The sequence below is a fragment of the Plecotus auritus genome (genome assembly GCF_963455305.1).
Source record: "Plecotus auritus genome assembly, chromosome: 7".
Classification (NCBI taxonomy): domain Eukaryota; kingdom Metazoa; phylum Chordata; class Mammalia; order Chiroptera; family Vespertilionidae; genus Plecotus; species Plecotus auritus.
The window spans coordinates 143,506,777-143,626,585 of record NC_137774.1 but is presented as its reverse complement, the minus strand read 5'-3'; the positions used below and the strand labels follow the sequence as shown (position 1 = coordinate 143,626,585).

General features: G+C 39.7%; 1 protein-coding gene across 5 annotated transcripts; it reads left to right on the top strand.

Moving 5' to 3' along the window:
* Positions 1-17,191: 17,191 nt before the first annotated feature.
* RNF180 (ring finger protein 180) lies at positions 17,192-114,066 on the top strand. Of its 5 annotated transcripts, XM_080680038.1 has the most exons (8): positions 17,192-17,537; positions 38,346-38,394; positions 38,626-38,757; positions 49,139-49,234; positions 50,888-51,847; positions 93,599-93,824; positions 98,387-98,515; positions 113,066-114,066. In XM_080680038.1, exons 3-8 carry the CDS (start codon positions 38,626-38,628, stop codon positions 113,263-113,265), a joined length of 1,743 nt encoding a protein of 580 aa, XP_080536164.1. In that variant the 5' UTR covers positions 17,192-17,537; positions 38,346-38,394; the 3' UTR covers positions 113,266-114,066. The 5 variants fall into 5 exon arrangements, with proteins under 5 accessions (XP_080536164.1, XP_080536163.1, XP_080536166.1 ...); XM_080680037.1 differs by lacking the exon at positions 38,346-38,394; XM_080680036.1 differs by lacking the exons at positions 17,192-17,537; positions 38,346-38,394 and adding an exon at positions 17,900-18,011.
* The last annotated feature ends 5,743 nt before the right edge of the window (positions 114,067-119,809 follow it).

Genomic DNA, 119,809 nt, shown 5'->3' with positions numbered 1-119,809 from the left:
AGACAGATAATGGCTATGATTTGATCTGTCAAAAAAATTAAGACGGAAAATAAGAAATGTCAGAATATAAAAAAATCCTGCCCTCTCTAGTCTTAGAGAAGAAAAGCCAAATAGAAATATAGACAACATTTGTTATACTATGTTCCTTTTCTAGTACATAAACTGATTATTGGGGATTATTTCCTGAGTCAAAAGCTAAGCATTTTAAAGAAAATACTAAAGTCATAAAATTAAACCATTACTAACTATCACAGAGCGTATTAAATGAGATTGGTGACACATGTAGATATTTGTAATGTAAAGGGTCCCAGTTTTGCATGTGTAACCATTCTGTTGAACAATCTGAACAAGAAACAGTTTTATTTTTAACCAACTCCTTGTCTCATAAGTTATCTATGAGATATACTTTCCATGCTCCTTAACAACATCTCAGATATATTCTCATTTTAGTGAGGATAGTTCAACTTTGGGTATTAAAAACATCAACATCAACTTCACACTCTGTCTCTAATTATATGTACACCAACAAATGCCAGGGGTGAAATGTCAGTCTCATCTTCTTACAGTCATTTCTAATCTCTACAAGAAGTGTTCTCAGGATCCCTCTGAATTGGAAACTCCTTTATATTAGTTTGCCGGCACTGCTATAATAAAATACCACAGACTAAGTGCCTTAAATAATGGAAATTTATTTTCTCATAGTTCTTATAGGCTGGAGGTCCACAATCAAGGTGCTGGCCAGGTTTCTTTCTCCTGATGGCCTTTCTCCTTGGCTTGCAGACTACTATTCTCTCACTGTGTCCTCACATGGCATTTCCTCTGTGCATCCCTGGTTTCTGTTTTTCTTCTTATAAGATCACCAATTCTATTGGATTAGGGTCTCACCCTAATACTATCCCCAAATACTGACACATTGGGGATTAGGGCTTCAATATATGAATTTTAGAAGAACACAGTCACTTTCTGCTCTCTCCAGAAACTTGCAAATAATAATCACTTTTCTTCTTTACATAGTCATCCTCTCCCCCTCGACTGAGTCTTTCTCACCAATTCTTAGATACATTCAAGTCTCTAATACATTTAAAACCTAATTTGTCTACACTCCCCATTTCAGCCACTTCCCTGTAATTCTCCTTTTTGCACATTCTCACTTCTCAAGTCATTTTTTTAAAACTTCACTTTCAGCTCATTACTCAACCTATTGCAGCTCATTACTCAACTTATTTCAGTCTGCCATCCATCCCCACTAATGCAATAAAACCTGTCTAATAAACCTATCACTTTTGAACAAATGACACCACATGTTTATATTCATCTTTGACTTTCCTCTGAGTTTGACTACTGACCTTGACATTACCTCAAATTCCTGATGTCCGTAACCTTTTCCCACAAACCTGGTCTTTTTTCAGCATTCCCCAAATAAACAACTAAATGCACTAGTTATGCAAATCGAAATCCTTGGAGTCATCCTTGACCCCTCTTTCTTCCTCACCCCTCTTATTCAGCAATCACCAAATCCTAAAAATCTCATGAACCCCTTTCCTTCTGTCTGCACTACCAACACAAAGTTCCCAGCTACCATCATCTCTTCTTTGTACTACTGCAGTGGATACCTACGTGGTCATCTAACATCTGCTCTCACTATCCTCAAACAGTAGCCAAAGCAATCTTCTTAAAATACAAATCTTATTACCTTAACTCTTTTCTAGAAACATAACCAAATTTTCCTATTGGTCTTAATTATAAAAACAAACCTCCCTATTGTTGCCTACAATGCTGTACATGACTTGGTCCCTATTCACCTCTCCAGCCTCATTTTGTATCACTCTGCTCCCTCTCATTCGGAACATTCCAGCCACACTGGCCCTCTTTCAGCCCTTTGTTTGTGCCAGGCTCACTCCCAGCCCAGGACCTATGCACAAATCATTGTCTTGTCCTGGGAAACTCTTGTGTCCTCCTTCAACTAGTATATACATTTTCATCTCTCAGGGACATCATAGGCATAGACTATTATGAAAACAATAGAAGACAAGGAAGATTTCCTACATCTTGGGCCTTTAGTATGATTCATAAAGGAGCTGGGGCAGGTGAAGGGGGAAGAGAGAGCATTCATGGCAGGAAAAATAGGGGCAGTGGAACAGAGAGATTGATACTGTTAGAGCCAGAAGTAGAGGGAGCAGTTGAAGGGAGATGAAGTTGTAGAAGTTGAGGGTGTCAGTTTATATAGGTCTAAGAGTATTAAAGGCCATCCTGAAGCCTGAGAGGGTGCATTAGAGAGTGTTAGGGGAAAAGAATAATAGATTTAGAGTTCAGTGAATTGTTCAGAGTCACCAGTTAGTTATGGAATCTGGACTAAGACTTCAGTTTTCTGACACTCAGACCAAATATCATTCTACAAGCCTAATACATCAGAATAATCTAAGGGCCTGTTAAAGCACAGATTGCTGGGCCCACCACTGGAGTTTCTGATTCACCAGATCCTTGAATGGGCCCAAGAATTTGCATTTCTATTGTTTCCAGGTGCTACTGGTCCAAGGACCACACTTTGATAATCACTGCACTGGACCATCTCACTCAATAAATGGAGAGTCATTCAAAGAAATTTGGCTCTTAAATGAATAAGGAAGAAAACTTGAGGCAAAAAAATAGATAACCTAAATGTCATTTATAATTAACTTTAGGAACATTTATTGTTTTTTAGCAGAAAACAACTTTGAGCTACAAATTAACCAATCTCCTTGCACCTCATTTTTCTTACCTGTGAAATAAGTTCATTGAACTCCAGTTCTAAACTTCTACAATCCTACAATTTAGCTTAATTATATTTTGCTAAGGTTTTTATTAAATTACTTTTTACTCTGTAAGTATACATTTGGGTACAAATAAGGAGAGGAAAACAGTCTAGGCCAGTAGTCGGCAAACTCGTTAGTCAACAGAGCCAAAAATCAACAGTACAACAATTGAAATTTCTTTTGAGAGCCAAATTTTTTAAACTTAAACTTCTTCTAACGCCACTTCTTCAAAATAGACTCGCCCAGGCCGTGGTATTTTGTGGAAGAGCCACACTCAAGGGGCCAAAGATCCGCATGTGGCTCGTGAGCCGCAGTTTGCTGACCACAGGTCTAGGCGATTCCTGGGAAGTGGGTAAGAGAGGAATCCTATTCATAACTGACAGGAAGAGCCTGACCATCATGCCGAATACACAAACCTATGAAGGATGGTCATGAATAAAATATAAAGACAAAAGTATGTAATTTCCTCAAATTCCTGAACTTAGAAACATATAACAGCTCATCTTTTTAGGCATCCTCCTAAATTATTGTCTTTGTCTGAAACAAAATCTAAATGCTTTTTCCCTTTACCAACCATCTCAAACTATTCTTCTTTGCTAGAAATGCCATCTTATTAGCTAAGATTCCTATGGTGAGACGAATTTTAAAGCACCACACAAATAGTAAGCAATGTTCAGGGTCTATGTAATATTCATGAGTGGGTCGTTTTTGTTCCAAAAGCAGCATCAAAAAATGTTTTAATAAGATTTTACATAATTCCAATTTTTTTTAAGTTTCACTTTTAAAAATTGTTCTTTAAGACCACCAGATTGTTTCTTTGTTAAATTTTTATTCCTTATTGATTTTGTATTAGGAATTAAATAGTATCCAGTGTTTTCTTTGTGGATATTGATTTTTCTGTCCAGTTAATGCCTCTATATAATCATGTGTCATTCACATTAAATTTTCAACTAGATTCTAAACAAATGATATTTACTTTGTCACAGCCCTAGGATTTTGTCAAATGTCTTTATTTATTGAGATGACCACTTTTTTTTCTTTCAGTTTGTTAATATGGTGAATTACATTGACTTTAGAATGTTAAACCGAACTTGCATTCCTGGAATAAACCCTACTTGGGATTATATATTGTTGAACTTAAATTGCTAAAATTTCATTTAGAAGTTTTCACCTATGTTCATGAGATATTGATCTATGGATTTATTTCTTGTCTGATATTGGTGTCAAGAAATGCTATCCTCAAGAATGGCTGAGAATGTCACTTTCTCTTCAATGTTTTTGAAGAGTGTGCATAGAATTTTTTTCATAAAACTTGCAAATTAACTAGATAATGGTAATAAAACTTTAACTGAGATTAGAACAAAACAGATAAAGGAACAAAACTTCTGGGCCAATGTTTGCCTAGGAACAAGTGTGGAGTAAAGCAGAGAAAACCACTGCAATAATTCTAGGTGAAAAGATTCAGCCAACCCTAAGAACCACACAGTTAATCTTCCAGGTGGATCCTCATGCCCACCTAGTACATGGAGCCAGACAGAATCTGCTCTTGCCAACAGAATTAATGTCCAACCAGAAAAGTATTGAAGCAGCTATTTAAACAGGTTGGAGAGAAGAAAGAGCTCTTTTTTTCTGTTTCACTTGAAGGCACCAGATATTAAATGGCTTTTGAAATGATATGATTTTAATTTATTCAATATGAAAGTGGCCAAAATGAAAAGCCCATCCACTTTGTCTAGTACTCCTTTAATATTTATTGTGAACTTACTATATAACAGTAACTGTCCCCAAGCGTACAAAAATGAGTACAGTTCATGCCCTTTAGGACATTATAATCACATGGCAGGAAGGATATGGAAGCCAATGATTATTACATCTCAGGGCTATAGAGAGGTAAAAGGAGGCACAATGAAAACACAGAATAGGGAGCTCTAGGCACTACCCAGAGACATCAAGAAGAGCTTCCCTGAGGGGATGACATATAAACTGAGTCTTTAAAAATATGTAGACATTCTGCAGTTGCACAGGGAATGTGGGAATAGGGATGGCATGGCAGGTAATCCACAATACAATCCTGTTACTGCTAGCAGATATTTTTTAGTTGATTTTGAGAGAGAGGGAGGGAGGGAGAGAGAGAGAGAGAGAGAGAGAGAGAGAGAGAGAGAGAGAGAGAGAGAGAGAGAGAGAAACATGGATCAGTTGCCTCCCACATGCATCCCAACTGGGGATGGAACTCTCAGCCTGGCTTTGTGCCCTTACCTGTAATCAAATCCATAACCTTTTGGTGGATGGGGTGATGCTCCAACCGACGGAGCCACACCAATCAAGGCTGCTAGCAGATACTTTAATTGTGATGAATTAAGGAGAAAAAGTCAGAGGCAGAAGTAATTCATCCAGGATACAGTCATGCCATCAAAGATCATAAGACTACAGAGTGAGCTAAATGAACTATAGTTTCATAATAGTTCAACAGATAAAAGTAAGAAAAGAAGACAGGCATCGTATATCACAAGTCAAATGGGCAATTATATCTCAAATGAAGCTGCATCATTGACATCCAAATGGTATTCATATTGCGAATGATAATTCAGTTTTAGCAACAGCTTCTGCCATGTTAAATTCATGTTCTTCATTTGATCTCATCTATTCTTTTGGTTCTTAATACCATTTGTAAGCTATATCTCCAAAAAAACAATTATCACTGCCCTAGATTTGTCCTCTGATCTCCAGTTTGTTAAATGGCCAATAGGCATCTGAAACTATGCATTTCCAAATAACAACTCTTGTTCTCCTCTCTACCTTCATCCCTCCAACTTGCCCTTCCCCCAAACTTCTCCATCTCAGTAATGGCAACACCAGTTGTCTATTTGCTCAGTCATCCAGTCTTCCTCTTTCACACCCTCATTCAATCCATCAGCAAATTCTCTACCTTCAAAATAGACTCAGATCTTGCCCATATCTCACTACATCCATTCTATCATGCTGGTCCAAGTCACTGTTACTCCTGGCCTCCCAACTTGTCGGCCTGCTTATCTTTTCCCACTCCCACAATCTATGTATCATATAATTCTCAGCGAACTATTTAAATATGCCATGTCGCCCTGGCCAGTTTGGCTCAATGGATAGAGTGAAGGCCTGCGGACTGAAGGGTCACCAGGTTCGAACCAGGTCAGGGGCACATGCCCAGGTTGCGGGCTTGATCCCCAGTAGGGGGCGTGCAGGAGGTAACTGATCAATGATTCTCTCTCATCATTGATGTTTCTCTCTCTCTCTCCATCTTCCTTTCTCTCTGAAATCAATAAAAATACATTAAAAATAAAATAAAATAATGCAATGTCATGGTGCCATGTTATGTCCCCCCTCTATACAGTATTCTCCATTAGCTCCCAATCTGATTCAGAGTAATATACACACACATATACATGTGTATGTGTGCCTATGTATATATACACATATAAAATTGCCTATCAGGCCCTGTTAAGTGTTCCTACCTGCCCTGCCACACTTAACTATGTCTTAATATTCTCTCTTAGTCACCCGGCTCCAAAGCTTCAGCCACACTGGCCTCCTTGATGTTCCTCAAACATATCAACCAGTGATGTGCTTCAGTGTTTATTGTCCTCTTTGCTATAGTGTCCTTTAGGTCTCAGAGAGTCCTTCCTGGCCTTATCTAACATGTAAATGCCACACCTTCTATGTCCCTTCACGGCTTTATTTCTTTTTATATAAGTCCTGATTCACCACATATTTTGCTTGTTTATATATTTCTTTTCTGTCTCCCTTTCCCTGTTCCAGGAGGGCAGATTTTTGTCTCTTTTTTTCATTGCTGTATCTCCAATGCCTGCTATCGCTGACACGCAGAATATGCTAAATAAATAGTATCTAATTTTTAAAAATTATGTAGCTTTTCATCACACACTACATGCAATTATAATACATTTCTAGGGTTCATTAAACAAATATTTGTTCAGCCTTCAAACCAGAAGGGGGCAGCAAAGCTTCACCAGCTCAGCAACCAACCACCACTCTGATCCAGCAATTCAGAGGGGACAAGTAATGGAAACAGGCTACCAAAAGCCCCAGAGTATGAGCTGAGAGGAAAGCCAGGTTGCTGACTGTGTACTCGCCAAGAAGCAGGGAGAGAGACAGGAAGAGAGCAGACAAGGTTTGTCCAGCAGAATGAGACCCTCACTGGGGCTCCGTGAAAGGCATAGATCAGTTGTTAGAGAACCTAATTTTGTGGTACAGAATTGGGCAAATTATCCCAGCAAAGTCAGGCAAAACTGTTGGTAGTGGCCACAGTGAGGTGCCCCTCTCAAGCACAAACCTATTTATCTTTGTAGCCAGAGTCTGGAGTAAAAATGCACCTAGATTTAAGAGGACAGGTGGGGACTTGTGTAGGTCCCAACAAGTATGGTACCCCTTCTCTGACATCTAATACTTTGTTAAGTATAAACAAAGATGGAAAGTATTTAAGTCCAGGTTATTATAAAAGAAAACCAGATATTGGGGCCTTTAAATTATCAAAACAAGTTAAAATTGGTCACAAATGTTCAGTAAAATGATGGGCTTTTTCCATTATTCACTCGGACTTACTGAGAAATCAACATTCCTTAGATTTAAAATATATATATATATACTAGAGGCCCAGTGCATGAAATTCATGCACGGAGGGGGCGTTTCTCAGCCCAGCCTGCACCCTCTCCAATCTGGGACTCCTTGGGGGATGTCCGACAGGGATCGGGCCTAAACCGGCAGTCAGACATCCCTCTTGCAATCCGGGACCGACCACTGGCTCCTAACCACTCGCCTGCCTGCCTGCTTGATTGCCCCTAACCCCTCTGCCTGCCTGCCTGATCGCCCCTACCTTGACCCCCTGCCAGCCTGATCGCCCCTACCTTGCCCCCGTGCCAGTCTGATCACTCCTACCTTGCCCCCCTGCCATCCTGATTGCCCCTACCTTGACCCCCTGCTGGCCTGATTAACCCTAACTTGGCCCCCTAGTGGCCTGATCGCCCCTAACCGCCTCTGCCTCGGCCCCCAGTCTGGCCTCCATCTGCAGGAGGTGACCTGGTGGATCAGCAGAAGGCACCACCCCCATTACCCCGCTGCTGCCACCACTGCTGTCCTGAGCCTCGGCCCTCACAGCTGCTGCAGCTTTGTCTAGAAGGACGTCCACTCTAATAGCATATTACCCTTTTATTAGTATAGGTTTGGGGGCCATTACAACCATGCAGAACTAAACGAAAACACATGGCCCTGGCCGCTTTGGCTTAAGGGAGAGAGCATCGGCCTGTGGACTGAAAGGTCCCAGGTTCGATTCCGGTCAGGGGCACATGCCTGGGTTGTGGGCTCCATCCCCAGTGGGGGCCTGCGGGAGGCAGCTGATCAGTGATTCTTATCATTGATGTTTCTATCTCTCTCTCCATCTCCCTTTCTGAAATCAATTAAAAAAAAAAAGAAAGAAAACACATGATCCTCACTTTGGGCTTTGTCATTTTACTTCCCTCAACTTTCCTTTACCCACCCTTAAAATGCAATCTATTTTGGGGAAGATGATCAGGAAAGTGATTCTAGTGGGTAGAAGTTTTTTTTGGAGGGGATGAGATCGTGAAAATATTTAAAAATTGAGCATGGTGATGGTTGTACCACTCTGAATTTACTTTAAGAAACCAGTTCATTGTACACTTTAGGTGACATGTACAGTATATGAATTATATCTCAACAAAGCTGTTCTTTTATTTCTTTTTAAATAAAGATCAGTCTTATAATCAATTGCAGATGTTTTCAGAGGCCCCCCAGGATTTGCTTACCGTGTCCCAAACCACAGCTGGGACTCCCAGTTGCCTCCAGTCCTGGTGGATCTGGATGGTGTGGTTTGCTAAGGAGAAGGTGGCAAGAGGCTTGTGGAATTTCTGCAACCCCATTCCCGTGGTCTCCTCATAAGGCACCAGGGCCATTCCCACTGCCAGCTCTCTGCTTCCTTTAACCTGTTGGGCAAAAGAATCCTGCATGCTCTGGCCAGAAAGTGCATTCTCTCTTAGGTGGCCCGAATGCTTTTTTTAAGGTTGTTTTATGGATTCAAGAGAATAAACAGAGATGTGGAAAGCTTTTGTCGAAATCCTTTTACCTGGTTCTTCCAGTCTCACGGGAAGTGGGATGTGGCTCTGAATTCATCCCAAAGGGTGTCTTTGGGCTAAAGCACCCAGAATGGTACAACTCCTTCAGGATGCCCTGCACACTTCGCTGTCAGGACTCAGGGGGGCTTGAGGGTGAGCGAGGCAGCGGTGCCAGCACAGGGACCCGGGAGAAGGTAGCGCTTTCTACACTGCCCAGGCCACATGGACTGCAGCTGTACCCGCCGAGGTGGGCAGGGTGTTTCTGCTGTTTTGTTTTGGTCTGGCCTCCACCCTGTCAGCCACTGACCGGTGCCAGCACTGAGACTGTGAACGGTTCGATGGTCCTACTTTTTGGTGGACAGTGGATGTACTCCAACCTCCTGGAGATTGTCAGTTTGACACTGGAGGCTTCTGAGTTGCTCGTGGGGAGAGCACGGCCCTAGGTCCAGAACAGACTCCAGCGACCTCAGCTAGGAGGCCTCCCCGGGCTAGGGGCCGCCCGAGGTCTGAAGGCTGGCCATGACCCTCATCGTGGCAGGAGTCCCCTCTGGGGTGCTGGCCGGCCTGGGCTAGGGCTGCCCACGGTTTGAAGGCCGGTCATGCCCCCAATCGTGGTGGGAGTCCCCTCTGGGGTGCTGGCCGGCCTGGGCTAGGGTCGCCCATGGTTTGAAGGCCGGCCATGCCCCCGATCGTTGTGGGGGTCTCCTCTGGGGCGCTGGCCCACCTGGGCTATGGCCACCCACCGTTTGAAGGCTGGCCATGCCCCCTCAAGTCCCTAGCCTGGCATTCGTTTGAGCCTTGGGTCGTTTTGGATGTTACGGACCCTGGGTTTTTATATATGAGGAGAGCACAGTCCTTTCAACCTTCTGTTTTTAGTCTCCTCAAGCTTTGTACCTAGTTCCTTTTCCCTCATGTTTCACTCAACATGCTCTTCTTGTCTTTCTTACATGACAGAGCTACTCTGTTTAATTCAGTAGCACTGGCCATCTGTGGATGGCTCTTGAGGACTTGAAATGTGGCTAATACAACTAAGGAACTAAATTTAAAATGTTATTCAACTTCAATTAATTTAAAAGCTCATACTTGATTCTATTATTGAGTATGAGTCTACTTGCAAATGAAAATGTTATGAAATACAAATTTTTAATTAAATTTAGCATGTGAATTGAGATAGTTTATAAGTATAAAATACACAGTGGATTTTGAAGACTTAGTTCAAAGGACATATAAAATATCTTAATAATTTTTATATTGATTGCATGTTGAAATAGTGGTATGTTGGAAATATTCGGTCAATTGAAATATATAAAAATTAACTTCATCTATTTTTACTTTTAAATATATATATATATATATATTATTGATTTCAGAGAGGAAAGGAAAGAGAGAGAGAAAGAAAGAGAAAAACATCAATAATGAGAGACAATCATTGATTGGCTGTCTCCTGCACGCTAGGGAATCCAGCCGGAAACCTGGGCATATGTCCTGACCTGGAATCGAACCGTGACCTCCTGGTTCATAGGTAAGCACTCAACCACTGAGCCATGCCAGCCAGACTTTTCCTACTCTTTTATTGTGGCTGCTAGAAAAGATTTGAATTACACATATACCTATCTTTTTATTTCTATTGCACATTTTAGTCTAGAGCCTTACTACTTAAACTATGCTCTGTGCATCAGCAATAAAGGTGTCACTAGAATGTCTTAGAAGGGTAGAATCAGAACCTGCATTTTTTTGAAAATCCCTGAGCAATTTGTTTACCCTTTAAAGCTTGAGATGCAATGATCAAGACGGCAACCACTAATCACCACCCACCCACTTTTCCTCTGATCTCTGGTATACAGAAGCTGCTTTATCAACAGTGTGTAATTTTAAAACAAATTTGTAGCTTCTCATTACACACCTGTCATTCCCCTCAAATGGCTGGGTGTACTGTCCTGACCAAGCAATCTGCCAAACAGCATTAGTTAGTCTAAAAAAGTTGCTGCTCCGTCTCCCCAGGCCTTCCCTGCTCTTCAGATATCCATATGCTACCCCCCAACTCTGTCACTCCATGTACTATAATCATACACTCAGAGAATGCTAGAATTAGACAATGAGTATCATAGGTTCATTGCCCTGGGAGCAGAGTGTGAGATGGAGTTTTGTCTTCAAGTGATTTATTCAGGAAGTGATCTCAGAAAAAGATGAGGGAAGAAAGCATAATGGGGGGGGAGGGGCTAAGCAAGGGTCTAGTCTCCCTTAAGACCAGCTTTACTCTGATCCTACAGGGATGTTCTGGAGCCCAAATTGCGCCAAAGTATTGTTCCCACTTTAAAGCAAGGGTGATCCCTTTTGTACTTTCAGGCTAGTCAGTCATTGGCAGAAGCTGGGGGTCAGTGCATGGCCGCCATACTAGTTGGTCCCTTTTATCTGAATTGTTCTATGGATGGGAGGAGCTGTGATTGGAGGGTGTACCAGCCTTGAAAGGGAATTCTTCCCTGAAGTCCTGCTACTCTTACAATTCGGTCCTGAGCCTTCCCTTCAGGAAGGTAAGTCCTCTGGCTGCAGAAGATGCTGTCAAGGAGGCCCCCTGATCCTCACTCTTTGCTTTATATTGTTGTTTAATAGATAGAGCTTTGTCATCTCTTTTCAACAAATTAATGGCACTTAGCAAGAGCCACCCAGTGTCAGTCTTTAAATATATTTTTATTGATTTCAGAGAGAAAGGGAGAGGGAGAGATAGAAACATCAATGATGAAAGAGAATCATTGATCAATTGCCTCCTGCACGCCCCCTACTGGGGATCAAGCCCACAACCTGGGCATGTGCCCTGACCAGGAATTAAACTGTGACCTCCTTCCTGGTTCCTGAATGGATGCTCAACCACTGAGCCCAACGGCCAGGCTCTTCTTTAAATATGGCTAATTTCACTGACAGTTTGAGTCCTTCAGGATCTTAATATTTCTAGTTTGATGTTTGACCTCAAAGTAAATAATACCTGTTCTTAAAAGATAGTATGGATTGGCGGGGGGTGGGGGGGATATGGTGGTGGTGGTGGTGGTGATTTCAGAATGGAGATTTGAGACCCAGGAGGAATGGCTCTAATTCTGGAATTAAAAATGATAAGCTTTGCCTAACTAAAAATAATATGCACACATACTTACACAGCATATTTACATGCATATGACACGCTTAACTCTATTTTCTGTAGCCTTACATACATCAGGCCTGTCCTTTGCTTCTTCAAGTTTGCCATTGAGGATGCCCAAGCATGTAACACTGTAGGGACTTAATTTTTTTCTAGAGCATTACAGAAATGACCACAAACACAAGTGTGTCCTGCTGATGGATGCTCTTGCGAGACTGACATTCAACATTACCTCGTTTTGCAACAAGTACTTAGGATTGTGTTTGGGTTGTTTCCTGCCAATTACTTCTGCCTGGTGGGCCGACAGGCACAGTCCACTGCAATAAAGCCACGTCTTCTTGCTGGAGGAATCCTTACTTTGCACCAGTGACATCATCCACAGCTACACTGTCTGTGGGAAACTCTGGTATGGTTGGAAGCTGTCGCTCCACCTGGAGGGATGCTGTGCTATTTCTTACTTTTTTTCTATATCCTGTCCTACTTAAGAAAGGTTCATCCTCCATATGTGCCCATTTTACCTTTCTGCCATTCATACCACTATCCCGTTAGGATGACCCTGTGTGCAGAATCATGGAGTCATGCTTCCTTAGTAAGGAGATGAACGGTAAAGAGTTAGTTGGAAGGGCCTCACACATGGTAATGCTCAATACATGCACTCTGTGTTATTTTATCTTTCCTCTTTTATCTTTTAATTCCATCTCCTTGATCCCCTTATCTCCTCCTTGGGCTCTTTCTCAACTGCAACAATAATGCACAAATGAAAGGTGTATGTCCTAGGAACACTCATAGCATTTATAAGGGAATTTCTCCTTTGTATCCCTGCCTTAAGCTACGAGAACAACTGCAAAAAGTTGATTTGAGCCCCCCCAAATATTTTTCAGTCATTTTTCTAAAAGACTGAATCCAAACTCTGCCTCCATTTAAAAATCAAAGTCCAAGCTCTGGAGATTATTTAGAATTACCTTATTTGGCAAAAATAAAAAATAAAAAAATCCTGCAAATAAATGAATTAAACCAATAATCAGGTAACTTAGTAAGGGTTTTTTAAATGCTGAAAATTTGCCTACTTTACCATAAAACAAAACTTTTTACTAAATATGGCTATATGTTTTCTGAAAATTGGTTTATGAACTTGAGATTTAGTAACTAAGCATGTAAAGATGTTGATGATAAAGATAATAAATAACATGTTGAGAAATTACCTAAACCAATTTGATCATTCCTAATTATTAGGTACTTTTTGGTAACCTGGTTCAAAGAGATATGTAAGGACTAAAGTTCTCCTCCCCCAAAGTCTGGCTACCAGCAAGAATGTTACAATGAAAGCAAATCTCAGGCCAAAATTTGCCAGAGCTACACATACTAGAAAACAAGTAGGCAGAAGAAAATGTGACAATGGAATGTTAGTCAGTCTTACAAAGGAAGGAAATTCTTACCCATGCTACAAATGGATGAACCGGAGGGTATCATGCTAGGTGAAATAAGCTGAGATAAATACTGCGTGATTCCACTTAAATGAGGTACTTAAAGTAGTCAAAATCATAGAGACAGAAGTAGAATGGTGATTGCAGGGACTGAAGGGAGCAAATAATAGGAAGATAGTTTAATGGATACATAGTTTCAGTGTTATAAGATGAAAAGGGTTCTGGAGATGTTTGGTGGTGATGGTAGCACAACATTATCAATGTATTTAATACCACTGAACTGCACACTTAAACGTGCTTTGAGTGGTAAATTCCATGTGTATCTTACCACAATACAAAAAAAATTGGGGGAGAAAAAGGTCATTAACCTACTCTGTAAATTCAGTGATGTCCTCTCCTTAGTCCTTTCCAGCACTTTGCAGGAAAGGTTCACTCAAGGCAGATACACCATATTCTAGTCATAAGATTCTGACAACCTTCTGATAAGATCAGACAGCAGACTCCTCCAAAAATGTCTAGACATGTAACTCAACGGAGTCCTTAGGTTTAGGGTCAAGCCATTCTCAACAGCATAGCCTCTTGGGATTGTTAGATTCTTATTTCCTGTTCATGCAAATGTGGAGTTAACCATGAAGTAGTTTTTGCCAGTCTGTCTATTTTGAACCCCATCAATAACATGAATGACGAATCATTTCTATCATCATATACTAATTATGAAACCTTTTGATATATGGCCGGCTGGTGTGGCTCAGTAGTTGAGTGTTAATATATAAACCAGGAGGTCATGGTTCGATTCCCAGTCAGGGCACATGCCCACGTTGCAGGCTCAATTCCAGTAGGGGGAGTGCAGGAGGCAACTGATCAATGATTCTCTCATCATTGATGTTTCTATCTCTCCCTCTCTGACATCAATAAAAAAATATATTTTTAAAAAATTAAAAACACACACAAATCTTTTTATATGGATCAGTGATAAATCTGGTCATTCTGGTTGTCTTTTTAAATACTGGCTAAACACTCTATGGTGTGAATTCCTTATTAATTATTTCAGCCATGAACCAAATGTCTCAGAGTAGGGACATTTATCACACTATTTCTCTACTTGCAGATTCCTAGCCCTAATACTGGATTGCCCTAAATCAGTGGTCGGCAAACTCATTAGTCAACAGAGCGGCAAACCACGGCTCGCGAGCCGCAGTTTGCCGACCACTGGGCTAGGCATACCAAAACCTGTGGGGTGGGAAGGGCAAAAAGAGGAGCCCAGTGATTGTGTGGCCAGGAGCAGAGACCCAGGAAGGGACAGCACGGTGGAATTTTGAAGTGATACATTGTGGGAGGTGCAAGGTGATCCAGAAAACTACAACGATGGCGACATCCTGGGTGTGGTTCGGTTTCTTGAGGAAGTAGAGAAAAGAGCTGACTGAGAAGAACAGGAACAGCTGACCTCTGGGTTAAAGATGAATCTGATGCCTTAGAATCCAGCTCTGAGTATGAGGGGCTGAGAGTTGGAACATTGTATAGGACAGTGGAGGAGATGGAGCCCCGTTCTATACACACCAAGGATAGGGCAGCTGGCTATTTCTGTACCTTCAAAGTAGGTACCCAAGCAGACGGGCCATGAATCAATAGCAGGAGTTGCCTAGATTTGCCAGAGTCATAAGCACATATGATTGGTGCAGAACATTGTTCCCTTAGTCATTTTGCAAGTAAACATTTAAAGTATTTGGTACCTTCAAACTTTATTTCTTCATTTCCACCCCCCCCCCCATCTTTTCAGCTACCCCATTCTATCTTACAGGTCCATCACCAAAAGTACACAGAAGAAATAGTAAGGGACACATATACCAAGAAGAAAAATCATAAGAAGGCACAAGAAGGGTAGCCAAAAATGTAAATTACATGCTAATAGCCCAGAGAACAGTCACGGCTTGGAAAATGCTGTTTTAAATGACAGACATTATCTACTTATAATGCAAGGTTTCCAAACCATGTGCTTGATAGGAGTTTAGCACTGTCCAGTTCAATGATTACCAATATGGATAAATACCTGGAAAGCATATTACCAAATTTCAGAGGGCTCAAAATAAAATCAGTAGCTAGCACTCCATATAACAGATCAACATTTTTGAAATATTGGTAGATTTGTTTTGTTTTGAATACATTTTTTATTGATTTCAGAGAGGAAAGGAGAAGGAGAGAGAGAAACATCCATGATGAGAGAGAATCATTGATTTGCTGCCTCCTACCTATGCCCCTCCTGGGGATCAAGCTCACAACCTGGGCATGTGCCCTGACCGGGAATCTAACCATGACCTCCTAGTTCACAGGTCGATGCTCAACCACTGAGCCACACCACGCCACGCCAGCTGGTCTAGTTTTAGTTCACCAGACTTGTGCAAATTCACTCCTCTTTAGGACTATGGTTCTCAACCTTGACTATCCATTGGAGTCACCCGAGGCCCCACTGAAAGAAATTCTGATGCAGTTCTGCAGGGAGACAATGGGGAATAGGTATTTTCACAAGCTCTTCAGAAGTTTGCAGTGTGCTGCCAAGGTTGAGAACCATTGTTCTGAGGGCTCACTTTAGGTTGCTATATAAATGACAAATACCAGTCAATTTTTAATTTCTAACAACAAAACATTTTATAGTATGAGTATGTCTGTGCTAAAATTGTATGCAAAATTCTGTTTGAACTGAGTCTCCTGTTGTTCTTATTTGCCAAATTCGTCAGCCCTATCATTTCTCTGACTTCAATCTATGGCTTCATAGGAAACAGGAGGCTAATTTACATCCCTTAATTAGAAAGCATTAAGACCTTTTGTCTTCTTTCAGGCCTGCTTGTAATACACCTTATACCTATAAAAACTCATTTCTTAACCATTAGAAGCACTGTAAGTTCAGCCAGTTCTTTGCTTTCACAAGCTGCCAGCATTTTTCCCTCATATTTTCCATGTTTCCTTCCCTTCCAGCAAAGAAAGATGAAAGCTCTCTTGGACTTTAAATCATTCTGATATCTTCCACTTCATCTTTCTGACTCCAGCTGGGGAAAATTATCTGCTTCTAAAGGACTGTGTGATTAGAATTGTCCACCTGGACAATCCAGGATATTCTCCCTATTTGGGTCCATAACCAATCCCATCAGCAGAGTCCTCTTCGCCATGTTACTGTAACATATTCTCGGCTGCAGGGAGGGGGGTGTGGACCTTTCGGGGTCTCTCTGCCTACCGCAGTGGTCTTGGGTGTCACCTTCACTGCTATCAGACCCCTCATCACTCCTCTGTTGCAGTGGGGCTCATTCTCCAATCGTTTTTCTGAGAAAGGATGCATGAAAAGAATATTTAAAACTTAGCATATCTAAAAATATCTTTCGATCATCTCTTTTCACTACTCTGAGTCCAGAGTTTATTGCCGCTAACATGTCATCATTTACTTCAAGCGGCCTCCTCGCTCCCTGAATAAGCACTTTGATTGACCTCCAGTCTCCAGCTCTCTTACTCGCTGCAACCTGTCCAGAGTGGAGTCAAGAACACTGTAGTGGTTCAACTCGGTTGCGCACAGGTGGGACCTTCGGCACAAGAAGGTAAGCGACTTGGGGGGTGATGTCAGCAGGGAAAACTCAGCCCCCCACCGTAGTGGGAAAAGCGTTAGGCGGCGTGGAGGTGGGTCGTGGAACAGACCCAGCAGGTGGTCTGGGAGCTCGGAACCCCAGGAGGGGCTGGGAGGCCACGGAGATGCCAGGAGCAACTCCTGCCGCCTGAGGCTGGGATGGCGGGAGAGAACTTTCCCACGGGCCCGCCCGGGGGCGCGGCCGCGCTGCTCGCGGGTCTGCGCGGGGTCAGGGCGGCGCCGCCCACGCGGGCTCAGGTCGGGGCGCAGACGCGGGCGAGCAGGCGGCGGGGAGTGACCCGCCTCTGAAAGCAGGCCGCGGGCCCGGCCCGCCGGCGCAGCTCGAGCGCTTTCCGCGGGGTTTGGCTCCTGTCGCTTCCCGTCCCGCAGAACCCGCATCGCCGCCGCGGGAGCCCCGCGATCCTCGCTGGAGTCGGGCTCGGGCTCGGGCTCGGGCTCGGGACGCAGGTGAGGCCGGCGGCTCCGGGCGGGCGCGGCTGGAGGGCGTCTCCCCGCGGGCTCCGGCTCGGCCCGGCCTTGCCCGGCGGCGCTGCGGCCCCGCGCTGCCCGGGAGGACGCGGAGGGCGAGGCTGGCTGCGCGGCCGCCCCCGCCTCCCGTGCGGCCTCAGGTGATGGGCGGCGGCGGGGTAACTTTCGCACCTGCGGCTCCGCGGCGGCGGCGGGGCGCGCCCCGGCTCGGGTGGAATTACACGGTCGGAAACGCGAGCCGGGCGGCCCGCTCGGGTGCGGGGCGCTGCGGGTCGGAGTTGCCTGCGTCCCGTGCCGCCTCCTGGGGGCTGGGGCAGGTGGGCTGCGCAGACTCACTTCCTTTTGTCTGGTCCGTGTCGGCGCGGGCGCCGCGGCTGCGCGGGCGGCCGCCCTGGGTCCGGGGAGTGCAGACCCGACGCCGAGGTCCTGGGCGCTGAGATGCGGCGGGCGCAGGTGGGGAGAGGGGCCGGGTCGGGTGGGGTGGGGTGGGGGCTGCTATGGCTTAATTAGCACGGGCATGCTTACATTGCCGTCGTCTTTTAGAAATCATACTCTATATTTTTTGTAGCATCTGATAGTTTTAAGTGCACCCGGGAGGGCCTTCATTAGTTAACTTCAAAGGAGCACTGTGTAGGTAGGTTACTATTAAGTTGTCCCATTTTATAGACGAGACAGCTGAGGCACCACGAGGAAAAGTGATTATAACCAACCTAAGCGCCGGAGTCGTCATGAGAATGTCTGGCTCAGCCCAGTCATCAACCTCAAACAGAAGGTCGCGCTCAGAGTGCCTGCCCCATGTTTATTTACTCCTTAATTTCTAAAACCTTCCTTAAAAAATGGAGTTGGGTCCTTTCAGACTCCTGACATAGTACCCCTAAAGGTGATACTTAAAAGGCCAGAATCATTTCAGTTGTTGACCAGGGTCGGGTCGCAGTAAGGACTAAATTTATTATGTCTTTCAGCTGTTAAGTCTTTATTCTATACGTTTTCCCCTGAGACCCAAGACAGTGATCATCAGAGCAGAGACCCTAAATGTTTGTTTAATGAATAAGTAGAACGGAGGAGGCGAGTTCCTAGGCATCCCTAACTATTGAGCAGGCAGTTTTCTGAGTTTAGGAGAATAGTCACTTTAGTACTTTTAATGCAAGTTACCATGTAATCGTGCATATTTTACGTAGAATACAGTAAGTAAATCACCTGTCATACTGAGACAGTATTAAGTTGGGGTGTATTTAATATGAAAGTTTGAACTTCATGTAAATGTGAGTGTAAATCTTTATAATAATTTAGAACTGTAACATTTGCTTCCACAGTATATGTTTTGCATGTAAATACAGCTGGGTCAAAATGGCCTCATCAAAATACAGAATTGCTATTTTCAAAAAAGATGTTATCAAGTTGTGTGTACAAGAGATTTCCCTGATGACACCAATTACCAGATGCATTCATCTTTTTCATTTCTGGGTTGTTTGGAAATGTTATAACTGTATTATATGTATTGTATGTCACATATTGTGTCAGTCTGTAATAACAAGCAGTTAAGGAGATATTGATCTGGTCCCCTAAAAATCATCAAGGAGGTTTCTGATAAACATGAAATCCTTTCCTGAGGGAGCATTTAGAAGTAGGTAATTTTCTGTGAAGTCTGTAGCTTGAGAACAGGGGTAATACTGTGGCTACAAACATTCTACATTTCACTGCATAATAAATGCATAATCAGGGGCTTATAAAAAGAGGGAGTACTCCCCTTTTGATATTTGAATGTTAAAAAGTTCCACCGTTTAGCAGCCAGATCTCTTTTACAAATGGTAACTTTGAGAAAAATTAGATTTTGAGATACAGACTATTCAAGTGAAGTACTAGTAAATTATCAGTTGACAAATAGAAGTTTCCCCTAGAATAGACCTAAGATGAGAAAGTAAAAATTTTTCTCCTTATTAGGTACTTAGTTCGTGTCCAGATAATGGTCCATGCCCATCTCATCCCATCCATGAATTAATTGTACCTTGCCTCTGACCCTCACTATAGTCCCTGACCTTCCTGCAACTTTGGTTGCTGCCTTTGGGCAGAGGAAAGTTCACTCAGGAAGGAAGGAGGCTCAGGGAAGCTATGAGGATATCTGTTTCATATATAACATACATTTTCCCACTCAATTTAGAAATTTAATAGTTCATATTTAAGGTCTAGTCAAAATGTCCCTTTATCAAAGCCCCAATAATGCCCACATTAAAATATCTTTATTTGGCCTTGTATACAATAAAGTGTAGAAAAATATAATCATATTGATGAAAATTGAGTATACTTGGTTAACAAGGTGTTTTGTTGCTGTCTTAGATTTTAGAAAATATTTGGGAAATGACATGAGTGGTAAGTCTCTTACAAAGCTAGCGGAGAATATTGGCGTGGTTACATTTTTTTATCTTTCTACTTTTCTCTGTAGCCAAGAGAAATATAGGAGATTATTCTAATAGAAGTGTCCTCAAGTTCTGTAATTTCTTTACCTTATTAATTCACTGGTGGTTTAGTAGCCTGAAACCCTTAGAAGCAACTTCAAAACATTTTTTTTTAAGGAATAAAACACTTTCAATGTATTAGTCATTAAATACGATTTTAAAAGTGACAATTTAAAGAGCAATTGAGAGGAGTCCCACATCCATCACGGGCTCATGGTTCTAATAACAGAAACAGAACAGAAAAAGCACTGAGAATACGGGAAACAAGTGTGTGTGTAGATGGCTGTGTTACACCACTGCACCTGCTTTGAATCGGCAGCTGGAATAGCACCTTGACCTGGTGCAGCCCAGCCAGGCACAGGCCCCCCTCCCCCCACCCTCAGGCTCCCAGCGTGCTCACTGCTGCCCAGGGCCTCCTGGGAACTGTCAGAGATGCCTTTGAAGGCTCCCTCCCACAGCTCTGGTGAAAGTGGCCTTTGGGGGTGTGTGTGGGGGGTGGGGAGTAGGAGGTGGTTACAAAGCTGTTTTAGTTTGTAATAGACAAGGGTCACAGTAATGGGCCAGAGGTCACAAACACCCCTGTCCACCTCCACTGAGGGTCCAGCCTCACCTGACCTTTCCTCAACCCGGACACCACCCAGGCCATGTACTCATAGAGGCGAGGGAGCCGGGTCCCATACCAGCCCTGCCCTATCCCAGGCTCCTTCCTCAAACTGGGTGTCTCGGAACCCTTCCAGCTGAGTGCCAGCCCAGCTTGCACCTGCACCCCAGTAGGCTCCCTTGGCCTCTTCCTGTTTGGGGGCCGTTTTGGTCCAGGTGGCTGCAGGGGAGAAGTCCTCCGCCGGCCCAGCCAGCACTGGAGAACAGCAGTGGGGCAGTCGTCTGGGGACTCACCTCTCACTCCCTGGAGGTGCAGGCCTGGCTGGGCGTGTCCACTGTGATAGGCCTCCAGTGGGGTCTCCAGCCCCCTGCAGCGCCCTGCTCCCCAGTCAGGAGGCCATCAGGAGGGCAGAGTCCCTGCCTGATCCCAGGGGGCAGTTGCATAGGATTTGCTGAGTTCCTCTGGGTGCAGAGCAGCGTCCAGTCCATGCCCGTGACGCCTCCAGATAGGTGTGGGCGAGGCCAGCTGCCTCCCTGCCACCAGGTCGTCAGACTGCCTCGGTCAAAACATTCTTTTAAAATTGCTGAGATAAGCATGAGTCTTACTGTGAATGAGATTTGCCTGGCCTATTTAAAAACTTGTTGAAAAAATTTATCCAGAGAGTCAGAATTGAATTACGGACTCCAATTTATTCAGCATGCAGTGAGTAGTAGAAACTTGAGGGCCAATGATATAAGTCAGTCGGGGACTATCTACTTAAATTTTATTTCATAGGCAAAGAAATTAAAACTAAGCTATTTTGCCATATTCGGATCAGATTTTTGGTTTTAAGATAGTCTATTCCAGGGGTGGGCCAACTTTTTGACTCGAGGGCCACAATGGGTTCTTAAACTGGACCGGAGGGCCGGAACAAAAGCATGGATGGAGTGTTTGTGTGAACTAATATAAATTCAAAGTAAAGGAGCGGAGGGGAGAGCAAGAGAACCGGATAGAACAGCCGGATCCGGCCTGCGGGCCGTAGTTTGCCCATGGCTGGTCTATTCTTTCCCAGGCCATTTGTCTTCTGGAGGATATATAAGTTGTATAATAAATATTAATAGAGCTGTACCTATTTGACTTAGAACTAGCTAAGGCTGTAGAGTCCTAAATAAAGTTTTCCCTGCTTTAGTCAGACATTATGCATTGTGCTCACCAAATACCATACCCTTTCCCAACTTGCTGTTTAGCTTCTGTTACTTTCCTTGCTCAAGATGCCCGTTGCTCTCCACTTTTGATGCTATCTAAATCCTCTCTATCCTTTAAGACCCAGATGGAATGGAGGTTACCGTTATCCTAAACTTGGTATCTCTAATTCCCATTCATGTTTTTATATTTCTGCTATATATGCATGCATAGTAAACAAAATATAACATTGCACATGCTTTAAAAATTTTTTGTAACTTAACTATGTTGTATTTTTCACTACTGTGTATATTTCTGCAGCCATTTCCTTATTTAACATACTTTGAAATTTTTAAATATATGTACAGCTTTAGTTATATTGCTGCATGGTATTACATTGTCAGTGAACAAAAAAGTATTTGTCAAATCTCCTATTGATGAACACTTGGGTTGTTTCCAATTTTTTGCTACTACCATAAAAGGTTGCTAAAATGAACATTTCTATGTGATATAAGGCACATACAAACCTAAAAGTAGGACTGCAAGTCAATAGATACATGTTTCATTTTTACCAAATCTTGCCAAATAGCTTTCTGCTTTCAATGTTATCTAAATCCTCTCTAGCCTTTAAGACCCAGATGGAATATCATTTTCCCACTAGGGATTGCTAGACTTTTACGTTTTCCCCAATGTGATTAGTGTGGAATACTTCTTTTCATTTTAATTTTCCTGATTTCTGGTGAAGTTGAACACGTTTCTTATGATTGTTGGCCATTTTGGTTACCTCTTTTGGGAATTGTGCTTTCAAAATCTTTGTTCAATCTTCTGTTGGATATTTGTCCTATTAAAAATGTTGTGTTGTAGAATTGTAGATATTAACCATTTGCTTATAATATTTGTTGATCTCTTCTTCCTGTCTCTGAGTTGTTTCTTAATTTTGTTTGTATTTTCTTATACTGAAATTTAAAAAGATATCAATATTTTAAATTTATTAGTATAATTGTTTTTTGGGACAGTTTTATGACTCAACATGTAGTTACAACCTTGGTGAGGTTTGCAGCTTTCTGCCTTTCATAAATTCTAGTTATGTAGGTGATTAATAAATAAATGAAATATGCCACACAGTTTATCACTGAAATATAAATAAAATTATTCATCTTTAACAAATTATGTGAAAGCTCCCTAGTTCAAAATGGCATCTAAATAGCAGACTCCAGGGTAGCCTTTTTCTCCTTTTTTCTTTAGTGTACTATGAAGATGTAGAATAAAATGAAAACTCACCATGAAACCAAAAAGCAAAAAACTCCTACGAACCAGGAGAAAGTGACATTAATTAAGAAATAGATTGTCCTCTATCGAGAGGAATTTCTCTACATCAGCACCTGCATATCCCTGCCCCACCCTCTTGATGCATATTGTCTGATACACGCCAAAAGGCTTCTTTCTGTCCATTATAGTCAATTCCCTCAGATACTTAGGTCCTCTACCAACTGGCAAACCAGGAAGACACCCCTCTCCGCCTCATCACTGCTCTGTGAGGCAGGAAGTGCTGGATTTAAATTTTCACTCTCTGTTCCCAGCAAATTCCAGGAAGCCACAAGGCAGAATGTAGGGGGTTTGTGGTGGGCATTTAGAGAAGAGAGACACAGAAGCCTGGTGATAATAAATAGCAGCCTTGTGGTTACAGCTGTTCTCATGGGTCATGGCATTTCTTCCAGGGAAACAGATAGGCAGTAAACGGTGGTGCAGGGATGCCCCCTCTGAAGAACAGGGTGCAGAACGGAGAACCAGGCGGTGAAGGCTGCTGGACATAGGAAAACTCGACTGAGTGCTTTTGTATCAGCAAACTAGTTTGTGTATAATTTTCCCCAGTTGGCTCAAAAATATATTTTTGAATCTGTTTGAATTGAGATCCAAATAAGGTCTACACATTGATATCTTAAATCTCTTATGTTTCTCCTCCCTCTTTGAAAAACTTATTTTTGTTGAAAAAAAGTCATTTGTCATGTTGAATTCCCCACATTCTGTGTATAGCTAATTGTATCCTCACGGTATCATTTGACATGTTTCTCTAGTCTTCATAAAGTGGTTCTTAGATTTAATGCTTGACTCAATTTGGTAAATTTTTTAAAGAATATAGATGGTGCTGAGTACTTCCAATTGCTTTACATCAGGAGGCACATGATGTTTGGTTGTTGCTATGGTCTAATTGTATCCTCCCAAATTTAGTTGTTGAAGAGTTAATACCCACTTCTTCAGAATGTGACTGTATTTGGAGATAGGTCCTTTAAAGAGGTGATTAAGTTAGAATGAAGCTGTTTAGGTGGGCCCTAATCCAATCAGATTGTTATTCTTATAAATAGAGGAAATTTGGACTTGGTTGGAGTACCTAGGTTGTGGGTTCATTCTCAGGTCAGACACATTTGGAAGGCAGCCAATCAATGTTTCTCTCTCACATGACGTTTTCTTTCTCTCTCCTTCCTTCCCTCCTTCTCTCCCTCTCTCCTCCCTCTCTGTCCTCCTCTCTCTCAAATCCGTAAGCATATCCTCAGGTGAGGATTTTAAAAACAGAGAAAGACATCAGGATGCATACCTAGAGAGGAAAGATCATGTGAGGACCCATGATAAGGCAGCCATCTAAAACCTCAGAAGAAATCAACGCAGAGGGCCCCTTGATCTCAGCTTTTTAGCCTTCAGAACTGTGAGAAAATTTCTGTTGTTAAAGCCACCCAGTCTGCAGTACTTTGTTAGTGTAGCCCTACCTAGCAAACTAATACAGTTGTCCTGTTTTTAATTATGATTATTTGTGACATTAGGCTTGATCTTTGAATGCAGGTGGTAGCCGCTTTATATCTATATACATAAACCCTAATATGCAAATAGACCGAACAGCGGAACAACCGGTCGCTATGACGTGTGCTGACCACCAGGGGGCGTGCACAGAACATGGTGGGCATCGGCAGGAGGTGGCAGAGCATAGAACATGGCAAGCGTAGGCCCCAGCGGGATGGTGGAGCAGGTGAGTGGGGCACCAGACCAAGGCAGGGTGCCGGTTGCTGTCATTGGGGCGAGCCTCTGGTGGTTACTGAAAATTATTTGCTCCCATGTGCCGTGGTCCCGCCCGGCACTCGCACCTGCTGCTGGCACCTGGCACCGGCCCTGATTGCTCAGTGCTGTCAGTGGGTGCTGGTGGCGGCTGCCGGCCCTGATCGCCCCTCGGGGCTTCTCTGTCTCCCCCTGCTCCTGAGGGGCGATTGGGGCCGGCAGCCACCTCTTGTACCCTCTGCCAGCGCCGGCCCAGCTTGCACCTGCTGCCGGTGCTGAAGCCGCTGCTAGCACCCACTGCTGGCGCCAGCCCCACTCGCACCCACAGCTGGTGCCAGAGCCTCCACTCACACCCGCTGCCAGTGCCCAGCGCCGGTCCTGATCGGCTGCCAGCTCCCAATTGCCCTTGAGGGCTTCTCCACCTCCCCCAGCTCCTGTGGGGCAATCAGGGCGGCAGATTCCACTTGCACCCGCTGCTGGCACCGGCCCCATTTGTTCCACGCCGTCAGCAGGTGCAAGTGGGACCAGCCGTCAGCTTGTGGGATCGGCAGTGGGAGCAGGGCTGCTGGCAGAGAAGGGACCGGGGGCTGCGGTGGGAGGAGCCAGGCAGGGGCATGGAGGATGGGCCAAGACTCGCCCCTGTGTCCACTGCAGCCTTGCAGCCCACAGTTCCTTTCAAGGTGTACAAATTCGTGCACTGGGCCCCTACTATTCATTATAAAATGCTCCCTTATTTTATTGTAATGTTTTTAATATCAATGTTTTTCCCCAAAAATTAGGGGTTGAAAGTGGTGATTATATTAATCATTCTATTTTATAAGCATGGTGAATCTATACTAAAAAATATTTTCTCACCAACTATTTGGTTACCCTGAAATAGTCAATATAACAAAGGTAAAATAGGAGCTTGATTTGATTTTTCCCTCTATCCATTTTCAGATTCTAAGATATCCAAATCACCTGAGAATTCTTACCATGAAACTTTAGGAATTGAATTTATACTACCAGAGTGAGCCAAGGACCCTTAAACTGAGAAACTTACCTGAAAGGTATTCCTGTGCTGGTGATGTCCCTTGAGCACCTGGCAGATACAATATGAAACTGTTCTTCCTGGAGGGACAGGTCCTCAGACAAGGTCCCATACTTGTGTCAAGGCAAACATGAGTTCATATTCCAAAATTACAAAACTCAGGAGGAAATGAGTGAGAATTAATAGACATAATTGAGAGGAAATTTAGACCCCCAGAAAATTTAAGTGAAACCAGGGCATAGTCTTGAATTCTTTTCTTTATCCATACTCACAAACAGATTTCTCCATTTTCTTGGCTTTAGAGAACAATCCCACATTTAAATCTCTTGTTCCAACAGTCTTTAGAACTCCAAATGTTCTTGAATCCGGCCATGTACTTTTTAGTTCTTTTTGAAAGTTGAACATGCATCTCAAATTTATATCCAAAACTGGTATTCTGATTTGCCCCTCCTATGTCACTTGAATCCTTCCCCATATTAATTAATGACAACTCCATTCTTACAGTTGCTTATTCCAAAAATTTTAGAGCCATCTTTGATTGTTCTTTATCTTGGACCCCATATTCAATACATCTGGAAATCCTTCAGTATATGTCCAGAACTTGACCATTATTTACCACCACCATTGCAGTCACCTGACGTGAGCCTTATCTTTCTGCTGGATTCTTGCAACAATATTTTCCCATTAAAATGGAGTTTATCTGGTAGAAGAGTTAACTAATAGTTTTTATAATCATACTTCTGCTTTATACTCAGAGAATTTTAATTAAAACTAAATCTACTTAGCCATTGAAAAGGTGCTACCTTTTCTTATTTTTCTTTTCTAACTTTAATTATGAGTAAGTAAGAGTTTACTAGGGAGGGGGCAGAATTTTGTGGAAGCACATGGTATACTAGGACAAGCATTTTGATTCAGCCAGAATCATACAAGAATTTAAATAATAATTTAGTCTCTGAATTGGGCTTTTCCCCCATTTAATACAGTAGAATGTACTTAGTGGGAGGTTTGACCTGTTAGAATTTCCTGTCAATGCTCAGAGTGAGAGAACAGTAGCACTAGTTTCTGTAATTCACTTCAGCAACATATATAGTCACTAGTGGCCCAGTGCACAGATTCATGCACATTGAAAGGAAATTAATTAGAAGAAATATTTTAATATCATTCTTCACCCTTTCTCTATAATAGAAGCGTCAACCAAATTCACGATCAACAATGACAATGACAGATTGAAACACACACGTGCGAGAACTTTATTGCGCATGCGCTAGTCAACTTAGCCTTTTATATATATAGATACACTTGCTTAATTAGACCTGCTTTCTGATTTAGCTAAACTTTTTCCAGCCCAGTGAAGCACCCCAACTTCTCTTTCAGGTAATTGTCAGCAACACAGCAGTAGATATCAACACAAAGCAGATTATTATTGTAGGTCACGCAGGGAGAACGAAGGGTAAAATATTTAACTGCAGCAGTGTTTGACTATATTCTGTGCAGTGAGAAAATCTGAAGTCATTTTCAAGGTTCACCATTTCTTTTTTCTTTTCAGTTGGGTTAAGTTTCTAAGCTTTCTAAATCTCCATTTTCCAGCTAATGAAAAGAAAATAGAATTCTACCAAGTCTCCCTATCTACCTACTCCAGGACTTCTGTGAGGATCAAATGAGATGAGGCACATGAAAACGCTTCACAGACATTTGGTTAAAGTGTAAAATGTTTGCACTTGGCTATAAAGGAAGTCGGGTACCCAGGCTGAAGAAACTCCAAGGAGGCTAGTTGCTAGGGAGAGGAAACTGATGTCATTACCTGGCGCCCACAGCGACCATTGCTGGGCTGGGCTGGGCTGGCCTGGGCTGTGGGCCACATTTTGCACTATGGGGTCTTGGCAGTGTTGGCTGTGATTTGGTGGGGTGTCGCTCCGGGGTGGTGGCAGGGTCTGTGTCCCACTTGGGGGAAGCGGAATGTTGGTTTATCGGCACCAGGTCCATGGTGCCCTTTATTTTTTATTTATTTTGTGTGTGTTTTTTTTTTAATATATTTTATTGATTTTTTACAGAGTGGAAGGGAGAGGGATAGAGAGTTAGAAACATCGATGAGAGAGAAACATCGATCAGCTGCCTCCTGCACACCCCGTACTGGGGATGTGCCCACAACCAACGTACATGCCCTTGACCGGAATCGAACCTGGGACCCTTCAGTCCGCAGGCCGACGCTCTATCCACTGAGCCAAACCAGTCAGGGCCTGTTGACAATTTAGCTCCTGGAAATGCAATGCGGCGTGTACAGATATTTCCCTAAGCCATCACCTCAGCAAATGGACAAGGACAGGGTGCTCTTTGCAAAGGTTTTTCCAGATACTGGGCATCCTTTCTTTTGTAGGGTTTCTAGGTAGGTACTTTTAATAAACAAGGACCGCCATTCATTTCTGATTTTATGAGACTCTCCTTGGCCACATGGGTGACTGTCTTCATCTTTTCCTTGGTCAGGCACTTACAACTGCAGACTTGGGCCAGCCCAGCCCAGTGCTGGCCGGGCTTGAGGGTGCCCTTTATTTTTAAATGGCCAGAGCACATCATGGCAGCTTCTGTGTTGAGCGTCTGCCCCCTGGTGGTCAGTGCGCATCATAGCTACCAGTCGGATGGACACTTAGCCTTTTATATATGTGTGTGTATAGATAGGTAGGTAGGTAGGTAGGTAGGTAGGTAGATAGATAGATAGATAAATAGATAGATAGATATGCAGAGTATTTGGTGGTGTTGTGAAGGATTATATACTAGTAGACTTGAGACACTGCTAAAAAGAGAGAGAGAGAGACAGCAGGATATGTGCCTGTTAATGCCCATTCTCTGGAGCTTACAATTTAGAGGAAGAAACAAATGTACACAGTAGTGTAGTACTATGGTGGCACAGTGACATGAGGACTAAACAGAGGCATAGGTGTCAGATGAACTATCCAAAGAAAAGTTTTTTCAGGAAAGAGAGAAAACAGTAAAAGTACTAGGAGCTTTTAGTCCTTTTTGAGGGGGAGGGTGAACAATGATGGGGTAAATAAGTAAATAAGCCCAAGTCTCTTAGCTTCCAGATTAGTGCTTGTTCTAGGAGGAGATACCTACCTCTTTGTTGTCTCCATTATCTAGCAATCTTTTGCAGTAGCCTAGTATAGCTGCCTCTGTACCCAACAAAAGCCTCTCTGTATAACTACTCTTTTTCCCAGAAGAAAAAAACGAGTTTAAAGTCAGGCCAGTATGTTTATCTTTGCTGCCACTTTCTCATTGAATCTTTTCTTGATTATTGCTACTTTATCCATTAAAAAGAATATAACTATCCAATAAGATTATGGCAAGTTAGACAACTACTTATTAACTTTCAGTTAAGACCACGCTTTATAGCATATTAACATATTCCACATAAAGTAATATATTTTAGCTCTTATATGCCCTTCTGAGAAATCGGCCTGATAGGCATTTGGGGAAAGCAGGCTCTATTTGACCTCAGGATCAATTCTTAGATGTTTCCCTCTGAAAGCTCTGACAATTTTGCCTACTCTATCTTCCTACCTCTTTCCCCCTCATATACTTCTATAATACAGGTATTGGTTAATCTTTGTGTTTACTGACAAAATAGTAGGTGCTCAACAAATACTTACTGAATGAAGAATATCTGTAGCCTCAAAACACAACTTAAAATTGATTTTTAGAAAATCACTTGATTTCATTTTCTTCTTGCTGTTGTCTCTTCATCCAATAAAAATTTATTGGCACTTTTATTTAAAATGTATTTGTATATATACTAAGTTGCTCAAAAATATCCCAGAATGGCTAAATATATCTTTTGGAACAAAAACTTGTGGAATCGTTATATCGTGCCTTCTAAGATTTACATGTAAATACGAATATATACACACCTTTTAGAAAAGTATATTTCATCTTTGCTCACAACTATTAATTCTGTATGTAGTATCTTTTGCTTATATTTCCTCCCTAAGAAAGTAGTGTGTGACAAGTAGTATGTAAAATGAATGGGTTCTCACACTATTACTTTTATTTATCTTTAGAACTTGTTCCTTTTTTTTAAACCAAAGAATGGTGGCAGTTAAAATGGGCAAAGTAAATAAAAATACAGAAGTTACAAAATGCCAGCATTTCTTCAATTATTATGATTATTTTATTTTACAATTCTTAAAGATATCACTTGGATTGAAAGACTGCAGTGAGCATTCAAGACCATGTATCTGAAGATGTTTATGAGAGAGAAAAAAGGGAAAAGGAAAAAAATTTGGAGAATGATTTAGACAGTTCTAGAGTTAATTAATTGGAGGCCTCAATTGCCATTTTAGTTACTGCAGCTACCAAGTCTGGACTTATAGAATTGACAGCTTAGAAATCACCTGATCCAGTCTCCTCATTGTACATATAAAGTATCTAATACCCTTGACAAAGATTGAAAGCTAATGTGAGAGGGATCCTGAATTACAAGCCACCTTTTAGTAAATAATACATGTTCTAGAAATATCTGTTGAACTACATAAGGCATTTAAATTATACAGGAATCTAATAGTATCTCTAAGAGCCTGTTTTAATTTCTGCTTAATATAAACTTACTTTTTTGGTCCTGATGTGTTCTTATATAGTTCACAAACAAATGTGGTGACTTTCTCTTGCTATGAAAACTCAGTCATTTGTATTTTTGCAGTTTTCCACAAACTATTGATTGCAGTGTTATTAGTACTTCCTTCCTGTGGTCTGCTTGGATTTGGGCATGTTTTACTTCAGGTCTTCTGTGTTCATAACACATTTAAATTAAAAATATTCAGCATCAGCAGGGGGAGCTGACATGGTATCAGTCCTACAAAATAATATTTGTGCAGCTATTCCCAGCAGTTATTACATACTAGAGGCCCGGTGCATGAAATTTGTACACAGGTAGGGTCCCTAGGCCTGGCTGGCGATCAGGGCTGATCAGGGCCTTCAGGTTGCCGGCTGGGGCCTCCCTTCCCCAGCTGCCAGCTGCTGGCCGGTGCCTTCCTTTGTTCCACACCGCCCCCTGGTGGTCAGCGCACGTCATAGTGAGCGATCGAACTCCCGGTCAAACTCCTGTGGGGACAGTTGACGTATTAGGCTTTTATATATATGGATGATGTTCTGTTTATGTGAATAATCACTGATCCTAAAGCCCACTTCTGCAAAACAGCTGTGGATTACTTCTGGGGTTGCTGTGTCCCGCAGAACAATCAGATTTCTCATACTTTAACAATATGCTGTTTATATTACAAAAGGAGTATTCCTTCTCATTTCATGGAAACATATACTGAGGTGATTAATTATGCATCAGTGTAATGGCCACAAATACAGAATGGTGCTTTTATGCTAAACACACACACATACATGCAAACAAAACAACAAGGTATATATACATTTTAAATTGAGATACCCATAGCGTATGGGTAGCATTTCTCAATCAGTAGTCCAATATCCTATTCTGCAGGCCATTTTCTCTCTGATTTTAGTAGTTTTTCCCCAACCCCAAATCCTGCCAGAAACCAGTAGATTTATTTAACCTTACAAATACAAGAAAGGTGTATATATTTTTTAAAATATTCAAAGTTCCTTAGCTAGTTCTGTCCTTTATTTTATTTTTACTATTATCATCATTGCAACAGTAAGACTGATGACAGTCTGTATTTTTCTCCACAGCATCATTCCTTTATAAGAGCTAATGACTGGTTTGGTTATACTAGTACTTTAAATAAGAAACTCATCTCACCAGCATTAAATGTGTTCCCATTGACATTTATTCATAGACTTCCTGCTTTTATACTAATCCTCAGCAGACTTAAGAGCTACAGATGCTGCATCATTTAGGTGTAGTAACATGGCATTGAGAGTCAAGGCTGACATTATCCCTGTAGTGCAGTTTCATTAGTTTTTTCTTTAAAAAAAAAAAAAAAGACCAGAATTTAGAAATATTATTTGCTCTGAGATGGTTTGAACTGGCTAAATCAGTTTAGTGTTTAATATTCTAATTAAGTATGCATTGTTCCTTTCACACTTTTACCAATTTTACCGCCCTTGGCTTTTAATCTTGTATTTACCTTCCAATTTTTAAAGAAATGTACAAATAATTGATAAGGGAACTTCAGAATTTTTGGCCATTTTATTTTCTGATTTTTCTTTCTTGTTCACTTATAAATGACTTTTACCTTTTTTTAAAAAATACATTTTTATTGATTTCAGAGAGAAAGGGAAAGAGAGAGAGAAAGGTAAATGATGAGAGAGAATCATTGATTGGCTGCCTCCTGCACGCCCCCCACTGGGGTTTGAGCCCGCAACCCAGGCATGTGCTCTGACCAGGAATTGAACCATGACCTGATTCATAGGTCAGTGCTCAACTACAGAGCCACACTGGTTGGGCATGACTTTTACCTTTTGAGAAATTATCAACTCAGTATTTTTCTCTTTCATACCAGAGCTTTTATTCTATGCCTTCTGTAACAGAAAAGACACACAATAAAACAGCATTTTAACAATGTCAAAATTGAGAAGCTTAGGTTCTTTAGATACTGTTATGGAGTGAATTGTGATATACCCCACCCCCCTCACCATCAAATCCATATGTTGAAGCCCTAACCCCCGATATGCTAGTATTCGGAGATAGGCCCCTAAGGGGGGTAATTAAGTTAAATGAAGTTATAAGGGTGGGTGCCAATCCAGTAGAACCATTGTCATTGTAAGAAGAGGAAGAGAGCAGAAGTGCACATGCACAGAGGAAGGCCATGTGAAGACACAGAGATAAGCAGCTGTCTACAAACGAGGAAGAGAGCCCTCACTAGAACCCCAAACTTTTGGCCCCTGATCTCAGATTTCCAGCTTCCAGAGCTGTGAGAAAACAAGTTCCTGTTCTTTAAGCCACCCAGTCTATGGTATTCTGTTACAGCAGCCCAAGTAAACTAATATAGGTATCATACTGATAAGATAGACTTTTTTTTACTTTAAAAAAACAAATGTTAAATTTCAAAGGAAAAGCTATTTTTAATTATCTCAAGAGCCAAGACAAATGCAAACTTGCCCTTTTCAGTTAACAAATATTAACAACTTTGAGCATATATTAGTATTAGACATCAAAATAATTATTTTTAATCAACAGAATTTATTTTTAGAGCAGTTTTACCTTTAAAACATTGATCAGAGCCCTAGCCGGTTTGGCTTAGTGGATAGAGCATCGGCTTATGGACGGAAGGGTCCCAGGTTCGATTCTGGTCAAGGGCACATGCCTGGGTTGTGGGCTCAGTCCAATGCGTAGGAGGCAGTCAAACAATGATTCTCTCTCATCATTGATGTTTCTATCTCTTCCTCTCTCTTCCTCTCTGAAATCAATAAAATTATACTTTAAAAATAAACGAAAAACATTCATCAGAAATCTCCCATATAATCCCTCTTACACAATTTTTCCTATTATTAACATTTTGTGGTAGTGTGATACACTTTTTACAATTGATGAATTAATACAGGCTGGGGCAAAAGTAGGTTTACAGTTGTTTGTATGGAAAATAATAGAAAAATAAATTATACAAAAATAAACTGTTTCAGGTACTCATAACTGTAAACCTACTTTTGTCCCACCCTATATTGATATATTATTTTAATCTAAAGTTCTTAGTTTACATTAGGGCTCAGTCTTTGTGTTGTATAGTTCTAGAACTTTTAGCAAATGTATAATGTCATTAATTCAGCATTATAGTAACATAAACTAAAATTCTCCTATATTCAACCTATTCTCACTCCCTCCCTCTCTACCCAAATAATTAGATTTTCATAAGTAAAGATGAAGTTGCTGGGCAATACTAATTTAACACTGTTTTTCTTTATTTTTCTGATAGAAAAGTTAGAATATTCACATTCAAAGTTCTGTAAAATACAAAATTACAAATCTGTTGTCCTGATGGCTTATAAAAACTTTACTGTCATAACTTGTGACCCAAAACTTGAATTTTTGCAGCTTGAGCTATGAAACTGCTTGCAGAGCATAACTTTGTCCTTTTGGGCTCCAGAAAGGCCAGCAGCCTCCTCCCGGCTGATTGTACTGTTGATAAATCATACTCCTTGCATCGTTGTTAAGTAATACTCTCTGTACTATGATTGTGTGATCAAAGACAGCCTTTTTGTTCTCTGGGCCTGAGCTGAAACTAGGACTTGCCAAGATAAGCATGAGACTGAATTCATTCATTATATATTTTCTAGAGTCCCGGTGCACGAATTCGTGCATGGGTGGGGTCCCTCGGCCTGGCCAGCAAACAGGGCGGCTGGCCAGGGAAGGGACCACAGGAGGTTGGCTGGCCGGCCGAGGGAAGGGACTGCGGGAGGTTGATCAGCCATGGGAGGTTGGCTGTGGGAGCGCACGGACCACCAGGAGCGTCTGCCTCCTGGTGGTCAGTGCACGTCATAGCTACCTGCCGGTGGTTCGGTCCTAACAGTCGCTTAGACTTTTATATATATAGATTGTACTCACCTCATAACCCAAGCTGCTTGTTCACTGGGTCAGCCAACTATCCAGTCAGAAATGATGGAGTTTATGGTCTTGTTGCCCCTAGCAACCCATCTCTTTGATCAACAACTCCTAGCAACTTTTGCCTTTATAAACTCTGAGGTATCCCCTCCATTTTGGAACATATTCCCAGTTCATACTGAGAATATCAAGGACTTCATTTCCTGGTTTGCAAATCGTTACCTAAATATACTCTCTTTAAAAATCTCCAGATTTTTGTTTACAGTCCCGATGTGAGAGGTTTACTTCATGTTAAATTTTTCTGTCTTGGCCTATTCCCAACTGTTCAGGATTTGTATTCTAAAAGTCTTCATTCACATTTAACCATTTCTTTGGTGGTGAATGGTCTGGGACTGTTTGGCCACATATAAACTGATATTTGAGTTACGTCACTTTCATAGTGAGAGAGCAGCAGGGACACATTCCTATATCTCCATTCTCCAATTTTTCCTTGGTGATAAGTAATCCTCCTATAGAGAGAAGAAAATACAGCTCTGATTTCTTGTCCCATTGCAGTTTCTTGACTTCCACCTATCATGACAAACTGACCTTGTGTCCAGGACCAGATGATGAAAGTTGTCACTGTAGGCATTGCTCCATGTTGAGCATTCTTTATCCACTGTTTTCAAACAGAGATAGGCATGGACATGGGGCACAGATGAGGGGTGTGGGGCACAGACACACACAAAAGGCTAACGCTAACATTACTGCAAGTGTTTACAGTAAGTATTGAGTTTCATCAAAAGTTTTGTTTTGCATCTTTTAAGATGGCCATGTGTTTTTCTTTTAATAATTTTGGTGTGGATTTTTGTGTGAGTGCATGTTTTTGAACCACTCCTGAATTTCTAGAAATGAATTTATATGGTTAAAATGTGTTATTCTTTTAATTTTCTGATCAATTCTGTTGGCTAATATTTTACTTAGGATTTTATTATCTATGTTCATGAATATATTGGTATGTAATTTTTTATACTCTCCTTGCCTAATTTTATATCTCCTTGCCTAATCAATACATCAAGGTTATATTTGTGGAGTTAGTCTTCCTATTATATGTTCTGGGCCACAGTTATATAAGTTACAAAGACTATTCATTTCTTAAAGGATAGGCAAAATATGCCAATTATATAATTTTTGCCTGGGCCTCTCTTTATTTTTTATGGGTTTTGAAGAAAATATTTCAATTCTATTTTAATTTTTAAAGTGTTTTGGTTTATTTTTTAATTTTAGATTAATTTTAATAGTCTATAATTTTGTCCACTATATCTCATTTATATCCATGAATTACAAAGAAGAGGTAAGCAAAATTGGAGACCCAGGAGTATGGAATTAGACCTATGACAAATGCTGATATTTTATCAGAAAAAGTGATAAATAGCAAAGGTAGATGAAGGGATGAAACTTCGTAATGGAGGTTATAATTCCAGTGGCAGGCTTTATAGAAAAATTCAACCCATTTGTTATAAATAAGTTTTTCCGTAGAGACTCATATATTCTTAAATATTTTAAAGGATATTGGTAGGAAATAAGATTTTCATAGTCAACACTTTTGGGACAGTTATTTTGCATAAAGTAGCAGTTCTCAAAATGTGGTTAATGGCTCCGGTGTCTCTAATCCTTCAGATAATTCAGCTCACACTGGTTTCTTGGTAATACTAAGATGTTATTTGCGCTTTTTATTTTACTGTGTTGACATTTTCACTAATAATACAAAAGCAATAATGAATAAAACTTCTGGTCCCTTCACAGAATCATGGCAGTGGTGACAAAGTGTATCAGTAGTCATTTAATTCTTCACACATGCAGTTAAAAAACTGTGTATTGCCCTGGCCAGTGTGGTTCAGTTGGTTGGAGTGTCATCCCATACACCAAAAGGTTGCGGGTTTCATTCCCAGTCAGAGCACATACTTGGGTTGTGGGTTCCTTCTCTGGTTGGGGTGCACACTAGAGACAACTGATAAATGTTTCTCTCTCTCCCTCCCCCTTCCTTTCTCTCTAAAGTCCTTTACCATATTCAACCTCTTCTTTTAATATAAGTTCTCTGACAGAAGCCACTTCAGCTTTCCCATAAATATATCACTACTAGAGGCCCGATGCACAAAGATTCGTGCAAGAATTGGCCTTCCTTCCCCTGGCTGCTGGCACCGCCTTTGCTCTGGCCCGGAGCTGCCTTTTGCCTTGGCTCCAGCCTGTAGCCGCCTTTCCGCCTTCCCACACTGCCCAGAGGCCTGTAGCTGCTGGGGCAGTGTGGAACGCCTATGTCGTCACCATGGGGACGATGCAAGTGTCCCGCTCCCGGCTGCTTGGTGCCTGCATATGCAAATTAACCCGCCATCTTTGTTGGGTTAATTTGCATACTCCTGATTGGCTGGTGGGTGTTGCAGGTATGGTCAATTTGCATCTTTCTCTTTTATTAGTGTAGATTGGGTAACTGATAGTTCTCCTTTCAATCTCAGTTATGTATAAGCATAGCTTTATTTCTTCCCTTGAACTTCTCAGGTCCCTGCAAAAGGACTTCTATTTGGTTTGTTCATTAGTTGGGAGACATACTTAATATTTGGTATGGGGATAAAACTTTTTGTAAGTTGAGCTTTCTGTCAGACCTTGTTAATTTGATTACAACAACATTGGTTGGGTGTCTTTTTTTGATACCAGAGATACTATGTCTGATTGTAAGAATAGAGAGACAGCATTCGCCAACTGGTGGTCTGTGAGGTCTGAAAGGTTGGCGACCGCTGGAATAGAATACGATGCTTTTTAGGAGCTCACAATTAAATCAGTAAGACACAAATACACACAGATAAGTGCAGTACAGCATGACCAGTGCTTCTGTACAGGTGTGTTCAATTACTGTGGGAGTAATTGTGTGTGTGTTTTCCCGGGGAGCTGCTGTAAAAGAAAAATTTGAGCTAAGGTGGGCTCTGAAGATGTTAGCAGATACAGAACTGCTGCCTAGCAACCTGAAGGTCAGAGCTAGATTGACTGCAACAGGGGCATGCTGTGCTCTCTCAGGCAGAGTTCCTTATATCCTTCTTTTAAATGTGGTTAAGATCCATCTGTGTTTCTTCTCTTGTAGTCCTTATAGCTGTTGCATTGTAGTTCATTGTTTCTGTAGTGCATCTCTGCCCTCACCCTGACCACACTCTGAGATCACCTGGGATACTTCTTTAAAGTGCCCATTCCTAACTTCCTCCTCATCTCAAGAATAAGTCAAAATTTCTAGGGGTAGGGTCAAGGCATCACTATTTCTTAAAGCTTCCTAAGTGATTCTAATGAGCCAGGGTAGAAAACTATTGATACTATAGCACAGCGAGCACTTCTGTGGCAGAAAATAAGGTTTATTCATCTTTGTGCCCCTGGAGTTGGACTTACTGTGGCATATGGTTAGTCTTTGTAAGTGTTTGTTGAATGAATGAAAAATGAAAGAGCTAACAAATGAGGAAATGTGGCTAGGAACAAGGCAGTAGACTCTTGTGGGTAGCTTAATAAATGAACATTTCCTTTCTTTATAATGAACAGTTAGCAGGCCAATTATTGAATACACCGCATCTATTTTGGAATTCTTATTAGTGTGAAACTGTTTTCATAAATTGCTCTAAATCACAGCATTGATATCAATATCAGGTATAAAATAGACTATAAAATTGGTAGATCTGTTCTCTAAGTTTGTTTGACTACACATGCCACAAGATGTAGTACAGTTAACTGTTCCACTGAGCACAATACACAATCCCTTGCATTCAGTATAAAGGATTTTTACCATCAATTTGATTAAAGTAAGTTTAAATTTTCACAAAGTTAACCACAACTCAATGAATCTTATTATATTTAAAATGTAATGCTGTGGCTATTCAAAATGTCTTATTTACAGGAATATTTATGCTTCTTTGTTATGACTCTTTTAAAGCCACTGCAATAACTTATTTGACTCTTCAACAGTTGCCTTTTACCACTTTTATAACAGATGGAAAGAAATAGTAACAGATGGAAAGAAACTGTCCTGCAAAAATAAAGTAAGCTGGGAGTTACTAACAGTGCATCATCATAATTATTAAATGGAATTTTCAATCCCAGACATTGTTTACAGAGTGCTTCTAACCTAAACTTGGGTAACTAGTAGGTACCTCAATAAATAATCATTCCCTTCCTTCTGCTCCATATGTAGCTAATGGTGTATAAAGGGTTTAGAAAATCAAGTTTAATGTGACAGTTTAACATTCTAACATTAATTTATTTCCCCACAGATGAAAAGAAGTGAAGTGATAACTAAAACTCATAATCAAGAAGAAATAAATGTTCTTCGGTGTTGGAAATGTAGAAAATGTATAGCGCGTTCTGGTTGTTTCATGAACTATCTTGAGAATCAAGGGACTAAGGTCAGTACCGCTAACTCTAGTTTCCTAATGTAGGAATGGTGTGGCCACCCACACGGGCACACATTTCCCTCCACACCCGCCTTAGCTTTACCTACTAAAAACATTTCAAAGTGCTATTCAACAGGCACCCCACCTTCCCTAGTTACAATTCATTTTACCTCTAGCTGCTCACATTAACATGACCTTAAAGTTTCAAGCGTAATATCATAGACATAAGTTAAGGTAATAATAGTCCATATTTTTATCTCTACCAGGAGTGAACTTTAGTCATCACCAAACAATTAAATTCAAGACCCTATTAAGAAATGGAAAACCTATTGTATTGTATTTTTTGAGTATTCATTATGAGCCTGGAAGAGTAAGTTCATGTAGAATCAAAAAGTCAATAAGAACACCTGAATAATATTCAAAAACTGTTACCTGGTTGCCCTGATAAAAAAAATAAATGTTTCTATATGCTTTTTAGTTGATTTGTTTGAAAGAGAGAGATATGAATTGGTTGCTTCCTGTATGCACCCTGACCAGGGATCAAACCTGCAACCTGGGTATGTGCCCTGACCAGGAATCAGACCTGCAACTTTTTTGGTGTATAGGACAATGCAGCCACACAAGCCAGGGCTAAAAATAAATGTTTTTAATTCAACAAAAGTAAAAGCCCTAAACTTCCCTAAGAGCAATATGAAAAGAAGCAATATCTAAGAGGTATAAAATAGTAATCCATGTATCTTACAGGGAATTCTCAATTCAACAGAGGGAGTGGCTATGATCACCTATCATTGTTTTCTTTCTCTTCTTTGAGAGACACTCAGGTTTTGTTTGTTTCACCTCAGGCACATTTGTTCATGGTTATTTCCTCTTCACTCTAACATCCTCTCATTGTCTGAGGCTATTAGTGTTTTCTGTAAAATGTCTTTTTTTCTTGCCTGCTTTTTTATTTTTGAAAGTTCTTTATTCTAAATACTAATCCCTTGTTGTTTATTGTATTGGCAAATAGCTTTTGCCAGTTTATATAACTTATATTTCTCTCTTTATGGTCTTTTTGATGAACAGCTCATAACATAATATAGATGAGTTTATTAATCATGTCCTTTATGTTTTTTACTTTTTGTTAAGAAATCCTTCTATACCCAGAGGGGAAGATTTGTTTCCTTTACCCTGATGCTGACATTACAACCCAGCTTTATGTAGGGATTCCCCCTTTGGGTCTCCCTACCCTGAACAAACCCTGGACTTTTTCCTCATATGTTCCACACCCTGTCAGATATGACATGGCTCTCAGAACAGTATTGAGGATTAGAAAGCTGAGAAACAGCATCCATAGCTTTTGTCTCCAGGACCGTATTCCTTTATCCTGGTCCAATGCCAGGAAATGGAAGTCTCACACTCTGCCTCTCAGCCCCCACAAAGCTAGGAATTGGGCACTGGAGTTACTGTAACTTTTGCTGCAGAATAAACAAGTGCTTCCAAAAACAAGTTTGCCTGAAGTCAGCACAAATAGTCATCGCTTCCGCTTCTATGGAATTGAGCAGGTGCATCAGCTTGGTGGAAGCTAGGTCATGTGTGGAACTTGAGCTGTAAGGAAATCTGGGACATTTGAGCTTTAGTTTTCCAGCCACTGGCATGTAGTCAGACATGTGACAGGGGATGTAGAATGGAATTTCAAACAATCTACTGTGTCTACAGGGAGAAAGGGGGACTCCTACCACACCTTCAAGTCTGAGATGCATGAAATGTAGCAAGGACCAAACCAAAAGCAAAGTAACATTAAAAGACAAAAAAATCTACATATATAAAAGCTTAAGTCACCGCACGGAACAACCGGTCGACGAGTCACTATGACGTGCACTGATCACCAGGGGGCAGACACTCAATGCAGGATCTGCCCCCTGGTGGTCATTGTGCTCCCACAGCCAACCTCCCACGGCCAGCCAACCTCCCCCGGTCCCTCCCCCTGGCCGGAAAACCACCTGCTATCCCACCCTCCATCCCTCCCCCTGTCTGGCAGGCCCTGTCCTCAGGCCCTGTCCAGCAGCCGGCAGGCCCTGATTGGGACTGGGCGAGATGACCCTGATAGGCCTTGATCTCCGGCCAGGCCTAGGGACCCCACCTGTGCACGAATTTTGTGCACTGGGCCTCTAGTATAAATATAAAATAACAGAAATGGTCTGTTATGTGTGATGTCCAGGGCCTTGAGGAGAATGGTGTCCTCAGTTTTAGTTTTTTAATCAGTTTCAATGTACTTTAGGACATGTCAAGTTTATGCGACCTAAAAAACATTCAAATAGAGGTTTGGGGGTTTCTGCTGGTTCTATGGGTATGGAATTTAAAATGGATCTGAACTATATGGGAGTCACCATGTATAAGAGGTGAGTGAAGCTTCAAGAATAGATGAGACCACCATACAGAGTGAATGAAGTGAGAAAAAAGAGTTCTTAGGAACATTTAAAGGATGTACAGAAAAAAGAAGTTCACAAAATAGGGAGGTGGGAATAGCAAGAAAGATAAGACCAGGAAGTAGGATACAGTGTTATGAAAATCAAGGGACAGATGTCTTCCAGAAGGAGGTATTGGTTAGTAGTATTGAATGTTGTAGCGAGATGTAGAAGATCAGACAGTGCCTTCAATGTGCAGTCTGGACACTACACAGTTATAGAGGATGCTAGTCAGTAAAATGTGCCCCAGATTTGTACAGAGTGTGGAGACCGTGAATGATAACTAAAAGTGTGCAATAATTGTAGCAAAGAGGAGATCATTGATCAACGTTCATTGAATTGTGAGAGTTCTAGGGGCAGATCCAAATTCCAGAGAGTTGAGGAAAATGGAAACTGGGGAATGGTCCAACACTTACTATGAAGCATTATAATAATTTGGGTTATGACTCTTTCCATAACCAGGCTATGAAGTGTTTCATTCTTATATTACCAATACAGTGATGGCCATAAATATGATTGATGAATATTGAATTGATCCTAGATTAAATAGTTCCTCCTTCACCTTTTTGGCTGGATATTTTGCTCATTTTCTTTCTGGCTTTATTATCCTGCTGGTATCTTTTCTTCAATGGCTATAATACTGAAAAAATTTCTATTTGTATTGCTTATTACATTTTAAATATTTTATGTGCCTTTTTCTTAGTGTTAGTATTTAGTCCATACTTAGTCTTATTACCTGCTAGGAACTAAATTGTCCTCCCCCTGCCCCCAAATTCATGTATGGAAGTCCTAACCCCCAATATGACTGATTCTGAAGATATGTCTTTGGGAGGTAATTAAGGCTAATGAGGTAATAAGAATAGGACCCCAATTTGAAAAGAGGCTATGGCCTCTTATCAAATGTCTCTGTGTCTCTATGTCTCTCTCGAACTTTCTGTGTTCTCCCTTCTCCTCACCCTCTCTCTCTCCTCCTTCTCCCTTACTCCGTTCCTCCCAGGTGAGGACACAGAATCTGCAATCTGAGAAGAGAGCTTTCACCAGAACCTGAACATGCTGGCACTTTGATGTCTGACTTCTAGCCTCCAGAAATGTGACGAATGTATGTCTCTTGCTTAAGCCACCCAGTCTGTGGTATTTTGTCAGGGCAAACCAAGCAGACTACGACACGACAGGTCCTGTAACAGGCACTGGGAAGTCAAAGAACAGAAGGGAGATATTCTGTCCTTGAGAAGCTTTCAGGATAGGGATCAATCGTACATTTACATTTTAGCTGTTTAGGTGGCAAAAATGAAAAGTATAGGGAGCCTTAAGAATAGGGTATAGACAGAGGGTTGGACCTACTTATGTTGGGGAAGCTTTTGTGCAGAAGTGACTTGTGTGGAGATAAGGTAGATGAGTAGCAAGGGCAGTCCAGGGGGAGAACATTCCAAGCTTTGGGATCAGCATGTTCAGAGGCCTGTGTTGGAGAGAATGTGGTGTATCCTTGGAACTAGAAGAGTCCCATGATTGGAGCTGAGAGATCCAGAGGGAGTTTGGCAAGATTTGAAGCTAGAAAGATGAGTATTGGTTAGATCATTTATGTTCTTGTACACCAAATTAAGGACTTTGATCTTTAAGAGCTGGGAAGTCACTGAAAAGGAATGACATAACCATTGAATTTTAAAAGATAATTTTAGCTATTGTGTGATGAATGAATTAGAAAGGTAGCAAGAATGGATGCGAAGAGACTGCCCTTAAGCGAGGCTTTCTTTTTTTTTTTTTCATTCATTCCCTTTTGAGTAAAAAGTTTTCACCTTGAAGTACCTTCTCCAAGTATAAATAGAAAAACCAGTCAGTCCAGCAGAATGTGGTTTCTTTACATTTGTAATACTTTAAACATTTAATTAGTAATGTTAATTAAATGACATTTTTGGTACCTGATCTTTTTCTGTAGTGTTTATAACTGCAGTAGTTAAATAATATATTTGGCTCACTTTTAATGAATTAGTAAGGGAATGTTATTGCTAACATGAGAAATATCGTGTTAAACATCTTTCAAAACAGCCTATCTAATAAAAGAGTAATATGCAAACTATCCATCACTCCGCTACACCCACAAGCCACGCCCACAAGCCAATCAGGAGCGAATATGCAAATAAACCCAACCAAGATGGCTACAGCCACAGAGAGCAGGAGGGAGGCTTGGGTTTCCCCGGCGATGGAGTAAGCCAAGCTTTCCGCCTGCCCTTGCCGGCCTAGGCCTCCACTCAAGGCTACAAAGTTTCAATGATAGAAGATACATAAACCCAAACAGAAATGGCGGCAGCCATGGAGCTGGAAAGAGCAGGAGGCTAGGGTTGCCCCCGGTGATGGAGGAAGCCAAGCTTTCTGCACACCCTGGCCAGCCCAGGCCTCCGCTTAAGGCTACAAAGTTTCAATTATAGAAGATACATAAATCCCCAACAGAAATGGCTGCCACCTCGGAGCAAGCAGAAGGTTTGGCTCCGCTCCAGGCTACAAAGTTTCAATTGTAGAAGATAAATAAACCCCAGATACCAGGGCCTCTGCTTGGGTCGCCAGGGGGTGTGGCCGGCCTGCAAACCACCACAGGCCCCTCGCCCAGGCCGCCCCACACCCCAAGGGAACCCCCACCCTGATCCAGGACACCCTTCAGGGCAAACCAGCTGGCCCCCACCCATGCACCAGGCCTCTATCCTATCTAATAAAAGAGTAATATGCAGATTGACCATCACTTCAACACACAAGATGGCTGCCCCCATGTGGTCAAAGATCCTGCCCCCATGTGGACACAAGATGGACACCACAAGATGGCCAGCAAGGGAGGGCAGTTGGGAGGGACCAGGCCTGCAAGGGAGGGCAGTTGGGGGCGATCAAGCCTGCAGGGGAGGGCAGTTAGGGGTGACCAAGCCGGCAGAGGAGGGAAGTTGGGGGCGAACAGGCCTGCAGGGAAAGGCAGTTGGGAGGGACCCAGGCCTGCAGGGGAGGGCAGTTAGGGGTGACCAGGCCAGCAGGGGAGGGCAGTTGGGGGGGACCCAGGCCTGCAGGGGAGGGCAGTTAGGGGTGACCAGGCCAGCAGTGGAGGGCAGTTGGGGGGGACCCAGGCCTGCAGGGGAGGGCAGTTAGGGGTGACCAGGCCTGCAGGGGAGGGCAGTTAGGGGAAAACAGGCTGGCAGGGAACAGTTAGGCATCAGGCTGGCAGGGGAGTGGTTAGGGGGTGATCAGGCTGGCAGGCAGAAGCGGTTAGGGGCAATCAGGAAGGCAGGCAGGTGAGCAGTTGGAGCCAGCAGTCCTGGATTGTGAGAGGGATGTCCGACTGCCTGTTTAGGCCCGATCCCGGTAGGATCGGGCTTAAACGGGCAGTCGGACATCCCTCGAGGGGTCCCAGATTGGAGAGGGTGCAGGCTGGGCTGAGGGACACCTCCCTTCCCCATGCACAAATTTCGTGCACCGGGCCTCTAGTTATATAATAATATTAAATTCTTTGTATCAGTATTTTACATTTAACATCTGCTGCTTAATTAAAAATCTTAAATATCATTAAATGATAAAAATGATAATGCATAAAATTTGTAATTTTTAAATTAAGTTCTCCTACACAGCAACTAAAAAGTCTCAACCCTTAACACAAAAACAGAAATAACAGTGCATTAGCCCCACCTGCTGTTCAAACAAAAAATTTCATTTTCAAAATATTTTATCAACATTTTTCTGACAGCATTGTGCAAAATTGTTAGTTATTTTCTCTTTCCTTCCTCTCTTCACCCACCGTGATAATTTTCAGACGTGAAAATTTGTCTAGTAGAATTTCTAAAATCCTCATAATACAGTTTTTCTAATTTTCAGTTTAATTTTTTAAATAACCTGTTATTCCCCTGCTATAAAAGCTTTCTTCAAATCAGGTTGCTTCTAGTTTAATAAATCATCTTAACATACACTCATTAGAACTTGTTTTATCATATATTTGTGTGATTTTTAAAAAATTAAGTGACTATAGATTTACAAACTTAATAGTTGCTATGTCCCATTTTACCTGTAAAATTATATTGGAAGTAAATAACATGAATGTCATATGCATTATTTCTCTAAGGCTTTGTGCTTATAAACACGAGTGAAGTAGTTGTCAGTCTCATTTCTAATGGAAGCTTCTGTGTTTACCCTGGTTGTCTCTACCATATAAGCTTCCAGGAAAGGGAGCAGAATGCTATCCACGCTTAACCCAGCCTTTTATACTCCTCTCACCTATATCAATTGCTGTAACTGATTTTAGTCTTTTGTTGTTGTTGTTGGCATAGAAGTATGCTTTAACTTTTAACTATTTAGAGAAAAATATATGCTTATTTTATATTAATAGTTCCTAAATGAAGGAGCTTGGGTTGGGGTTCACATATCAATCAACTGTGGAATGTTTTCTAAACCTACCCTTCTTCTGTATAAGTTGGTGTATGTTCTTGGTTAATTTAAAAATATGCCCCAGGTTTTTGTTTGTTTGTTTTGTTTTGTAAGCTTAGGGAAGAATAGTAGCATTGTGCCTTAAAACGTACTTGGACTAAAGATGTAAGAAGGTTCATTGCCCTCAGAACGAAAAATTTAATGATTTATTTGGCATAGGAAGCTTAGTGACTGAGGATAGGAGTATTGAAGCTAGACTGCCTGGATGGATATCCTCGCTTTGCTGCTTATCTGTGACCTTGAACAAGTTACATAAAAGTTGCTTTATTTCTCTTGTTTCTCCTTATTTGTAAAATAGTAAAACCCTTAAGCAATGCCTGGTCATAGTAATAACTTCTTGTTAACCTAGTAAGAATAAGAGTAAGTACATTGTAAAACCTCTCCCACCTACCTAGAACTACAACTCCAATGTTTATTCTCGTAGGAATGTTCATATAGCATCTGTAAAATTTATAGTAGATGCCCTTGCTATCTTAGTTTTCTGAGAGTTTTTTTTTTTATCATGAATGAGTGTTGAATTTTATCAAGTGATTTTTTCCACATGTATTGAAATGTTCTTCATGTTTTTCTTCCATATTCTGTTAATATGTTAAATTATATTGAATTATTTTTGCCCATTTTATTTATCTTTTCAAAGAACCAACTCTTGATTTTTTTTTGGTCTTTTTGTTCTATATTTAATTTATTTCTGCTCAAATTTTTTATTATTTTACTTCCTTTGGGCTTTATTTGTTCTTCTTTCTCTAGTTCCTGAAGGTGTGATGTTAGATTATTTGAAATTTTTCTTGTTTTTTGAAGTAGGCCTGTACTGCTATTAGCTTCCCACTCAGTACCTCTTTTGCTGCAGCCTCCCAAATTTGGTTATTTTGTATTTTTATCTGTCTCTATGTTTAATCTCTTATTTCTTCTTTGACCCAATAGTTGTTCAGTAGCATGTTGTTTAATCTCCATATATCTGTGGTTTTCCAGATTTCTTATAGTTTATTTCCAGTTTCTTACCTCTATAGTCGGAAAAAATGCTTGATATGATTTCAGCCTTCTCAAGTTCATTGAAACTAATTCTGTACCCCAAAATACAATCCATCCTTGAGAATGTTCTATGTGCACTTGAAAAGAATGTGTATTCTGTGGTTTGGGGATGGAAAATTCTAAAAATAGTAAGTTCATTTTTTCTGATAAATCATTTAAGGCTGATATTTCCTTATTGGCTTTATGTTTGGATGAGCCATCCATTGCTGTCAACAGGGTATTCAGGTCCCCTACTTAATTGCATTTTTGTCAGTTTTTCCCTTTATGTCTGTTAATAATTGCTTTATATATTTGGAGCTTCTAGTTTGGGTATATACTAGTATATTGGCAAATGATTAATTGTCCCCTTTATCATTAGAAAGTGTCTATCTTTGTCTCATGTTATCAGTGTTTTTCATCTTGCCTACTTTTACCAAGTTTAATGGTGAAACATGTCTAATACTTCTTACTCCAGCATTTCTAAAATCAATATTTTATTTTTATTTGAATTAATTTTTAAGTAAAATTTAAATTTTACAAAGTATTATATATTCTCTCATTACAACATTCATGGAAAAGTTAGTTTCCTTATAGGTACTTTTTTATTTACATATACACTGAGTGGCCAGATTATTATGACCACCTGACATTTGCAGGCAAATTAGCCGTACACTGCATCGTATGGGATATGGAAGCTGAAGACCTGTTCAAACACCTTTGCTGTCTGCAGTTACCAAGATAAAACGTCTCCAATTCACACAGGAACACAAGGATTGGACAGTCGAGCATTGGAAAAAAGTCATGTGGTCCGATGAATCACGTTTCCAGTTGCATCATGCAGATGGCAGAGTGAGAATTTGGCAGAAACGGCATGAAAGCATGCACCCCACATACATGAGTACAACCCTTCAAGCTGGTGGGGGCAGTGTTATGGTTTGGGGCATGTTTTTCTGGCATGATTTGGGTTCTTTAATTCGTGTGGAACAACGTCTGAATAGCACAACATACCTAAGTATCGTTGCTGATCAAGTTCATCCTATCATGTTGATGGTGTATCCCAATGGAGATGGCTTCTTCCAATAAGACAATGTGCCATGCCATGGTGCTTGTATTGTGCAGGAGTGGTTTCAAGAACATGAGGGAGACTTTACCTTGCTTAGGTGGCCCCCACAATCACCAGATCTCAATCCAATTGAGAATTTGTGGGACAAAGTTAAAAGAGCCATCAGGCAGCTGGTTCCACAACCATCAAATCTCATAGAACTGGACAGTGCTATTCATCAGGCATGGTGTCAGATTCCTCGCATCACCTTTCAACATCTCGTGGAGTAAATGCCAAGAAAAAAACGCCACAGTATTGAAGGCAAACGGTAGCCCAACGAAGTACCTGGATAATAATCTGGCCACTCAGTGTATATGTTTCCATAGAAAAGTGTAATACTGTCATAATAATCTGACCACTCAGTGTATATGTTTCCATGGAAAAGTATAATACTGTCTTTAGGCTGTCTATGCTTTTAATATCATAATACAGAATGTATGTATTTCTCTTTCAATTGCTTTTTCAAAGAAAACCAAACAGTATGTATTAGAGATATATCTTATTAGTACAAACAAATCTACATCACACTCTTTGTAAGTCACGGTACTATTTTCAGCAAGAATAGAAATTGGTCCTCACTAGCTCATCTTCTGCACTTACTGTGGATGCTTTTCATTTTTTCCAGGCCTTTCCAGCCACCCTGCGATGTTGTGCTATTTCTCTCTGCCCCAAATACTATTGGCTGGAGACACACAGACTTCATCTTCACTTCTAATAGTTTCCCAGAGCCCTTCCTGCTTCTAGTTTCCACCACTTGGGCATGGACCATTCTTTGTGTGGTTCTTATCTATTATGTACTTGGATACAGTATGCTGCTGTTTCCCTCATTAATCTTTCAGAGGTTCCTCTCAATTTCTGGTTCATTGAAATCTCCCCATCTGTATTTTCTAGTTTAGCTATTAATTTAAAAATTTTTTAAAAAATATCTTGTATAGGTTTTTTGGTTTAACAGGGAGTATAGACTGGAATATGAACTTACGTTGCTAGTTTGAAACCAAGAGTTAAATCCCTCTCTGCCTGAAATGTCTGTTATCATCTTATGAGGATCTATGATAAAAGAACTTTTGTAGGTTTGGCCAACACTTTAATAGATGAACTTGGTGAACTGGAGGGCTTTTTTTTTTTTAATTTTTTTTTAATTTTTTTATTCACAGGCAGTTATTCCCTGAAAATACTTCTTCTTTTCTTTTTCTTTTTCTTTTTCTTTTTCTTTTTTTTTTTTTTTGTCTTGTGGGTTTGTTTTTGGAAATGGGAATGAGGAGAGGAGGGCAGTGTCTATTTCCTTCCTAGCTAAAGTTGAACTTATATTTTTGTGTTTTATTCAAATATGAAATTTGTGAAATGCGTTCTCAACTGGTAATAACTAATATTATGCATTTTGATATAACAGGATAGATATGACTCAGCTGATGACCAAAATACCTGTCGTGTGTGGCACATGAATATAGAAGCCCTTCCAGAATGGATAAACGGCCTACTACAAAAAGTAAGTTCCCGGAGTCAGAGTGAAATTAGGGATGTACTGCCTTCAGTGTCCTTATTTTAGAGCTGCTTTTCTTAGATGCATTATTTCAACAGACATGGAAGACTATGCAATTCTTTTTTTTTTTTAAATTATTTTTCAAAGGAAACTTGATTTGGGGTGGTGAACACACAGTACAATATACAGAAGCTGTGTAACTCTTGATTACACTTATGGCTTCTTCATTATCACTGGAGTGCTCCAGCACTTGTCTGCCTCAGACTTTGCATTTGGTACTTCCCCTGGCTTGAAAGCTCTTCCCACAGATATTCACCTGTTCTTTCTCAAGGAGGCGTCGCCTGACCTCTCTATCAACTATCCTCACTGTTACCACTATTCACACTCCTTTCTTCCGTCTCTGCTCTACCTACCTATCTATACGTTACACAGACACAAACTGTAAGTAATATATAGTACTTTAAATATGCATAAGTACATCTTACAAATATAAATACCTGAATTATTATACTCATTTTACATTTAATGTATACAATGCATATATATGCACTCTTGTCAATTGCCCAGCTCTCCATGAAGAATGTAGACTCCATGAAGTCAAGGCTCTTTATATTTTGTTTATTACTATATCCCCAGCACATAGAATGCTGTCTATTGAGTGAATGAAATATCCTGTATATAGTATTCATGTATGCATAATAAAATAAACTGGGTAAATAATGACTTATTAACACAGTAAAAATCAAAATACCACCCTTTTAAGGATCTTTAATGAAATATCAGAGCAAGAACTCACCTTGTTAATAGTATGGTATCATTATTTCTCACAATTCAAGACACAAGTCTTAGAAAACTATAAATAATGTGAGTTCTGGAAAAATACAGTTGTCTTTCTCCACTGACTACCTTACCTTTTTTGTTGCTGTTGTTAAATGGTAACATTTGATAGCTAGCTATTCCTTGCATCCATTCTCACATTGTAATAATTTCCTGGGGAAGTGCCAGTGTGGTGCTTGTACGTGTCCTGAACTTCACAAACTATATTAGGACACAGCAGATGTTTCACTGCCTCTGTTGAAAAGATGATTTTAAGCCAGCCCATCGTTAATTTCAAATCTGAGTATAGAAAGTGCTCCCTCTGATGTGTGCAGCCAATATCTTTTGGTTGCATGTAAAAAGGCAGGAAGAGCTTCATTCTGATGGTTGGGGGAAATTCCCTCCCACAGTGCTTGGTATGCAAGAAGTGTATCAAAACAGACACTTTTCTGTGAGATTTTACTTGCAAATTAAGCTCTGTAGACTGATGTGCTTCCTGGTTCCGTAGTGTATTTTTCTTTTCATTAGCTCACACTGTATCCATATTCAACCTCTTGTTTAAGAGATTCATTTAGAATTCTTATGAGAATTGTTTCAGTGGGCATGAAGTGCAGTATGTTGTCATTCTAGAACTTTGGAGCTGCTCATCTCTATTAGAAAGCTTTTTCCATTGACTGTTCTGTCTACTAATCAGAAAACAGAAAGCCAGCCTTTTCTGTGGCATAGAAAACGTTCATGTGGTTGGCTTAAACACACACACACACACACACACACACACACACACACTCTTTTTTATTACTTTACAATGAATGCATTGTCTTTATCTTCCTTCATTACCTGTAGGCCCAGTGGACAGTGGGAAAACTGAATTGCCCTTTTTGTGGGGCCCATTTAGGGGGCTTTAATTTTGTCAGCACTCCAAAATGTTCCTGTGGCCAGCGTGCAGCTGTACACCTCTCCAAGAGCCGGACCGATTACCAGCCAGCACAGGCAGGCCGACTAATGAGACCATCACCGAAATACTTGTCACATCCTACAGTTCGGTCAGGTGGTGACAGCGAAGCTCTGCTGGCGGGCGGCGCCTTCAAAAACAGAAATTGCAGGCTTTTAAACATGGCCCAAAAGAATAATGGCCCTGGGAGATTAACAGAAGCACTGTGCCTGGAGGTGCGGTCGACGTGTGTTCAGATGAAGAAGGAAAAACTGCTCTTCAAAGCATCCGATTCAAAATACCAGCTTGTTGTCCCGCAGCTTGTGACTGGCAGATGCACCAGAAGAGCTTCCCACAGAAAATCACAGAGCTTGGATCTGAGCATCAGTGAGAAGCTGACTTTATTACCCACGTTCTATGAAATACATAGTAAGACTACCGCCTATCCCAGACTAGATGAAACCCAGCCTGAGGACCTTTTGGACCTGCCTTTAGAATCTGGTAAAAATAGCTGTTCCTTTCACATATCATCAAGTTTTGATCCTAATATGCTGCTGCAGAGGTTTTCAGTGGCTCCCCGTGAGACCCAGACACAAAGAGAAGGCGAATTTCAGAGTGGTCTGGGGGCTTCTGCAGTGTACCCTGACCATGCTAGCTCCAACGGCCTGGCGTTCCTGATGGACCTGCCCTCCGCCGGCAGGCGCACGCTGGCGCCCTCGGACCAGGAGGAGCACCTCTCGCCCCTGGACATCCTGCGCTCGGGCAGTTTTTCATTGGGTGCCATTCACCAGAGGCTCAGCAAGAGAGAGAGGAGCAAGTTGAAGAATCTGAGGAGGAAGCAACGAAGGCATGAAAGATGGTTGCAGAAGCAGGTAATTTTTTAAAAGAGTTTACTAAAAAAGTTCTACATTATAAATGTTGATGCTTGGGGAGGAGCTAACTTTGAATACCTTATATTATATAAAAAAAATTGGTTTTAATCATTTTTGAAATGACATTTCTCTCTGGGTGAACTTAATAATTATGCAGCTGTCTTGTAATTGACATGTTTATCTCTATGCTCACACATGTTTACAAAATATTCTTTTGTGAATTTTTTCCCTGTACTGTTAATATTTTAGAGGAACAGTAATCTTCATGATATTGAGACTAGATTGTCATATACATTTTAAATTTATTCAAGTTAAGATTTTATTATTTCAAGTTAAGTTGAAGCAAAATAGTTGCTCTAAGAAAATCTAATCTAGTGACATTCATTCTCTTTCATCACATTTAGCTTTAATGGGTATTTTCCAGGACCATATTATTTAAGTGCCCACATGATCCGGGTGTGGTTAACTGTGATGCTGTGAACATAATCTAAAGCAGGGTGGGGAAGGTCCAGCCCACGGGCCCTATAAGGCCCGCAAAATCATTTGGTCTGGCCCTGTCAAGGCATTAAGGGTGAGTTAATTAAATGTTTGACCAAATATAGCAGGCTAATTTTCAAGTTGAGAATTTTGTATGGCCTGTAAAAGATGTTATAAATGTTCAAATGGCCCTTGGCAGAAAAAAGGTTCCCCACCCCTGATCTAAAGGATAATTGACCATTACTGTAGTTTTATGTGAGAGCATGCTTCTTTTTGGTTTCAACTTCTGTACCCAGAATGGTATGTTCAAGTGAAGGGACTAAGCAATAAATGTTAGGTGCTGAGGAAAGCAATTAAAGTCAATGGATGAAAATTTGGAAGTTTGAGGACTAGTATTTTCCTACATAAACTTTATTTTTACAAATTGCCTTTATTATCTTCTTGTTCATAATACATGAATTCATGCATGGGTGGGGTCCCTTGGCCTGGCCAGTGATCGGGGCCTGCTGGTGGGGGAGGGGGGCGGGAAGGGACCGAGGGAGGTTGGCTGTGGGAGTGCAGCTCCTACATTGAGCATCTGCCCCCTAGTGGTCAGTGTGCATCACAGCTACTGGCCGGTTGACTGGTCATAACGGTCACTTAGGCTTTTATATATATAGACTAGTGACCTGTGGCGCGAAATAGCGCAAGACCCAGGACCCCTTCCCTCACCCCCCCCCCCCCAATGCCATGGGACTGCCCGGAGTCCTGCCCTGCATGGCCGGCGTGCCGCGGGACGGCCCTGAGTCCTGGAGTGCTGCCCCGATGCCCCACCTCCGGGCCGCATGCAGCAGCTGCTGGGTCCCGCCCCAGCGGCGCGCACATGGGATCGCGGAAACCCTGGCAGAAGGCACGCGAAGCAGATGCCGGGACCGAGCCGTGAAAACCCTGGCAGAAGCTGCGCGGAGCGGCCGCCAGGACCCCCGCGGGGCCTCAGGAACCCTGGTGGAAGCGTGCGGAGCGGCTGCTGGCCCCACCCCTACTGTGCACACAGCTTTCTTGTGATGGTGTTACAGTGTGAGGGTTAATTTGCATATTACCTCTTTATTATATAGGACTAGAGGCCCAATGCACAAAATTTTTACACAGGTAGGGTCCCTAGGCCTGGCCAGCGATCAGGGCCTATCTGTGGAGCGACCAGTGGGGCGATTGGGGGGACCCCCACTGGCACCTGCCTTGGCTGGCCTGGGGCCTGCAGGCTGGGGGAAGTTCCTGCATTGAGTGTCTGCCCTTGGTAGTCAGTGCATGTCATAGCGACCAGTCATTCCACCGATGGTTCTGCCGTTTGGTCAATTTGCATATTAGGCTTTTATTATATAGGATAGTTGTCCTTATTCATCCGTATGTTGAATATTAACACATTGCAGACCAGTAGTTTTATTGCTAGCTTTACCCAGTGGCCAGGTAAGTTTCTATTGAATGAGTACAAAAAATGTTTTACATAAATGTTAAAGGCACGCTTTAAAATTAAATACCCATTGCATTTTGAAGTCACTTATTACATATTCTTACACGCTAATATCTTTTTAAAGTATGGTACTTTGTAAAACACTGTGTAATATGAAGCAAGAATTCTCATGATCCATCCGCAATGTGTTAACAATGTCATCAAAGCTAAAATGTAGAAAGCTGCAACTTTACATAATAGTTCATTCTTTTAAAAACAGTTAAGCAGACTCATTATTGCTTATGATCTAGTTATAGACTGAACAAAATAAAGTTACTGCTTTAAGTGCTTTAATTAGGTTACGCATTTTTCAATTAGATAGTACAATTATAATAATAGGTAATAGTTTATTGTATTTTTGACTGGTTAATTGACAAGAATATTCTGGTTTGGTTTATTTGCAAGTGATGGTGTAATGTGACATCAAAGCATATATTGTAGAATGTATCAATGACTATATTTAGCACCATTATAAAATACTTCATAGTTTGATTTATTGAAGCTGTAAAACTTAAAAAAAAATTATTGAAAATTTGACCTAAACCTAGATACATTGGAGATGGTCACATGTGAAGTGAATATCCAGAAAGAATACCTTAAAAGCAATGTGGAGCCCAACAGGTGTAGCTCAGTGGTTGAGCATGGAGCAATGAACCAGGTCACAGGCTCCATTCCCGGTCAGGGCATGTGCCTGGGATTGCAGGCAGGCTCAATCCCCAGTAGGAGGTGTGTACGAGTCAGCCAATCAATGTTTCTCATTGATGTTTCTATCTCTCTATCCTTCTCCCTTCCTCTCTCTCTAAAATTAAAAAAAAAAAAACAAAAAAAAAAACGAGCATATTTTTTAAAATGTGAAGGCTCTAAAATAATTCTCTAACAAATAGACATTTAAAAGAAATATTAAAATTATACTTGTGCTGTATTGTAAGTATATACAGGTTACATATTTGCAAATTTAAAAACGTGTTTAATTCTTGGGTTGGGTTCTTCTGAAAACCTCAGCTATCTTACTAATCATTTTCCAGCTAGGAACACTGTTTTATAGAGTTTAGAGCAAAGCAAGACTACAGTTAATGGTTTCCCCCCCTTGATGTTTACTTTCATTCATTCACACACATGTGATTTAACCTACCTGCTTGGCGAATAAATGAGTCTTAGACCTGTGACAGGTCAATGATATGCTGGTATCCTAATAGGTTTCTTTGGTTGCGCAGGAGCTACAGGCAAATGCCCAATGTCTCCTTAGCAAAGAAAATTTAAAGTAGAAATGACATGAGTTAGGGATATGAGTGCACATCATGGTTTGAGCCAGAAAGAATAAAGATAGCCCTAACTGGTTTGGCTCAGTGGATAGAGCGTCGGCCTGCGGACTGAAAGGTCTTAGGTTTGAATTCCGGTCAAGGGCATGTACCTTGGTTGCGGGCACATCCCCAGTAGGAGTGTGCAGGAGGCAGTTGATTGATGTTTCGCTCTCATCGATGTTTCTAACTATCTCTCCCTTCCTCTCTGTAAAAAATCAATAAAAAATAAAAAATAAATGTTAAAAAAAGAAAGAATAAAGATAAAATTTATTAGTTTTGCTAATTCAAACAAAAAGTTAAATTCTAGAAAGAGTTAATATTTTGAGATGAATTAATGGCTTAGCTATTCAGCTCATCCCATATTTAATAAAGATTAGTTAATTCTGTAAGCATTAATTAACTATCTGTTTGGTATACCATGCTTTTGTGTATTTCAGTACAGATCCTGTCCTTTTTTTAATGTGGAAGATAAGCATACAAGATTTTTAAAAAGTTTTTGTTATTAATGATAACTTTTTTAAAGTTTAAATAATTGGTTGGAAAATCTAGATTTCTGACTTTCATTTGACATTTTAAATTATTTGTTTTTGTGCAAACTAGATATACTTTTGTGGCAGATACCATTATAGAAAATGTTAATGACACCACAAAAAGTTGTTGAAATTTTTGAAGCTTAGGAATATAAATGAGGTTGATATTGAAGCAGAAAATACAACTAGTTTTCAGTGGTTTTGTTCAGCAAATGTTAATTAAGCATCTACTTTGGGGAAAGACAGTGCTGAGCTACATTCAGCCAACAAGCCTTTTTTAATTCAGCATAGTCTTTTTGGCTGTGTTTTTTTAAATTATTATCATGCAATAAAATTGATTTATTCTTAGAATGCAGCTCTATGATTTAAAGACATGTATAGATTCATATAACAACCACCAGGAGGGGGATACAGACAGTTCCATCACCCCCAGCATCTCCATTGTGCCTTGATTATATCTTCATAATCTTACTCTTGTCCCATCTCTAATCCCTGAAAACCACTGTTCTATTCCCCATTACTTTGGTTTTGCCTTTTTGTTAATGTTATAATAATATAGTGTTATAAAATTAGAATCACGTAGTATATGTTTTGAGACTGACTTCTTTTACTCAGCACAAATGCCTGTGAGATTCATACAAGTTATTGCATAAATCCATAGCTGTTTTTTATTGCCCAATAGTATTCCATTGTATGAATTACCACAGCTTACCCATTCAGCTGTTGAAGGATAGGTGGGTTATTCCAGGTTTTGGCAATTAGGAAAAGAGCTGTCATAAACATTCATGTATAGTTTTTGTGGAAACCTGTATTCATTTCTCTAGGGTAAATACTTAGGAGTGGGATTGCTGAATCATATGGTAAGTGTGTATTTAACTTTATAAGAAACTGTCAAATTGTTTTCCAGAATGACTATTCCATTTTGCATTCAAAGCAGCAATGTATGAGAGTTCCATGTGCTGGCATCCTTGCAAACACCTGGTATTCTCAATATTTTTTATTTTATCATTCAACAGCTACTTTAGTAATATCACATTGTGATTTTAATTGCATTTCTCTAATGCTGTTGAACATTTTTATGTGCTTGTTTTTCATTTGTATATATTCTTTAGTGATGCATCTGTTCAAATCTCTTGGTAATTTTTTAGTTGGGTTGTGTTCTTCATTTTGAGTTGTAAACGTTCTTTCTATCTTTTGGATATAGTATTGGATATGTGAGCTGCTGGAGAGTTCTGAGTAGCTCCAGGCTGGTCCTGCAGTAGGAGTTCAGTAAATGGTTGCCGAGTCGGTGAACTGAACAAATAAATGATGTATTCAATGTTTCAGGTCTGGTAAATGATTTAAGGGTAGAGGCTAGCAGTGCTTCTTAACCCTGCCTGGCTGCATGTTGAAATCCTTTCAGGAGCTCTTAAAAGTGCCATGCTTGAACTCTGTCAGATTACGCTTTGGTTGGTCTAGATGGCACATCACTGTGTGCATTTTTGTACATTAAAAAAATATACTCTTTCAAGGGATTCCAATGTGTAGTCATGGTTGAGAATTATTGGAAAGAATATGATCAGCAAAAAGGAATTAGTGCTTTAAAACTGAGTTGATAGAGTCCTTGACAAATGATTTGTTAAAAAGAGCAAAGAGAATTAACCTGGAGGCTGTAACAGAGGAAAGACAGCTGTAACTAGGAAGCAGGCGGAAAAGGAATCAGAAGAACCAAACTGGGGAAAACAAGGTATTTTGACCTTATATTTCCAACAACCTAATATAGATCCTTGCATGTAGTAAAAGACATTATAAATATCCACGTCCAAGTACATATATTCAGATAGCTTGTCTCAGCCTGGTATTAAGAAATGAAAGTTTGACTAGGAGCAAGGGGGAGGGTGGGAATGGAACGGAGAGGTGGTGGTGGTGAAAGTGATGATAGCAGCTGTTAACGTTTATTGAGCTTTACTATATGCTGGGTAAAGGGTGTTTTACTTGTATTACCTGATTTCCATGAGCTGTTAGGTTGCTGGAGCATGGGAAAGCTCTGATGACGACAGGCTTTGGGCAGCTGGAGAGGAGCAGGAAGGCACTGGGGAGAAGGCAGCTGGGAAGTAGGAGACCTGCCAAGATGCATGCTATCCTTTCCCAAGTTTTGTGTAAGGCCAACGTGTTTGGGGAAGGGAAAAACAGTCATCAGTAAGCCAGGCCCAGAGTGACACGGAGAGCTGGAGCTTATCACCGAGGACTGGGCTTAGTGCTAGCTGGGTCTGACAGTTAGAACTGGGCTATGCCTTCGGCTCTTTTAGCCTTGTGTGCCCTGGAAGGACTGTGCCTGAGTTACATTCTAAACCTCCCCATTTGGCTTCATGGACCTCACTGCCCACCTGCTGTCTCCCTCATTGCCCCATTTCAGCCCTTACAGGGTTTAAAAATCACAGTCACTTGCTGGCAGTGCCTCCATGTCCTGTTCAGTCCTCCTTAAAACTTCTCTGATGCTGAGAAGTTATTATTGTCTACTCTTCTCACACCTGGGAACCTCACAATATCAGCTTTCATGTGCCTCCAAACTGGGGAGGTATAGTTGGAATCCTCGCCCTCGCTCTGCATGACCAATTGTAATTGCTATCACTTGAGCTTTCTTTTATAAAGTAATATTTTATAGTTAATGTTCAGTTTTAGAAGCAATATAACAGTGTTAGGGAAAGTATGGAAAACTGAGAAATACCTTTACGGATCAATTGATTGGTTATCCAAGATTGGGAGGGAGAATATGATCTGGGGTACTGTGCTGGGGGCTCCAACTCTATTGGTTATATTTTAGTTCTTCAGGTGGGTAGAATTATCACAGCTGTTACCTTATGTTTTATTTCATTTTATGTATCTCCAATATCTTATAATACATCGAAGAATCAATTATAAATCATACTAGCCTAATATTGTCATTCCCTTTTTATTCATTATTTTTGCTACAAAATCTTAGATCATTCATCTTTGTTCTCCTGGTTGTGAAGTGGATGGCTTCAACAGATGGTATAGCAGGTATTCTTTTACCTAAAAGGCTCCATTTTTTAACAATGCTTTTATAATACTTCATCAAAATAAAGTTGAATATTTAATAATCCATGAGCAAAACTTTCCAGTAAAAAATACATATCTGTTCTGCACTGGAATGTGCTATGCTGCTCCAAAATTCTACACTTTTAAAAATCCTCACCAGAAGACATGTTTATTGATTTTTGGAGAGAGGGGAAGGAAGAGAGACAGAGAGAGAGAGAGAGAGAGAAAATATCAATCAATTGGGGCTTGTGATTTGAACCCACAACCTCGGTATGTGCTCTGACTGGGAATCTAACCCATGACCTTTCAGTGTACAGGACAACATTCAAACCAACTGAGCCACACTAGCCAGGGCAAAATATATGTGTTTTAAGAAAACTCTATGGAGTGCTTGTTTGTAAAGGTGACATGGATCTTCTTCTTTTCCAACACCAGAGGGCAGCAAATTTTCTCTTGTAGCAAAACAGTCAAAATCATTTCTTTCCACTAAAGAATTTCATGTACTGGGTAGAATATGGAATAGCATATTTTTAGTCTCTTGAGAGATTAAAAAGAGTGAGTTGTGCTTTGTGAAAAAAAGCTTACAAATCATAGTAAGGTTTTGGCTTGCTGTGAGCAGCTGAGACTCTGCTAGTGCTTTTACTAAGCTGCCTTTCAGGGTATTTATTCTGTTTGTTAGAGGGATCGCTGCCTGCGATGAATGACTTTGAAGGACCTATAGATTCTCCATCTGTTCTGGTTTTCCCTTTTAAGTGGCATGTACAGTTTCCTGGAAATAGGCATATCCCCTAAATTCAGGATAAAATCAACAGCAAATCTTGTGCTGCAGGGTGGAGTGGGGTGCTGGCAGAAGGGAGTGAAATGATGTAAGCCAGTAAGTCATCTCCCTCAAACTGTAACCTGACAACCAAGGGGTCCAGGCTGCCTGTCACTACTTCAGCCAATTAAGCAGAGGCAAGGTTGAATCATATATGAGCTTTATTCCAATAATGTCGGCAGTATGGGAGAGCAGCAGGTCATCCACAAAAATCTGCTCTGCACCCCAACATAAGCCAGCTGTTTGTAACATGGAACGCATTGTAAGATTGGTGTGCATGCCCTGGCTAGACTGTGGGCCTCTACAGGGCGGGGCCTGTGTGTCTTTCATCCTAATACTTCACAAGTCCAGCTATCAGGTGGGCAGTTAGTAATTGTTTGATGAATGTGATATAAAGTGATTTCTAATTTCCTCCTCCTCCTTTTCTTTCATGACTGAACTGGAATAGTTTGTTAAAGATCACTCATGGATCTTAAGTGCTCAAATCATGAAAAATAACATAACAACTGAGAACAAGTATAGTTGAGTTGCATGCATGTTGAAGTGGGAGGGAGGGCCTTCTCAAATGGAATATTTATTCTTAGTTTTATTATAAAGGAAATTCCAAAAATAAAGTTCTGTCTTTCAAAACCAGTACTAAGAGAATGGGACTTGAAGTAATGATGATAATTTTGTTTTTTATTACTTTCAAAACCCTAAATTCTGAAACTGCTGTTTATTAGCTGTGTGATTAAAAAGAAGACTGCTAGGTACTTTCGACATATTATTTCAAATTTCTACAACAACCCTTTCATATAGGTATGCTTATTTTATAGACAAGGAGACTGAGGCTTAGAGAGGTAAATTATTTTAATGTAAGTCATTTAGCAAGTAAGTGGTAGCATTGGCAAGAAAACTTTTGTTAATGTTTTAAAATAATCACAAAAATGAAATGTATACTTTAACAATATGTTGTAATTGAATAATATTTCAGCTATGACATATTGAAAGGATTATTGTTATTGACATCAAAACAATTTCTAAATAATAGTCTATACAAGATTATTTTGTCTATAGATTTATTATCCATCTCTTTTTTCAATCCAGCCACCACTCCCCCACCCTAACACACACACAGACTGGCACTTAGCAATGTGATTCTGCTGGGCTGGTGCCAGGCAGCCTCATTTAACAGGATGTCTCTCCTCTGCTGACTGCTCCTGAGTGTCTTCCTTTGGGTTGCTATTTGGAGATGTTGATGTAAGTTTTTCTTTTTAAGGCCACTTTCCTGCATTTGCATTTCTTTATGTATAAATTAGCATATACTGGTATTTGTAAGAGTTCCTGTCTGCCCACATGTTTCTCTTGTTCTAATTTTATAAAATATTTACTTTGGGTTTTTTTTTATGTATTGTGCAAATAATGATTTACTTTGTTCATTTCTCATCACGTTTATTCTTGCTGTTAAAGAAGCAAAGCATGTTAAGAACAAGTACCTTTTCAAATTTTACTCAAATAAAACTTGTTTTATCATATTTTTAGCATTTATTAGGATACGTGCCTATATAAAACAGAAATGTGTTTTTTCTTTCTGAAAAGTATCTAAAAAGTTGTAAAACTAAGGTGACTTTTGATTTGAAAGGTAAAATTTGGATAACTGAATGATGTAAATTTGTTGTTGTTTAATTGAGGATCAGTGAATGCTTCAACTCATTAAAATAAACATATTCAGTAGTGTACCCCAGCCGGGTGGCTCAGTTGGTTGGAGCGTCATCCAGTACACCAAAAAGTTTGGGGGTTTGATTCCTGGTCAGGGTACATACCTAAGTTGCAGGTTCGATACTTTCAGGACGTGTATGGCAGGCAAACTATTGATGTTTCTTTCTCTCTTCCTTCCTCTCTTTCTAAAATCAATACAACATATGCTCGGATAAAGATAAAAAAATATTCAGCTATCTATAAAATTAGGAATCTGAGAAAGATGAAATTCGCATAAAATTAATTGTTCAGAAATAAAATCTTAGAAGTACTATTAAGGGCCAGTTAATTTTTGTGAAATCAAAGGCATATAAATATATATGTGCATGTATGCATGTCTATGTAAAAATACTTTTTTATGCAAATAACAATTAGGAACATTTCCCATGAGTAAAGAAAACCAAGATTGTAGGTTTTAAAGTTGAGCTTTATACTGCAGCTAAATTAATTATAGTATTTGAAATAGTTGCAGATCTTTTGATAGTTCCTTGGGGGCCTAAATTAATACATACCTTTATCCTTTACATTTGTGGAATTTAATAGGGTTAGAACATGCCTGAAGATAGGTGCACCCAATGAGTAGGTTGGCAGACCTGGGAATCGTGCCATTGTAACCAGGGCTTGACAGAATCCACATGAGTGCCAGGCTATCTAGACAGTCTCTTCAACAGGTGAGACTGGGTTGAAGGCCAGCAGTAGGCCATGCCGGCATGTAGTAAGTATGAAAAATGTCCAGAAAGAAAAGGAGAAAAAAGTTACCAGGGTGGCAGGAAGAGGTGGGGGAAAGAGCCTGCTGACACAGAGGTCATTCAGGTTAGGGTCAGGGAAGGAACCAAGACCCAGATGAGGGACTCGGCTTTCTGCCCTAGGACTCCCTTTCCCAAGAAGACCGGGGCGGACAAGGCAGCATCTAATACGCCTGAGGAGCACAGTAGGGAACCGGGCCGGGTGGCAGTGGGAGGGGAAGAGGACATGGCCCCTGTTAGAGTTGGACTACACGTAAGGGTAGATTAATTTAATTGATTCTGTTACAGAATTTACCAGGCGACCGAAAAATACACAGGAGTACTTGGAGGTCCAGGATAACCCCATTTACGTTTAGATGTTTCACATGAACTAATACAGTGACTCAGGGGGTCAGGTCTCCAAATCCTGAGCGAGTGAATATGGAGGAAGCTTTCTCTTTATACCCTTCGGTTTCTTTGTTTTCTATCTGTTCCCTAACTGCCAGGCTTTTGTGGGGGGCTTCCACAGCCCCTCCTGAGTCAGTTAGAAGGGGAAGTTAGATTGTATCTAAGTGCCTGGTCTGGGTGGTGCCAGTGACCTCCCCCGTAGCTAAGCTGCTACATTCTTTGTTTATGGCCCCTCTGTAAATTGGGATAATTAGGAAAACAGGTCGTGCTAGACCAGAATGTTAAGAAAGGGACAGTGACTTTAATTATAGGCTATCAAGAATGTACATTAGGTTACTGGCACAGATTCAGATTGCTAGCCACCCCCAAATGTCTTATTTTCTTCATCAATTCTATTGATTTAATTGATTTTTTACTATAGTGATGAATCAGTATTGCTCTGACCTTAAAGCTTGAAGGTATTCTCACATTCTGCATATATAAGAATGGCTAAAATAAAAAGAAATAGTTTTTTTTATGCTGGGAGGCTACATGATTATTGTCAGAATTTCTTTTTTCAGAGTTCTTCGAACTCTTGACCTGAAAGATTGATTTCTTGACTAAATAGACCTAACTTTGTTTCTTGACTCAGTAGTGGGCTAAAACCTGCATTTTGAGAAACACTACTTTGAAGGTTATGGACAAATTGTGATTGTGCTTTTTAATTTTTTTATTTTGTTAATCCTCAGCCAAGGCTATTTTTTTCCATTGATTTTTTTAAAGAGTGAAAGGGAGAGAGAGAGAGACAAACATTGATTGGTGGCCTCCCACACAGGCCCTGACTAGGGCTGGGGATCGAGCCTGCAGCCCAGGTACGTGGCCTTGACTAGAATCAAACCCATGACCCTTCAGTCTCAGGGCCAGTGCTCTATCCACTGAGCCAAACCCCTAGGGCATGACTGTGCTTCTTTATCTTGGAGCCTGCATCTCATGCTGCTGCTCAGAACAAGTCAGTTTACAAGTGTTAAAAGTCATTTGAACCCTAGCCAGTTTGGCTCAGTGGATAGAGAGTCAGCCTGTGGGCTGAGAGGTCCCGGGTTCGATTCCGGTCAAGGGCACATTGCTCGGGTTGTGGGCTTGATCCCCAGGAGGGGGTGTGCAGGAGGCAGCCGATCAATGATTCTCTCTCATTATTGACGTTTCTCTCTCTCTCTCTCTCTCCCTTCCTCTCTGAAATCAATAAGAATATAAATAAAACAAAATAAAAGTCATTTGATTTGCCTGCCTGCTGCTGTTGCTGCTTTTCCTCAACATTGCACAATACTTCTCAGGAGACTACTCGAGTAGCACTAGGCAGAAAAAAATAAACAAGTAGTTCAAGTGAGGAATTCAGTTTAATATGGGTTTGTTGTGCAAGACCCTACCGTGTGTCAGGAATTCTGCTAGGCACTGGTGTACAGGAATGTATAAATATTACCTTTTTCTTGGAGAATGTAGGATACTAAAGCAAGAAAAATTGAAATAAAGTATAATGATGGGAATCTTGAGGGTGCAGTGGGGGTACAAAAGAGCAAGTGATCAGTTCTACCTGAGAAAGATTGAAAATGTTTCACAGGAATTGAGAAGTGCAAGTTGGTGGTTACAGAATAGTCACAGGAATGTAAATTGCAGCCTAGGGAATATAGTTAATAATACCTTAATGCTATGTAAGGGGCCATGTGGGCACTGGAAATATCAGGGGGACCACTCTGTAGGGTAAGGACTGTCTGGCCACTGTTCCATACCATACACCTGAAACTAATACAGAATAATATTGAGTGTAAACTGGAATAGAAAAAAAAAACTATTAGGTCATGAGCCCAAAGAATATAATGACCTTAATCATAAATACTTGAGGTACATTGTAAAATAATAAAAAATGGTAAATCAAAGAAACATACAACATGTTTCACAGGGGACATAATGCCTGAGCTGAGTCTGGTAAATGAGATGTTACCTTGGAAGATGAAAGGTTTTTGCTGGCTAGGCAAGGTAGTGAGAGCAATGTGAAGAAAAGTACAGAGGCATGAATTAGCCTGGTTCTTTCTTTGAACCTCACATAATTCAGTAGGACTAGACAAAGACTGGTAACCTCATGGAGGGGGACTCAATGACAGATGTGTAGTCCATGCTAAGGAGACCTTCTGGCAACAGAGAGGCCCTGACAACAGGTTTACATTTTATAGAGATTGCTCTTCTGAGCATACTGTGGAGCCTGAGATAGTTGCCTGGAAACCAGGAGATCAGAAAGTAGACTAGCAAATAATCTGGTAGGACTCTAAACAAGAGAGCATATTTAGGAATGGATAGAAGCATAAGAGAAATGCAATTTAAGAAATATCCTTCAGTATTAAAATGTTTACGTCAAAGCTGAATTAACCAGAGGTATATTAATTGATTATAGTAGGAACTGAAAATTGATCATTCTTAGTTATCCATTGAAGCACCATATCACTAGGAGAATTGTCTCAGCCACAGATTACTATAATTTTGGCTGAGTTGATATTATTAATTAACTAGAGGCCCATGGGCAGCGGGCCTAAGCCGTCAGTCACACATCCTTAGCGCTGCTGAGGAGGCTGGAGAGGCTCCCAAGGCCACTGCTGTGCTCGCCAGCTGTGCAGCCCGGCTTTTGGCTCAGCAGTGCTCCCCCTGTGGGAGCGCACTGACCACCAGGGGGAAGCTCCTGCCTTGAGTGTGTGCCCCCTGGTGGTCAGTGCACATCATAGCGACCGGTCTTTCTGCTGTTCGGTCGATTTGCATATTAGCCTTTTATTATATAGGATAATACGTTTATATCTTCTCGTTTGTCCCTAGAAAGATTTGAGGAGGAATGCAAAAATGCATATATAATTATATTTTTAAGTAAGGAAATATGGAGGATAAACAAAAATAGCTAAAATAAGATGAAGCTATGGGTGAAATTAATACACAAAATTTACACAGCCGGTACAGTGAGGGAAGTGACTTAGATACACAATCCATGAAGTAAAAACTAGTTGCTTTGGAAACCAGTATTTTTAGTACTGCTGAGAAGTCATCTCCCCTAAGCCTCTCATAAAAAGGACATTTGAAGTAGAGAACCATATTCTCAGTGGCTTTTCTTGTAGTAAGTGGGAAAATAAATTTTGGAGAGCTGTTTCTAAAATGAACCTTTATTTAAGCCCATAGCTTCATGCTAGATCTGCAATGAACCAAAGTGTCATCAAGGTGCATAGCTCTCATCCATTCATCCAGTGAGTGTTTGAGTGCCTGTTACGTCATGTTGTGTGCCAAACACTGGGAATACAACAGAGCAAAACAGGCATGGCCCTGCCCTTGATGGAGCTCAGGCTACCAGTGAAGATATCAAACAGGTAAATGCTATACAATGTAAAGAATGTTATAGTAAGGGAGGTGTGGGGTGATTGAATACATATAGCAATGGGGCTTAGGGGTCCCAGACATAGTCCCTGAAGAAGTGATATTGTACTGAAGGAAGCAGGGTTAACCAGTGGAGAAAAAATATTCCAAGCAGAGTACCACAGGGAGTTCAAGGTTATACTATCTTGCTGATACTCTAGTTGCCAATTAAGGACAAGTCCATGGGCTTTACCAGTTAACCAAGCTGGAAGTAGTGTCCTAGTACCATAAATAATTTAGATTATCTTAAAACATGGTAAATAACAATGGTAACCTTTGATTGAGTAATCTCATCTCTTAAGGTACTTTTCAGTGTCTTAATTTATTCTTGGAATATAGTCACTATATGTCCTTATAAACTTACAGAAAATTAAAGCTATCCTGATGTAAGAATGGTGTGATTTGTTTTCCACTTACTCTAAAACCATAACTGTTTAAAGGACATATAGACCGGCTTATATAAATGGCAACAAACCAGGAACAGGCAGCATGAGGCATCACCAATGGTCAGTTATGTAGTGCTGACCTCATCACTCCTTCTGCATCGATTTACCGTTTCTGCTTTTCTCCTGACGGCACTCTTCCGTTCCTTCCTGTTCTTATAGCCTGAATGTTTCTGTCTCCTGCCATGTACCTTAAGAACTGCTCATATCGTTTCTCTCTTTCTGTCCATGTAGAATATCTATTCATTTACATATTTCTCTATAACTAGATTTATATTGATAAACTTTTAACTGCTAGTGTTTACTATAATACAGCAGAAATGCAGGCTTATTGTAAAAAAAATACAGAAAGCAAAGAGACAAATGGAAAATAAACTCTAATCCCACTAGTAATAATTTCTATTATCCTCTTTCTAAATTTCTTATCATCTATATTTTTTATATTTTCTGTCATTCCTTTTTACAAAATGAAGCTAAATTGTATCTTAAAACTGCTTTTCTCTCAGTAATTATATAATATCTTCTCATGTTAGTATATATGCTAGTACTCCTGCAATGTTTTAAATAATCGAATAGTCTTTAAATGAATTATCAAAATGTATTAAAATATATGCATATATTTTAAGTCTTTATTTAATATATTTAATTGTTAGGCAGTCATTGAGCATGTTTAAATGGCATTCTTATACTTAATGTTATTATGTGTATCCAGGATTATTTTCTTAGAATAAATTCTGGAAGTAAAGTGATCCATCAAAGGATATGCAGAATTTAAGGCTGTTGATAACTTATTACTAAATTGCCTTGTGAAAAAATTATCATATGCTGTCTAAGTATCTGTACATACTGTGGACTATTAAAACATCTTAAGTCTTCCCACTTAGTGAAGCAATGACATTATAAGATAATATTAAAAAGTAAAGTTAAATAGGTTAAATAATAAAAAAAATATATTAAAATAGCATTGGGAAAATCAGTAGAATTCTTTGAAGTATAAAAAAGTGTGGCAGTGTAGGCTTATTTAGTGCCTATTCTAAAAATAATATTTCTAATTTTATAGTATTCTGCACTTACTCTCCTTTAGCATATGAAACAAATGGGATATACAGTAAAGAGATTAAAAACTGTCCGATTTCAAGGTCTGTGTCTCTCCAGAGAAAAGTGCAGGGTGCCGTCCTCGCAGTGATTTTTAAGTGATTAAGTGACACATGCCTCATGCATTAGAAGCTTTCAATCGTGACTGCTGCTGTTGAAAGGAAAGGAAAATAAGAAATTTAGTAAGCCCTTGGGAGTTGAGGAAGGTGTAGAATACTGGGAAATGAGGTTGAAAGACAAGATGATATTATCTGTTTTCTTTTATGTCACTTGTTACCCTTCCCTCACCCAAGTAACACGGAACAGCATAAATTACTATTCCAAACTTTCCATCTGGACACGTTGATTCTGAATTTTATCATCTCCAGTGACTTTGAAGATTTTGGAAACACAATGATTTTACTAGACCAAAGAGGAAAATCAAAAAAATCAAATGATTTAGAGGAGTTATTTATTAAAGGTAATGAAGTCCACTGGTCAAATTTAAATTATTTAACATATATTTGCTCCATGTCTTCAAGTTTAAATGTAGAAAGTAAACTTAACTTTGTGTCATTGTACAGTGTACATAAAAAGTTTAGTTTTTGTTTCATAAAAACAAACACAAGTGTCACTTAGCATTTTCTTCCTTGTCCATGTATAAACACCTTGTCTGAGCCATCCTAGCAAGAGGCTATTTATTATTTGGTGGCATCTTTCACTAGAGCTCCTTAAAGGCAGTGATGTTTTTCATTCATATATTTACCTGTCCCCTATTTGGAGCTAAGTAAATTTTTTATTAAGCAGTTCTAGTGAAGGAGAAAAATACTTGAAAGGCATTAAAATACTACTTTTGAGAAAATTAAACTACATTGTGCTTTTAAGAGATAGGAAATAGTACACTATGCATTACTGTAAGGAAGCCTAACAACTTGATTTTTAGATGTATTTTTACAGCTGCTGAATGAACTATCTGAATAAAGACCCAAATAAATATATTCAACTTCATTTATATCCTTTTAAAATTTTTGTTAAATTTTTAATTATAGTTGACATACAATATTATATTAGTTTCAGATGTGCAACTTAGTGATTAGGCATTTATATAGCTTACAAAGTGATCCCTCAATAAGTATAGTAGCTGTCTGACACCATACATAGTTATTACAATACTAGAGACCGGGTGCACGAAATTCGTGCACGGGCGGGGGGGGCAGGGTGTCCCTCAGCCCAGCCTGCACCCTCTCCAATCTGGGACCCCTTGAGGGATGTCCGACCGCCCATTTAGGCCCAATCCCACTGGCCTCCCAACTGTCCTCCACTGCAGGCCTGGTCCCCCACCAACTGCCCTCCCCTGCAGGCCTGGGTTCCCCCCAACTGCCCTGTGCAGGCCTGGTCCTCCCCCAACTGCGCTCCACTGCAGGCCTGGTCTCCCCCAACTGCCCTCCCTTGCAGGCCCGGTCACCCCTAACTGCCCTCCCTGCTTGCCTGATTGCCCACAAGTGCCCTCCCCTGCAGGCCTGGTCCCTCCCAACTGCCCTCCCCTGCAGGCCATCTTGTGGTGGCCATCTTGTGTCCACATGGGGGCAGCCATCTTTGACCACATGGGGGCGGCCATCTTATGTCTTGGTGTGATGGTTAATTTGCATATTACTATTTTATTAGGTAGGATTCCTTAGTCTGTGCCTTTTAACATCCCCATGATTGTTTTTATAACTGGCAATTTGTACATCTTAATCCCTTGAACTTTTTCACCCATTCTGCCATCCACCCTCCCATCTGGCAACCATCAATTTCTTCTTTGTATCTATAAGTTTGTTGCTTTTTTGTATATTTATTTTTTTAGATTCTACATATAAGTGAAATCATGGTATTTGTCTTTGTCTGATATATCACTCAGCATATTATCCTCTAGATCCATTCATCTTGTTGCAAATGCCAAGATTTCATTCTTTTTTATGGCTGAGTAATATTCCATTGTACATATGTAGCACTTATTTATCCATTTGTTTATCGGTGGATGCTTAGGTTTCTTCCATATCTTGGTAATTACTATTAATGCTGCACTGAAGAACATAGGGGTGTCTATACCTTCTTGATTTAGTGTTTTGGATTTTCTTGGGTAAGTACCCAGAAGTGTAATTACTGAGTTATATGGTAGTTCTGTTTAAAACTTTTGAAGGAACCTCCATATTGTTTTCACAGTGGTTGCACCATTTTATAACTCACCATCAGTGTTTGAGGGTTTCTTTTTCTCCACAATCTTGCCAACCCCTGTTTGTTGATTTATTGATAGGCTCCATTCATTGTGGTTTAATTTGCATTTCCCTTTAGTGATGCTGAGCATCTTTTCATGTCTATTGGCTATTTGTATATTCTCTTTGGAGAAAAGTCTGTTCAGGTCCTCTGCCCATTTTTCAATCGAATTATTTTTTTGGTGTTAAATTGTATGAATTCTTTATATATTTTGGATATTAACCCTTTATCAGAGTATATCATTGCCAAATATATTCTCCCATTTAGTAATTTTGTCTTTTTGTTTTGTTAATGATTTTCCTCACTATGCAATAGCTCTTTAGTTTGATGTAGTCCCATTGGTTTATTTTTTTTTTCTTTTCCCTTACCTAAGGAAACATATCCAAAAAATCGTTACTAAGAGTGATTTCAAAGAGTTTACTGCCTAAGTTTCTTCCAAGAATTTTATGGTTTCGGGTGTTCCATTTAAGTATTTTATCCATTTTTATTTTATTATTTTACTAGAGGCCCAGTGCACGAATGCATGCACTGGTGGGGTCCAGTCAGCCCGCCCCAATGGGGGCCAATTGGGGGCAGGGCCAGCCGGAGTGAGGGGCCGCAGTTGTTCCAGTTATTCCAGTCATTCTGCCATTTGATTGCTGGGCTTTTATTATATAGGATATGATAAGGTTGTCTTGTTTCATTTTTTTGCATGTATCTGTCCAATTTTCCCAGCACCATTTATTGAAGTGACTATCTTTTTTTTTTTAAATATATTTTATTGATTTTTTACAGAGAGGAAGGGAGAGGGAGAGAGAGTCAGAAACATCGATGAGAGAGAAACATCAATCAGCTGCCTCCTGCACACCCCCTACTGGGGATGTGCCCGCAACCAAGGTACATGCCCCTGACCGGAATCGAACCCGGGACCCTTGAGTCTTCAGGTCGACGCTCTATCCACTGAGCCAAACCAGTTAAGGCGAAGTGACTATCTTTACCCCATTGCATATTCTTGTCTCCTTTGTCATAGATTAACTGACCATATAGGTGTGGAATTATTTCTGGGTGCTCTATTCTGTTTCTTTCATCTATAGGCCTGTTTTTATGCCAGTACCAAATATTTCTATGGCCCTTTAGTATCATTGGATATCAGGCAGCATGGTACCTCCAGCTTTGTTCTTTTACAAGATTGCTTTGGCAATTTGGGTCTTTTGTGGTTCCATGTAAATTTTAGGAATATTTGGTGTTCTAGTTCTGTTAAAAAATGCCATTCATATTTTGATAGGGATTGCACTGAATGTGTAGATTGTATCATGCACCTGTTGCCCAAAGCAGTCTCTTTCTGTCCCCACTTATCCCCACTTTACCCATCTCCACCTCCTCCACCCTCCTTTTCCTCTGTCACTACACTGTTGTCTGTGTCTCTGTAAATTTTCTTTTAAATATTATATTTTTAACATTTAAAATATTAACTTCTGGTAAACTCTTCTATACATCTTATATTTATAATCTTTAAAACAACATTGAGTTCCTGTTTTATCTCCAATTCTGTATTCAACTTTTTAAAATTTAACATTTTAGAACATTAAGTATTCTCAAAAATTATATATGACTATATTAAATTTATTTCTCATCCATATCTCCTTGTTGAAAACTTAGGTTGTTTCCAAATTTTAATATATACTGGCATCCTTAAATCTAAATCTTTGTGTTCTGAATATCACAGCTACTTTTCTTAATCTAAATTCCTAGGAACGGAAGTGTTCAGATCTTGGTTAAGTTTATAGTACCAAACTGTATCCTAAAAAGATTGAACCATTTTATCTTCTTACCAGCAATTTATGAATATTCATTCACTGCATGTTTGAAAATGCTGGGTAGCCATGTACAGAGTTCTACCTTGCTTGCTGTTAGACCACTTCAGGGTATTGTTGCTCGGATTTAGACTCTTACATCTGCTAGTTATCTCCACAGTTCCTAGACCTAATATGTAGGCTCAGGGGCCAAAGAAGAATTACTAGTGTAATGATATCATCTCAGACGGGCATCAGCAAGAGACCAGTTTAATCATTTTTTTAAAAAAGCAGAAATTGCCAACTCTTACATCATGCTTTCTATATGACAGGATCTGTTTTAAGCACTTTACCTCTAATAGCACATATTAATCCTTGCCACAGCCCTTGTAAAGGTTATACTGTTATTATGCCCTTTTATAGGTGAGGAAACTGATTCGCAAAGAGGTTCAGTAGTTTATTCAAGATCTGAATTTGGGGGACATAACTAAAACCAATGTATTTATGCTCAGGAAAGATGCATTAATTTATTCATTTGCTTTTATTAAGCTAAATAACATTTATTTATTTTAGGTACAAAAAGCCTTCCAAATTACCCAGAACCTACTATCTGTTTGCATATATTTAAGTAGAATAATTTTGCGTGTACTATAGCCGTTTTTTCTGACAGTGTTCTCTAAACAATTTCCCATGTCAATAAGTATAGATCTATATCAACATTTTATTGGCCATGTAGTATTTCATTTTATGGATGAAATAAAATAGATTATATAGTTTGTAGATATACCATCATTTATTTAACTGGTCCCCTTCTTTGGTCACTTTGATAACAAACACATAGCTGTTGGCTGATATATTCTGTACAAACATCTTCAGTCTTGTAATTTCCTCAGGAAAAATTCCTAGAAATGACAATTAGTAGGTATGTGTTGCTTAACATTACATCCTTGCTCCTGTCCAGTTGCTACCCTATCAATATCTCCTCATAGATTGATATATTTTAGGTGGACATCCCAGTTTTAGCCAGGAAGATTAACATCTTCTCTGTAAGAGTCCTCCATCCTATATAATGAAGAGGTAATATGCAAATTGACCATCACTCCAACACAGAAGATTGCCGCCTCCATGTGGACAAAAGATGGCCGCCACAAGATGGCCAGCAGGGGAGGGCTGTTGGGAGGGACCAGGCCTGCAAGGGAGGGCAGTTGGGGACGATCAGGCCTGCAGGGGAGGGCAGTTAGGGGTGACTGGGCCGGCAGAGTAGGGTAGTTGGGGGCGACTAGACCTATATGGGAGGACAGTTGGGGGGGACCCAGGCCTGCAGGGGAGGGCAGTTGGGGGGAACCAGGCCTGCAGGGGAGGGCCTTTGGGGGTGACCAGGCCAACAGGGGAGGGCAGTTAGGGTGACCAGGCTGTCAAGGGAGGGCAGTTAGGGGTGACCGGGCCAGCAGGGGGGGGCAATTGGGGGCAACCAGGCTAGCAAGGGAGGGCAGTTAGGGGTGACTGGGCCAGTAGGGGAGGGCAGTTGAGGGCGACCAGGCTGGCAAGGGAGGGCAGTTAGGGGTGACCGGGCCAGCAGGGGAAGGCAGTTGGGGTTGACCAGGCCGGCAGGGGAGGGAAGTTAGGGGAAATTGGGCCGGCAGGGGAGCAGTTAGGTGTCTATCAGGCTGGCAGGGGAGTGGTTAGGGGGTGATCAGGCTGGCAGGCAGAAGCAGTTAGGAGCAATCAGGAAGGCAGGCAGGTGAGCAGTTGGGAGCCAGCAGTCCTGGATTGTGAGAGGGATGTCCGACTGCCCATTTAGGATCGGGCCTAAACAGGCAGTTGGACATCCCTCGAGGGGTCCCAGATTAGAGAAGGTACAGGCTGGGCTGAGAGAGACACACCCCTCCCCCATGCACGAATTTCGTGCACCGGGCCTCTAGTGTTCTTAATAGTCAGATTAGTCTCTTTTTCCCCAAACTCATATCAGCTGACATTTTTATGATTTGAAGGATTACAATGGTGATTGGTGTTTTCTTTGTTTAATTTTGGTTTCAGAGAAATTACTATTGCTTCTCCTACCGGTAAGACATAACAATATTTTTTAAAGAACGGATTTGAATATTATTTTTACTCATGGAGTTAAGGTCTCCCAAGAGCATCCCAGGTGTAGGAACTTTGTAAATAGTATACTTTAGGTCTTGCTACTCAAAACCAGGTTCATTGACAAGTACCATCAGCATCACCAAAGAACTTATTGCAAATATACCATCCCAGCCCCACTATACCTACTGAATCAGAATTTGCATTTTAGTAAATTTCCAGGTGATTCATTTGCTCTTTACTATTTGAGAATCATTGCTTTAGGCTATTCTGTTCCCAGCTCTTATTTGTCATTTATACACAGCTCACTTTGCTCCTGGTAGTAATTGCTTTTGCTGTATGTTGCACTTTGCTGTGTGCTAGTAAACACTGACCTTTGAAAAAAACTTGCTACTTTGTATGTGTCTAGCTCAAAACAAGTATCGTTCCATAGTTGAGTTAGAAGCTGTTGTATTGATTTTGGCATTTTAGAGCTAGCTGAATTATTAATTTGGCTTCATTTTGCAGACAGAAACATTTTAAAATCAAAGATCTTGTGCAACCTGGTGCCCTCTCTCATGAAGCAGTTAGCCTTCTCTTACAGATATGCTAGTGCTAATGAATTTTTTATAATAGCTATAAATAAGTAACTGTCATCCTAAAAAGCATTATGTTTATCTGAATATGCTTACTTTGCAAATTCATTGTTTCAAAGACCACAAGTGTGCATTAAAATGAGAAACATGATAAATGTTTTTGTTGAGATTACAGTTGTTTGCTGAAATAACAAAATAAATTTTTAGATGTTACCTTTTCAAATGTTACACAAAACTGCAAAAGTGCTGCTCATCCATCAGAACATAAAGGTATCCTTCACTCTCTAAACTCAGGAACCAAATAGATTTGAACACATTTTTTGGAGATACACATTTCAATTTCAAATTGGTCTAAGGGATATTATTTATATACTAGTGGCCCAGTGCACGGTTTCATGCACAATGAAAGGAGATTAATTAGAATAAATATTTTAATATTGGTGTTCACCCTTTCTCTATAATAGAAGTGTCAGAAATGAAAGAAAATTAGTAAAATGTATATGAAAATAATATATAAATTGATTAATAAACAATAACAGCAACAAAGACATGATATAAAAACAAAACAATGATATAAAAACATTGATAAAAACAGTGACTGATAAATTGGTTAAACTTATTCTAATATCTCCCTGTATACCACATTAAGAGTAAAAACTCTTTCAGAGTGCTTGACTAATTTCCCTTGTGATGAAGTATTTACAACTTTATTTTTTATAATGAATCTTTATTGTTCAGATTATTACAATTGTTCCTCTTTTTTTCCCCCCATAGCTCCCCTCCACCCGGTTCCCACCCCACCCTCTGCCCTTACCCACCCCCAATGTCCTCATCCATAGGTGTATGATTTTTGTCCAGTCTCTTCCCGCACCCCCTACACCCCTTTCCCCACAAGAATTGTCAGTCCACTCCCTTTCTATGCCCCTGATTCTATTATATTCACCAGTTTATTCTGTTCATCAGATTTTTTTATTCACTTGATTTTTAGATTCACTTGTTGATAGATATGTATTTGTTGTTCATAATTTTTATCTTTACCTTTTTCTTCTTCTTCCTCTTCGTAAAGAATACCTTTCAGCATTTCATATAATACTGGTTTGGTGGTGATGAATTCCTTTATCTTTTTCTTATCTGTGAAGCTCTTTATCTGCCCTTCAATTCTGAATGATAGCTTTGCTGGGTAGAGTACTCTTGGTTGTAGGTTCTTGATATTCATCACTTTGAATATTTCTTGCCTCTCCCGTCTGGCCTGCATAGTTTTTGTTGAGAAATCAGCTGACATTCGTATGGGTGGTCCCTTGTAGGTAACTAACTGTTTTTCTCTTGCTGCTTTTAAGATTCTCTCTTTGTCTTTTGCTCTTGGCATTTTAATTATGATGTGTCTTGGTGTGGTCCTCTTTAGATTCCTTTTGTTTGGGGTTCTGTGCGCTTCCTGGACTTGTAAGTCTATTTCTTTCGCCAGGTGGGGGAAGTTTTCGGTCATTATTTCTTCAAATAGGTTTTCAGTATCTTGCTCTCTCTCTTCTTCTGGCACCCCCATAATTTGAACGCTTGAAGTTGTCCCAGAGCTCCTTCCACTATCTTCATATTTTTGGATTCTTTTTTTTCTTTTTGCTTTTCCGGTTGAATGTTTTTTGCTTCTTTATATTTCAAATCTTTGACTTGATTCTTGCGATCCTCTAGTCTGCTGTTAGATCTCCGTATAATATTTTTTATTTCAGTCAGTGTATGTTTAATTTCTAGTTGGTCCTTTTTCATATCCTTGAGGGTCTCACTAAATTTATCGGCCTTTTCTAGAAAATTCTTGAAAAACCTTATAACCGTGGTTTTGAACTCTATATCCAGTCGTTTGCTTTCCTCCATTTCTTTCATTTGTGATCTGTTTCTTTGTCTCTACATTTTAGTTGCTTCCCTGAGTTGATAGAGTGGCTTTGTGTGCTAGCTGTCCTATAGGGCCCAGTGGCTCAGCCTCCTCAGTTACCTGAGGTGGACACTCTTGGTGCACTCCTTTGTGGGCTGTGTGCACAGTTTTGTTGTAGTTAATTAAGCCTTGATTGTTGTTGGTATCACTGGGAGGAATTGACCTCCAGGCCAGTTGGCTGTGAGGATCAGCTGTGTCTACGCTGGGAGAACTTCTGTGCTGGAGACACCCTTATGGGAAGAGACTTGCAAAAGCCTCTGTGCTCAGCTTGGGTGGGGTGGAGTCTCAGAGCGGAGCAGACAGCATTGGTTTACCGTCAGCCCTGCCCTAATAGGCCCCTGTGTCTCAGTGTCCCATGGTAATTGCTGCAAGCACTTCTGAGAGAAAGCTGCCCTCGAGTTCCGCCCACTGCCAGACAGTCCAGTTTCTCCCTGAATGAGCCTGGGTCCCAGAGTCTCGCCCGGAACTGGAGTTCAGCGCATTCAGGAGCTTTTGTCTCCCTCCCACTTGAGAAAGCCATCTGCGCACTCAGTTGCCAGTCCTCTCCACGCGCACATCTCAGTACCTCTGCTTCCTGCAGCTCCTCTAAGTCTCAGTGTGCTTTTCTCTTTCCTTCTAGTTGTAGAATTTCCACTCAGCCAGCCTTCCTGTGGTTCTGGATGGTGTCCGTTTTGTCTTTTGGTGGTAGTTTTGAAATTAGTTGTGCGAGGCAGCAGTTTAGGTGTTTACCTATGCTGCCATCTTGGTTTCTGTAGTATTTACAACTTTAATGTCACATGCTCTTCAAACTTGAGAGAAAGCAACATATAACTGAGCATGTCCAAAAACGGATTCAGGTAGGAATATTCCTACTCTGTCTAGAGTTTGTTCTTGTGATTTATTAATAGTCATCACAAATGCTGGCATCACAGGAAACTGTCTTTGAATTAATTTAAATGGGAGGCAGTGTCAGACGGGGACTTCAGAATATCAACAAAAACAACCAAATTCAAGATTGACAATGACAGATCGAAACGCACGCATGCAATTGGCACCAGTGAGAGCTTTATATGTATCACGCATGAGCAAGTCAACATTTATTTTTAAATTGCCAGTGTGCGTCGTATATACCGGTTGATCAGATGGAAGGTTGGCCACTTAGCCTTTTATATCTATAACTAGAGGCCCAGCGTGCGATTGAAATCACGCGAGGAGGTGCCTTGCCTCCCGCTATGCGAGGAAGCACCCCGCGGGGGGTGGGGACCCGCGCCTGACTCACAGCGTCCCCCAGCCCCCCTGCCTGTGTCCACTCCAGGACCACCCGAGCCGCTGCGCCGACTTGGGCAGGCCCCCCTGCCTCTGTCTTCATCTCTGGTCCGGGCCTCACCTGCGTGTGCAACCTCCTCCTGTCTGGTCGTGACCCGTTATGGGGTCCCAGCCTAATTTGCATATTACCTCTTTATATAGAGAGGTAATAAAAGCATAATATGCTAATTAGATCAGATGTCCTTCCAGATGAAGCTTGGGCTGTGAGGGAAGCCTGAGTCCCGGGTGCCTGCTGGCGGCCAGAGGGAAGCCCAGGTCCCGATGCCAGAGGGAAGCTGGTGCCGGTGGCAGGGGGAAGGAAGGCCTACTCTTCCACGAATTTTGTGCATTAGGCCTCTAGTATAGATATAAAAGCCTAAGTGACCGTTCAACCATCCGACTGGTAGCTATGATGCACAATGACCACCAGGGGGCAGTTGCTCAATGCAGGAGCTGCCGAGCTGCAATGACTTGGCAGCTGCAGTTCTCAGGTGATGCACCCAGAACCAGAGAGGAGAGAGCCCGATTCCGGGGTGCGTCACCTGAGAACCGCCCTCTCACAATCCAGGACCCCTCAGGGGATGTCGGAGAGCTGGTGTTGGCCTGATCCCTGCAGGCCAAACTGAGAGACCCACCTGTGCATGAATCTGTGCACTGGGCCTCTAGTGTTATTATACTAGTACTATGGCCCGGTGCATGATAATTCATGCACTGGAGTGGGGGGTCTCTTAGCCTGGCCTGCCCCCTCTCACAGTCTGGGAGCCCTCAGTGGTGGGAGGCAACCCGGCGATCAGGGGAAGGCGACACCCCCCTCACACTCTGCTGCTGCCACTGCCGGCAGCGCAAGCCTTGGCCGGCCCTGGTTACCTGAGCTTCGGGCAGCCCTGGGCGGCTGGACAGCTGACATTTGAGGCTTGCCTGCACCTCGGGCTGGCCCTAGATGGCTGGGCAGCCAACATACGGGGCTTGCCTGTGCCTCAGGCCGGCCCTGGGCGGCTGGGGGTCTGAGGGTGGGTCTGGCTGCACCGTGTACCTGCCACCCCCCTGGAGGGGCTAATAGGACTGGGGGACTCCAGCGGGGCTGAGGGGACTGGGTGTCTCCATCTTGTGGCTATGGGTGCCACTATCTTTGTCATGGTCAATTTGCATATTCCCTCTTTATTAGATAGGATATAGGCTCCTCCTTCTAAAGTTATTACTATTTACAATGTGTGTGACATATGATTGAAGGGATAATTTTCTGCTGAGGGAATGAACCTAGAAAATTATAGGCAACTAGCAGCTATCAGAGTCCTCACTGAAAGGGGTCCTGTGCCCTCAGACAATTACCGTTATCAAAGTTGTATCACCTGCTTTCCGTGAATTGTAGCAAAGGTATAAGATGGCTTTCTGCTACAAGTTTAACTACGCTGTCCAAACTTTTAAGGAAATCTTGCTACTAACAAAATTTAAAGAATGCAGAGTAGAAAAGCTATTAATTCAAAATTATGGGAGGAAAATAGATGTAACTTGGGAAAGGGATAGAGCAAATGAATATTTTATGTACCTATACAAAAATAGGACCACATGCCCATGCCAGGGTTTTTCTTTGCTTTTCAAAAGCCACCCAATTGTAAGACATCACAAAGAAGTTTAGGAATATTAAAAGGGGCTTTATGCATCTCCATAGCAAAGGTACCGTGGAGATTTAGTAATATGTCTTCAGAAATTAATGACTATGTAGTATAAAATTTTATTTCATCTTGCATTGATTGATTGCAGCCTTTAAAATACATTGTGCACTGAAGGAGGGTGTTTTTTTAAATACCCATTTATTCACAATATATTTCCCTGCCATATTCTTTTTTTTTTCATTAAATTGATTGGGATGACATTGGTTAATAAAATTATATAGGTTTCAAGTGTTCATTTCTATGATACATCATCCACATATTACATTATGTGCCCACCACCTAAAGTGTAATCTTCTGTCACCATATATTTGACCCCCTTTACCCTTTACAACTGTCCTACCTGCTTCCTCTGGAAACCACTGTACTGTTGTATGTGTCTATGAGTTGTTTGTTTTCTTGTTTGTTCGTTTGTTGCTGTCAGTTTTGTGTGGGGTTTTTTTAATCCTCACCCAAGGATATATATATATATATTCTTTACGTTGACTTTAGAGAGGAAGTGAGAGAGAGAAAAAACATCAGTGTGAGAGAGAGACATCAATCGATTGCCTCCTGTACATGCCCCACCTGGGGATTGAACCCACAACCTAGGTATGTGCCCTGACCAGGAATCAAACATATAGCCTTTTGGTGTACAGGATGATGCTCCAACCAACTGAACCACATGGCCAGGGCTATTGCTTTCAGTTTTATATCCCACATATGAGTGAAATCATGGTTTTTGACTTTTTCTGTCTTATTTCACTTAGCATAATATTCTGAAGATCTATCCATGCTGTCCCAAATGGCAGTATTTACTTAACCTTGTCACTGTCCACTTCGGACTGGACAATTTGGTTGGGGGTGGGGTGCTGCCTGTGCATTATTAGACGTTTAACAGCATTCCTGATCTCCCTCCATACATTAGGTACACAGGCACTAATAGCACTCACATTCCCAGTCATTCAGTCATGGCAGTAAAATGTTTCCAGTCATTGCCCAATGTCCCCTTTGGTCAAAATCACCCCTGTTAAGAACCATTGCTCTAGACCAGCCTTGGGCAAACTACGGCCCGCGGGCCGGATCCGGCTGTTCTATCTGGTTCTCTTGCTCTCCCCTCCGCTCCTTTACTTTGAATTTATATTAGTTCACACAAACACTCCATCCATGCTTTTGTTCCGGCCCTCCGGTCCAGTTTAAGAACCCATTGTGGCCCTTGAGTCAAAAAGTTTGCCCACCCCTGCTCTAGACTATTTTGCACCCTTTATGAAGGATAGAAAAGAATACAGGTTTGCAGAATGTTCACAGTGGGGAAATATGTATACCATAATCTTATTTTTGTAGAAAAAAAAGTCATGCACACACATCAAAAACAAAATTGAAATCACATATAAAATACTAACAACGGCTATCTTGGTTATCCACAATAAAGTGTGACTTGGGGTTTTATTTCCTTCATATTTTTCTTGCATTTATTATTTTTTTAATTAGAACAATAACGTCCTCTATATCATATTCAATCATTTAGGTGGAAGATACAATGCCTTAGTTTGCTTTGGTATTTATAACAAAAATAACGTAGGTGGGTTAAACAAATATTTGTTTCTCACAGTTCTGGAGCTTGGGAAGTCCAAGATCAAGGTGCTGGCAGTTTCATTGTCTGGTGAGATCTTGCTTCTTGGCTCCTCACACGTTGGAAGGGGCCGGGAGCTCTTTGGGCCCTCTTTTACAGAAGCACTAACCCCACTTCTAAGGTCATCCTCATGGCTTAAGCACCTCCCAAAGGCCCCCCCTCCAAATACCATCATATCAGGGGTAAGGATTTCAACATATGAGTTTGGGGGGACACATTTAGTCCATAGCATACAATGATTTCCACAAATTGGGCAACATTTAAAAATTTAATTTAGAATATTATACACAGCATTATGCTTTACAGGGTTAAGTAAATATTGTATGTGAACTGAATTTTTATTGATGTCCATGGAACTAGAATAAAGTATGTGCCTAATATTTTCTCTTTTGCTTAACCAGTATAAAGATAGTTATAAACTTGAAGCACTATTTTAGTGAACTAGATTGTTCTACTTTCTGCCTGTTATGTTACTTATCAAAAAAGCTTGCTTATTCCCATAGGGGAGGTTAAAACTAGGACACCCCACAGTAGATTCAATAGAGTGAATAAGATGTAAGTTTCTTTAGTCACATGTTGCTGACTAGCCTAAAGAGGCATAATATGTCTCAGTTATTTCTATCTTCTTAGAACTTAGTTTTATTTAAAAGTAATAATAAGTTGGCAATCTCAGCTGTCTTTTTTCTTTACCTCACTATGACACAAATGAAAGAGAACTTTATCCGCACCTCAGGAACATCTCCAGATTTACACATACTCTCCTACTCCCCATCTATAACCATTCCCCTTTTCTCCCCAATCAAGAAAGAAAATTAGAATGCATATAGATTTAGAGTATGAGGATAAGAAAACAGAATAGATTAGAAATAAGGAATTTAGAAACTAAATTGCTTGTAAACATTGCTAATTTATTAAGAATATTAAAATAATCTTATTCATTCAGTTGATACTGAGGTGGGTACTACATAGCAGGCAATGTATCTGGCACAGAGCTTACAGTCTCATGACAGTGGCACACATTAATTAAGTTCTCATACACAAATAGGTAAAATTCAAACTACAATAAATGTTGTAATGGATAAATGCATATTGCTATGGGGGCACATAACTGGGGACCTATTTTATTTGTTTATTTATTTTTTAATATTTTTAGTTCTGCAAAGACCTTTATTGGATGGTGGCCTTGACCGTTATCAAACCTGGGATCCTTCAGTCTCCAGGCCGACGCTCTATCCACTGAGCCAAACCAGCAAGGGACTGGGGAACTATTTTAGATTAAGGAGTCAGAGAAGGTTTTCCTGAAATTGTATCTTTATAGTTTTGGAGTTCAAAAAAGAGGCCAGGGCTAGAGTTATAAATCTAAAAGTCATTTATATACAGGTACTGGCAGAAGCTGTGGGTTCATTGCCTAGGGAAATTGTATAGATTGGAAAGGAAAAATGAGGAGGCAGTTCAGAAGTAAACCTTAAAGAAACCCAACTTCATAGGAGATAAAAGGAAGATGCGCTGGAGCACCATCCAGGAAGAAAAAATATTTTATCATAAAAATCAAGAGAAGTGACAGATATTTAAAGACATTTTTAAATTTTAAGAAGATAATGATCAACAGTGTCAAATGCAACCAAGAAAGATGAAAACTTAAAAATGTTGGATCTAATAGCTAAAAATAAGTTGAAGATTATTTGCAAAAATGAAAAAGTTTAGAAAATAAGTAGAGAGTTTATTTGAGAAATTTGGCTCTGACAGAAGGAAGGTGGTAGCTAGAACAAAATGCAAGACTAAGAGAAGTGTGTGTGTGTGTGTGTGTGTGTGTGTGTGTGTGTGTGTAAGAGAGAGAGAAGGGGAGGGAGAGAGAGAGAGAGAGAGAGATGCGAGAAGCCATTGGAGAAAGAGAAGGCCTGGATGCATGGAGAATTTGAAAGGAATGGTGACTGGTGGAGGTTTTAGTAGAGTCATATCAGAGAGCCAGTGGCTTAGTCAGAAAAGACCAAAATTCTTGCCACAGATTTGACACTGGCTGGCAGTGGGAACAGCCTACCTAGCAGAGTATAATACAATTTAACGATTAGAGAAACATATGGAGTATTATTTTAAAGATATTTTTAGAGAAGCCTTGGTTTTAGTGCTGAATTAGATGATTTTCTAAAATTCCTTATATTCCTATTTTGTGCTTAGAAGGATTCAAGGAAGTCTCTACCTTGTCTCTCTAAGATAAGCTAAGAATCTTAAAGATTGTTTCCTTTAGCAATGTTTTCCAGTTCACTAAATCTATCTTCTTTAACCTGGCTCTTTTATATTTACAATTTCCATTTGGGTTCTCTTTCAAATTCACTTTTTGTTTTATTATATTTTTTATTATATCTTGTGTTTGCCTTATTGGCTGTATTCCTCTTTTAAATTCTCTTTTAACGTACTTATTTTTAAAACTTTTATACATTTTCAGTTATATGTAATTATTCAAAGGTGAATTCTTCCATTCATACATCTACTTATACTTTTCATTGGCAGTTTGTTTTCTGGCAAATTTTTTACTGTAAGCTTACTTTTAGTAGAAGTTGTTTCTGTGTGAATCTCAGGGGCCCTGAATTTTGGGAAATTGGGGCCAGTTTTGTGTTTGACTTTGCTGTGGTCTTACGGCTTCCACTAGTTTAAGATTTAATGTTATTTTTTCTGTGCAGGGTTTCCCAGCTTCTTGGGAAGTGCTAATTCAGACCTCACATCCACAAGTAGTGCAAGTTTGACATGCTGGTATTCTCTCTGCTGACTCTCTCTAGGGTAGCTTGCTCTGTACCATATTCCTCAGACCAAACAGCTTTTCTAGTTTGCAGCTATACATAGACCCTTGATATTTGACTCCTAATCTATATCTTCAAACGTATATATTAGGTTTTTGAACACTTTTTAAAAAATTTAAATTCTTTATTGTTTAAAGTATTACATAAGTCTCTTTTTTCCCCCATTAACCTCTCTCTGACTGCTCCCACCCCCCAGCACATGCTCTCACCCCTCTACTGTCTGTATCCATTGGTTATGCTCATATGCATGCATACCTGTCCTTTGGTTGATCTATTACCCCTCTCCCCCCGACCCCCGAGCCCCTGCCTTCCGTTTTAGGTTGGGAGGTGTGTCCGATGTTTCTGGCTCTATTTTTTGTTCATCAATTTATGTTGTTCATTATATTCCACAAATGAGTGAGATTATGTGATATTTATCTTTTTTCGACTGGCTATGTCGCTTAGCATAATGCTCTCCAGATCCATCTATGTTGTTGCAAATGGTAAAAGTTCCTTCTTTTTTTATAGCAGTGTAGTATTCCATTGTGTAGATGTACCACTGTTTTTTAATCCACTCATCTGCGGTTTCCAAATCTTAGCTATTGTAAATTGTGCTGCTATGAACATTAGGGTGCATATATACTTTCTGATTGGTGTTTCTGATTCCTTGGGATATATTCCTAGAAGTGGGATTACTGGGTCAAATGGGAGTTCCATTTTTAATTTTTTGAGGAAATTCCATATTGTTTTCCACAGTGGCTGCACCAGTCTGCATTCCCACCAGCAGTGCAGGAGGGTTCCTTTTTCTCCATATCTTCACCAGCACTTGCTGTTTGTTGATTTGCTGATGATAGCCATTCTGACAGACGTGAGATGGTATCTCATTGTCATTTTGATTTGTATCTCTTGGATGATTAGTGTTTTGAGCATGTTTTTACATGTATCTTGGCCTTCTTTATGTCCTCTTTTAAAAAGTATCTATTTAGGTCCTTTGCCCATTTTTTGATTGGATTGTTTATCTTCCTTTTGTCAAGTTGTATGAGTTCCCTATAAATTTTGGAGATTAAACCCTTGTCGGATATAACATTGGCAGATATGTTCTCCCATGCAGTGGGCTTTCTTGTTGTTTTGTTGATGGTTTCTTTTGCTCTGCAGAAGCTTTTCATTTTTATGTAGTCCCATTTGTTTATTTTCTCCTTAGTTTCCATTGTCCTAGGAGCTATGTGGGTAAAGATATTGCCATGAAATATGTCTGATATTTTGCTGCCTCTGGATTCTTCTAAGATATTTATGGTTTCCTGTCTTACGTTTAAGACCTTGATCCATTTTGAGTTTACTTTTGTGTATGGTGTAAGTTGGTGGTCTAGTTTCATTTTTTTGCATGCATCTGTCCAATTTTCCCAACACCATTTATTGAAGAGACTGTCCTGACTCCATTGTATGCTCTTGCTTCCTTTGTCAGTATTAGTTAAGTATATTGACTTGGGCTGATTTCTGGGTTCTCTGTTCTGTTCCATTGGTCTATATGTCTGTTTTTGTGCCAGTACCAGGGAGTTTTGAGAACAATGGCTTGGTAATATAGCTTGATATCTGGTATTGTGATCCCTCCAACTTTGTTCTTCTTTCTCAGTATTTTTGAGGCTATTTGGGGTCTTTCTTTATTCCAGATGAATATTTGGAGAGTTTGTTCTAGGTCTGTGAAATGTGCCATTGGTATTTTAATGAGGATTGCATTGAATCTATAGATTGCTTTTGGATAGTATGGACATTTTAATGATGTTGATTCTACCAGTCCATGAACACGGTATATTCTTCCATTTGTTTATGTCTTCCTCTATCTCTTTTTTTAATGTCCTGTAGTTTTCTGAGTACAGGTCTTTTACCTCCTTAGTTAAGTTTATTCCTAGGTATCTTAATTTTTTTGGTGCAATGGTAAATGGGATTGTTTTTTAGTTTCTCTTTCTGTGAGTTCATTATTGGTGTATAAAAAAGCTATAGCTTTCTGGGTGTTAATTTTGTATCCTGCTACATTGCCAAATTCATTTATTAAGTCTAGTAGTGTTTTGATGGAGTCTTTAGGGTTTTCTATATACAATATCATGTCATTATCTGCAAATAATAACAGTTTTACTTCTTCTTTTCCTTTTATTTCTTCTTCTTATCTGATTGCTATGGCTAGCAATTCCAGCACTATGTCAAACAGGAGTGGTGAAAGTGGGCATCTCTGCCTTGTTCCTGTTCTTAGTGGAAATGGTTTTAGTTTTTGCCCATTGAGTATGATGTTGGCTGTAGGTTTGTCATATAGGGCTTTTATTATGTTGAGGTATGATCCCTCTATTCCCACTTTGCTGGGAGTTTTTATCAGGAATGGGTGTTGGATTTCTTCAAATGCTTTTTCTGCATCAATTGATATAATTATGTGATTTTTGTCTCTCAATTTGTTTATGTGTTGTATCACATTTATTGATGTACCAGCCTTCCATCCCTGGAATAAATTCCACTTGGTCATGGTGTATGATCTTTCTAATGTAATGCTGGATCCGATTTGCTAGAATTTTGTTGATGATTTTAGCATCTATGTTCATTAGGGATATTGGTCTGTAATTCTCTTTCTTTGTGGTGTCTTTATCGGTTTTGGGATTAGGGTAATGCTGGCTTCATAGAAAGAGCTTGAAAGAGTGCCTTACTCTTGATTTCTATCCTGAGGAGGATAGATTTTAGTTCTTTTTTGAATATTTGGTAAAACTCCCCTGTGAAGCTTTCTAGACCAGGGCTTTAGTTTGCTGGAAGTTTTTTTATTATTATTATTGCTTTAATTTCATTGGTAGTTATCAGCCTATTATTCTTCCTGATTGAGTTTTAGAAGCTTGTGTTTTTCTAAGAATATGTCCATTTCATCTAGTTTGTCCAGTTTGTTGGAGTAGAGTTGTTTATAGTATGTTTTTACAATCCTTTTTATGTCTGTGGAGTTAGTTGTTACTTCACATCTTTCATTTCTGATTTTGTTTATTTGGGTCCTCTCTCTTTGTTTCATCAATCTTGTTTATTCTTTCAAAGAACCAGCTCTTGGTTTTATTGATCTTTTGTATTGTTTTTTTGTTTGTTTGTTTGTTTGTTTGTTTTTATCTCTGTCGTTTATTTCCACTCTTATCTTTATTATTTCCTTCCTTCTGCTTACTCTGGGTTTTCCTTATTGCTCTTTTTCTAATTCTGTGAGTTGTAGTGTTAGATAATTTATTAACAGTTTTTCTTGTTTTTTGAGATGGGCCTGTAGAACTGTGAATTTCCCTCTCAGGACTGCTTTCACTGTGTCCCATGGATTTTGGATTGTTGTGTTTTTGTTGTCATTTGTTTCCAGGATGATTTTTATTTCTTCTTTGATCTCTTTGATTATCCAATCATTGTTTAATAGCCTGCTGTTTAGCTTCCAAGTGTTTGTGTGTTTTTTTAATTGTAGTTTATTTATAATTTTATGCCATTGTGATCTGAGAAGATGCTTGATATGATTTCTATCTTCTTTAATTTGAAGAGATGGCCTAAGTCCTAATATATGGTCTATCTTTGAAAATGCCCCCTGTGCACTTGAGAAGAATGTATATTCTGTACTTTGGGTTGAAATGTTCTGAAGTTGTCAATTAGTTCCATCTGATCTAGTGAGTCATTTAGGATTGCTGTTTTTTTTTTTTTTGCTGAATTTTTGTTTAGAGGATTTATCCAGTGGTGTCAATGGGGTATTAAAGTCCCCTACTATAATGGTCTTGCTGGTGATCTCTCCCTTGATATCTTCCAGAAGTTTTTTTATGTATTTGGGTGCTCCTATATTGGGTGCATATATGTTTACCAGAGTTATATCCTCTTGTTGAATTGCTCCCTTTAGTATTATGAAGTGGCCCTCCATATCTCTTGTTATGGCCTTCACTTTGAGGTCTAATTTGTCATATATAAGTATTGCTACCCAGATTTTTTTTCCATTTGCCTGAAAAAACGTTTTCCATCCCTTCACTATCAGTCTCTGTGAGTCCCTTGTTCTGAGGTGGGTCTCTTGCAGACAGCAAATGTATGGGTCATGTTTTCTTATCCATTCAGCTACCCTATGTCTTTTGATTGGAACATTTAACCCATTTACATTTAAGGTTATCACTGATAGGTACTTGTTTGTTGCCATTTTTATTCTTTATGCCTATGTTCCTTCTTCCCTTTCTATTTCTTCTTTTTACAGCAGTCCCTTTAGCATTTCTTACATTGCTGGATTGGTGGTAATAAACTCCCTTAGTCCTTTTTTTGTCTGTGAAGCACCCTATTTCACCTTCAGTTTTGAATGATAGCCTTGCTGGGTATAGTATTCTTGGATTCAGTCCCTTGCTTTGCATCACTTTGTATATTTCATTCCATTCCCTTCTGGCCTGATGTGTTTCTGTTGAGAAATCAGTTGATAGTCTAATGGGAGATCCCTTTTGGTAACTTTCTGTCTCTCTCTGGCAGCCTTTAAAATTCTTGCTTTGTTGTTGGTGTTTGCCAGTTTAATTATGATGTGTCTTGGTGTGGGCCTTTTTGGGTTCATCTTGTTTGGGACTCTGTGTGCTTCTTGGAGTTGTGTGCCTTTTTTCTTCCCAAAATCAGGAAAGTGTTCTGTCATTGTTTCTTCAAACAGGTTTTCTATTCCTTGCTCAGCTTCCTCTCCTTCTAGCACCCCTATTATTGATTCTTTTTTATTTCCTCTTGATTCTTACATGTTGTTGAATTTGTCTTCCATCCTTTTCAGCGTCCTTATAACCAGTGCTCTGAATTCTTTCTCTGACAAATTTGCTTGCCCCCGTTTCATTTTTTTTTTCTGGTGATTCCTCCTTTTCTTTCATATGGAGGTTGTTTTTTTGCTTCCCCATTTTTGCTGTTCCTTGATGATTTTTTCTATGTATTAGATCATACTGCTATGCCACCCCAATTTTTTGAGTTTGTCTTATATAGTTGATGTTTTGTGTGACCCAGTGGTGCAGTCTCTCAGGTCTTCTGGGCTGGGTTTTCTAGGGAAGCCCCCTACTTGGGATATTTGGGTTATCGTGGTATAGTTGGGTCTTGAGTGTTATTGTCTCATTTGTGGATGGAGTCTTCTCTCAGGGTGTCTGGTTATGTGGCTCACCCTCTACCACTTTGACCAAACAGCACAAAATACAACTCGACAAGACACCACACAAAAGGAGCAAAACCTGAATGTACTCATGACACCAGTAACACCGATAAAAATGACCACCAGAGAAAAGAGAATTAGGAGAGAGAAAAGAGAGCAAAGATGATATCAAGGAAAGAAAATAAAAGGTAAGAGAGAAAATCAAAATAAAAAAACCATCACAAAACAAACAGATAAACCAAAAAAAGCAAACAACATACACCCACAAAAAGGGGGGGAATCAGTAGAGGCAGAACTTATATACAGAGAGTAAGGTTAAGGAGTTGAATGAATACAGGAAAGACCCTGATTCAGTATAGAGGAGGTAGAAAGAGATGAATGGGTAAGAAGAAAAGGAAAAAATAAAATAAATTAAGTAATAAAAAGATAAAACAAAAAATATATTTTTTAATTTATTCATTTATTCATCCGTTTTTGGAAAAGGAGAATAGAGGAGAGAGCAGGTAGGCTTGAGTTTATTGAGTGAAACTAATTAAACAATTAGGAGAAGAAGAAAGCACCAGAGGAGAGGAAAAACAAGCATAAATTTTTTAAAAATTGACTAACAAAGAAAGAGAAAGGAGAAGGGTGCATGGAATTGGAGCAGGGGAGAGGAAATTAGATATATGAGTAAGCCAACAGAGACTACAATAATAATAATACATAAGTGAAGCAGATAAAGAAGATCAATTTTTAACCAGGGGTAAAAAGAAAGGAAAGAGAAAAACTAAAGTGGGGACAGGAGAGGTTAAAACAGGATGGAAGAAGGAGAAGTGGGGAAGAAAAGGGTGGAAAAAATAAGATAAAATAAAATCCTATATAATGAAGAGGTAATATGCAAATTTCCCCTCACACCCTCGTGTCACAAGATGGCCGCCCCACATTGTCACAAGATGGCCAGCAGGGGAGGGCAGTTGGGGATGACCAGGCCTGCAGGGGAGGGCATTTGGGGGGGACCAGACCTGCAGGGGAGGGCAGTTGGGGGCTATTGGGCCAGCAGGGGAGCAGTTAGGTGTCAGGCCAGCAGGAGAGTGGTTAGGGGGCTATCAGGCTGGCAGGCAGAGTGGTTAGGGGCAACTAGGCAGCCAGGCAGGAGAGTGGATGGGAAACAGCAGTCCTGGATTGTGAGAGGGCTGTCCGACTGCGGGATTGGGCCTAAACCGGCAGTCGGACATCCCCCAAGGGGTCCCAGATTGGAGAGGGTGCAGGCTGGGCTGAGGGACACCCCCCACCACCACCCCAGTGCTCAAATTTCATGCATCAGGCCTCTAGTAATAAATAAAATATTTTATTTTTTTTTAATAAAAGATAAAAAAGTGAAGTGGGGGCTGGTTTAAGACCCCACTCCTCTGTTCTGTCTGCCACTTCTCAGTTTCTCGTTAGGTAGTTAGCACCTTGTTGAAATTCCAGGTGATCCACAGCTCCTGTTTGCATGCAAGCAGGTGGGACCAGTCTGCCTGCTTTGCCTGTCTGCCTGCTGTCAGTCTTAGTCTCTCAAGCGTCTGTTTCTGATAGGTTTAGGTACTATATTGCTTTCCGAGACTGAACCCCCTTTTCAAACCAGTCCCTGAGGGCTCTTTAGGGCTATTCAGAGTCTGTTTCCTTTGTACAGCTCAGGTTGTAGTCTGGGTCTGGCTGTGTTGGCTGTCTTGAGGCTGCTGGAAGGGGCTGGAGGTTGTGGGCTTCCCTGCTATCAAAACCCAAAATCGGGTGGAATTTTCTATCCTGTCCATTATTCTCTGATTTGGGTGAATATATAGCAGAGTGCTCTCTCAGAGATCCTCCAGATTCCTGCCCAAACCCCAAAGAATCTTTAGTATATGTTGAGCATAGGAGATGGGGAAAGGAGAAGCAGGAAAAAAAAAAACTCTTTAATTCTATCATTTATACTCAGAATCCTGGACTTTTGAAAATCAAACGCCAAAAATTTAATAATTTCTTTGTTATTTACATGCTGCTGTGCCATCCATTCCTTGAGGCAGTCACACATTCTCTGTTTCTGCCTGAGTGGAGAAGGGTCATGGATAACAAGGCCCTGGAACAGAAAACACACTGGTTATATACAGTAAATGGAGGAGCTTTTTGTGCTACAAAAAAAAAACAAAGAAAATGAAGTACTAAGGCAGGAAAAGGGGCCCAAGAGGTTTAGTAAAGAAGAGAGAAGACTGAAAGAACTCTTTACTCTCTAAGTAATGAGTGACAGGCTGTGGTTTGAGCAGCTGCATTTGGTGGATCTGGAACTGATTGACAGCAGAAAGGATTGGCACTGGCAGCTGAAAAATGCCTTTTTTTATAGACCTGTGTTCACTCTCCAGGTAGCTCCTAGCCCAATGGGACTTCTCACCTGCCTGGAGGCCAGAAACAAGGATCTTTGACTTCTTTTTTTAAAACTTCAAAAGAAGTAGAGAAATGCATATCAGAATAAAAATGTGAACTCAAAAGATATGATTATTTTAAGACTTAGGGGAAAAAAGATCAAAATTATTCATCATAAAACCAGTGTCTCCTCCTCTACCAAAATGAAAATTAGCTCCTGCTGATTTTGGTTTCCAAATATCTTAAATTTTCAAGGCAACCACTCTGGTTCAGGTCCTTGGTACCCCATTCCTTAATTACTGCCTCTTTCTGCCACTTAGGACTCACATTCTTATAAATATAGTAGAGGCCCTGTGCACTCACCTGGCCTGTGGGGATCGGGTCGAAACCGGCTCTCCTATATCTCCCGAGGGGTCCCGGATTGCAAGAGGGTGCAGGCCAGGCCGAGGGACCCCACCGGTGCACCATCGGGGCCAGGGAGGGACCGTGGGAGGGCGCTAAGGCATGTCTGATCCGTTTCACCCAGTCCCAGTCGGCCAGACCCCAGCAGCAAGCTAACCTACCGGTCGGAGTGTCTGCCCCCTGGTGGTCAGTGCACATTATAGCGACTTGTCAAATGGTCAGAGGGACAATTAGCGTATTATATATATAGATTTTTCTTTTATATATATATATATATATATATATACACACACACACACACACACACACACACACACACACACATAGATTTTGCTTCTTTTTAAAGAACTAGTTCTTAGGCCTTACTTACTTGATATGTTCACGGCAGTATTCCTAGTGCCTTGTGTATCCCTGCTATGTACTGAGTTGTGTCCTCCCAAAATTCATGTGTTGAAGCTCTAACCCCCAGCGAGATAGGGTTTTTAGGAGATAATAAAGATTAAATGTGGTCATATGAGAGGGGTGGAGGGGGTGGTCACATAGGATTGCTGGCCTTGTAAGAAAAGGAAGAAAGATCTCTCTGCATGCACAGAGGAAAGGCCGTGTGAGCACACGGAGAGAAGGCGGCCATCTGCAAGCCGGGAAGGGAGCCTTCATCAGAACTCACCATATGTGGCACCCTGATCTTGGATTCCCAGCTTGAAGAAAAAATAAACGTTTGCTGTTTAAGCTACCCAGTCTGTGGTATTTTGTTATTGCAACCTGAGCAGACTAAGAAAGCCTGAAATAATGCTTATTAACGCACTCAATAAATATTTGTTGATTGAGGGGGAATTAGCAGTGCTGTGTTCAGGAACATAATGAAACTTCTCAGGCTAGCAAGGAATGGTCTCCACACTAGGCTTGCGGATCATAGTCTCTGTCACCACTGCTTAGTTCTGCAATGGTAGCACAGAGCAGCCATCCACAGTACAGAGGCAAAGGAGCATGGCTGTGTTCCAGTGAAGTATTGTTTACAAAAACAGGCAGCAGGCTGTCTTTAGCCCATAGTCTATCACTTGCCCAGTCCTGATCAATAGCAACTGACCCACCTTGTCTCTCCAAGGAATATTTCCTATTCCTTATTGGAAAAACCCTGTGTAGTCAGACTGACAGGTGTCTCATCCACATTCTCCATGGTTTCTCCATACTTCCCTCTTAACTCAAATTTCCTTTCCACTTCCCCCTTCATTCCAATTTCTATTCTTCCCTCCAGGTCCAGGAGTTAAGAAAAAATAAATAAAGCATAGTCCATGCCCACAAGGGTCATATAAATGTAATAGAGGAGGAAATATGTAGAACAAGCATGCTTGATGTAGAAGTATTGTGGAAGGTATCAGAAGCATAGTAGGGGCCTAAAGGAGAGGTGGGATATTTTTACAGAGGGCAGAGTAGTGGAAGGAGAGTGATCAGGCGTCAGAGAGGAACCAGGAGACTGGGAGGAGGAGCAAGTCCACAAAGAGCAGGAAGCGGGGAGGCAAGGCAAGTAAGAGGAGGGAGGGAGGAAGGGGAGGGGATGGAGGTGAGGGAAGGGAAGGAAGGCAAGGGAGAGGAGAGGGAGAAAGAGGAGAGGAGAGGGAGAAGCTGAAACATGAAAAGACGAGATGAGATAATTTTATTTATGTGAAATACGTGTGTACCTAGGTTAAAAATAAGAGGAAAAGATAGATCAGTATCTCCTGATACAGATATTCATGATATGTTGATAAAGGTAAAAGTAGCAGCGTGCTTATGTGCACATGTGCTTTTATATTTTGTGTGAGCCAAGATAAGGTATGAAAGGTCTTAACCACTGTTGGCTCAGGGATGGTTGCTTGTGAAAGATAGGGAGTTAGCAGGCGAGTGGAGATGGTTATTGTGATTTTAGCTCTAAATAACGGAAACTTGTCTGACAGAAGCAGCAGCCCACACAGACTAAGACAATCATTACACTTACCGGGAAATTGAGGATCAGAGTCATTGAATAAGGTTAAGGTCATAATAACTTATTTAAGCCACAGGTCTGTTTGACTTTACAGCCCAAACTCTGAACCACTTCACTACACTGCATCCATAAAATTTCATGCTGTGGTGGGGGTAGGACAGATGGAGAATCTGTAATCCTGGGTCTGGTATACCTAACACTTAGTAATTAGTGCTGGTTACATAGAGATACAGGTGTGCTTAATGTGCTTAGGTATATGTTAGCATTTAGCATTATGTAAAAAGAATAATGAAGACTTCTGAGTTTTTTCATGTATGTTTTCTGTTTCTTCTTACTTTACAAAGTAGTATTTCTGTCAGTTTGAATATGGCACAGAAACAAATCTTATATGCTTTTCATAAATATTTTCATTCATTTTAACAAAATATAAAGTTAGTCTCTTTTTCCAAGGAAACTAATCTCATGCTGAACTAAGAAAAATTGGTTTTGCTTATGTTTTGCAGACTTTGACTAATGACATGAATACAGATGATGAAATTGAATATGTAGAAGAAAAGGAAAGCTACATCTGTGCAGTGTGTCTGGATGTTTATTTCAACCCATACATGTGTTACCCTTGCCACCACATCTTCTGTGAGCCCTGCTTACGGACTCTTGCCAGAGACAATCCTGCAAGCACTCCCTGCCCACTGTGTCGGACAATTATTTCCAGAGTCTTTTTCCAGACAGGTAACTGTTCCCTTTCATTAACATGATCGCCTCTGTATTCTCTTTGTTCCGGATCTTAAGGTATTTTGTAAACTATTATGAGAAAGTTATTGAAAATCATACACAATGTGACATAATTTGTTACTCTCCCTCCAGTTTATAAAACAGTGCTTGCCCAACTCATAGAACTCCGTTAGAATCACAGGATCATAGGTAAGAATAGGTTCTCATCTTTAGTCCCTTACTCTATGCTGAGGTCTTTTCTAGAACATCCTAAGTAGCTATTTTTTAGTCTTTACGTGGACTTCTCCAGTGTCAAGGATATTCCATTGAAATTTGAAGCAGCCCTGTTGATTGTTTATTCCTTATATCTGCCTTCCATTATTACTCATTCTTTGGCCCTTGTTATTTTCTCTGGAGTATCAGAGGATATATCTGTAAATATCTGAGAAAAACTATTATGCCTTCCCCCACACTCCAGATCATCTCAACCTTCTTATTGTTCTTAATTAAGGTCTTTCTTCTTAATGAGAAGAAAGTAAAATTGGAGCAAGGATTTCTTTATTTGATTATCATACAAAAATAGAATATAAAACAGTATTTAAAACATACTATAGATACAGAGACAAAGAAATATCGAACAGATTGTCAAACTTCAGCGGGAAGGCAGGGGAGGTTTGGAGGGGGGGAGGTAAGAGATCAACCAAAGGATTTGTATGCATGTATATAAGCATAACCAATGGACACAGACATCAGGGGGGTGAGGGCATGTGCCGGGGTCTGGGGGAGGACAGGGGGAGGTCAATGGGGGAAAAATGAGACATATGTACTACTATTTGTAATACTTTAAACAATAAAATAAATAATTAATTAAATAATTAATTAAAATAAAATGAATTTAAAAAAATAAAGCTAATGAATGTGGATCATAGAGAACTGCCAAGAAAAGAGGGAAGAATGATAGAGGTGAGCAGAGCTAGTATTTACTGAGTGCTACACTACAGTGTGCTAAGTGTTCAAGGAGAGAATGTCTGCTCCACATTCTCGCCTCAACCAGAGGATTTGATGGGGGAATCAAAGTAAGTACAGTAAATTGGAGAAAACACATGGTACATTTTTCTCGCTTAAAAGAAAATCCAAGGACCCGCCTGCAAGGGAGAATCAGATTTCGAAGATAAGCTTTGGGTAGCCTAACCCAGCCAGCTGCATGACAACTTGCAAACCTGGTTTTAGGCTCAGTAATCAAATCATGAAGAGAAAATAAAGCTACACCTCTTTGATCTGCCCAGTGCATGTAGACTGGAGCACAAAATCCCTGAACTGAGCTTGGGCAGACCTGGGCATGAAAGGATACAAAAGGGCATGCATGTCAAGCATAGTGACTGCCCAGTAGAGAAATGTGATTGGGACATTAAGCTGTCATCAGTCTCACTAGGAAGATTACTCTCTCTCTCCCCCTTTTAATTCTTTATTGTTTCAAGTATTACATGTGTCTCCTTTTCTCCCCATTGCCCTCTCCCCTGCTCCCAAGCCTTCACCACCCATTGTCTGTGTCCTTGGATTATGCATATACACATATGAGTTCATTGGTTGATCTATTACCCCCTCCAACCTCCCCTGCCTTCCCTCTGAGGTTTGACAGTCTGTTCGATGCTTCTCTGTCTCTGGATCTATTTTTGTTCATCAGTTTATGCTGCTGATTATATTCCACAAATGAGTGAGATCATGTGATATTTATCTTTCTCCAACTGGCTTATTTCACTTAACATAATGCTCTCCATTGTCCATCCATGCTATTGCAAATGGTATGTTCTTTTTTATAGCAGCATAGTCTTCCATTGTGTAGATGTACCATAGTTTTCTAATCTACTCATCTGTGGATGGGCATTTAGGCTGTTTCCAAATCTTAGCTATTGTAAATTGTGCTGCTATGAACATAGGGGTGCATATATTCTGTCTGATTGGTGTTTCTGATTCCTGGGATATATTCCTAGAAGTGGGATTACTGGGTCAAATGAGAGTTCCATTTTTAGTTTTTTGAGGAAACTCCATACTGTTCTCCACAGTGGCTGCACCAGTCTGCATTCCCACCAGCAGTGCACGAGGGTTCCTTTTTCTCCACATCCTCACCAGCACTTGTCGTTTGTTGATTTGTTGATGATAGCCGTTCTGACAGGTGTGAGGTGGTACCTCATTGTTGTTTTGATTTGCATCTCTCGGATGATTAGTGACTTTGAGCATGTTTTCATATGTCTTTTGGCCTTTTGTATGTCCACTTTCAAAAAGTGTCTGTTTAGATCCTTTGCCCATTTTTTTATTGGACTGTTAAGATTCCTCTTGTTAAGATGTATGAGTTCCCTATAAACTTTGGAGATTAGATCCTTATCGGAGATAACATTGGCAGATACGTTCTCCCATGCAGTGGACTTTCTTGTTGTTTTGTTGGTGGTTTCTTTTGCTGTGCAGAATGGGCAGATCACTCTTTCTTTCCTTGGGAAGAACAAGTAAAGAATGGAGACAGTGAAGAAGGCAGTTCCATGAGAGGGCAGGAGCTCACTGGAGGGCCCTCATTTCTGGCTTATATTGATGTGGGGAAAAGCGGTTCTTTTCTAAGACCAGATCCCTTGTTGGGGTCTTTGGAGTGAAAAAACTGGAGGTACCAATAACATCCCTTTCTCAATATTATCTCTGGCTATCTGTATAAGAAAGCATTTACTAGGAGCCTGTTTTAATAAGAAGCTTTTAGACCATGTACACAGCGATTTAGACAGATGTTGTCCCTGCCTTTCATGATCTAACACTGATAATTTTTAAATAACTAGGGGCCCGGTGCACAAAGATTCGTGCATGGGGGGTAGGTCCCTCAGCCCGACCTGCACCCTCCAATCTGGGAGCCCTCAGGGGAGCCTTCTCTAATCCAGGAGTTTCTGTCTGTCTTTGCAATCATATAAGCGAATTGTCTGAGACCCCAACCCAGGTTGGTTTGGTGCTCACAGAATAATAGAGGCATTTTTTTTTTCTTTGCTTCATTGGTGTAGATTTCCTGGAAGTTTTAGGATATCTTCCCTTTAATTTTTCCTAGACACTCTGATTTTACTTATGTCTCTCACCTTTGCTTTCCCTCCGTCCTCCACTGCAACAGTAACTTGCTCCAGGCTCACTTTGCTCTAGTGTCTAGGAGATCTGTCTGCCACCAGAACTACGATTCCCAGCATTCCTGGTGCTCCCCATACTCCCTTCCTGCTCTGTCTCTGTCCCACGGCCTCCCGCTCTGCCAAGTCCTCCAAGCCACCAGCTCTCCCTCTCTGCTCTCCGTCTGGTGGCTTGGGGAGCCAAGTTCCCCAAGCTGCTCCACTCTCCGCTGGCTCTCCCACTCTGCTCTCCGCCTGGCGCCTGTGTATGCAAATTAACCCACCCTCTTTGTTGGGCTAATTTGCATACTCACTCCTGATTGGCTGGTGAGCGTAGCAGAGGTACGGTCAATTTACATGATTCTCTTTTATTATTAGGATTGCTTTCCCTAACATCTTAAAGCAATGATGATTCAAGTGTCTTTTGATTCATTTATCAAAACAACAAAGCTATAATTTCCTTTATTTTCAAAATCAGTTTTTTTCTAATATAAATCATATTGAGAATACATATTCCACTAGAATGAGTATTTGGTTGTATACTGTAATATAGATTCTATCAGTAATAAAGGGACTATCCTACTTATTTATACCCTACCTCAAAAGAATTTGAGGTGTTTTAAAAGATATAATCAATGAAATAGCAGCACAAGGGAATGTATTAATTGAAGTGAAATATAAAGACCAGGTGAGAGTGTATGGGCTGATAAATAAGCCATATGGCCCTACATTATAGCTATAATTAGATATTAACTATTTGGTTTTAAATATTCTGGCTACCTAAGGAAAATTAAAAGTATGTACACAATTAAATGATTCTCATGATTCATGAAAAGAAACATAGCATTTCCTAAAGGTGAGCAAAGGTTTTTCTGGCACTTTAAAGGGAATTTTTCATGTGATTTCTCCTAGAGGATGTATTAGAAAAGCTGATAGTGCATTTGCTCTGAGGATTTTTTAAGGACATCACCTACTCAGTATCCTCAGGTTTTGCATCTGCCGATTCAACCAACCATGATCACTCCTGAGCCTCACATGATTTTACTCTAGCTATTCTATTGCTACATCCCTAACACATTATCATTCCCCCCTTTTTCATGTGCCTTCTATTTCCATCTTTTAGTCTGCAGTTTTGTCTGCAGTCTTCTTGAGGGCAGGAGATATGTCTTATCCATCGCTGCATCCTCCACGTCTGGTGAATATCTGAGTATCTGACGTAGAAGCTTCACCGTAGATGCATGTCCTATGTTGACATAATCAAAGTTGCCTCAAATGTGAATCTGGGAGAATTACGTTTGTCTTGACTTACAAAGGAAATTGACTCTAGTTTCGTCTTCACTGTCTTAAAGAGCTCTGACTATATTACCAAAATACTACAACAATTACTGTTGTGTCCTTGCCATTTTACTCAAATTAATGTTTAAAAAATAGTTTGCTTTTGCTTTATTCTAGAACTGAACAATGCCACAAAAACATTCTTCACTAAAGAATATTTGAAAATAAAACAAAGTTTTCAGAAATCCAGCTCTGCAACGTGGCCCCTCCCGAGCTGCAGAAAGAAAGCATTCCATCTTTTTGGAGGTAAGGAAACTAATTTTTTTTTAAAAAAAGGTCTGCTAACTAACTTTGTACAAGCTTTCTTTTTAAAGCTGTTTTCTTCCTGCCTTAACAATGTTACCAGAAACATATTTCTGAATTGATCAATTATAAGTAAGGATTTTGCTGAAAGCTACAGGCGTACTTATGAAGATAATGGAGACTATGCAATACGAGCAATAATTAGGAGAAACTCACTAAATTTAATTTGCCTTGTGGTCGGTAATGTTTAATGTGTAGGTAATGAAATGTGTCTCCAAAGTAAGAGATTTGTCTATTTAGGTTTAGTATTTTACAGTTGTCTCACAGGATTAGGACAAGTAGGAAGTGGCAGAGCCTTGTCTCAGAGGCGTGCAGTGGACTAGGAAGACCAGTCTCTGTGTTCAGGTCTAACTAGCTGTTTGGCCTAGGGATATCATCAAAACTTCTTCTTTTGTTTCTGTCTTCTCATCTGTTAGATGGGAATAATTATATCTGCCCTGTCTAATTAATGGAGTTGTTATAAGGATCAAATGAGCTAATGTGAAAGCACTTTCTAAATTATAACTAATTGCACTACATAGGTAGAAGGAATTATCAAAATAAGGGCAAGGCAATCTATAATACCTTTTCCACCTTTGAGAATTTCTTACTGTTTATACAGTAACAAATGATCACACAATATGAATTTAAAATACAATTTCACCTTTTTTAAAACCATGGTATGTCAGAGAATGATCCATTGTGCAGTTTTAGTACTTGCCCTTGATGATATTACAGGGTCTGGGTGGGAAGGGTTAGATGTGGGATATGGAGAACTGTGATCTTCAGGGAACAGGAGGGACTTTTGTAAAGAAGATGGATAATAACACAGCAAGGACATCAACCAAAAGTAGAAAGAAACGGAGCCTGCATGCTTGAGGTAAAAAAATAAACTGATTTACAAACTCCCTAAGGTTTAAAGAAAGTAGTTTAAGGATCAAATATAACTTTATATAGTGGTTTGAATGAAGAAAGTAGTTTAAGGACATTATATAAGCACATACAGTATATTTTAAAGTGGTTAGTATCTGTAGAAACTCATTATCCACAGAATTGGCATAAAAAATATTTTAAATGTATCACATTTTGCCCCAAATATGAAATCAAATATAAGAAAATCAGTCTTAAGGGATTTCATACTAAAGAGGAGAAAATTTATAATATGAATTATGTGTTTTAAAATATTCCTTTGTATCCTACCTTCTACCATACACCCAAATTTTAAAAAGAATGAAGCACCTTTGTGATCACCCCATAATTTCCTTCATCTTTTTGTATTCGTGGGTGCTGACGCTGTAATTTAAACAGTTACTTCTTTGTGGCTTCATCTTATTTGTCCTCCACACAGGAGTTCCACAGAACTCAGGTTTTTATGGAGGAGGTTCAAAGTAGCTTTATTACACAACCTAACGTAAGCAATAGGTTACTGTTAGGAGCTCAGGGAGAGCCCAGCTGTCAGGCTCAGTCAAAACTGAAAGAGTTAAGCCTTTAGCCACTTGGTGCCATGCTATAAGCAAGAGTCTGAAACCGAAGGAAATGCCAAGTCCCCCCTCACAACAACCCCCTCCCTCCGTTCCATTTCCCCCCTGGAACCACACCCTGGTCCAGGCTCAGGTGAATCAGTACAGAGGTGGCGATCATCTCACTGCTGAGGGAGTCCTGATCAAAAGGCACTGGCAGTTTTATGGACCCTGAGGTTTGTAAGGGCTTTTTGTTGTTGTTGTTTTTAGGGGATATTTTTTTTTTTGGGGGGGGTGGCAAATGAGAAGGGTTAGGAGTGGAAAAGTACTGGGTACTAACAGAGTCAGAAAAAATGTCTTCAAGGTTTCCCCCTTCTCCCCTGCAAAGAGAGCTCAGCAGAGGTGCCTGGAGAAGCCCTCTGCCCGCGGCCTCACATAAAGGACCTGGGTAGGAATGCAGGCGCTGGGACTAGGATGTCAGTATGTGAACGAGCATCAGTGGCCATGGGCCTGAGGCCTTGACTGCAACTCCTTCAGAGATGATATGCCCTGGCCTGGCCTTACACCAAGACTGGTGTGGGAGGGCACCTCTCCCCTGCGAGGCCTCCAGGTAAAGCCTCTGTAATTGCCACACGCAGGACTTTAATCACATGCTGGGCTCCTCCGTTACCAGGATTACTGTGCCCCTTCTGTATTTCTTCGTTTGCTTTCTGTTCCCTGACTTTTGTGTCTGTCATTTCTTTATATAAGTATACATGTGTATACTTAACTTCATTTAATTTTGGTTGTTTTTAAACATTTACCATGGTAATGTATATATTCTTCTATATATGCTTTGTCACTCAGCATTATGTTTCTTGGATTCATCCATTTTAGGAAGTGTAACCACATTCATTTATGTTTACTGCTATACTGTTGTTCATCGTGTGGATATGGCACCATTTATCCATTCTTCCTGGTGATGAGCAGCTGAGCTGTCCAGGTTTTTGTTGTTATAAACAATGCTGCTATTACCATTGTTTCATGTCTCCTGGAGCATAAGAGTTCCTCTAGAAAAATTACAGTAGAAAACTGCTGGGTCATAAGGAAAGCACATCTTTAACTTAATTACCTAAACCAAACCATTTTCCTAAATGACTCTATTGATTTATCACCAATTTTGTGTACCACATTTGATATTTTCAGTCCTTCAGCTTTTGATGGTCTGAAAGGTATAAAATGAGTTCTCATCAGCATTTTAACTTCTCTAATTACTAATAGGAATTGAACATACTTTTATATGTATATTGGGCAATTGAGTTTCTTCAGCTGTGATACTCATTTATGAATTCTGTTCATTTTTCTGTTGTTTGTGTTTTTCTTGTCGAGTTTTGAGAGTTTTTAAAATATTTTTGGTGACTCCTTTTTCTGTTAATTATATGAATGGCAGCTGTGGTCTTTTCACTTTATATCTTCCAATGACTTATAGTTCTTCATCATATTTCTGGTGTGTATTATCTCCTTAATAAATTCTTTATCCATTTCCTGTGTGTTTTTTAAATAGATTTAAAGGTCTTTGGAATTGATTTGTGGTGGCGCTGTTTTATGGGATTAGGGGAAGGGGAGTTGCTGTGTTGTAAGTAGGGATCCAACTGCTTTGGGGATTTTTCTGTTTAATTTTTTTCTAACAACCATTTATTAAAAATAATGTATTTCCCTACTGATCCACAATGCTAATATGTCATATTTTAAATTTCCATTGTGTGGGTCTATTTCTGAGAAACCATTTTGTCTTAATTGCTAAACATTTATGTCTTGACATCACCTTTTAAAAACTTGTTTTTCTGTAAGAGAGCCTTGGCTTTTCTTTTTTCGCTTTGAGTTTTAAAACTAGCTTGTCAGGTTCTATGAAAAACTATGTTGGATTGAGTGAGGGAGGACCTATTCAATGTATTAGTCAATTGAGGGAAAATTGACACCTTTTAGTAATAGCTTTCCCTATCCACTCACTGTTTTTTCTCCTTTTATTGAGATCCTCTAAATCTTTATGTCTTTATAGTAAAATCTTATTTTCTTTACAAATGTCATACACATTTTTAGGTTAGAGATATTCTTATGTACTTGCTGTGGTGTTGTTCTCTTTTTTGTACATTGGGCACAGAGGAGTTGTGCCAGTCCTACTTCATTTATGACATACCATCATCACTAGACTGCACTAGACTGACCCCAATCCTACTTTCCATGAGGTTGGGTTTATTTAACGTCTTTTTGTTTGTATTCCTATATAATGTGTACTATTGTTTTCTGTGCATATATTTTTAATTTATGGAAATGGGAGGGATGATTTGTTTTTGCTTGAGCCTGCTTTTGTATCCTTTTTAAAGAACAGAGCCACACTGGTATTATGCGTGTATAGTTAGTTATGTTGCATTTGCAGACTAAAATTGCCATGCTGTGAAAGTTTGTGTTTTTAATTTTCTTCCCTTTTTATTGTTTTATTATATTTTGAAATTTTTTCTTTTTGGTTTTGTATGAAAGAGAGATTTAAAAGGTTTGATTCCCATCCCATTTCTTAACTTTTTCACTTAGCACTAAACTTTTAGATCTATCCAGATGGCTATGTATACCTCTAATCTGTGGGTTCTAATTAATGCTCTACTGAGGTGTGTATCTACCTCATTTTTCCTCTCTATTCACTGATTGGAATCCAAAATACCTCTAAATCCCTGCCACTAAAATAACACTAATATAGTGTGGACCGTATGAATATTTATTTGGTATATAAACTTAGGAGCAGAATGTCTAGGTCATAGAATATGAATATAATTAACTTCACTACATAGTGCCAAGAGTTCTCCCAAATAACCAGTATAATTAACAGTGTGTGAAGGTTGGGAAAAATTAGAACTATGGAAAATGACAAATTTGGCAGAGAATGGGAATTAAGAACCTCGTTACTATTTTATTTTGCATTTTTTCTGGTCTCTAATAATTTGAGATCCCTTCAAATGCATGTCAGCTTTTTAGATGCCTCTTTTGTAACTGCTTTCTTCATCTTCTTTACCTATTCATCTATGGATGTTCACCTAGGTTGCTTCCATATCTTGGCTGTGGTAAATAATGCTGCAATGAACATAGGAGTGCATATATCTTTTCAAATTAGTGTTCTCATTTTCTTTTGATAAATACCCAGAAGTGGAATTGTTGGGTCGCATCGTATATCTTTAGTTTTTTGAGGAATCTCCATACTGTTTTTCATAGTAGTCGCACCAGTTTTCAGTCAGACCAACAGTACATAAGGGATTCTATTTCTCCACATCCTCACCAACACATTTTATTTGTTCAGATTGTGATGATAACAGTTCTGACTGGTGTTAGCTGGTATGTAATGGTGGTTTTGATTTGCATTTTGATTTCCATGATGATTAGTGATGTTATCTATTTTTTATAGGGTTTAGGGGGCTTTCAACGAAGACAATCATATCTGTAAATAAAGACAGTTTTATGTATTTCAATCTAATATGCATAGTGTTTCTTCTTTTTTCTTGCTATACTTTCTAAGCTAGGACTTCTGTTGGATTTTCCATAAAAACAGTGATGGCAGCATCCCTGATTTGAAAAGGAATGCTTTTATTTATCATTTAGTAGAAGTTGCTGTGTGTTTTGGAGGTTTTAAGAGAGCTCTATTCATTTCCAGTTTGCTAATAGTTTTTGTTGAGTGAATTTTTAATTTTGTGAAATAGTTTCAGCATTTCATGGTTATAATCAGTTTTCTAATGTTACAGTGCTGTTGTATTTCTGGGATAAACTCAGTAATCATTTTTGTGACTTTCACCTCTGTATTTATTAGTAAGATTGTCTCTATGTTTTCTTTTTTCATATTCTGCTTTGTCAACATCTTGAGTCAGTTCATATAATTTATCTTTTTGTTAGGAATTCGTTCATGTTTTTTGTTTTAAAATTTTTATAATGTATATTTTAATCTCTCCTCTATTTATAATTATATTCTCTTTGTAGTCTTATTTACTTGTGCCCTGTTTTTTTCCTGATTTTCCTAGATACTTGTCAATATTTTTAAATAACCAATTTTTTAAATTAACTGAATTGTATCTTTTTCTCCTATTTCATAACTTCTGCTCTTCATTAAATCTGCAATTCTCTTTGGATTTATTCTGTCCTTTTTATACCCTATTAAGGTGGCATTCTAGATTGTTAATTTTTATCTTTTTACTTTTTAAAAAATTATTATTTAAAACCATATATTTTCTCAGTAATTTTATATATCACATGTGGTATTTTTGTTATTCATTTATAATTATTTTTCATAAGAAATTAACTACATTTAATTAGATATTGATTGAATCGTCTTCTTTAAAAAAAGATATAAAATTGGGATATTTGAAAACTGGGATTGTGATTTTCATAGTTATACCACACTACTCCACATACTATACCATCCATTCCATGTTAATTGTATCCCCAAGAAAGCTTCTGTTCAGCTTAGTATTATAAGGTTGGTAGAAGGAAGTAGTGCATAGGGGGGTCTTATAGGAAAGAATAGACATCCTCATAGATGTCTTTGGCTCTACAAAATTAGTGTCTTTTCCACAAAAACAAAACAGTTTGACATAGTTTTAGATTTTCTAGCCAAAGAAGCTCATATAAACTCTCCCTGAATTCATTCAGCTATTGAGCTCGCTCACTTAACTCGCATGGACTCATTCCTTCTCACCCTACAAAGTAGTGTCTCATAGATATTGATGAGTGAGAAGATGTGTTTTAAATTTTTTCTTCTTAAAATACATATTTATGTATTTCTACATAAAAAGAGTAATGTGAAAAGGAATGGAAACATTCTAGGTAAATGTGAGCTAGCCTTTACATCTCTTCTCAGGTACCAGTTCCACTGATGGCTCTATGAATCTTAGTGCTTTCCCCTGGGGTGTCTGCCATTTCCAGGAATTGCATCTCGGTTACCAGTATCAAGTTGATGTATTTCCAGCCATGTTAGTTGGTTCCCTAAAGAAAAATGACATACATATATAAGTATACCTAAAATATTATATATAAAGCAAACAAGCTAGCAGATTTTATTAAGATCTTTTTGCAAAAATATATATACATATGAAAAAAACTTCCATGCTGTTGGATTCTTTTCTAAATATACTCAAGTCAAAGAAATGGGGGGGCGGGGGTGTCATGATTTAATATTCCATGCACTAAAACATGTGTGCTGAAATGCTGGCATCTGATATATATTTAAGACAAATTCATCCATTTCTTGTAAAAGCCTAGGGAATTGTTTTTATTTGATCATTAATTTGCCTGAAGGTGTTAGATTGATTCTGCAAGTTTAAACATGCCCAGTATAAATGAAGGAACATCCACATGGAAAAGAATAGAAAACAAAACAGTACATGCTCAACCAGCAGGAGTTTGAATATAACCCAGAAATCTGTCTTCCCAGAAAGTTTGAGGTAAGTCAGAGAGATTTTTAAGTGTGCCCTCGACTTGGTATGCTGCATTTTAGCAGAAAGCGCATTAAACCTCCTCTGAAATGAACAATTTTGTTTACAGATATTTTTTTTTTCATGAGGGAAGAGAAGAGCTAAGGTTTTGTTTTGGTTTTGTAAGCAAAACTGTTCTGGGTATGAATTTCTGTTGTTTCACACTTATGACCTCGAATGAATCCCAAAGGCCCTGGTCATATCCCAAGCCTCTTAAATCAGAACCTCAGGAGATGGGCTCCTAATAGCAGCAGGATGTAAAGCTGTGCAAGATAGTCCACTGTGCAGGCAAAGTGCCCAGATACATTGAGAAGTGGCTGGGACTTGTGACTCACAGAATTGTGGACTCTGGATGAAAGGTGCAGGTCTTCAGGCAGTTACCTATCTGAATTACTACAAAGAATGAATTAATCAGATAGAATACAATGTTATAAATAAAGGAGATGAATGGTATTTGTGTTACACTGAACTGATGTTAACTCTGGCAGTACAGTGATGGTTTAATAGTGCATAGCAATTACCCATTTGGTTTGGATAGCAAATACAAGTTTAATTGAAACTACGGTGCACATATAAGAAATCTGCACAAATTAAGTTTAGCCAATATGCTGAGAACACCACCTCTCCAAGAAAAATGTCATGGGATTTGGGAGACCACAAAGTGTTTAGCACTTTAATATTAGATCTAAAGCACTAAATCCATCATCTGTAAAAAAAAAAAAAAAGTCATACTTAAAAATCTGTTAAATGAAGGTTATCAAGGAAGTATTGAGAGCGGAAGAGAAGTTCCAGGAAGAGGCAGTCCCAACTTCTCTCCTTTGGGGACATGAGGAGTACACTCACGATCTGAGGATATGCTTGAAAGTTACAGGCCTTTTTTGCCAACTGGTGGAGCTACTGCTGTGATTTACATACCAAAGCTTACCCACATCTTGCATTTTTACAGTGTACATGAAGTAGACTTATTTATTACTAGAGCCTCAGTGCACAAAATTCGTGCATAGAGGGGGGTCCCCTCAGCCCAGCCTGCACCCTCTCCAATCCAGGACCTCTTGGGGGATGTCCGACTGCTGGGGGCAGTCGGACATCCCTCTCACAATCCTGAACTGCTGGCTCCTAATCGCTCACCTGCCTGCCTGCCTGGTCACCCCTCACTGCCTCTGCGTGCCAGCCTGGTTGCCCCTAACTGCCCCCCCCCGCCACCCTAGTCGCCCCTCACTGCACCCCCTGCCAGCCTAATCTCCCCCAAATGCCCCCCCTGCTGACCTGGTCACCCCACGGAGCCTGCTGTTCAGTCATTTGGTCGTCGCTCACTAACCCCCCTGCCTGCCTGGTCATAGGTAGCCATCTTGTGAGGGTGTGAGGGCCAATTTGCATATTACCTCTTCATTATATAGGATTGCTTAAAACAGGTGAATATTAAATGAGATGTATGACCACAAATTTCAACAGTTATTAGAGTATTGGCTCACTAAATTAATAGGATAATATGAAAATATTTACCTGCACCAGCAGTATCAGGCTTGTGTTATAATTAACCAAAACAGTTTAGGATATTTTAAACAGAAACTTCATAACTATGCTGACAATGAAGTGGCTTTTATTAGCAAAGTCGCAAAGTCGTACTCTACATACATGTTTTAACTTCTCTAAAATTGTATTATAGTAATTCAGGGTTTTGTTGAGAAATTTTAAATACTAGTGTTTTGTGAACAATTCTATATTGCATTATCACTTAAAATCTATACTGTATTTCTAAAATATAGGTAGATTGCAAATAATGTAAGATTATATATAAATTAAAGATTTTATGGTATAATCTGAAAATATATCTGAAAACATTTAGTTTATATCCCATTAATTTTTCTTTATTACTTCATTTAAATATCCTTTTCCTAAAATAGCAAAGAGAGAAAACAGTAACATATGGCACAGGGGTGGTGTTTTTGTTTGTTACTTTTTTACTGATCTGAGAAAATGGAAGGCCATAAGGATAATTTCTCAAAACATTCCAAAGAGAATTTAAAAGATGTCTCTTTAAAATGACTAGAAATTTTAGTTCACTCTGATATATCCTATCTAATAAAAGAGTAATATGCAAATTAACCATCACTCCACTACACCCGCAAGTCACGCCCACAAGCCAATCAGGAGTGAATATGCAAATAAACCCAACCAAGATGGCTACGGCCACAGAGAGCATGAGGGAGGCTTGGGTTTCCCCGGCAATGGAGGAAGCCAAGCTTTCCGCCTGCCCTTGCCGGCCTAGGCCTCCATTCAAGGCTACAAAGTTTCAATGATAGAAGATACATAAATCCAAACAGAAATGGCGGCAGCCACGGAGCTGGAAAGAGCAGGAGGCTAGGGTTGCCCCCGGCGATGGAGGAAGCCAAGTTTTCCGCACACCCTGGCCGGCCCAGGCCTCGCTTAAGGCTACAAAGTTTCAATTATAGAAGATACATAAATCCAAAAAAAAATGGCTGCCACCTCGGAGCAAGTAGAAGGCTTGGCTCCGCTCCAGGTTACAAAGTTTCAATTGTAGAAGATAAATAATCCCCAGATACCAGGGCCTCTGCTTGGGTCACCAGGGGGCGTGGCCGGCCTGCAAACCACCACAGGCCCCTCGCCCAGGCCGCCCCATGCCCCAAGGGAACCCCCACCCTGATCCGGGACACCCTTCAGGGCAAACCAGCTGGCCCCCACCCGTGCACCAGGCCTCTATCCTATCTAATAAAATAGTAATATGAAGATTGACCATCACTCCAACACACAAGATGGCTGCCCCCATGTGGTCAAAGATCCTGCCACCATGTGGACACAAGATGGCCACCACAAGATGGCCAGCAGGGGAGGGCAGTTGGGAGGGACCAGGTCTCCAAGGGAGGGCAGTTGTGGGCGATCAGGCCTGCAGGGGAGGGCAGTTGGGGGGGACCAGGCCTGCAGGGGAGGGCAGTTGGAGGGGACCAGGCCTGCAGGGGAAGGCAGTTAGGGGTGACCAGGCCTGCAGGGGAGGGCAGTTATGGGTGACCAGGCCTGCAGGGGAGGGCAGTTAGGCATCAATCAGGCTGGCAGGGGAGTGGTTAGGGGGTGATCAGGCTGGCAGGCAAAAGCGGTTAGGAGCAATCAGGAAGGCAGTCAGGCGAGCAGTTGGAAGCCAGAAGTCCTGGATTGGAGAGGGTGCAGGCTGGGCTGAGGGACACCCCCCGCCCCCTGTGCATGAATTTCATGCACCGGGCCTCTAGTATGTAATATTATGCTTTCAAGTCATTTTATTCTACATTACTTATGTGATATGTCCTAACATTTCACACAGAACAAAAAATAAGGTTACTAGTTTAATTTAAAAGAGATTATACAAACCCACACCTGAAACCTATATGTTCATGTTGACCAATGTCACCCCAATCAATTTAATAAATTTAAAAAGGAGATTATACAAACAACTGGTGGCCAAATATGAGGCTTTTCAAGCTGATTTGTCCTGATAACAAGGCCAGATATGGACACTACAAAAAATAGTAAACTACTGGCCAATATCCCTGATAAACATAGATCCAAAAATTCTCAACAAAATACTAGCATACCAAATTCAGTGGCTCATTAAAAGGCTCATTCACCCTAATCAAGTCAGATTTTCCTGGGATACATGGATGGTTCAACATGTGCAAATCATTCAATGTGATAAATCACAATAATAAAATGAGAATGATATGATCATCTCAATGACTCAGGAAAAGCACTTGTCCATATTCAACATTTGTTCATGATGAAAACGAAGCAGGTATAGGAGAAACATGCTTCAACATAATGAAGGCCATATATGACAAGTCAGCAGCTAATAATACAGGGTGGGGCGAAAGTAGGTTCACAGTGGTTTGTAGGGAAAATAATACAAGAATAAACACTGTATTTGCATACTCACAACTGTAAGCCAGCTTTTGCCCCACCCTGTATCCTCAGTGGTAAATGCTTTTCCTCTCAGATCAGGAATAGGACAAGGGTGCCCACTTGCCACTTTTACTCAACATATATTGGAAGTTCTAACCAGAGCGAGTCTGAGAAAAAAATAAAATGAAAGGAAGAAGTAAAATTGTCTCTATTTACAGAAGCATGGCTTTTTTTTTAATGTAGAAAATCCTAAAGAATCAACCGAAAACAATTTTTGAACTAATCAATGTAGCAAAGTTGGAAGATACAAAATGAACATGCAAAAATCAGTAGTGTATACATAACAACAAATTTTCTGAAAATACTGAGTTAACAAATGCTGGGGAGGATGTGGAAAAAAGAAAACCTGTGTATACTTTTGGTGGGAATGTAAACTGGTACAGCCACTGGGGGGAACAGTAAGGCGCTTCCTAAAAGCAATCCGACTTCGGGGCATACCTAGCTGAAGGAAACAAAATGATTATCTTGAAGAGATATCTGTGTTTCCATGTTCATTGCGGCATTATTTACGATAGCCAAGGTATGAAACAACCAAAGTGTCCATTGATGGATAAATGGAACCCTCATCATTTCTGGTTGGGATGTAAAATGATGCATCCCACTATAAAAACAGTTTGTAGTTTCCTCAAAAAGCTAAACATAAAATCACCATATGATACAACAGGTGTACTCCTGAGGATATGCCCAAAAGAATTGAAAACTGGGACTCGAGCAAATACTTGTATGCCAATGTTCTTTGCAGCATTACTCACCATAGCCAAAAGATGGAAACAAGCCAAATATCTATAACAAATTAATGGGTAAACAAATGTGGTACATACATACAATGGAATATACTCAATCATAAGAAGGAATGAAGTTCTGATACGTGCAGCAATATCAGTGACTCTTGAAAACATTAAGTGAAATAAGCCAGACACAAAAGGATGAATATTGTATGATCCCACTTATATGAGATATCTAGAATAGTCAAATTCATAGAAATGGAGAATAAATTAGAGGTTTCCAGAGACTAGAGAGAATAGAGAATTGGGCCATTATTCTTTAATGGCTAGAGAGTTTCTCTTCGCGGTAATGAAAAAAAATATTTTGAAATAGTAATGATTGTGGCACAACTTTGTAAATGTAATTAATGCCACTGAATTGTATACTGAAAATGGTTAAAATGGTAAATCTGTTATATATATTTTACTACAATAAAAATGTTTTTTTAATAATGACTTTTCTGCCTGGTTACAGAAACATTTAAAATTTTTATAATTTAGCCTGATAATTTTATAAACTATATTAAAAATTAAGTGTTATAGAATTATAAATAATCTGCAACATAATTAACTTATTCAATAAAAGCTTAATTCTGCAGAATTTATATATATTTGACTCTGCAATCCTAAAGCGATAGGAGATAAAGACGAAGTTTAAAATCCACTTTGTATTGTTTTCGAGGATATTAACAAAGTAACTCTGTACTTACCTGGGATTACAAAATTATCACTCCACCTCTGCTAAGGCCTACTTATATCAATCAACTTTTGGCATGCCAAAATTCTTACGTAATATGAAGAATACAGAGCAGTATAACACCGTATTTCAACCTTTGTTCCATTACAAGAAGGATAGGACATTTCTCCTTTTCAATACTGATCTCAGGGCTTTGAATTATATATAGTGTCTCAAATATTTTATAATAATATTCAGTTCCTACTGAAAATGCATTTGAGAGGCTTGATTTGAGACAGTCTCAGATAATATGCTAATTATTTATTCCCTTAAGTACATCCTTTTATATACAGGTACCCTTTCAACAAACACATATTGAATACCCACTATAAGCTCTGTTCAAGTTGCTAAAATTTCAAAAACGAATATCTCAAGATAACTGTTGACAGTCTTTCTGTCTTTGGAAAAATCATCAAAATAATGTAGGTTACTTAATGGATTTTGATAGCAAATATAAATTTGGACCATATTCTCTGGGAAAAATAAGTCATGGCCTTGTTTTTTCTCAGATATGAGAGAAATTGTGAGATAAATTATGTTTACAAAGTAAAATTTATGGAGAAGCAGGAATACCTGTTTGAGATTCCAGAAGGCTGGTTCTTCTTTAATTCTTCCAATTGCGTGGATGCTTGCAGAAGACCCGAGATGAGACTTCTGGGTCAGAAACAAGGACGGTTTATTACTCACAGCAGTAGCCAGAGCAGCAGCATTTGTGATGTGCACCCCTCTTATAGAGTCTTACCAACAGGGCCAGATGCTATCTACATATGTGGTGGAGTGCATTACCATGGAGAGCTCTAAGCTTACAAAACTCAAATATTTTCCAACAGGCATTTACTGTGCTGTTCTAAGGCTATAAACCAAACCTTCACAGAGGGATATATTATCTCCCAAGACTATTTATTATAGAAATATTTTTCAAAAACAATACAGAACAAAGGCAGTCAGTACCTCTGCTTGCAAGATATAGAGATATCCATGGAGAATTGTCACCTCACTGCCAACATGTTTTATGAAGCCAATAAAATCATGATATACAAACCAGGCAAAAATAGCATAAAACAGAAATTATAGACCAATCTTCCTTACAGAAATAGGCATAAAGATGTCATAAAAATATACAAAACTGAATTCACTGGTGCGTAAAAACCAATATCATGAACACTTGGAGTTTATCCTAGGTATGAAGGAATAAATAATTAGCATATTATCTGAGACTGTCCTAAATCAAGCCTCTCAAATAATAAAATGTTGGAAAATCTATCACTTTATTCATAACTAATCTTTTAAAATGTGTTCAACATTTTTTTAAATCCTACTTGAATCCATCACATTAACAGATTAAAGGGGGGAAAGCCATATGAACAGCTCATTAGATACAGAGACACTATTTTGACTTGACCAGATAATGAGTATGGATAATATTAGCACAAGAATCCAAATTTTCTGATTGCTTGAAGAGTGTGATTTTCACTGTACTATTATGTAGCCAGGAAAGTATGAAGTATGTGTCTTTATTGTGTAATTTACTTTATAGTAGCATAGTTAAATGTACTAATAATAGTGAATACTCTTTAAACCATGACAATACCAAACTAATTATTACAGTTTATCACCAATAGTAGGATGTAGTTAAGTCTGTGTAAAAGTGAATTCCTAGTAAAGAAGCTTCTCACTCCAATAGAAATCTATTGTTGGAATGATGTATTAAAATATCTATGTATTGCCCCAGGCAGGTGGTTTAGTTGGTTGAAGCATCATCCCATACACCAAAAAGGTTTACAGGCTTGATTCCTGGTCAGGGCAATCGTTTAAGTAGATATATATAATTAGAAATTTATAAAAAATTAAATCTCATTTTATTTTAGCTTTCCTAATTTTATTTAATTAATTAGCTAATTTAGCTTTGCTAATTTTACTGTCCCTACCCTTAAAACCCTTAACTAAAAGAGACTTCTCATAGTTACTTATCACTGAAAAAACTGTCAGGAATAGGAAAACCACTCATTGAAATTTCAGTATGCTCAGTTCATGGTACCTGTGTTCATAATGCAGCATCCTTTCTGATCACATACCTGAATTTAATGAACTTTAAAATAACATGTTCATACAACTTCTAGGTTTCCACAGACGTGCAGCTCCAGTTACAAGGAGGCAGTTCCCACACGGTGCACACAGAATGGATTACCTGCACTTTGAGGATGATAGTCGCGGTTGGTGGTTTGACATGGATATGGTGATCATCTATATTTATTCAGTGAATTGGATCATTGGATTCATCGTTTTCTGCTTTCTTTGCTATTTTTTCTTTCCGTTTTAGGAATTTTCACATCTTACCACAATTGAACAATCACAGATGATGTAGACAACAATTACTTAAACATTTTTAAGTGTGCTTTGAAATTTTATAATGTTGTATTATATAAAATGTGGGTGTTTATAGAAAGTCTGAAAATAAGTAACTTATTAATGTTTTTCATGTAACAAACTAAACTTTATCTGTCTAGCTCTTAGCAACAATGCACTGTGAATGTCATAGTTCTTCATTTAGGATTTGTGGGCTCTAATTTTACAGTGTCTCTTTTATACTTACCTTCACTGTAAAGACTGAGGTTTTCCTCCACTTACAAGTAGTAAAAATACAAAATGAGATGATAATTTGGATAGATATCAGAAAAAATAGTCATTCACCATTTATTCTCAGGCATATTATATGCATTAAAAATAAACCATATTTTCTGGAACTAATCTAACAGGGTATATTCCGTTTTGGTGTCCAGTCATCCCTAATAATGTCCCTTTCTATTACTGAGAAAGCTGACTATCCTTTTTTTACAGACAGAAAAGTAGCTATAGTGCAACGTTTTAAATTATTATAAGAAGAGAATAGTAAATATTAAAAGAGACTAACTCTCACCAATAGAAACTTGGAGAGATATATTAACACTTTTCGAATTACAAGATTACTCACCCAAAGAAATGAAAAAAATTTTTGACTGATTTTCAGTAGTCTAAAACAGCAATGCATGTCCAAAATGTAATCAACTTAATGATTCATTTAACTGTAAGGTTGTCAAATACATAGTAAATGTGCAATAAAGAGTGTTTTTTTTACATTTTACTGTTATTATGTGATTTAATGTCTGGAATAAAGAATTGTGGAAATAGGCTTATAGATTTATAGAAAGAAATATTTCTCTGAAATTTATTTTTATTTCCTATTACAGTAGCCCTTGGAATTAGTTTTTCCCTTATTAAAAACAAATAGGAGATCTTTACTATCCCAGTGTGGGAAGGAATTGGGACAAGTATCCCAATTTTAAGAGTGTGAAACCTGGAGCACAGAGAAGTAAGCTTATTTTTTACAGTCCCTCGGGTGGTCTTTGTGTAACCTCGGACAAAAAATTTTATTAGGAAATACTAATCCAACATTCCTACACTATAATGTCATATATCTGTTAATGCAATATATGACATTTACAGGCATATTCAGTAGGTGAATCTCTCAGGGCACTAAAATACTACCATCATCCAAACAAATTGGGATGGGTCAGGCTTCAATAGTTCAGTTTATGAAAATTTTGGCCTGATCACTTACTACTGACTGTATTTTTTTTCCCTACTGATTGTATTTGAATAAAAGCACTTACATGATGGTATGTGATGTTCTAAGAAATATGAAAGCATGGCATATATTTTTATTCTAAAACTGTTAGTTTGTGTTTAATATTATATCTGTGAAAGAAAAACAGTAGTGTGCATAAGACATAAAATTCACAAAGCAGAAAACTACAATTTAAAAACATCAATTTTTGCTCTTAGGTCATAATAAAATAGTAAATTATGCTTGCAGTCTAGTGACAGGTTACTAATATTTTATTAAAACAATGTTGTTGCCCTAACCCAGCAGTGGGCAAACTACGGCCTGCGGGCCGGATCCGGCTGTTCTATCCGGTTCTCTTGCTCTCCCCTCCGCTCCTTTACTTTGAATTTATATTAGTTCACACAAACACTCCATCCATGCTTTTGTTCCGGCCCTCCGGTCCAGTTTAAGAACCCATTGTGGCCCTCGAGTCAAAAAGTTTGCCCACCCCTGCCCTAACCGGTTTGGCTCAGTGGATAGAGCGTCGGCCTGTGGACTCAAGGGTCCCAGATTCGATTCCGGTCAAGGGCATGTACCTTGATTGCGGGCACATACCCAGTAGGGAGTGTGCAGGAGGCAGCTGATCGATGTTTCTCTCTCATCGATGTTTCTAGCTCTCTATCCCTCTCCCTTCTTCTCTGTAAAAAATCAACAAAATATATTTTTAAAAAAACACAATGTTGTCAACAAAGCTCAGTATTACCTTAAAAATGGACATATAGAATCTCTATTACTCAACATAAAGATAGTATTTTAGTCTTCCTAAAATATATGTTAGGGCTGAAAGTTTAACAAAACACATATGGAGAGCAGTATTTAAAGAATTTTAAAATAAAGTTTGCTGCAGCCATTTCCCATGCAATTCCTGGCTTCTAAGCTCTAGCAAATGTGCCTTCATTCATTTCTTAATTACTTGAAAAGTTAATTTTAATTATACATGAAGTAAAAATAAGTAGTATTACATATGCATTTATCTCTGAGAAACAATGTTGATTACTAATATTAGGTCAGTAATACCTATTCGTTTATAGATCTGTATCTATAAACTAAATACAAGTCCTATATAATAAAAGCCTAATATGCTAAGTGTCCAGTCATCAGTTCAACCAATCAAAGCATGCTAATGATATGCTAAGGCCACTCAACCGCTCGCTATGACATGCACTGACCACCAGGGGGCAGACGCTCCAACTGGTAGGTTAGCTTGCTGCTGGGGTCCGGCTGATCGGGACTGAGATGGGTGGGACATGCCCTGGAGCCCTCCCACGGTCCCTCCCCGGCTGGCCAACCTCTCGCGTCCCTCCCTGGCCCAAATCATGCACTGGTGGGGTCCCTTGGCCTAGCCTGCACCCTCTCACAATCCAGGACCCCTCGGGGGATGTCAGAGAGCCGGTTTCTGCTCAATCCCGCAGGCCAGGCCGAGGGACCCCACTGGTGCATGAATTTGTGCACTGGGATTCTAGTATATAATAAATATATGTTATATTAAATAACTATAATACCCTTAAAAATAAAGCATAGTCTGAAGGAACATTTTAAATGGATTGACTATATGCATAATGATTAATAACTTGATCTGAGAATTAGATCATTTGGCATATAAAAGTAAATGTGGAAAATTATAAACTTGTCTTTTTACTTTAAAATATTTGAAGTTTTTATACAAATGGAGTTCACAGCTGCTAAATATTAAGTACAGCATGTCCTAGGGCTACTGGCTTATGAGAAGCCAGATAGAACTAGAGTTGAAAAGAAACTATTCTCCTGGTATGTATCACACATTCAATAGATGATTGATAAATGTATAAATAAAATACATGAATGAGTTTTACAGTGAAACAAAATTTCATATTCTTCTTACTGTCCTTTCTGCACCTTTACCCATGGATGGCAGATATCTGACATGAGTTGATTTTTCCACATCAATTACATAAAACTCACTTTCCAATAAAGAACAAAAAAAAAGGAAAATCCTAAAACTACTCAAGGACTACAATATTTGCCTTAATATTATTTAACAATTTTCATTTTTTGAGCTATCACTATCAATTTCTGTTTTTACTGCACTTAATTATGGTGAAGGTTAATTTTAAGGTTTTTCACACATTCATAAAAAATACTCAGATTGAAGTACATTTCTGAATACTTTCAGCAGGTGATTTATTTTTTCATTTTAAAAAAACAATTTCAGCCCAGCTCATGTGCTCAGTGGTTGAGCACTGACCTATGAACCAGGAGGTCATGGTTAGATTCCCAGTTAGGGCACATGCCCAGGTTGCAGGCTCAGTCCTCAGTAGGGGGCGTGCAGGAGACAGCCAATCAATGATTCTCGTCATTGATGTTTCTATCTCTCCCTCTCCCTTACTCTCTGATATTAATAAAAAAAAATTTTAAAACAAATTCACAAACCAGCACCAATTCACTTTATATTTAGCAGAACCTAGGTAAATTTAAATTAGAGAAAATATAAAAGGAATCAGAATTTGTTCATACAAAGTATTGTGGGAAATAAGCATTTCTACCTTCGACAAAGAAGGTACTTATGGAGATTCCTAGGCACTTCACCCTAAACTGTACAAATAGGAAGTTAGTTATATATACTACTGTAAGTTTTTTTCTTGAGTTTATTTTCCACATTAGCATCAGATTAGTTTGATGTTAAAACATAATTTACTCAATATACAAAAATGCCATTTGTATTTCTATACACTATCAATGAGCAGTACAAAATTGAAATTAAGAAAACAATTCCATTTATAGTAGTATCCAAAAAAAAATAAAATACTTAGGAACAAATTTAACAAAAGAAAGGTTAATAATCTGCAACTACATAACACTGTATGAAGAACTAAATAAATGTTAAGAAATCCTGTGTTGATGGATTGAAAGACTTAAGATGACAATACTTGCCAAATTGATCTACAGATTCAACACAATCCACATCAAATTCCAGATGCCATTCTTGAAAAAATTGACAAGCTGATTGTAAACTCATATGAAATACAGAGGACCCAGAATATCCCAAAGAAACCTGAAAGAAGAGAACAAAGTTGGAAGACTCACGTTTCCCATTTCAAAGCTTACGACAAGGCTACAGTAAACAAGACAGTGTGGTATTGCTGATAAGGATAGAATTACAGATCAATGAAACACAATTGGGATTCTAGAAAAGAACCTTTACATTTATGGTAAATTGATACCAGGCAAGGATGCCAAGACAATTTAATGGAAAAAAATAGTCTTTTCAACAAATGGTTCTGAAATAAATGAATATCCATAGAGAAAAGAATAACGTTAGACCCTATATTACACCTTACATTCACAGAAAATAACCCAACATGAATCAAAGGCCCATAGGTAAGAGCTGAAACTGTTTTTAAACCTTCGTGGGAGAAACATGGGCATAACTCTATAATCCTGCATTAGGCAGTGGTTTCTTAGTAAGGACAACAAAAGCATAAGCAACAACAAATTAAAAACTGGACTTCTTAAAAATGAAAAGTCTTTGTGTTTAACACCATAAAGGAAACAAAAAGACAAACCACAAAGTACAAGAAAATGTGTACCAATCATGTATCTGATAATAGATTCGAACCTAAAAGAGACACAGAACTCAATAAGGTAAATAACTAAATTTTTCAAAGGACAGAGGATATGATTAGACATTTCTCCAAAAGAGAAATACAAATGGTGAATAAGTACATGAAAAGATGCTCAACATGAATAGCCATTAAGGAAATGCAAATCAAAACTACAATGAGATATCACCTCACACCCACTAGGATGGCTATTATAAAAAAAATAATAATAGTGTTGCAAGGAAGTGGAGAAATTAAAACCCTCAAACACTGCAGGTGGGAATGTAAAGTGATACAAGTCACTTTGGAAAGTAGCCTGGCAGGTTTTCAAAAAGTTAAAGTAGAATTACCATCTGACAAAGCAATCCTATGCCTAAGTATATACCCAAGATGAATGAAAACATGTCCACACAAACACCGGCACACACATTTTCTTTTTTGCTCAATCACTCCACTCCCACAATCCCCCATTCCTTCCCCCCACACACATCAGAGCTGCCTGCTCTCTCTGAGTCTCTCTCTATTTTGCTTGATAGTTCAGTTTGTTCATTAAACTCCACATATGAGTGAAATCATATGATGCTTGTCTTTCTCTGACTAGTTTATTCCATCAGTAGATAAGTGGATGAAAACAAAAACAACAATAAAAAAGAGGTTACCATTTCGATTCCGGCTCAGGGAACATGCCCTGGTTGCAGGCTCGATCCCCAGTAGGGAGCGTGCAGAAGACAGCTAATGGGTGTCTCTCTCTCTCTCTCTCTCTCTTTCTCTCTCCCTCTCTCTCTTTCACTGATGTTTCTCTCTCCTCCTCTCTCTCTAAAATCAATAAAAAAACTTTTTTAAAAGCTGTGGTACCTGTACACAATGGAACACTGCCATAAAAAGGCAGAAAATTTGACCCTTTGTAACAGCATGGTGGACCTGGAGAACATTATGCTAAGTGAAATAAGCAAAGCGTTTTAATGGGTGGTATGCTGGATGTCTTCAGGAGGCTCCTCCACATTCCTCTCATTTCTACCCTGCCTTGGGCTTAGGTCAGCCCCTCCATGAACTGCAAACAACTGACTCCTTTACCTACTGGCTTCCTGTAGATTAAGCCAATGATAGACACAGGCAGGATTCTGAGAGGAAAAGAACAGGGACAAGTATTTCCCAGATTCTCTCCTTTCGGGGTCAATGTAAAAGAAGTGCAGCCTTCTACTGAAGGTCGTAGTTTCTATCAGCTCATCTTTCCATGGCTCCTCCCTTCCCCTTTCAGGCTTAGAAGTGCCTCTATATATACACCATACTAGTATTGTCTAATAAAAATATAATGTAAGCAATGTATATAATTTTAATTTTTCTAGTAGCCACATTGTTAAAAGAAACAAATATAATTAATTTTAATATATTTCATTTAACAAAATATTGTTTCAACATGAAGTCGATATAAATAATGACTAATGAGATATTTTTAATTCCTCTGTTTCCATATTAAGTCATAGAAATCCAGTGTATATATTAAATTTATGACATACCTGAATTCAGACTAGTCACATTTCAAGTGCTCAATATTATATTATCCTTTCCTGAGAGTTTCCCTTCCTCCCTCTCCCCATACCTTTACAAATAGTCCTTTTATTAAATTATCCTCAAATTACCCA

Coding starts and splice junctions, on each gene's coding strand:
- RNF180 (XM_080680036.1), top strand. Junction 49,235..50,887: donor TAAACGGCCTACTACAAAAA/GTAAGTTCCCGG, acceptor CATTACCTGTAG/GCCCAGTGGACAGTGGGAAA. Junction 98,516..113,065: donor AGCATTCCATCTTTTTGGAG/GTAAGGAAACTA, acceptor TACAACTTCTAG/GTTTCCACAGACGTGCAGCT.